Source organism: Carya illinoinensis, chromosome 1, assembly GCF_018687715.1.
Source record: "Carya illinoinensis cultivar Pawnee chromosome 1, C.illinoinensisPawnee_v1, whole genome shotgun sequence".
In the NCBI taxonomy this organism is placed as follows: Eukaryota; Viridiplantae; Streptophyta; class Magnoliopsida; order Fagales; family Juglandaceae; genus Carya; species Carya illinoinensis.
The window spans coordinates 42081239-42191540 of NC_056752.1; the positions used below are offsets into that span (position 1 = coordinate 42081239).

The 110302-nt window shown below is 34.9% G+C and overlaps 7 protein-coding genes across 8 annotated transcripts; 1 reads left to right on the forward strand and 6 right to left on the reverse strand.

Annotated features, from left to right (window-relative positions):
- Positions 1-2375: 2375 nt before the first annotated feature.
- On the reverse strand, positions 2376-3715 carry LOC122302897 (2-hydroxyisoflavanone dehydratase-like). The gene has a single exon (XM_043114363.1). It carries the CDS (start codon positions 3669-3671, stop codon positions 2697-2699), a length of 975 nt encoding a protein of 324 aa, XP_042970297.1. The 5' UTR covers positions 3672-3715; the 3' UTR covers positions 2376-2696.
- A 9651-nt stretch (positions 3716-13366) lies between these two features.
- On the reverse strand, positions 13367-14486 carry LOC122275012 (2-hydroxyisoflavanone dehydratase-like). The gene has a single exon (XM_043083917.1). It carries the CDS (start codon positions 14381-14383, stop codon positions 13382-13384), a length of 1002 nt encoding a protein of 333 aa, XP_042939851.1. The 5' UTR covers positions 14384-14486; the 3' UTR covers positions 13367-13381.
- A 27168-nt stretch (positions 14487-41654) lies between these two features.
- Positions 41655-42865, reverse strand: LOC122275022 (2-hydroxyisoflavanone dehydratase-like). Its single transcript, XM_043083929.1, has one exon. It carries the CDS (start codon positions 42756-42758, stop codon positions 41754-41756), a length of 1005 nt encoding a protein of 334 aa, XP_042939863.1. The 5' UTR covers positions 42759-42865; the 3' UTR covers positions 41655-41753.
- A 7740-nt stretch (positions 42866-50605) lies between these two features.
- LOC122302905 (2-hydroxyisoflavanone dehydratase-like) lies at positions 50606-52405 on the reverse strand. The gene has a single exon (XM_043114374.1). It carries the CDS (start codon positions 52222-52224, stop codon positions 51226-51228), a length of 999 nt encoding a protein of 332 aa, XP_042970308.1. The 5' UTR covers positions 52225-52405; the 3' UTR covers positions 50606-51225.
- A 3347-nt stretch (positions 52406-55752) lies between these two features.
- LOC122275028 (ARM REPEAT PROTEIN INTERACTING WITH ABF2-like) lies at positions 55753-70610 on the reverse strand. 2 transcript variants are annotated; one of them, XM_043083951.1, is made up of 20 exons: positions 70487-70610; positions 70100-70384; positions 69774-69931; positions 65180-65352; positions 64974-65094; positions 64818-64892; positions 64597-64691; positions 64371-64446; positions 63896-64003; positions 60877-61005; positions 60704-60772; positions 60442-60501; positions 60107-60230; positions 59835-59974; positions 58043-58106; positions 57833-57912; positions 57535-57599; positions 57335-57452; positions 57123-57247; positions 55753-56305 (listed from the first exon to the last, which is right to left on the reverse strand). In XM_043083951.1, the coding sequence occupies exons 2-20, from the start codon at positions 70338-70340 to the stop codon at positions 56212-56214; spliced, it is 2115 nt and encodes a 704-aa protein (XP_042939885.1). In that variant the 5' UTR covers positions 70341-70384; positions 70487-70610; the 3' UTR covers positions 55753-56211. The 2 variants fall into 2 exon arrangements, with proteins under 2 accessions (XP_042939885.1, XP_042939876.1); XM_043083942.1 differs by lacking the exon at positions 70487-70610 and having other exon boundaries at positions 70100-70452.
- Positions 70611-88171: 17561 nt separating this feature from the next.
- LOC122275045 (putative leucine-rich repeat receptor-like serine/threonine-protein kinase At2g14440) lies at positions 88172-94569 on the forward strand. The gene is made up of 9 exons (XM_043083976.1): positions 88172-88464; positions 88545-89088; positions 90041-90486; positions 90827-90962; positions 91056-91127; positions 91210-91278; positions 91590-91661; positions 93912-93980; positions 94062-94569. Exons 1-9 carry the CDS (start codon positions 88386-88388, stop codon positions 94102-94104), a joined length of 1530 nt encoding a protein of 509 aa, XP_042939910.1. The 5' UTR covers positions 88172-88385; the 3' UTR covers positions 94105-94569.
- Positions 94570-95075: 506 nt separating this feature from the next.
- On the reverse strand, positions 95076-96266 carry LOC122275054. Its single transcript, XM_043083986.1, has one exon. The coding sequence runs from the start codon at positions 96098-96100 to the stop codon at positions 95330-95332; it is 771 nt and encodes a 256-aa protein (XP_042939920.1). The 5' UTR covers positions 96101-96266; the 3' UTR covers positions 95076-95329.
- Between the last annotated feature and the right edge of the window lie 14036 nt (positions 96267-110302).

Below are 110302 nucleotides of genomic sequence, written 5' to 3' on the forward strand. Positions count from 1 at the left end.
ACATGCAAGCTAGCAGCATATGAAGAGCTTTACGAGGAGTTTCTGAAAATGGGAAAAAAAAAAATTAATAAAGCTAATATTAAGAAGCCAAAATTACGTGAGAATTATGGAAAGAAGCCAGAATTACGTGAGAATTCCGTACTTATGGGTGGCACTGGCGGATTGGGGCAACATAGCATTATTCTAGAGTTTTACTTACGCACTGCTTAATTTATCCCCATGGCTCCAATTCCATCAATTAATCGTTAGTTTCTAATTAATCATGGACGTTAAATATCTATGCAAGTACGTTCTCCAGTTTCAATGCTGGACTTTACGTCGAATAAGGTACCGTGGTCATGATGTGCAGCACGGTACAAGGACTGACCTATCAATATCGGATCAACAACCATTTTTGGGTACGAGGACCGATCCTCCATCAATGAACAAGCTTTTTCGGAAGTATCAATATCAGAACAAACACTATTTTTGGGTACGAGGACTGATCCTTTATTGGCAAAAGCTTTTCCGGAAGTATCAATATCGGAACAAACATTTTCGGGTACAGTCATTGATCCATCATTCGAACAAGTTTTTCTAGACGGCAATCAGGAAACCGAATCCATTCTTAATGTCCCCCAGGCTTTCTTGCATTCTTGGATGGTCTTTTTGCTTGAGACAAGTTCAAGAGCAGCTGGTCATCGAGTAATACGTCAAAAGAGAAGAGGCGGCCGGCGGCTGAATTTACCAAGTGTAGAAAGATAAAAATTATATGTTTTGCGTAATGAAAACCAAATTTTTTCTTGACGGGTAGTAGTTGAGAATCTCTAGTTTGTTCATTTTGATGAACCTAATTCTGCAGATTCGTTGTTTAATTTACTTTTTATGTAGAACCAATGTACGTAATTTCTTTTTTGTTCACTGGATATATAGAAATATTTTTTAATATACAATGAATTTTCCTTACCCAAAGAAAAATTAATATTATTCTTATATAATATTCTTAATATTAATATAATTAATATTCTTATTACATTAACATTCTTATATAAAGTAATATTTGAAAAATAATTTTTTTAAATAAATTACACAACGTTTATACATTTCAAGATTGTAAATATAATTTATAATTTTATTATTTATTTATTTTTTCCTTTTTTGTATTAGTAATGAACTCTTTGCCTCCGGAAAAAAAAAAAAAAAAAAAAAAAAAATCCTCTCCTCGTGTGCTACAAACTGTTTAATTAGTTTCTTAATTACCTTTTTTCTACCCATATTGAAAAAGACTTTCCTCTCATAAATCGTTATTTAATCCTAAGATATTATCGTTAATTAATCCTTCAAAATTATACATCAAAATTATTGTAATTTCAACGACCCAATAACACGAGACCCCTACCAATTGAACTATATGTGTGTGTATATATATATATCGGTCGAGCACAATAAAATAAATATAATGAATCTGTTAATTGGAGGGGCGCCCACGTGGGGCAGACCCCTCCTTTATTCTGTCTAACGCATGGCTTTAAGTCATGTGTTATTTTCTTATAACGCATGGCTAAAGCCAATTAAATGGCAGATTAAGGCTGGCCTTTAAGGCCAACCGTGTATAGCCCCCCTTTTTTTTATTCTTGATAATTATTTGATTCAGTATAAAATCTCTCTCTCTTTTGTTTTATCTTAAAATAGTATTTAGGCTGTGGATTTGTTAAAGCGTTACTCTAGTTTTACACTACGTAATACGCTTTACCACTAAGTGGAAATTCTTGAGATTTGTCGATCTGGAAAAACTTGTAAAATAACTTTATAAGCTGAGCTTGAGGTACTTTCCGCTGTGCTTTCTTACATAGTCAAATTTATTTTTATTATTTAATGTAGTTGGTCCATGATTAGGTCTTTTTATACTCTACTTTTATTTTTAGCTACGTTTTTTTTTTTTTTTCAATCGCCTTCAATTTGCAAAACTAGAGCTTATTTAATTTGTTTGCAAATCTATGATCTGTGATCACCTCTTACATTGTCGAATTAATCGTTGAGATGTCAATCTATCTAAAATTTATTAATGTTTAGGGAAGACATATATGCTAAAGTCCTTCAGGATATTCATATCGCAACTACATTCATGATGATTTTAGAGCGGTCACATTGTGGACATACCCCAACAATCCTTCTCTCAGATCACGATGATCCTAATTAGGTGACTCGACCTCTTATACCACATGTTAGACAATTAATGAACTGTACGTCAATCTACTTAACACTAGTCCAACATTCAGGCACAATAATATTATAACTTGTCCTAACATTCACAATATTAATATATATAGCTTGTCGATGATCTACCCGCAAGTCTATCTTAGTAGAGCAAGCATGATATGAAGCAATAATGCTGATTACACACAGCCCAACGTCGTTCACAATATTATGAATTATAAATGTCCTTTTACATCATGAGGAGCAACAAGAAAGTTAATACATACTTAATTATTGTGCATAAAGGACGCCGTTAATTATTATTAGCTACATATGCGCATGCGCCTAACAACTAGTTTTGCAAATGACAATCGTGGTACTGGGGCCTGCATGCCTTTTCTATTTTTATTTCATTCCAGCATCATCTAAAGCTCGAGCTTCCAAGCATTCGCGAAACCAAGGCCAAAAATACTAGAAAGAACGCAAGCACTCATAAAACGTCACAAAAGATCATCATGATTTTATTTGAGGAGAAAGGAAGCCAAGCGTTTGATCAAATTCTTCGAATTCTCAGACCCAAAATGCAGAAGCTGGAAGGCGTGATCCTCTCCCTCCACTTCAACCAGTTCCGCTTCTCCTTTCCACCCACTTTCTTTCACCGCATTGTAGTAACAAACACCCCTATCCCTCAGCCCATCCTTCTCAGCGACAGATACGAGCAACCGAGAGCAACCTAACCCAGCCAAGCTTGGTGCTCCTGGAACGACCGGGTTTATCACCTGATTGTCAATACCACCAGGTGCTCCGGGATATAAGTAGTCCCAGAACGAAGATGGGGATAGGTTCTCGTCTTCTACGCTAGAGTTCTGCGATCCGTTTGGCTTTGAACCCAAGAAGAGAGGGTGGGTTAAAAAAGCTCCTAGAATCCTAACACCGCCATGCAAACCTTCAACCCCGGCCCGCATGGTCACGTTATGTGCTATATTTGCTCCTGCACTGTCACCACCGGTAAAAAACCTTTTAAAGTTGCCATGACTTGCCAACCATGGCTCTTTCTCGACAGTACCATTATTGTTGGAGTGTGAAGCAACCCATTGTAGGGCAGCCCAGCTATCTTCATAAGCAATGGGGAGAGAGTGCTCAGGAGCTAACCTATACTCCACTGATACAGCAACCACTTGGCCTTGAGAAACCAAACTGTTAAGGTACTGGTGGTGGTCAGAGGAGAAGGCAGATTCGATGCAAAAGGCTCCGCCATGGAAGTAGACCAAGATGGGAAGTCTTTGGTTGGGTTGGGTGTGTTTCGGGAGGAAAAGCCTGGCCGAGATGGGCGGGTTTTGGGAAATGGTTATGTCTTTTGAAGACACACCTGTTTCAGGGTCTTCAAGAGAGGGAGGCACAAAGGGTGAGCCCAAAAGCCGCTCAACTGAACCGTCCTTGTAGACCCGGAAGAATGGGAGAAACTCAGTTTCCACCTCCTTGTCAATGGAACCCATATTTTGGGGTCTTAAAACAAATGGCTCTCTCAAAGTAGTAGATCGAGATCACCAGGTGCGCCTTGTTTGAGCTGAAGCCCTTCTTTTATAATAAGGGCGTGCAGCATTGATCTCTACCTGTCAGTCGCCTCAATTTGATACTTGACTTTGGTTCCGGCCACTGTTTTTAATTAATATCTTTACATCAAACCATTCAATTCAGTTAAAGCAAGTTCTTCAGATCGAGTCCTCCAAAAAAAAAAAAAAAACACTCATAAATATTACCCCAAACTTATTAACAGTCATGGTCATCATAACTAAACTATCAGTACTTAACAGTCGCATCAATAATCCCAGAAGCTCCACCGATAATTAGGAGTCTGATCTCACAGTACACTAACGAAGATTAGGTACAGTACATATATATATAAAACTGGATCAGCCACAACGCGCGCATTATCGTTAGGAATTTAATTGATTTGAAATCTTACAAGTGGGCACGTTTTAATTTTTTAATGTTTTAGTTATTATTCTTTCCTCGATCCACTCAGCACAACTCACTGCAAGAAAAGTAGCTTATTACCACGAGTTCTTGTTCCATGACACAATATCGTGGCAATCAGTGGTGATTTTGTCACCATAGTAATCCGTGGGATCACAGTGGTGACAAATACTTTACTGGCAATAATATTTTTTCCTATGAATTTCATCATTTAATGCCACCATTTTCTTGTAACGGGAAAAAGAATCTAATAATTAATATTCTTCGTGGCTTAAAACTTTTAACGTCAGAATTTAGTGTTTTTCCACTAGATAAACATCATCGCTATTTTGCACGTGATGATAGGCACATGAATCCGTGAGTACCTGTTATTTGCCACGAGTTGTGTTAGGCTTTTCCCACGAGTTGATGTTGTCGCAAAAAGTAATTAATAAAACCACGCGCGATTCTGATCCTCTCTGTTTTATTTTGCAGACTTTTTTCATTTCTTACCCAGCCGTTTACCCCCTTTCCCACCCCCGTCCCCCAAACTTGCGATAAGCAAATGTGAGACGATTTGGCCTCCTTTCGTGAACGTCGTAGCTCACCCTCTTCGCCGCTCATTGGATCCCCGGAAGCCCCAACCACCCTGAAGCTCATCGACTCAACCATTTCCACGAAATTCTCCCACGGTTTGCCCTAGCCTCCAGAATCCAGTTCATCAGGCCGCAGTGTGTGAGTCTCATGGAGCCAAAGAAAGCCACGTTTCTTTCTCTATGAAGTGGTATGATTGTGTAAAATAAATTATATATATATATACATATATGCATGCTTACCGTTTCTGGCATTTTGTAAATTTTTATATTTGCTTTAAATCTGTGTAATGTAATTTGTCCTGTGATGGAAGAATCATAGTGTTTATAAATTCCAACATGATACATTACTAGGATGCATATATTGCAAATAATGGTGGGTAAACTGATTAGCATTAGAAAAAAACATGTCCTTTGACCTTGAGTGTAGGGCTTTTTGCTTAATCAAAGTAGCTACTTTGATTAAGCAAAAAGCCCTTATAAATGCTTGTATATATGCCCCATTGGCAAGCTTCATCTGCCAATGACTTTAATTGGCAACAGGCAGGTGACCCCATTGTCAAGTTTCATCCTTAAGTTGGGAAAAGGAAAATGGAGGGCCACTTCCACTCATAATGTAGGGAATGTGGGAACAATATATGGGTCTGGTAATAAGTTTGAATCCAAACACCAAGCACCCGACTTAAATCCTTCCCATTGATGTCAATAAATGGTTAGATATATCTATGTCCTGCAGATGATGCAGTTGGTGAAAATGTGCAGCCATGACATATATAATAAGAAAAAGTAAATGAGACAGAAATCCATCGTGAAAACATTTAATTCTCATCTGTTTTTCTCTCTCTAGTCTCTACAATATAATGTTGCAACCTTCTTTTATAGTAATCTCTTATTTATTTTTATTAATTGATTTATGTCTCGTCATTTTATCTATTTTTACAAATTTTTTTTTTAATTTTAAATAAAATATAATAAACAATTCAATTTTTTTAAATCTCAAAATAAAAATAATATTAAAAAATAATATTTTAATATTATTTTATTCAATTTTTAATTCTTTTATCATCTCATTTCAACTCAACTCACTTTCTAACCTCTCAGTGACTTACCCGAGGTCCATTTGGAACTATGTTCATCTTTTATCACTGTTGCCATTGACACTTGGATGTATTGGCACCAAGGCATGCATCTCTTCATGTCATGCCCTTGACTTTCTTTAAAGCTTGGATCTCATTGCTTGATTTCTGAATAATTGTGCTTTGTCTTCACATAGTTTCATTGAGAAGGAAAAGAAAATGACACAAGAAGAGAAGGTTTCGAATCCGAATACCATTTTACTTGGTTGTCGGGACTCTTGAACGTTTGTATCAAGAGTAATGCTATGCATGTTCAATCCTTTTTATAACATTTTATATTATCATATTTTTAAATAAGGGTATTTATATAAAATGATGTTACTTTTATAAATTATTGAACAAAAAGAAAACTGCTAGATATACAAAAAGATTATACAAAAGTAAATTTATAAATTGATATGATTTCATGGGACTCCCTAGATCTACTTTACAATTTGATGTACCATATCAAGCCACCTCAGTCTAAAGATTTACTTTTGTATAATTTCTTTATGTCTAAAGTATTTTTCTTATAAAAATACCTCTCATTTAATAAACATAATTGTACAAAAAGTTATAAAAATTATTGTATATCTATCCTTTTTCATAATTGGATCAATTTCACTTTCAATTAGTAGCTCAGAGTGACACTTTTAAGTTGGAATGTTAATGATGTTTGACAATGATATCCATCCATGCTCAAGTGAATCTTTCATGGTTGAGGATGTTTTGTCTTGGATAGAACATCTTTGTGCTTTGTTTCTTGGATCTAACTCTGATTCTCTTTAGCATATTTTTACCGTTTGGCATAATTATAAAAATAATTATATAATTATTTGAACCAAAAGTTAGGAAGTATTCAAATTTTCATAACAACATATTCCACTATTCACTTCTTCTTAGGACAAATTCCCCCCACCAAAAGACCATCCGACTCAAGTGAACCTAACAGCTGAGAAGGGTAATACTTGGAGATTATTTGTCAAAAAGCAAGAGCCCTTGAAGGGACACCATAAATTGGGCAACATCTTAATTTGTATTTAAAAATCAATGAAATATGCCTCATATATATACAATTTGTAAAACTAGTGGGTTATAAGGAAACTCGGTAAACATGTGAGGCAATAATGTCTAAATAAATGGTTTACTGTTTCTGTAACTCCCAGTAGTTTTGTCAACTAACTCAGTATGCAATAATTATTAGGAACAAAACCTGTGGGTGGGGAGAAATCACTACATTTCAGAGTTGGGTTGTGGGGAAATAGTGTACTCAATAATTCCATGAAGATGATAGAGAAATTCATGCAACCTAGGGATGACCAAATAATATTGTGTTTGATCAGCTAAACAAATAAGAATATACTTGCATATCCTAATATCTGAGAGATGGTAAATGGGAATACCTATAGATGTGTTGGTATTATAGACCAATTTATGCACATAGTACATAACTCTAATTCATAAACTGTGCTTTGTAATGGTTGTTTTAAACTGATGACTGATATACATACTATTTCAGATTAGTATAGTTTCAGCTATAGCAGTTGCATAACAGAATGCAGAATATTCAACTGCAGTATATTAAGTATTAGCATAATTGTAATGCTAATAATAATACAGTGGGCAGTTGTATGGGAATATCAACTTAATAATATTGGCAAACCATTCATGATTAATTATAGGTAGATGATCCACAAAGACAATCTGTGTATGAATGGGGAGATGAAGTAAATGATGCAGGCTAAATAACATGTATATGGGAAACTGATTCTTTTGTTTATGTAGAACGTGTAAAATATGTCATGATATATAAATGCATTCAATATAATAGTGTTTGACAGTAGAAAGTATATCTATTTCATTTTCAGGAAACTTCCTAAACCGAGCTGAATGGAGCAACAGGCAGTAACACTCATGTTGGTTCCACGACAAATTGAAACGCAGATCACATTAATGCTTTGTAATCCGTGTATATGTCCTTCATCCCATCCTTCAAAGAGTCATTAAATTGCCAGTAGATATAATTCCCTCATGTACTTGGAATATCAGTTGTAAAGAAAACTATACTGTCCATGGCCTTGATTTCGTATATGATGAGTTAACATTAAGGTTTCAGGTATGAATGCAGTTGGTAATGACAATTCAGTTGGGAGATTGCATGCCTGACTTGTGTCTATACAAGATATGCATTTCTTGTATATCTTGTAAAAGTGGCAATATATAATGTCATGACAGGTTATTATGGAAGTCAATGATAAGTGTATCATTTGTATGTGGTTCTTTGATGGGAAAAATATATTACTGGGATATGATGAATGGGGTAACAGGATTTTTTATATACTTGGATTTTGTATATACTTGGATAACAGGACTTTGTGAATGGGGTTTTCATAATAAGTGATGGTTATTATGATCTGTGTAAACATAGCAAAAACCTTTTTTGGACTACTCGTTTTGACACTAAACATCTATTAGCCATCATACAATGTGATGGGAAAATGTGCAATTTCACAACTACAACCCAATCCATAATATAATAGGCACCACGGAGTTGGTGGCAAATGTGTAACTGTAACCACAAGATATAATTACATATATCTTTTTGCCACCATATTTTTCCATGGATGGTCTTGTGGGGAACATATATATCCCGACCAACATTACGTGTGGGAAAAATAATTTAACTTACCACATGTAAATAAATCCAAATAACGTTTGCCACCACACCATAATAATTTTCCCACTAGATGTTTTCGTGGAAAATATCAATCTTTTTCCACGAAAATTTTTTACCATGAGAAAATAGTATTCCCCACTTATTATATGCCACCAACCTCCCACGAATGTAATTTGGTGGGATAAATGTTATTGCGACTTAAAGGTGGCCTTTTTCGACAACTCTCAGCCATGGCAAAAAGCTGCTTTTGTTGTAGTGACTACAACTACGAACCCATTTATCGCTACTGATCTGGGGACTGGTACTGTTTCTGGCAACTGGTTCGTTTGGAATCGGCTGCTATAAGCCCATATGCATGACATTTATAATTCCCCTTCCCAAGCATGATATGCCATGACTTAGTCATATATAGTTGAATAAGGAGTATTAGTAAAACTGTAATCCCAGTCGATCACAGAGTTATTTTGCTTTTCTCATTATTTGGGAATATATATTGCCTGTTGTTATTTTGGATTTGTTTATTATTAAAAAAAAAAAGAAAAACCCTTGTTAAGCCTTGTTTTGTAGTAAAAGCCAGAAATGGAGAAATAGTTATTTCCGGGCTACGGTAGTGATTTGGGCTTGGTTAGTATTGTTTGGAGCCTACAGTGGTGGTTCGGTATCTGTATATATATCTATAGTGATTAATAGAAAATAAATGTAGCAAATGTAAATACAAAGTGAGACACAAATTTACATCGTTCAGTATAGAGCTTACAACCACTGATCGTTTGGAGGACAAATCCATTATAATAAAAGAATTTTAAAGTCTCTCATGACCTCTCGTAACTCACTATACAAATGAAGGTCAATAAATCCCTTTGCCTAGAGAAAATAATCAAGTTGGAGTTTCTCGTCTGGAGGTTAAAGAAACTCTCTCAAAAAGTTGCCCAAAAGAAGTCTAGAAGAGATCCCTCCTTTTAGTTGATTTGATCCCTTTTATTGTGCCTATGTTAATGATTGGTGAAAAATTCGGTTTTATGTCATGACTTAGTCTATTTTTATCCCTTTCACCATTGCTCTCAAAATATGAAAATAATCGATAAGTTATTTAAATGGACTCGTTAAAACTCTAAATATTAAACTAGCCTGACTCTAACTATATCTTAACCCTTATAAAACTAATAGTTATTCCTTCCTGATCGTAGACTTCGATTTACTAGTCTTAAGTCAAACCCATTTATCAGTGAAGAGTATAACTTCAAACCAATCGCAGTGTGTATTTGTGTTTTGCACAATCTAATAAAAAACCAACACATATGGTGTTTACGTTATTTACAGTGGGTGCAAGTTGAGAGGAGCAAAACCAACCCTTTTCCCTTTTGGTCAACAGATTTATGGAAGTCCTCTTTATCTTCAACCTCTCCCCCCTCAGCTGCCTCTCTCTCTCTCTCTCTCTCTCTCTCTCTCTCTCTCTCTCTCTCTCTCTCTCAAACCCCTTTCTCTACCCGCCTCAAGCCCCTCAAGCTATATCCTGAGATTGGATGAAATGGAAGAGGCAAAAAATTACAGGAAGAGAGAAAAAAAACCAAAGGAGCACGTTGAGAGAGAGAGAGAGAGAGAGAGAGAGAGAGAGAGAGAGAGAGAGAGAGAGAGAGAGAGAGAGAGTTCTACATACATGAGTCTACAATGACATAAAAGAACTCCAACAATATCCAAGCAACTTAAAAAAGAAACGGAAGTATCTTGTCAAAATCAATACGAAGAGGATCCATAAAGATCATGCTCTCTTTAGTACTTTGAAACCGATCCTAAATCCTTTACTTTCTCCTCTACAATCTACCAATCCTATGATGAGTTCTCACATAAATAAATTTTGGTAAATCTTTGACAAACAAGAAAAATAAAAAATCTTTACACTGTATCAAATCAAATAAGCGAATACCCAGAAGAAAAATTTACCGTTAACAAAAGTATTCTCTCGCCTTCAGACCTTTCGGTCTTATTAAGGCCAAATAACTACCCACCAATAATATAGTGACACCTACACTTTCTACCACAATAATTTTGTGATGCACTACATCAGATTGAAAATCTATTTGCCATCTTCCACCCCATATGTAGGAAACCCCCCACTCTAGAAATTGCACGACCCACTCTCGCAGCCTTCGCACCCACTCTTGTAGGGAACCTCCCTCTTCGTTTAACCCCGATTCATCTCTTCTGCATCTTCATCTTCTTACTCTGCTTTTCACTTGAACCAAATTAGTTGAAGATTTATCACGGTAGTCTCCACCAGAAGGCATCATTGTAGCTGTAAGAGAATGACGGCCTCTTCACTGTAACTATACATGCATGTGTGCACGTGATTCTATTTTCTTTTAACTTTCTTTACACCAAATGCTCCAGTAAATGTATATAAATTCACTCTTTCTTTACTTTTTTCATTCATTGTTGCCTTTAATCTTTTCCTTTCTTTTTGCTTTTTCAGCCGTTCATATGCATCACAACAATTATGGGTGGAGGATTTTAATGGAGGAGAAATGGGTCTTAAGCCATGGAGTCTATAAAAGAGAATTAAGAAAATGAGAGAGGATTATTCGCTAGAGAGAAGAGGGCATGCATGAGGCATTCGAAAAGGGGGAGAAGAAGATGAATGAGAGAGAGAGAGAGAGAGAGAGAGAGAGAGAGAGAGAGAGAGAGAGAGTGTGTGTGTGTGTGTGTGCGTGTGTGTGTGTGTGAAGTGCAGTTCAGAGTTGATATCTTGTCTATCCCATGTGCACAAGTGTAGGTTGAATTTGATGTGATTTCTAAGGTGGTATCTTGTAAGTGGAGGGTTGTTATTTGAGGAATAGTGGACTGACCACTTAGAAGCAATTCTCATAAGCGAATAACCAGAAGAAAAATTTACCGTTAACAAAAGTATTCTCTTGCCTTCAACCCATTAATGCCAAAGAGAGATGAAAACCCAAAAAGCTATGAGTGGTCATGCATTAGTGCTTTTTCTTTTTATTTTTATTTTTAGAGACATGTGGGTCGGTGGTTAAAGTTAATGCCTGAGACACCATAGAAGCTAGGTGCTTTGATTTTTCCTTGACAACTATGGCAATGTTGATCTGATGGGGGTTATCAGCATATGCTTATATACTACAATATGTAGAGAGAGAACTGACTGTGATGCCTGCGATTTCTTGAGGGGAGAAAAAGGGAGCATGACTGAGAGGTGAGAGAAATTGAGGGCGTCGACTTGAGGAGAGAGATATATCGACGGGGAAAAGGTACACGGGAACTAATTACCTACGTTCACTTCAACAAAAATGCCTTGGGTGCCGAATTTGGGACCCCAATTTGTGTCTCGAATAGCTTCTTCTTTTTTTCTTTTTAATATAGTAATTAATGAAGTATTTTTTAGTGATGTTTTGAACTTTTTTTATTTTAAAAAATAATTTAAGAATATAAAAAAATGAATGAAAAAAATATTTAAAAAGAAAATTTATCTTTTTCGGTAGGTTCTCCGGCTATTTCTCTCGGAAGATGTAGCACTACTCAGCTTCACTCTTTTTAAAGCTTATGTCAAGTACACCCTGAGGGAAACGCACAAGGAGCCGTTCCTATTCTACAATTATATCTCTGCAGACTTTTTTTTTATGGCAATTAAGTTATTTATTCGGGCTATTTTTAAATATTATGGCTTAGAAAATCAGAAGAGCACCTCATATGAATGAACAACAATTTCTTTTAATCACAAATGGAAAAATCAAGCTCAATATTTATCAAATCAGTAGGATAAAACTAACTTAAATTAACATTGTGGCTATTTTTTTAACAAAAGAAAGTTGGTAGTTACATCTATTTTTAAATTTGAATGATGATAGTTTTATATATATATATATATATATATATATATATAGGGAATGATGATGGTTTAAATGAAAGGAAAATATTAAATATATTTAAGAAAACTTATAAAAAAAATTAATTCTCTACGTATCAGTTATTGATATATTAAAAATCATGATATTTAAAATTTAAAAAAAAACTAACAAAATGAAGTTAGCTTTTATATTAAAATATAATATCAAAATATAAATATATGTAACCCTACTTTTAATTTAGCTATGTTTTACCATTCACTTCTTTTTATTCAAAGAGTCATATGTATGGTCAAGAGCCTTTGGCCCGATGGCATAGAACTCACGTCACCAAAATAAAGATTATGAGTTTGACCCCTTCCCGTGTATCCAAAAAATATATATATATATATATATATATATATATATATGTATATTAATTTGTGATTCTTCTTTTAAAAAAAATAGCCAATAATTTAATTTTACTTGATGTGCTTTACTTTGGTATATATAGCACCTTATAATAAATCTTCTTTGATTGCATGCATTTAAGTTTGCTTCTATTTAAGAAAAAGAAATTTGAATGAGTCTTGCTTTATCAAGTAGCATTGGCTGGCTTACGTTTTGCTTGTCCACTTTCCTTTCAAATCTTTTGAACCATTTTATTTCATTAATTGCACGTTGCCACTCCTGATCTCTTCAGTTTTGGTCTAAATTATTATCAATTAGCTAGCGGCTTGTCTAGCCAGTGGCTGCCTCAATCGTTTTTGACAATTGTGGCTGCATGCTCATCCTCTTGCTAATTAACAAGTGGATCAACCATTCAGCCCTAAGTAGAATGACTACGAGAAAAATAACTTTTTATTTTATTAAAATTTGTTATAAAAATTACAAAATACATCATGATTATTTATTAGTGAAATATATTTAATCCAAACAAATTTTGCTTAAATTTTTATTTTATTATAAGTTTTATGTTATTACTTTATGTGTATTTCACCAACAAGCCTCCCAACTCACAAAAAAAAAAAAAAACTAATTAAGAAAAGAAGCCAAGCGTTTGACCAAATTCTTGGCATTTTGAGTGTCAAGATTCAAGATGTGAAAAGCGTGATCCTCTCCATCCACTCGAACCAACTCAACTTCTCCTTCCCAGTTGCTTTTCTGAACTGCATCATAGTAAGCAAGAGCTCGATTCCTCATCACATCCATCTCGGCCACAGTCACGAGCAACCGTGAACACCCAAGTCCAGCCAAGCTCGGTGCTCCCGGAGCCGTTGGATTTATCATTGGATTATCAATACCACCAGGTGCAGATGGGTATATAAAGTTCCAAACCAAACTTGGCACAGCTAATTTGTCGACGTGACTTGCCCTGAGCTGACCCATCTCCGACAACTCTGATATTGCATTTGAACTCCAAAAATAAGGGTGGGTAAGAAAAGCTCCTACAATTTTAACATCACCAGGTAAGCTCTCAACGCCGGCTCGCATGGCCATATTGTGAACGATGTTGGCTCCTGCACTATCTCCACCAATGAAAAATCGTTTAAATTCACCATGATTCAGCCATGGCTCTCTGTAATTGGTACCAACAGTGCTATCTATGGAGTTGGAAGCAACCCATTGGAGTGCGGCCCAGCAATCTTCATAACAAATGGGAAGGAGGTGCTCAGGAGCCAGCCTATACTCCACCGAAATGGCCACAACTTGTGCTTGAGCAACCAAACTGTTGAGGAACCGCTGGTGATCTCGGGAGAAGGCAGACTCGAAGAAGAATCCTCCGCCGTGGAAGTAGACCAAGATGGGGAGTCTCTGGAGGTGGGCTTGGTCGAGTTTTGGGAGGTAGAGACGAGCAGAGATGGTGGGATCCTGTGAAATGATGATGTCCTTTGAAGAGACACCAGTTTCAGGATCTTGATCGGGCGAAGGGGGCACAAGGGGAGAGCCCAGGAGTCGATCAATAGAGCCATCCTTGTAGATGCGGATGAATGGGAGGATCTCCATCTCTACCTCCTTGCAGGTAATGCAAGCCATATTAATAGAGAGCCAGGGACCAATAAACAAGTGGATTACTTGTGATATCGGAAGCTAGGGAAAAGAGAGAGTTAGGGGAGGAAATAGAAAAATTATCGCCCAAAGGATGGATGGATTGAGACAGATCCACCACCTAAACTTAAAGGGAAATATATATAGGATGGGTGCAATTGCGAAGCCCGGCTGGGTTATTTGAATTCTCAATTATCTAGCTGGCTAGAACCGCATCTTTGTAAAATTATTGGGTTCTTATTATTAGGAAACTGATTTGTAGGCGGTCATGTGCAAGCCGACAAATCCAAAAGAGGAGGCTTTTTTGTACAATTAAATATTGAATAATTGAAAGGAAGTTTGAGATACTTTTGAACAACGTCGGAACCTATATTATATATTGAAATGGTAAGTGTAACATCAGAAGGCCAAGGCAAATATTTCTCGATCTGGATTTATTTAGGGAAAGGCCGCTGCCGTCAGATCCGACTCGAGGGCATGCAAGCAGTCAGCCGAGAAATATATATACAAAGATCAGTTGAATAAAACTAAACACATGATTGTTCATTACTGTTCCTAGATCTCCATTATCTTTTCAACACAAAAGCGCGCAGCAGCATTAATTTACGTACATATTCAGCGTGTATATATATATATATATATATGGCCGACTTTCTGGGATTTCTGTGTGAAACATGAATTAATCTTATCCTCATGTATGATCTTCTGTCGGCTGCCACGCATGCATTTTGTGATGCAGACTTGACCATGCATTAATTATATATATATATATATATATATATATATATATATATATATCTGTGTGTGGCGAGAAAAATAAAACATGTGTGTGCATCGGACTTATCATTGTTATGTGATATGATCATGTCGAAGTCAGGGAAGATGAGATGATCTGGTAGCGCATGCGCAGCCATTGGAAGAAATAGCTATGGCAGCATCCTCTTTGTTAAAATAAGCAATGAATTAATTAAGGACGCTGCAAACAGACAAATGGAGATAATACTTCGATCTAGAATGCGATTTCCTCGTGTATGGTCGGACACCACCACAAAAATCCATAATCCAAAGATTTCCAGTAGATTGAAGCTGCATGCATAGATCAATATTCACGTCATCGCTGTCATCACCAATTTTACGCGTTTTAAGTATGATATGTTGATTTTTCTAAAACAATCCAAACCGATCATATGTCGCTCGAACGTTACCTTAATTAATAGCCCATTCATTTTGCCTATTAATTGCATTTAAATTTGATTCATTTTTTCAGTAAGAAAGTTGACCCATTTTGGGGTTTAATGTGCAGGCAGCTAGCCAGCCAGCCAGCCAACGTCTTCTTGCCCCCTCAACTTTCATAATGAGCCATTAATTTCCTTTTCATTTAAAGGCTGTGCAGATCATCCTTTATTGATTGTTTTAGATATTGACTTATATTCTGTTAAAAGTTCATTGGATACATCTTATTGGAAAGTCAAAAATATTAAAAGATTAACATATTGGTGATTTGATGATCTAATTAAACATCTGCATGCCTAATATGATAGCAAGCATGCATGCTTAATTGGTTAAAGACCAAATTACCAATTAACCATGCATGGCTCTTTAATTTATCGGTACTTCTTGCATCAACCAATTTGTGGGACGCAATTGCCCATCAATGGGGGGCCTCCAAGCAATCATCATATATATAACCATGCAGCGAGCGGCCGGGAGGACACTCCTTGCATGTCTTCCTCCTTTTGGTTATACTTCATCGTTTTGCTTGATCATTTTAAATTCCAGCTGGAATTAGCATTTTAGCCCTATTATGCTTCAAACTATTTTAATGGCAAGTTTGTAATTTTCTTGAGTTTGAATGATATATACTACAACATTTTGTGACTTTTGCCACGGGTTCTTTTTCTGCAGCTAGTTGTTGTGGGAAAAAGTGGCCTTTTGCCACTAGAATATTTGGAGAGAATAAACATATGCATTTTTTCATAAAATTTTCCTAGTCGATAATGTTTGATGGCAAAAGATTTTTCTCGATCATGTCTGTAGTTTTTGTGATCAAGTTGTTTCCTGTATAATAAATATGGACAACGTATGGGCCTTTAGTAGAAAAATAGTTATTGTGATGAGTGAAATTGACTTTTTACCATGAATTAAAGTCGCTACAAAAAACTATTTAACTTGTAACCTCATTGTCGTGACTTATTGTTTTTGGCCACTACTAAATAAGTAATTCCCACAAATATTACTTGCCATAAAAATCTCTACATATTTGTGAATATATGAATACTATACATCAGCCTACTGTATACCCCACACCCATACATGATGTCGATTATCTTTCTTTTATTTTTTTTAGAGATTTATTTTAGAGATTTAAAAGATTAATTCTTTTGTTTTAAATTTATCAGATTTCTCACTGGATTTATTTTATGATTTTTTTAGTTATGAAAATTATTTTGATTTGCTTTCTTGTTATTAATTTTTGTTTTGTAGTTAATAGATTTTTATTTTATTTTACTAAATCACTGCATTTAAATTATATTATTTAAATTTATTATTGTAAAATCTTTTTCGTTAAGTCTATTTTGAGACTCAGATTAAAAGACTATACCTTATTTCTTTCCCTTCATTTTTTTTTCGTTTACCTCATTTTCTTTTTCTTTTTCTTTCTTCTTTCTTTTTTCTTCTTTCTTTTTCTTTTTCTCCTCCTTATTTCTCCCCCAGCCCGTGCACGATCAAGTCTTCCGTCTTCCGTCCTCCACCTAACCACGCCGTGCACCGCCGTCCAGCGATACCGCCTAGCCCATCAGCTTCCCTACACTTTGATGACCTCCCCCACCCTAACCTCCCTTCCCCACGCTCTCTCTCTCCTCCCTGTTGGCCGTGCAAAACCCATTTGGATTGTAGGTTGTTGTGCTCCCGTGCGCCACCCATTTCTGTCACTACAACATAAACCAGCTTCTGCTGGGTTTTTCTTTCCTACGGCTAATTTTTCGTGGCAAAATTTCCCCAATTGGAGAACATCCGTTGAGTTAACTGCGATTTAGTATACCGCTGGAAAGAAAATCCTTTTTTGGCATTTTTTATGTGCAGCAAATTAGATCGCCGAATTGAATGAACTTTAGATGACTTGCAGACGTTTGAGAATTGGTTTATTTGCTGCTACTATAAAGTCTCGCCGTTAATTTTGAGTAATGGAGCTTTTACCACGATGTCGTGTCGCTGCAATAACCGCATGCGATGCAATAAGCATCTGGGAGGCTTATTATGGCGACACCTCTAGCGCCGTAACAACTAATCATATTTAATACACTTTCACCGACGGAGACCCAGCTGCAGCAGATTTTCCCCAAATTTTCCCTGCTATGCCGATTATTCTTTCTTCACGAGTTGCTACGCCGCCGCTCGTCGGACCGTCGCCTTTGCTGCAGGAGTTGTCTCCGTCCCTGGTAATGAAATCACAGTTTAAACCTTAATTATTTCTCTCCTACCAGCTGTTCGTCCTCTCTCTCTCTCTCAGTTGATCTTATAGATTGTATATAGAATCTAGAATAGATATTTGCGTACTTGGGTAATAATTAAGATGAGCTGAAAGAATACTGTGGCTATACACGTGGTACTGGCTCCTCCCTACCCACCAAGTCATGTTATACAGCAAGGAAATACTATATATTGGTCATGATGGCACGCTACTGCCTTCAAGCTGTCATCTGCAGTTTCAGTATAGATACAGCAAATCCTATCACAACTGTAGCTCAGCCCATGCTTTGAGAGGACTACAGCTGAACTTGCGCGGGAGAGGGAAACAAGTAAAAGCGGGAGTGTTGGTTTTCAATACCAATGCTTCGTACTAATATCCTTCATTAGACAACAACTACAAAAAAACTATCTAAAGGGAGCCACACCATGTTTGGAGTTCTTCATTTCTGCTGGCGGGATAATTTCTGCAAACCATTAATCTGCTTCCAGCTTTTACTTCTAACTTGGTAAGACTTCAGAAACTCCAATTCAGTGCCCACAGCTTGAGTACAAATCATTGTTGTTCCACCCGGATGAAGTTTCAGAAACTTCATCATTTTCCACTACTTCATAATAGAGAATATTGTAGCTCAGCTTCTTATCAAAAAATCATACTGCAGTAGTTTCATGGTCTTCCCTTAACTTGCTGTTTTAAGGAAACTGTATCACACTACAAGTTTTCTTCTGCAGAAGAAATGAATCACTCAACAAGAGGGAGAGGCCGAGGACGAGTGTTGCCTGCTACATTACGACACCCGCAGCCAAAACCAGCAAGTTGGACTTTGAGAGATGAAGCTGAGGTTCACTCTGATGACTCCACTCAACCCCCTGATGATGTACATCCATTGTTTTTCCCTCCTTCTACTCCTGTAGAGCAGGTGAATATATTTGTGTGTGTGAAAAGCATAATATGTGCAAATCCAATGGAGATACAGAACTCAGAAAAGCGTACCAATTATATCAAGTTGTTGAAAGTGTCAAACCTTGAATGTTTATGATCATGCCTCAAATCCTTACAAGGGTTTGTAATCCATCCAGCACAAGTGAATATGATCAATCACCAATATGCATGCACAGTCTGCGTTAGGAAATTTCCACAGATGAAGAGGGGAGATTCTAGGTCAACACGCAAAATAATTGGATGTCCCAAAAAATTTACACCCAAATTTGAGGGGAAAAAAAGTATCGCCAAACAATTCATCCCCATTGCGTCGTAAATCCATAACTGTAAACAGTGCCGTAAATCCCTAAACGCAAGCAACCAGGAAATTATAAATCTGCGATATGGGGAAACGCCATAAATGGCCATTTGAGTTGCGTACGTACTAATTTTTCTCCGCCGGTCGATTACTACAGCTAACTTCAATGGCGGTTAACATTTCGCCGAGAAGAAGTTTTCTCATCACCGACGAAAAGGACAATCGCAGGGAGTACCCAACGACTTTGCGGCGAGAAAACCGATTGGGTGGAAAGCAATTGTGGCAGCAACGCCTCTGCCTTTCTTGGCGTGTAGATCGACGGAAAGAGCAGCATTTCTTCGGCAGCTCTATTTCGACGAAGAACAGAGCATATGTCAGGCTAATTTCCTGACGGTTTGCCTGCGATGAAATAACTGTGGCTTAAGGGATTTTGCCACAGTTTTGTTGCTGTTTGCTGCAAATCTCGAGGGCCATAAAAAGTAAGATCTCTTGTAGTGTGTTGTTGTTGCTCCCATTCTCTTCCTCATCAGCTGATGATCTCACCCCTCTATTTTTAGCCCTTCTCACGCCGCCAAACTCCACCACGTATGGCTGCAAGCCACAGTCCAAAATCCTCCCCGCATTGTCGTCGCACCATCATTGGCCACCATCATCTCACAATTTCATTACTGGTCCTCTAGCAACCCAAACCAACCTTTCCCAGCCCTGATCCGCCACCTTTGAAGCCCCACCATTCACCTTCTGTAAGTCCTCCTCTAGGTTATTTTGGTTTTTCTTTGTAATATAATTGTTGGTTCTAAGTGCTTGGTTTTGCTCAAGTAAGTAGAACTTGAAGTGGGTTGGTGATAATTAATCCTTATATTTATTGTTAATTTTTATTTTGTAGAACTTGAAGTTGATAGAACTTGAAGTGAGTTTCTTGATATATTTACGCCTTCTCACCATTTCTTGATATGGGCTCCAAAATGGTGAATAATCTAATAAAGGTATCATACAAAGTGACTGTTCATGACATGTAATTTTTTTTTAATTATATTCTTTTTTTACTTCTTCTTGACTTGCGAGAAAAAAAAAATCAAATTTTAATTGATTATTTCATTCGTTTTGCATTTGAAATGAGAATGATTCACTTAGCGTAAATTGAATTGATTCTGTATATGTGGAGGCCAATAACTTGTAGTTCATACCAGTTAAGCCCTTTCAAGTGTGATATTAGCTAACTTGGGATATTTGATTGTTTTCGAAAACTGTAATGTCTAAAAGAAGTTCTTTGACATAGGGATTTCCACAAAAGAAACACCTTTGAAGTTATTTTACACACAGCCTTTTCAAATTGAAGAAAACAATTGGACTTGGTACCAAGGTAAAACTTTTATTTTTGTTTCCACTTTTATAACTTGAAGCATGTTATTATTTTTACTGTTTGTAATGGTAAAGATATGTCCAACTTCTTTAATAACAATCATACTAATGTTCAACAGGTTAGTTCAATGCAAGGCTACAAGTTTTGTTTGAATATGATCTAATAACAAACATGTCTTTTACTAGGATATTCACATGAAATGGTAGTGGAGTTGGAAGGAATTGGTGGTGGTGGAAAGATGCAGCTAGAGGCTTGTTCCTTAACTATAGTTACTTTAGGTTGTTCCTTTGTGCTTTTGAAATCATTTTCTTATTGAGTGATTGTTGTCTTAGGAATCAGATAATGGCAAGAACTTGGTTTGTATGGACATTCTGTTGCTTTTTGTACATTTTTTATACAATACTTGTAGTTGTAAGTTATTTGTTTAACTACAATTATTCTCTTGTGCTAAGACACACAACAAAGGAAGTGATTGATGCATGCATAGTGTTTAACAAAACATGGTTGGTTTACAGAATTTGGGCCCCATGATATTTGTTAAATTCAAAAGTCAAAATCAAAGAGTATATATGTCTAGCATCAGTGACTAGGAAACTTAGTGTTTTGCATAATGTCAACCTTATATTGTTCTAAGTTAAGAGAAATGGGATTTGAAAATTATTAGATATGTCAATAAAATAATCGATATGTCAATAAAGTCCAATCCAATGAAATAATAGATATATCAATAATATTATTCCTAAGTTTTCTTACCTGCACGACCAGTCATCTTCTTACTCCCCACGTTCATGCACAAGTTATGGTTGTTTTAGAGACCATACATGAAATTGGAATGCGGACATTCATGATTAAACTTTGAGTGTTTACAACTTAAAATAGATGGATATTTTGTCTGGAAAAATGAAATTATTTTGTACATTTTACTGTTTGGATTTCTGAACATGCTTAGCTAACTATTATTTTTATCACATTCCAAGAAGCTTAATTGTAAGGATGCTTAGTAGGGGGGAGATCAGTCCGGTCCGATCCAGTTCCGGGGGGTTTGATGGACCGGACCGGACCTATTCGGTCCAGGGATTCCCTACCCTGGACTGGACCGAATCTCAACGGAACCGGGCGGTCCGGTCCCATTCGGGACGGTCCGGTCCGGTCGGTCCAATCGGTCCGACCGGACTCCAAATGGGCCAATGGCCCAATTTTTTTCTTACATCAATTTCGGCCCAACAGTTAAAATCCACTAATAATTTATCTAATTTGAAGCCCAAAATACCAAAAAAATACTTAGAAAGAAAAATAAAAATAACCATTAAAAAAAATTATCTATATACAATAAATTTGAATAAAATATTTTACTACCAAATGAAGAAAAATTTCTATATACGTTCCAAACAATTTAAAGATCAATCAATTATAGTATATACTATTTAATATTTATCATATATCTAAAAAAGGAAAGAAAGCTCTTCTAACAAGAGAAAAATATAGCAAAAATCAATTTTCATGTATCTTACTTTACATACATGATACATGGTACATCAAATGATTACAATCTGCATTCTAAAAGGCCAGAAAAATAAAAATCCATTCCCAAGCAATCTGCAAGCATATTTAAAAAATTCAAACCTGCAAGCATATTTAAAAACTAAAAATTAAAAAGTCTTAAAAAAAAGAACTATCAAAGATTAGAAGTTATATTTAATAATTTACATCAAAAGCACTGATGCACAGTGCACTATAACAAACTAACACTAGCATAAATTACGTAAAAAATAAAAAAAGACCAACAGTAGCATCTAAAAGTTAACATAATTACATCAAAACAAAATACAAATTATACAATTAGGTAATTGTTTAATCAGTCCCTGACTATTAGCAAATTCCTCACGATCAATTTCTCCATCAAGGTTGAGATCACGATTCACAGATCTGCAGATAAAAAAGTAAAAAACCAAGGCGTTAACCTATTGGTGAACATAATAAAAATCAACCTTTAAACATTAGGTTAGTCTGTTATAAAATAAATCAACTCAGTTGGTGCAGCACTTGAGTTGGTACAAAACAAGATGATATTGATGAACATAAAATAAATCAACCTTTAGTTATCCTTTTACACAAGCTGTAACTGAGTCTTTTTACCATGCACTTCTTCAAAGTGCAGCAATTAATGACACAAGGCCTAGATAAGATGGTTTTAGGAGAGGATTAATGACACAAGGCCTTGATATGTACAGAATCACTATAAAACAAGATGTTTATTGAGTTTAACTTGTGAATTTTTCAAGTATTAAAGTCCAAATATAATAGAGAAGCAGATTTTACAAACAAATCACATCTAGAAAGAAATAAAACTGGGAAAAAAAAATATAGATTTTAAACAGAATTCATGTCTTACATCAACATTGGGTTAAGACTTGGTAGCCATTTCATTTGATCCTTCTGCAGAATAAGCCAATTCCCCAACAAGTTCTCCTTCAATCCATAAAAATTTAATACAAAACAAATGAAATAAAGTTAAAATAATATAGAAGATAAAACAAAATATACCACAAAATAAATCAAAGTTAATTGATTACATACCCATATTTATCTGCTTCTCAAATTCCTCCACTTCATCCATTAAAGTCCTAAGGCTTATTGGAGTAGAGGAAGAACGGAGCCAATTTTGTGCACATATGAGAGCCTCAACCATCATCGGATTTAAACTACTTCGGAAAGGGTCAAGTACACGACCCGCAGTGCTGAATGTAGATTCAGAGGCCACAGTAGATACCGGTATTGCAAGTACATCGCGTGCAACCTTTGAAAGTATGCGATATCTAACTGAATTCACCTTCCACCAATTTAGTAGGTCAAAATTATCACCTTCATCCTCATATTTTTCAGCTAGATATCTATCAACCTCCGACCTGCTTTCCAAAGAGTCTTCTGACTGTAACTCTTGCTTAAATTGGGCCATCAATGCAGCATGTCTATTCGTAGACTGAGTTGTGGAAGGACTCGCATCTTCACGTGGGGAACTTGTGCGTTGAGGAGAACTCCCTTCTTCATTTTGGATGTATGCCTCATACATGCGGATAAATGCATTTTTCACCTTCCAACTCATATCAATGATTTTTGATTGATCATATGCATACATTTTTCTCAACCCAAAGTCAAGATATCGCATCTTGTAACGAGGATCAAGAACAATCCCAACGTACAACAGCATATTCTGATTATCCATATTCTCCCAATACTTTTCAAACTTTCTCTTCATATTTGAGGCCATTAATCCAACCACGGGACTTCCTTCTTCACACTCTATGTTAATGGCATTTTTAATATTCACCAACTCCGAAAAAAAGGTATTGCAAGTTACATACTCACCCCCCGAGAAGCGTAAAGTTGCATCATGAAATAATGCAAGAAACTTCTCAAACAACCGTACCTTATCCCAATCGGATGCATTGGGAGGCCCTAACTTCTTTGACTTTCTTCTAGTTACCACATCACCTTCATCATCGTCATCATCATCATCTCCAATACTACTTAAAAAGCACATATCTTCTTCCTCCAACCGATCAAAAGTTTTTCTAAATTTCCCAGCCCTCTCCAACATAAGATAGGTGGAGTTCCACCTAGTCGGTACATCTAGGCAAACATGACTTTTGCATTTAATCTCTTCCAATGCCACACACTTCTTAAATGTATCCCACCTTTGAGGGGAGGATTTAACATACTTCACAACACCCCTCACCTTCGCAATAGACTCCTCATACTCTTTCAATCCCTCACGCACAATTAAATTTAGAATGTGTGCACAACATCGAACATGCAAGAATTCATGTTCCAAGACCGTATCCCTCCTATACTTGGTTTTTTTTTTCAAATAAGAAATGGCCCCATTATTAGAACTTGCATTATCAAGAGTGATAGCAAGTATTTTCGGTCGCCCCCAATCATGCAAACACAACTCTATGCCCTTACCAAGTGTATCACCCTTGTGATTTTCAACCAAAGAAAAGGAAAGAATCCTCTTATGTAGCTTCCAATCATCATCAATAAAATGTGCTGTGAGACACATATAATTAAGATTTTGCACGGATGTCCATGTATCCATGGTTAGGGAAATTCGTTGCCCTCGAAGAGCACTTTTTAATTTAATTTTTTCACTGATAAACAAATTAAAACAATCCTTCGCAATCGTCCAACGGGATGGAATCCCTACCCACTTAGGGCAAACCACAAGCATAAACTTTCTAAAACTCTTCCCTTCAACAAACCTAAATGGCAACTCATCAACAATAATCATCTCTGTCAAGGCTTGTCGGCAAGCCTCAACACTAAATGAAATGGGCACAAGTCCCCCACCACCACTACCTCCCTCCATTTTCCAACCTAGAGTCGTCTGGGACTTATCCGTATTCTTAAATGGACCTTTCTTACATTGCTTCTCAATATGATGCTTCATAGACTTTGTACCATTGATCTTTGTATCACACGCATACGAAGCACCACAGTAATTACATGCAACCCTAGGTTTAGTGGGATCCCCTTTTGATATTCTTGTAAAGTGATCCCAAACCATTGACCTAACTCTACCACTTTGTGACCCACCAATGTTAGATTTATCACTTACATTGGATGGGGGTGGGGGCGGAGGCATACCAGGGCTTTGTATTGACTCTTGCACCTCATTGGTTGAAGTTGACGAATCCATCTAGAAAAATAAACAACCAACAATTAGTGTAATAAGTTTTTCTAGAACAATTGGCTGTCCGTAGCCTGGAAACAACCCTAATATCCACCACTATCCAGCACACAAACAACCCTAATATCCATCCACGCATCCACATTGGCTTCATCAAAGCCATCTTCAAAAATTGATGAAAAGTACAAGTTTTCCATAAATCTAAGACCTTTCTATCTATAATCCCACATTGGATTAGCCATTTGATTCATCAAGATGATAATATAAATTTATTTTTATAATAATAATTTTATAAAAAAAATAAGATTTTTCAGTTCGCTCGAGCGGAATGTCGAGCAAGAGTCGAGCGCTCAACTCTACCTGAGTTCGCTCGAGCGGAATGTCAAGCGAGAGTCGAGCGCTCAACTCTGCCTGATTTCGCTCGAGCGGAATGTCGAGCGAGAGTCGAGCGCTCAACTCTGCCTGAGTTCGCTCGAGCTGAAAGTCGAGCGAGCGTCGAGCGCTCCACTCTGCCTGGGTTCGCTTGAGCGGCAAGTACGCGAGACTCGAGCGAACCCATCTGTTTTCCAGAAATGGGCACAAGTCGCCAATGCTCTAAAATTTACAACTATCCAGCACACAAACAAGCCTAATATCCACAACTATCAAGCAAATTAACAAAAATAATAACTAATAGGTAAGATATAAAAATAATAGAGAGAGAGAGAGAGAGAGAGAGAGAGAGAGAGAGAGAGAGAGGCACCTCGTTTGAGATACGACGGAGGGGCAAGTGGGTAACGGCACAGCGTCGGCAATGGGTTACGGCTAGGAGGGGATGCGCACGGCACGGGGCTAGGGTCTGTAGAATCAAGTGAGCGTCGTGCATGTTTTTCACTTGAGAGTTGAGAGAGAAAGTGAAGAGTGAAGAGTGAAGACTGAAGGAGGAGTGGAGGGAATCGGGGGGAGGGGGGGGAAAGGGAAATTATGTGCTGAAACGGCGCCGTTTCAGCACATAATTTCAGAAAAAAATATATGGGTTGCGTGAAACGGCGCCGTTTCACACAACCCATATAACTTCTTCTAAAATCTAATTCTAAACAATAAAAAAAATTAAGAAGTTGGTAAAAATATATTTAAGTTAGTAAAAATAAAATTAGGTAAACTATTTAATGTGTATTATTTAATTAAATCATTAAAAAAATCACTAGTTAATTGTTAATTTAGTTAATTATTACTAACTTAGAGAGTTTTTTTTTGTTTTTGAAATTTACTAACTTAGTAATTTACTATTATACTAATACTATTAGTCTATTAGTAATTTAGTATATAGTAAATTAGTAATATTTATTAACTTATTTACTATAGTCTAATAACTAGATAGTCTAGATGTAATAACTAGTAACTAATAATATTAATATGTAATAACACTAGTTAGTAGTTACACTAGTACTAATAGATAATAACTTAAATATATTAATTTAATATATATAACTAATAGTATACTATAATTACTATTATATATATTAGTAATTTACTATATACTAAATTACTAATAGACTATTATACTAATATAGTAATACTATTAGTCTATTAATATATAGTAAATTAGTAATATTTATTAACTTATTTATTATAAGTTTATAAATTATAACTAATAACTAGATGTAAATATCATGTAATACTAATAACTAGTAGTCATTTATTAATATAGACGGTTAGTGATTTAGTCTTAGTCTTAGTAAGTTAGTATAAATATTATTATATTAGTATTATTGTATTAGTATAAAATTATATATATTAATAATTAGTATGATAAATATTAGCCTATTAGGTAAGATAAAAATTATAAATAATTATAGATTATATACAATTATAAATAATTATATACAATTATAAAAATTATAAATAATTATATATAATTATAATTATTATATAAATAATAAAATATATTAATATTCATTCGGTTCGGTTCGGTCCGGTCCGGGGCAAAACCCCCCTGGACCGGGACCGAACCGAAACCTATCGGTCCAGACATAATAGGACCGAAACCGACCGGACATTCTACCGGTTCGGTTCGGTCCGGACTGAAACTGCCGGTCCGGTCGGTTTTGCCGGTCCGGACTGTCCGATACTCTCCCCTAATGCTTAGCTACTATTTTTTCTTGTTAGATTTTCTTTCTCTGAATTTTTCACTTTTAATAGTCATGAGCTATTTATATTTTGTCATGTTTATATGTTGATAGGAAAATATCAAGATAGAAGGAAGAAATTGGGAAATGGCCTCTCAGACGCCTTGAAGTTAGTACTCCTTTTTTTGCTTCTGCCACGAGCTATGGGTTAGTCGCTTTCTGTCTCCCTACTGGTTATGTTTTTATTTTATCCTAACATTCAGGATTGTACCACTGGAATATGATGCTTTATTTATTTTGTCTATATGGGCTATGGAGTTTTGAATTGATTTAAATCTCCTCTTCCTTTCATGTAGATTCTGCATTGTCACCTACCTCCAGCAAACTTGGTGGCTTGAAAACATATGTTCTGTTTTGATTGTATGCATCCTTATGTTTTGGCTTGAGTTTAAGTGGACTATGGATTTAGTAATAGTATGTTCATGGGTTTCGAGAGTAATTTCATATTGTAATGGATAGATTTAACATTTACTCCTTAATTACACTAGTGTTTGTCTAATGAGCGTAGAAATGGTGGGTAAATTATTATTACTCATGAATTATATGCCACGAGCCTCTCACCAGGAAATTTGGTGGAAAAATGTTTGTTCTCACATACTTCCCACTTTTTTCGACTAATTATTCTCATAGAAATGACACAGTAAGACACCACACTAAATCATCCACCAGTGTTTTTGTCACAACTGCGTTACATGGATAAAAGACTTTAGCTAAGATATTGTATCACGGGAAATACTTATTTCCAATAGTACAACAAGTGAATAATAAGTTTTTTTGACAAATATAGAGGTGACTAAAACATATATATCACCAGACAGTGTCATCCCAATTCTAATAATAGTCACAATTTAGGGAGTGGCCAAAAACTTTATACCACTAAATATGGGACAAAATCATACATGGTTAATACACTTTTTCGAATTGTGGCTCTGGTGACAATTGATGTTACTGTCATCACAAAGGGTTAGGTTTCTGTCTCCATTTGCCATGGATGAAAACAGGTTTTGCCACAACTTCTAGTCGTGACAAAATTTAGTTTTTTCCCACGAATTAAATTTTTCCTGGGAAAAGTTTATTGCTCATGAATTATATGTCATCAACATTTCATGAACAAAATTGGTAAAAAAAGATTTTTCCTCACATAGTCCTCACTTATTTAGACCAAATTCCCTTATGTGAAAAACCAATATTTGTTGTAGTGTATATATATATATTTTTATAAATTTTACACCTAGATAGTCTATTTAATTACTTCTAAAATCCAAAAGATATTTATTCAATTTTTATTTTTTTGTAACTTCAAATATTCCCCCATTCTCTTTTTTTTTTCTTAATATTATTATTTTTAATAACCTCTCTGATATTTTTTTTTTCTTTAATTTTTTGTGTCTCAAGTTTTTGATTTTTTTAATATTATCTTTTGACACTAATATCTCTAACTTTTTTTTTTTTAATTTTTTCAAAGTATACTAATTTTATAAATCGGCAATTCTTTTGTGTATATATATATACACATTGCATACATATATTTATTTTATTAGTTATAAGTTTATATATACATATATAGTTAATCTCGAAACGGTATACTAAAATATACTAATATCAAAATATTCTGTTCAAATGCTTAAACCAGAATAATCACAAAAATAGAATTTAAAACATTGGTTGTAATCCTATATTGCATGCAAAGTGATGCTCAATATAGTCATAGGTACTTATGCAAGCATCGCATACTCATTTTGAAAAAGAATGGAGTCTATTATATTAAAAAAATTAATTTTTTTTATATAAATCTCATATTTATTCACTTTTTTAAAACAAGTACATGACACTTATTGTTGCCCAGATGACTAACACAAGAGGGAGTGAATTGAGTTGTATTAAAAAAAATAACAATTATAAATCAAATATACAATATAAAATATAAATAAAATACGAAACAGTAATAAATATAAGGAGTAAGGGTAAGAGAGAAGCAAACTCAGTATGTTAACGAGGTTCGGCCCCACTGCCTACGTCCTCGCCTCAAACTACCCCTTGAGGATCCTCAAATTCACTATTCAACCTCTTTCAGGTGGAGATAGAAACCTATTATACCTTTAGTTGCCCAGATGACTAACACAAGAGGGGGGGTGAATTGATTTGTATTAAAAAGATAACAATTATAAATCAAATATATAATATAAAATATAAATAAAATATGAAATAACAATAAATATAAAGAGTAAGGGTAAGAGAGAAGCAAACTCAGTATGTTAACGAGGTTCGGCCCCACTGCCTACGTCCTCGCCTCAAGCTACCCCTTGAGTGAGGATTCTCAAATTCACTATTCAACCTCCTTCAGGTGGAGATAGAAACCTATTACACCTTTGAACAACATCGCTACAAAGGATCCGTGTAGAACACCCTCTACACTTGCAATCACCTTGCACGTGGTGATTCAACTATTCTCCGTGTATAATACTTTCTACACACACAAGGGTTATACACACCCTTTTTCTGATACAAAAGCTGATAGTGGGTAGGTTATCAGAAAACACTCCTTAATGAGTGAAATAAGAACAATACAGCGCAAACTATATCTCTCAAAATGAACAAGGATTAAGGCTCAATGCTTAGAGAAGAAAGAATGAAAGCTTTGAATGAATGTTGTATGCTCTTGGTGTTGTAAATGTGAAGCTCTCAAATGATCTATTTATAGGCATATGAGACTTCATATTCAAATTTAAAAAGATTCACATGTCAAAGACAACATCATTCACTTTTTCAAAAAATTCAAATAAAAGGTTCTTCTTTTTCAATTGTCAAAGACAACATCATTCACTTTTTCAAAAAAAATCAAATCTAATTTTTTACTTTTGGCATATGACAAAATGAGCACACTTTCCTTTTCAAAAAATTCAAACCTAATCTTCTACTTTTTGTATATGACAAAATGAGCACACTTTACTTTTCAAATTTTTCAAACAAAATCATCTACCTTTTGTATAAGTCTAAAAAAACATCAATCACTTTTAAAAATATTCAAATAAAACATGCAATCACCTTACACGTGGTGATTCAACTATTCTCCGTGTATAATACTTTCTACACACACAAGGGTTATACACACCCTTTTTCTGATACAAAAGCTGATAGTGGGTAGGTTATCAGAAAACACTCCTCAATGAGTGAAATAAAAACAATACAGCGTAAACTATATCTCTCAAAATGAACAAGGATTAAGGCTCAATGCTTAGAGAAGAAAGAATGAAAGATTTGAATGAATGTTGTATGCTTTTGGTGTTGTAAATGTGAAGCTCTCAAATGATCTATTTATAGGCATATGAGACTTCATATTCAAATTTAAAAAGATTCACATGTCAAAGACAACATCATTCACTTTTTCAAAAAATTCAAATAAAAGGTTCTTCTTTTTCAATTGTCAAAGGCAACATCATTCATTTTTTCAAAAAAAATCAAATCTAATTTTTTACTTTTGGCATATGACAAAATGAGCACACTTTCCTTTTCAAAAAATTCAAACCTAATCTTTTACTTTTTGTATATGACAAAATGAGCACACTTTACTATTCAAATTTTTCAAACAAAATCATCTACCTTTTGTATAAGTCTAAAAAAGCATCAATCACTTTTGAAAATATTCAAATAAAACATGCACATGTGAAAGATGACAATCAATCATCTTTAATATTTTCAAAGTTCAACCCTTTAATCAAGGCATGCACATGCAAAAGATGACAATCAATCATCTTTCAAAATTTTCAAATTTAATTTTCAAAAATATTCATGCACATGTGGAAAATGTATTTTAATGCTTTATAATAAAATATTAATTTTGAGCATTAATCCTAATTTCGAATTTTGAAGAGATTTACAACATTACTCTATAATTTTAATGTGAACTTGTTTCCTTCTTGCTCATGCTTGTTTCCTTGATGTGCTTGACTCTATTGTGTAGACAACTTGAATTTGAGACTTCTTTATTCTTTGAATTTATTTGTTATCATCAAAATCCATGTGTAAATATATAATTACACAAAACTTGAAATCTTGGGTTCAACACCTTTGAACAACACCGCTACAAAGGATCCGTGTAGAACACCCTCTACACTTACAATCACCTTACACGTGGTGATTCAACTATTCCCCGTGAAGAACACTTTCTACACGCACAAGGGTTATACACACCCTTTTTCTGATACAAGAGCTGATAGTGGGTAGATTATCAGAAAACACTCATCAATGAGTGAAATAAGAACAATACAGCGCAAACTATATCTCTCAAAATGAACAAGGATTAAGGCTCAATGCTTAGAAAATAGAGAATGAAAGTTTTGAATGAATGTTGTATGTTCTAGATGTTGTGAATGTGAAGCTCTCAAATGATCTATTTATAGGCATATGAGACTTCATATTCAAATTAAAAAAGATTCACATGTCAAAGATAACATCATTCACTTTTTCAAAAAATTCAAATAAAAGGTTCTTCTTTTTCAATTGTCAAAGACAACATCATTCATTTTTCAAAAATTTCAAACCTAATCTTTTACTTTTGACATATGACAAAAGGAGTACAATTTTCTTTTCAAACAAATCAAACCTAATCTTTTACTTTTTGCATATGACAAAAGGAGCACACTTTACTTTTCAAAAAATTCAAACAAAATCATCTACCTTTTGCATAAGTCAAAAAAAGCATCAATCACTTTTAAAAAAATTCAAATAAAACATGCATATGTGAAAGATGACAATCAATCATCTTTAATATTTTCAAAGTTCAACCCTTTAATCAAGGCATGCACATGTAAAAAATGACAATCAATCATCTTTCAAAATTTTCAAATTTAATTTTCAAAAATATACATGCACATGTAGAAAATGTATTTTAATGCTTTATGATAAAATATTAATTTTGAGCATTAATCTTAATTTCGAATTTTGAAAAGATTTACAACATTACTCTATAACTTTAATGTGAATTTGTTCCCTTCTTGCTCATGCTTGTATCCTTGATGTGCTTGACTCCATTGTGTAGATAACTTGAGCTTGAGACTTCTTTATTTTTTAAATTCATTTGTTATCATCAAAATTCATGTGTAGATATATAATTACACAAAACTTAAAACCTTGGGTTCAACAATCTCCCCCTTTTTGATGATGACAACTACTTGATAGAAGCTGAAGCCTGTATTAATACTTAAGCTCCGCCTGAGAATGTGCGTTAGTTTTTCAAGTAAAAGTATAAATATAATTTCAAGCATATATAATAAGTTTAGCAATTCAAACAATGTTAATGTTCTAGTCTAACACTTCTCCCCCTTTTTGCATCATAAAAAATGATCCGCAACAAGTAAATGTACTGAAAAAAACGGTGCGTTAGTAGAAACTGTAGATAATTGAAAAAAAATTAGATCCGTCCGTGACCCGACAAGTGTGGCTAGAGATTTGAAAAAAAATTGCATGATATTGTTGACAAACGAGATTGAAGGCTCCAAGTTTCTAAAAAAATGTTATTTTCACCGATCGGAAAAAAAATCACGTTACTCTTTGACTTGGATGATAGCTCGTCTGGTTCTTTATGCTATCTTTATAAAATCAGTCTTAAAGTTCATCCAATCCGCATCAAGTTTTCTTCTCATCTCTATAACTCATCTGCATTCATTCAACATTCTCGTTTTAAACCTTCTATTCTTTTCTCAATGGCTCATTCTTCTAACATTTCTCTAGATCCATCTATGAGACATTCTGCAACTCAACCTCCTGTCCTTTCTGCAGCTGCCATTGGTGCCATGTTGCAGCAAAAAAATAATAATCTGACTAATAAGTCAGATTCTGATGCTATCTATGACTTGGTGAGTCTTGGGACTCGCTATTCTTTCTCTATTATTGATTTTTCCCAGCGGCTATAAGCCAAAAATCATGAAGTTGAAAAGCTCAAAGAACAAATTGTTACACTTAAACGAATTATTCAAGAGTCTCACACAAGGGAATGAATCATTCGGCAGAAGAATAAACAGTTGAAATCTTTATTAGATTCTTCATTCCGCTTGCCGGTTCCCATGGATAAGAATGACATGATATTATATGAAGAGAATGAGCGTCTCAAACATGAGGTTAAGAATCTCAAGTTTATGTAAAAAGTATTTAAAAAATATATCTCTATTTTTATTGACTCTGGTCTATCTTTTAAGAGATATTTATAGCATCAATCATACTTATTTCTCTTCTGATCATACATAATCTATCTTCTGGTAAAGGTTTTGTGAAAATATCTGCTAACTGATCGTATGTGTTTGTAAACTCTAGTATTATATCGTCTTTCTGCACATGATCTTGAAGAAAATGATATCTTATTTCAATATGCTTAGTTCTAGAATGTTGTATTGGGTTCTTTGAAAGATTTATAGTACTTGTATTATCACATCTGATTGGAATGTGATTATACATGAGTTTAAAATCTTCAAGTTGTTGCTTCATATAGAGAACTTGAGCACAACAACTACCCGCAACAACATATTTTGCCTCAGCAGTAGATAGTGCAACATAATTTTATTTTTTACTAAACCAGGAAACTAGTACATGACCTCAGAAATGGCATGTTTCACTAGTGCTTTTTTGATCTATTTTACAGCCAGCATAATCTGCATCTGTGTAGCTGATTAGATCGAAAAATGTGTGCTTAGGGTACCATAACTCTAGGTTAATTGTACCACTAAGATATCTAAGAAAACGCTTAACTGCAATTAAATGTGATTCTTTTAAAGATAATTGAAAGCGTGCACATAAGCACACACTAAACATAATATCTGGTCTACTAGATGTTAAATATAATAAGCTACCAATCATACCTCGATATATTTTCGAGTCAACTGACTTACCGAATTCATCTTTATCAAGTTTAGTTGATGGGCTCATTAGTGTTCCAATTTCCTTAGCACTTTCCATCCCAAACTTCTTCAGTAATTCCTTAATATATTTTGATTGATTGATGAATATCTCACTTTTTGCTTGCTTAATTTGTAATCCGAGAAAGAATGTAAGTTCTCCCATCATACTCATCTCAAATTCTTCCTGTTTAGTCTTAGCAAAAACTTGACACATATTTTCATTAATAGCACCGAATATTATATCATCAACATAAATCTGAATCAAAAGAATATCATTATTTTCATATTTAATAAAAAGAGTTGTGTTTATTTTTCCTCTTGAAAAACTTTTTTCAATCAAGAAACCACTGAGTCTCTCGTACCAAGGTCTAGGAGCTTGTTTAAATCCATATAGTGCTTTTGTGAATTTGAAAACATGATTTTGGAAAATATGATTTTCAAAACCTAGAGGTTGCTCAACATATACCTCTTCATTTATAAAACCATTTAAGAAAGCACTTTTAACATCCATTTGAAAAAATTTGAAATCTTTATAACAAACATATGCAAGTAGCATTCGAATAGCTTCTAATCTTGCGACTGGTGCATATGTCTCATCATAATCGATTCCTTCTTCTTGATTAAAACCTTGAGCTACAAATCGAACCTTATTTCTAATAATGACTCCGGACTTATCTTTCTTATTTCTAAAAACCCATTTTGTTCCAATAATAGTATGATTTTTGGGTCAAGGAACAAGTGTTCAAATATCATTTCTTTCAAATTGATTCAACTCTTCTTGCATAGCTAGAATCCAAGATTCATCAAGAAGTGAGTCATCAATATTTTTGGATTCAATTTGAGATAGAAAAGCAGTATGATTGCAAATATTTCTAAGAGATGATCGAGTACTTACACCTCGTGAAGGTTCTTCCAAAATTTGTTCCACTGGATGATCTTTCACAAATTTTCACTGTTTGGTTGCATCTTGTATTAAATTTTGATGATCTTTCCTGATGGCTCCATGTTGAACTTCCTCTATTGTTTTCTCTTTGTTGAGATTGAGACTTTACGTGTTATTTATACCTCCTGTTTCTTCATCAATAAATTTCTTGGAGAGTGGAGAATTAGATTCATCAAATACTACATGCATAGATTCTTATACAGTCAAAGTCTTTTTATTGAATACTCTATAAGCTTTACTATTAATGGAATACCCGAGAAAGATACCTTCATCAGATTTTGCATCAAACTTGCCTAAATTATCCCTGTCGTTCAAAATAAAATATTTGCATCCAAATACATGAAAGTAACGAATGTTGGACTTTTTCTCATTCCAAAGCTCATAGGGGTTTTATCTAACTTATACCTTAGCATAACTCTATTTATAACATAATATGTAGTACTTACCGCTTCGGCCCAAAAATAACTAGGCAAGTTGTTCTCATTGAGTATTGTTCTTGCCATCTCTTGAAGAGATCTATTTTTCCTCTCTACTACCCCATTTTGTTGAGGAGTTCGAGAAGCAGAAAAATTATGCACAAAACCATTTTCATCACAAAATGTTTCAATAATTTTATTAACAAACTCTTTTCCCCTATCACTTCGGATACTTGAAATAGTATAGTCATTTTCATTTTGAATTCTCTTATATAAATTGGTAAAGGCATTATGTGCCTCATCTTTATGAGCAAGAAAGATAACCTAAGTATATCTAGAGAAATCATCAACAATAACAAATGCATAATATTTTCCTCCTAGATTTGCAACTCTATTTGGTCCAAAAAGATCCATATGTATCAGTTGCAATGGTCTAGTAGTGAAAATATGTTTCTTGGTTTTAAAAGAAGTTTTTGTTTGTTTACCAAATTGGCATGCATCACAAATTTTATCTTTAAGAAAATTTGTTTTTGGTAAACCTCTCACAATATCATTTTTTGAAAGTTTGGAAATAAGTTCCATGTTAGCATGACATAATCTTCTATGTCATAGCCAACTAGTTTCATTTTGAACTGAAAAATAAATAGTATCTTGTGAGGTAATTTCTTCAAAATCGATTGTATAAACATTATTACTTCTAAAAGCAATAAAACAAATATTACAATCATGATCATTCAAAATAATGCACTTATTCATTTTGAAAGTAACTGTAAATCCTTTATCACATAATTGACTTATATTCAAAAGATTATGTTTTAGACCTTCAACAAGTAAAACATCTTCAATTATGAGAGAAGATTCATTACCAATTTTACATATTCCCACGATATTCCCTTTCGAGTTGTCTCTAAATGTCACGTGTCCTTCTTTTTTAGATCTAAAATCAAAGAACTTAGTCTTGTCACCCGTAATGTGTCTTGAACATCCACTATCTAAAAACCACTTGTTTTTGTTTGTGGATGACTTCATACATACCTATAAAAATAATTAAAATGATTTTTCTTGGTACCCAAGTTTTTTGGGTCCTTTATTTATTAGTATTATAAGAAACAAGATTTTTAGGTACCCATATGGCCCTAATAGTCATTGTATGATTTCTTCTAATAGGACAAGTATGATAATTATAACCATTTCTATTACAAAAATTACAAATAACATTTGACATATATGAAAAACTTGAATGATTATAATAATATCTTTTTTTGACAAAATTATTTTTATGAAAAGAATTTTGAATATTAGTCTTTGATGTAGAAGGATTATCAAAGAAATTTTTATAAGATTTGTATTTTTGTTTTGGCATATATCTCAAACCTGCCTTGTCAAAAACACATCTTTGACTACCAAGAAGTTTTTCAAAATTTCTTTTTTTATTCGTAAAGTTTTCAACAATATTTTCTAAATCAGTTTTCTTCTTATTCAATTCAAGATTTTCATCTTTTAAAATGATACTTTCTTTTCTTAAAATATCAATTTCATTTGTTAAAAAAGAATTTTTCCTTTTCAAAACAATGTACTTGATACCCAATTTTTCAAATTCCTCATATACTTCTTTTAAAACATTTTGCAATTTTTCATATGAAGGATCTTCAATATTATCAAGATTTGTTACCTCAATGTCATCTTTAGCCATAAGATAAAGATTTGCTGATTCTCCATTACTTGCTTCACTATCTGAACTACTTGAATCATCATCACATGTAGCTTTCATTGATTTATTGCCCTTGTTTCGATCTTTCTTTAGCAGAGGACAATCTGGTTTGATATGACCAGGCTTATTGCATTTATAACAAATTAAAGTGTCATTTTTACCTGAATCTTTTTTGGAAAACTTTTTGAAGGATTTCCTTGGAGGAGTTTTATTTTTCTTTAAAAACCTCTGAATTCTTTTTGTTATCATCACAACTTCTTCATCTTTATCTTCATTTTCCTCATAAGTAACTTCCAAATTATCCCAAATTTCTTTTGCCGTAGCACAAGTCATTATTCTATTAAACTCATTTCCATTGAGAGCATTAAATAATAAATTCTTAGCAGTTAAATTCAAAGTATAAAGTCTATCGTCTTCACGATCAAACTCTTCTTCTTCCTTTTTGACCTTTACTCCATCAACCACTTTTGTTGGAATATAAGGTCCATTTACAATACATTTCCAGATTTCTCGACCTTGAGCCTGAAGGAATATTCTCATTCTAACTTTCCAGAATGAGTAATTATCTCCACAAAAGAGTGGAGACCGACTGCTAGATTGACTTTCACCAAATGAAACTGCAATATTAGCCATAAGATCTTAACTCAAAAGATAGTTAATCTTATAATAGAGCTCTTAGCTCTGATACCAATTGTTGCCTAGATGACTGGCACAAGAGGGGGGGTGAATTGAGTTGTATTAAAAAAATAACAATTATAAATCAAATATACAATATAAAATATAAACAAAATATGAAACAGTAATAAATATAAGGAGTAAGGGTAAGAGAGAAGCAAATTCAGTATGTTAACGAGGTTCAACCCCACTGCCTACGTCCTCGCCTCAAGCTATCCCTTAAGGATCCCCAAATTCACTATTTAACCTCTTTCAGGTGAAGATAGAAACATATTACACCTTTGAACAACACCGCTATAAAGGATCCGTGTAGAACACCCTCTACACTTGCAATCACCTTACACGTGGTGATTCAACTATTCCCCATGTAAAACACTTTCTACACGCACAAGAGTTATACACACCATTTTTCTGATACAAGAGCTGATAGTAGGTAGGTTATCAGAAAACACTCATCAATTAATGAAATAAGAACAATACAGCGCAAACTATATCTCTCGAAATGAACAAGGATTAAGGCTCAATGCTTAGATAAGAGAGAATGAAAGCTTTGAATGAATGTTGTATGCTCTGGATATTGTGAATGTGAAACTCTCAAATGATCTATTTATAGGCATATGAGACTTCATATTCAAATTAAAAAAGATTCACGTGTCAAAGACAACATCATTCACTTTTTCAAAAAATTCAAATAAAAGGTTCTTCTTTTTCAATTGTCAAAGACAACATCATTCATTTTTCAAAAATTTCAAACCTAATATTTTACTTTTGGCATATAACAAAAGGAGCACACTTTTTTTTTTCAAACAAATCAAATCTAATCTTTTACTTTTTGCATATGACAAAAGGAGCACACTTTACTTTTCAAAAAATTCAAACCTAATCTTTTACTTTTTGCATATGATAAAAGGAGCGCACTTTACTTTTCAAATATTTCAAACAAAATCATCTACCTTTTGCATAAGTCAAAAAAAGTATCAATCACTTTTGAAAAAATTCAAATAAAACATGCACATGTGAAAGATGACAATCAATCATTTTTAATATTTTCAAAATTCAACCCTTTAATCAAGGCATGCACATGTAAAAGATGACAATCAATCATCTTTCAAAATTTTCAAATTTAATTTTCAAAAATATATGTGCACATGTAGAAAATGTATTTTAATGTTTTATGATAAAATATTAATTTTGAGCATTAATCATAATTTCAAATTTTAAAGAGATTTACAATATTACTCTATAACTTTAATGTGAACATGTTCCCTTCTTACTCTTGCTTGTCTCCTTGGTGTGCTTGACTCTATTGTATAGACAACTTGAGTTTGAAACTTCTTTATTCTTTGAATTCATTTATTATCATCAAAATTCATATATAGATATATAATTACATAAAACTTAAAACCATATATTCAACACTTACGTACTCTATACAATGCAAATATAATTTATCCTCCAATTACTCTTCCAGTAAGAATCTCATCATCATGATGATCACTGGCCAATTAACAATCCTTTTTGACTGAATTGGATAAAAGTTAAAACAAATATTTTTTTATAAATTTCTGTATTTGTTTAAATTAAAAATAACTTATTACCGAACTGATTTTTCTTCTAACAAAAATCCATTTTTTTTAAATATATATACATATATATATATATATATATATATATATATATATATATACGCTTATACAATTCAGTGAAAAGGGGACGGACGTTGTCATTCCCTTTTACAACGAATAACCCATTTTGAAGTTTGGCAAAAAATAATAATAATAATAATTAAAAATACTTGCTTTCATGGTTATTTTCTATACGTAGAGATGCTTAATTACAACATGATCTTGGGTATAAAACTTCAACTTAATATTTTCAAACTAAACGAGTGAGGTTTGAATAAATAATCTATGTGATAAAATCATTAGATGTTCTACAACATCTGATTTATTCCCTTCTTTTCCCTCTAAAAAAAAAAAAAAACTATGAAGCGTATTAATTAACTTCCTCTTGAACTTTCTCGCTAATTAATTGGTAGAGCAGTGCTACAGTATACATTTGTCCTGAGAAGAACAAAATTTTTTTAATTTTTTTATTCATTTTTTTATATTTTAAATTTTTTAAAAAAATAAAAACGTTTGAAGTGCAAGTCGCAAGTACGTATGCATTAAGAGTGTTTTATTGGGAGTAATTTATGTTGATTTATATAAGTAATAAATAAATATAGCATTTATATGAGATTTTCTAATTTAGTTATGTTTTACCATTCACTTCTTTTCATTCAAAGAGTCATATGTACTGTCAAGAGCATGTGGCCTGATGGCATAAGACCCACATTTCCAAAATAAAGATTATGAGTTTGATCCCCTCTTGTGTATCCAAAAAAATATATATATGTATATAAATTTGTGATTCTTCTTTAAAAAAAAATAGCCAATAATTTAACTAAAAAAATATAGTTGTAAGTAATTCTACACATTAATACGCTCACTCATCTAACGTGATTGGTTAAAAAGTTAAATTTTAATAAAAATCGTGCTACTTTAAATTTTAAATATAAATGTAATAATATTAATACGTAAATTTACTTTATCTAACAAAACTTAATTTAATTTTACTTGATGAACTTTACTTTGGTATATAAAGCACCTTATATTAAATCTTCTTTGATCGTGCATTTAAGTTTGCTTCCTTTTAAGAAAAAGAAATTTGAATGAGTCTTGCGTTATCAATTAGCATTGGCTGGCTGACGTTTTGCTTGTCCACTTTCCTTTCAAATCTTTTGAACCATTTTATTTCATTAATTGCACGTTGCCACTCCTGATCTCTTCAGTTTTGGTCTAAATTATTATCAATTAGCTAGCGGCTTGTCGATCGAGCTAGTGGCTGCCTTAGTTCATGTTTGAGATTGTGAAAAAAAATATTACTTTTAACTTAAGACTTATAGCTAAAAGCTTAATACATTAAACTCTATTATTAAAAGGTTATTTATTGTTTAGAATTCATACATTTAAAGCACTTTCAAATATATTAGATTTATTTAGAAACAAATTAAAAAATTACTTTTTGATATAAAAATGGCATAAAAAGGCATGTACTTGATAAAAATCAAATATTATAATAAAATAATAACAAAAGTGTAATAAATTTTTCAGTAATTATAATGAAAAAGAAAATCTCTTCAACAATGTATAAGTGATAAGATAAGAATGAAAAATATTGATAGACAAAATTTTTAATAGATTTTACGAGAATAATAAAAAATATAGATCGGCAAAGTTTTTATTGTATTAAAATAATGAGAGTCATTTTGTAATGTACATAATACGGTAAAATATAGATTATTTTTTCTGAAGTATTTTTGATAAAAAACATCATTTTGATACTTTTTTTAAAACGTAGTTTTTACTTTTTCTTAATTTAGAAGTATTGCAAAACTACCAAACGGATAAATTTTATCATTTAAGCACTTTAAACCATTCTACCACACTTTTTAGATCTTTTACATCAATCCCAGATAGGCCCTTAATCGTTATTGACAATTGTGGCTCATCCTCTTGCTAATTAACAAGTGGGCTCAACCATTATGCAGTTAGTAGTATCATTATGAATTTTTACATTATTTAAATTCATTGTAAAAAATATAAAATGCGTCATGATTATTTATTAGTGAAATATATTTAATCCAAACAAATTTTGTTTAAATTTTTATTTTATTATAAGTTTTATCTTATTACTTTGTGTATTTCACCAACAAGCCTCCCACCTCACCCAAAAAAAAAAAAAAAAAAAACTAATTAAGGAAAGAAGCCAAGCGTTTGACCAAATTCTTGGCATTTTGAGTGTCAAGATTCAAGATTTGAAAGGCGTGATCCTCTCCATCCACTCGAACCAACTCAACTTCTCCTTCCCAGTTGCTTTTCTGAACTGCATCATAGTAAGCAAGAGCTCGATTCCTCATCACATCCATCTCGGCCACAGTCACGAGCAACCGTGAACACCCAAGTCCAGCCAAGCTCGGTGCTCCCGGAGCCGTTGGATTTATCATTGGATTATCAATACCACCAGGTGCAGATGGGTATACAAAGTTCCAAACTAAACTGGGCAAAGCTAATTCGTCGACGTGACTTGCCCTGAGCTGACCCATCTCCGACAACTCTGATATTGCATTTGAACTCCAAAAATAAGGGTGGTTAAGAAAAGCTCCTACAATTTTAACGTCACCAGGTAAGCTCTCAACGCCGGCTCGAATGGCCATATTGTGAACGATGTTGGCTCCTGCACTATCTCCACCAATGAAAAATCGTTTAAAGTCACCATGACTCAGCCATGGCTCTCTGTAATTGGTACCAACAGTGCTATCTATGGAGTTGGAAGCAACCCATTGGAGTGCGGCCCAGCAATCTTCATAACAAATGGGAAGGAGGTGCTCAGGAGCCAGCCTATACTCCACCGAAATGGCCACAACTTGTGCTTGAGCAACCAAACTGTTGAGGAACCGCTGGTGATCTCGGGAGAAGGCAGACTCGAAGAAGAATCCTCCGCCGTGGAAGTAGACCAAGATGGGGAGTCTCTGGAGGTGGGCTTGGTCGAGTTTTGGGAGGTAGAGACGAGCAGAGATGGTGGGATCCTGTGAAATGATGATGTCCTTTGAAGAGACACAAGTTTCAGGATCTTGATCATCGGGCGAAGGGGGTACACGGGGAGAGCCCAGGAGTCGATCAATAGAGCCATCCTTGTAGATGCGGATGAATCGGAGGATCTCCATCTCTACCTCCTTGTCGATCATGGAAGCCATATTAATAGTGCGCCAGGGATTAATAAACGAGGGGATTAATTGTGATATTGGAAGCTAGGGAAAAGAGAGTTAGGGGAGGAAATGAAAAAATTGTCACCCAAAGAATGGATGGATTGAGACGGATCCACCACCTAAACTTAAATACTGATTTCACCCTTTCATTTTGTCACACGATTGCAGCTTCTACAGTTTTACAAAATTAGATTTGGTGACACGATTGCAAAAGAAAATCTACGTGTTTATACTAGATTAAATTTTATATTATTAATACCAATAAGGAGGCAGCTGTCGTACAACTTTTCTGCCTGTTTTGCCTTCCATTTCTTATTTATTTTTTCTGCCTTTAAATTTTCGTCTGATAAATTGATAATTTTAAACTTATTTTATATTTAAAGTTTTGCAACGTAGGACTAAAATTATGTATTAATTTACATATTAATATTAATTTCTTCATATTTAAAATTTAAATTAATATTATTTTTAATAAAATTTATTTTTTAATTAATCACATTAAATTAATTTACATATTAATACACACTTGTTCTTACAAGTAAGTTTTTCCTGTTGGAAGATTGTGAAGTTTCTCCATTAGATAATCCCATTCTTCGCAAGCCGTCTTCGACTCCCTCTGCCAATTTCTCAACCAATATTTTGAATACCGTACCGGATGCCGTACCGGTCAAGGCACTAGAACAAAATATTTCGATACCGGTACCGTTTCGTGTACCGTTTCGGAATAGTCGATATATAAATAAATTATATATATAAATATATATATTAATTATATTTCAAAATAATAATTTATATACAAATAAATTATACATAAATACATATATCTATATAAATTATAAATAGTTTAGTCTAAATTGGGAGTAAAAATATGAATTTGTAGTTTGAAAAAATGAAAAAAAAAAATCGGGACCGAAATACCGGTCGGTACAGGCCGAAATATCGGCCGGTACGGCCGGTATTTGAACCGGTACGAAATATAAGAATTTCTGTACCGGTCCGGTGGCCGGTATGGAATATACCGGCCGTACCGGCCGGTACGGTACGATTTTAAAAACAATGTTCTCAACACCTTAGCATTCTTGACAGACACGATAGAACACAGTACACAACACAGAGGACGAGAACCATTACTAAGATAGACAAGAACCAAAACCCACAAACTAGACAGCGCGACAGAGATTTCATTTCAACAATCGGATGGCAAGGGTGATAGGGTTCTCGGTCGAGATCCTAGACACCAAGCTGCCGCGCCCCTTCTTGCTTCTTGATGACTGATGTAAACTGCCACTTGCTTGACCATGATGGTTTTGGGTGATGTTGGCTGAGTTCGTATGATTGTTCAGTGGCTGATGTGGGCGTGATTCTAGTGACTGGGTGTGCATGCATGCATATGCAGTAGTTGAATGAGTTAAAATGGTTGTGAGTGGGATCAGACGGTTAAGTGGTTAGCAGACCACTTATATATCTAGAGGCTTATACAATTCAGTGAAACAGGGACGTACGTTGTCATCCCCTTTTACAACGAATAACATTTTAAAGTTTGGCAAAAATAATAATAATAATAATTAAAAATACTTGCTTTCATGGTTATTTTTTATACGTAGAGATGCTTAATTACAACATTATCTTGGGTATAAAACTTCAACTTAATATTTTCAAACTAAACGAGTGAGGTTTGAATAAATATTCTATGTGGTAAAATCATTAGATGTTCTAGAACATCTGATTTATTCCCTTCTTTTCCCTTTAAAAAAAATTAAAAAAAAAAAAACTATGAAGCGTATTAATTAACTTCCTCTTGAACTTTCTCGCTAATTAATTGGTAGAGCAGTGCTACGGTATACATTTGTCCTGAGAAGAACAAAATTTTTTTAATTTTTTTGATTTTTTTCTTTCATTTTTTTATATTTTTAATTTTTTTTTAAAAAAATATTCACAACTCGTTTTCGTCGAAAATAATCCTTTTGATTGCAAAATTTTAGTAGTTAAAATTCGTTTCTCTTATAACTATATTACTAAAAAAGCACTTTCTTAATCAATAAGTTAAAAAAAAAAAATTAATCAAGACCGAAGACCCAATCGAGACCCATTTGTCTGTGAGAGTAGCATTTTTCTAATTGGTAAGTAGTACATTATATGATATATACGACATAATTCTGATCATCAGAATTAAGGTTTCGGCCGGAATCCTACGAATTAAATCTTCTGGCAAATTATTTCCATGCGAGTGAAAACAGCGAAAAGACGTTATTTTTTGTTGGCCGACTAGTGTCATGAGCTGAGACATGGATGGTCTCATCATCAAGCTTAATGAACACGAACAGCGCATTGTGACCGTTTGCCAAATGAGTAAATTAGTTTCAGAGGCCGAATACGCGCACCATTACTAGGGTTTGATCATTACGTACGTTCAATCCACGGCTTTCTGTTTGGCTGCATCGATCTGGCTCAAAAATTTACCAATTACTTTTAAATAAAATGAAAAATAAATTATATTTTCAAGTCTATGTGTATATTTAGTAAAGTTTATATGGCATAATTTAATTTAAAAGATAAATTATAAAATTTAAATTTTATAAATCAAATCTTTTGTATATTTTAAATAAAGTACTTGAAGGCGTTTATATTATTAACGTATGTGCTTCTATTGCTCATAAAGGAGACACTGCACCAATAGCAGAACCATCACAGCATGTAACATAGCCTTTCACAGATTGCATTGCATTCTGTTATTCTCTACGGTCATGTAACAAACTTATTCTTTATTCCCTCTTGTAAAAGTCTATATATAGACTACTGTTAGCACAATGAAAGCTGTGAGAAAAACTTTCCAATTCTGTTTTGTTAACATGGTATCACGAGCCACACGACTCCACTAGTCTCATCGAATCCATGGCCTCTTCTTCTTCTTCTTCCTCCCTCACTGAATCCATGACCCCACCCTCCATCACCGCGTCCTTTTCCCATATAGTCACCACTAAGCTCACTACTGAGAACTACCTACTCTGGAAAGTCCAGACTTCTGCCTATCTTCGTGGTCAGGATTTATATGGCTACGTTGATGGCACTCATCTTAAACCACCTGAATTCATCTTCGATTCTGCCACTTCCCCTCCCACACCCAACCCCGCTTACTCTCTCTGGAAACGCACTGATCAACTAGTACTCAGTGTTCTTTTCTCCTCTCTCTCGGACTCCATTTTAGGTCATGTTCTCTCCTCCACTACTGCTCGAGAATTATGGAACTCTATAGTCTCCATGTTCTCCTCTCAATCCCAAGCTCAAGAATTCCAACTTCGATTTCAGCTCACTAACCTCTATCGAGGTGACCAATCCATTACGGCTTACTTTGGCAAAGTTCGTCTACTTGCCGATTCTCTCACTGCCATTGGCACTTTCATCTCCGAAAAAGAACTCGTCTCCTACATCCTCAATGGCTTAGGTCCTTCTTATGAATCCTTCCTCACATCCATCACTACCCGCGCTGACCCATTAAATTCTCATGACTTATTTCAGCTCCTTCTAATCCATGAAAGCCGACTCACTCATATAGCCAAACTTTCCCCATCTTCCTCTGATTTTTCAGCACACTTCACCTCCGCCACTCATGGTCGTGGCCGTGGTTTCTCTCGTAATCCCAGACAAGGTCGTGGTAGAGGACGAACCCCACCTAATAATCGTGGTAATCGATTATTCTCTCCCAACAATGGTACTCAGCAAACCAATATGCATCGACCTACTTGTCAAGTTTGTAACAAGTATGGTCACATTGCTCTTCAATGCAGAAATCGGTTCAATCATTCCTACCAATATGATTCTAACTCCAGTTTTCTTGCTCCTTCCTCTGTTTCGAACCAATTTTCTGCCAACTACACTGCACCAAGTGCGCACTCAGAGAACATCTGGTACCCAGATTCTGCAGCAACACACCACATCACCAATGACCTGTCTAACCTGAATCTGTCATCCGAACAGTATGCTGGAAGTGAGACAATCCGTGTTGGTGACGGTAATGGGCTTCCCATTCAACATTTTGGTGAATCTTCTCTTTCCACTTCCTCTTCTGCTTTCCGTTTACATAATCTCCTTCATGTACCTCAAATAACCAAAAACTTAATTTCTGTTCTTCGTTTCTGTGTTGATAACAACTGCTTTTTCGAATTTCACTCAACCCATTTCTGTGTGAAGGACTCAACGACCAAGAACCTCCTCCTCACCGGACCAACCCGTGACGGACTCTACGTCTTTCCAAGCACTGGTCCTCCTCCCCCAACTATCCATCTCAGCGAATCTACCTCCCTTCCTCAATGGCATCGACGCATGGGACACCCCTCTCTTGCTGTTGTTCGTCGACTTCTACGCACCAACTGCTTGTCTTCTTGTCCCACCGAAGCTGTTTTTCAGTGTCCTGAATGTCCACTGGCCAAAGCCCACCAGCTCCCGTTCTCTTCCAGTCAGGCCCAATATAATCGGCCCTTAGCTTTAGTTTCCTCTGATATTTGGGGTCCATCCCCCTATGTATCACGTTTGGGTTTTAAATATTACATTTCCTTTGTTGATCATTGCACCCGTTACACTTGGTTATTTCCAATCAAACTCAAGTCTGATGCAATACAAATATTTACCAAATTCTTACCTCTTGTTGAACGTCTTTTTAACACTAAACTAATTAATCTTCAAACTGATGGTGGTGGGGAATACAAACCAATCACTACAATGTGCCAATCACTTGGAATCAATCATAGACTATCTTGCCCTCATACACATCAACAAAACGGGCTTGTTGAACGCAAGCACCGTCACATTGTTGAAACTGGGCTTGCTCTTTTGGCCCATGCCTCTCTTCCTTTCTCTTATTGGGCTGACGCCTTTGAAACTGCGATTTATCTCATCAATCGCCTCCCGACCCCAACTCTTAACAACAAATCTCCCTTTTCCATGATTTACAAAACTGACCCTGATTATAAATTTCTCCGGGTTTTTGGATGCCTCTGTTTTCCTAATCTTCGCCCCTATCTCTCACACAAATTACATTTCCGCTCCACTCCATGTCTTTTCTTGGGCTACAGCACGGCCCACAAAGGTTACAAATGTTTTGATTTTAAACAACACAAAATGTACATCTCTCGGAATGTCACCTTTCATGAATCTACTTTCCCTCTCACTCATCACCAGCCCATTACCTCTTCCTCATCTCATAACCCGTCCATCACTACTCTTCCTATTTTTCCCAACTCCATCTTAGGCCCAGTCCCAAACCCTTCTCTTCCTACAACCCCAACTTCTCATTCCCCTTCTTCCCTTCTCGGCCCAGGTCCCCAATCTTCTCAACCCACCAATTCTCCGTCCAGCCCAAACCCAACTAATCCTACATCTTCTTCAACCTCCAGCGTCTCACCTCCAACAACCAACTTACCTTCTCCTTCACCAGTACGTCCCTTACCAATTCTTATCCCGCCCCGATCCCCGATCATCACCAGAGCCCAAACCAACTCTTCCAGACCCAAAGTCTTCCTCGATGGTACCATACCGTACCCATCTCGACACTGTCTCACCACCAGCATCACCGTTCCAGATGATCCTTCAAGTTATTCGGTTGCCTCAAAATACTCTGAATGGCGTCAAGCTATGGAGCAAGAATACACTGCCCTCCTCAACAATCAAACTTGGACGTTGGTTCCACCTGTTCCGAACTCCAACATCCTCGGCTGTCGATGGGTTTTTCGCACCAAAACAAATGCAGATGGCTCCTTCCAACGCCGCAAAGCCCGGCTAGTTGCCAAGGGCTTTCATCAACAGCCCGGTGTCGATTATCACGAGACCTTCAGCCCCGTCGTGAAGCCCACCACAATCCGCCTAGTTCTGTCCATTGCTGTATCTCACGGCTGGCCCTTACGGCAACTTGACATTGAAAATGCTTTTCTCCATGGCACATTAACAGACACTGTCTTCATGCAACAGCCTCAAGGATTTGTAAGTCCACAACATCCCACTCATGTATGCAAGCTGTCCAAAGCCCTGTACGGCCTTAAACAAGCGCCACGAGCGTGGTTCGCTCAACTCAGTTCATGGTTAACAGAGTATGGCTTCACTCCGTCCAAAGCTGACCCGTCCCTTTTCATACTCACTCAAGGTAACACTCTTATTTACCTTCTCATCTATGTCGACGACATTGTCGTCACTGCATCAAACACCTCTGCCGTTGATACCTTACTTCACGACATGAGCCTAGCCTTCCCGGTACGTGATTTGGGACAACTGTCATTTTTCTTAGGACTTGAACTTGATTATACTCAGCATGGTGTCTTTCTGTCTCAAAGAAAGTACATTAAGCACCTTCTGTCTCGTAGCAACATGCTACATGCCAAAGCCGTGACCTCACCAATGGCCTCTACCATCAAGTTGTCCAAGTATGACACACCTGACTTCGATGATCCATCCTTGTATCGAAGCTTAGTAGGAGGTCTTCAATACCTTTCATTCACTAGGCCCGATATATCATTTGCAGTAAACAAGATCTGCCAGTTTATGCACACACCGAAAAACTCACACTGGATTGCACTAAAACGGATCCTCCGATATCTCAAAGGTACCATCAACCAGGGTCTCTTTTTTGCTTCTCACTCAAGCTTCACTTTGCAAGCCTACTCCGACGCTGACTGGGGAGGATGTCCCGACGACAGGAGGTCCACTGGAGGATTCTGCATCTTTCTTGGTAAGCATCTGATCTCATGGTGTTCCAAGAAGCAGAAAACTGTTGCCCGATCCTCCACGGAAGCTGAGTACAAATCATTGGCCTCCTCCGCTGCTGAACTACTATGGCTTCAAACCTTACTTCGTGAACTTGGTCTTCCATTGCATCATGCTCCTACTCTTTGGTGTGATAACCTTGGAGCAACCTATTTATGTGCCAATCCAGTTTATCACTCCAAGACAAAGCACATGGATATAGATTACCACTTTGTCCGAGACCGTGTAGCAGCCAACACCTTAAAGATTGCCTTCTGCAGCTCCAAAGAACAACTGGCTGATGTTCTAACCAAACCCATTGTTGCTGACAAGTTCATCAAGTTTAAGCCTCGTCTCAATTTGGTTGACACCCCCTTGGACTCGAGGGGGCATATTAACGTATGTGCTTCTATTGCTCATAAAGGAGACACTGCACCAATAGCAGAACCATCACAGCATGTAACATAGCCTTTCACAGATTGCATTGCATTCTGTTATTCTCTACGGTCATGTAACAAACTTATTCTTTATTCCCTCTTGTAAAAGTCTATATATAGACTACTGTTAGCACAATGAAAGCTGTGAGAAAAACTTTCCAATTCTGTTTTGTTAACATATATATTTATATATATATATATATGTACTTGTTTTGGATTGAGTCGTCATTTTTTACTACGTGATCAAAGTGTGCATGCAATGTCCTGATCTTAAATGCAGAGCATGCTTCTTTGGAGATGAAAATGTGGCACATCCCCCTCATTCGCCATAGTTATAGCCTCTGCATAAAATTCCTTTCCCATCGCCTAATTAACTTCCATGTGAAAGTGCTTGAGATCCCTTTATATGACACTGCCATCTTGTATTGTTGTTGCCTTCTCCAGGATAATGGAGATTCCTGACCGAATGTAAAATCCATCTTCTGGTCTCGCTGCTTCTTGAACACCCTGCAATGACAGAGCATTCGAGACAAGAAGCTCGTTCTCATTGAAGGAAGAAAGAATGTACCTTTCCTATGTTCTAAAAAAGTTGTTTGAAAAGGCAGAAGGACTAGCTGAGAATTGGCATCATGCATGCTTACATCTTTTATTCATGATAATGACATCTTTCCCCATTTTGCATTCTTGTCGATTATACAATTCCTTCGAAGGAAAATAACGAACATGGTCAGAACTATTCTCTCTCACATGATTAAATCTAGATTTAAGGAGGATACTTGATTTTCAAGGGCGGTCACCTAACTTTTGTGTTCCGTCCAACGCCGATTGGGACCTTCTCATCTGCCAAGAGAGATGCAATTTCAGATTCAGTTTAGTAATAATCTGCACTCACCATGACGGTGTCCTGTAAACGGAAACGACCACTCAACTAATTGTAAGATAAAATCAAAACAAAAGGGCTCTAGTCTATTAGGCTTCTTTGTATTTTAGGATAAAAATGCAGAAATCGTGATAGTTTACTTTGAGCTCAACACCATAATCTAATCTTGAGCGTTCACCAACTATATATATTGAATGTTCAACTTTACATTCTCTCAAGAAACATCCATGGGAGATTAGAGAGGGTGTAGTTTTTAGCTCAATTACTTGTGTAGATCAGACATAAAGTTAGTTCGAGTCATGTGAAGATTAGTAGTTTTAACTTTATTTTAGCTTTTTATCTTATTACTGTGTATTTTACCAACAAACCATGTCCCACCTTCCAAAACATAATTGAAGAAAAAAAAAAACTACTTAAGAAAAGAAGCCAAGCGTTTGATCAAATCCTTGGCACTCTGATTGTAAACATGCAAGATGTGAAAAGCGTGATCCTCTCCGTTCACTTGAACCAACTCAGCTTCTCCTTCCCAGCTGCTTTTCCGGACTGCATCATAGTAAGCAACACCTCGACCCCTCATCACGTCCATCTCGGCCAGAGTCACGAGCAATCGAGAGCACCCAAGTCCAGCCAAGCTCGGCGATCCTGGAAACGTGGGATTGATCATTGCATTATCAATACCGCCAGGTGCAGATGGGTATACAAAGTTCCAAACAAAGTTGGGCACAGCTTTGTTCATGATCGTGTGACTTGCACTGGGCTGATCCATCTCGGACCCTGATATTGCGTCTGAACCCCAGAAGTACGGGTGGGTAAGAAAGGCTCCTAGAATTTTAACCTCACCAGGTAAGCTCTCGACGCCAGCTCGCATGGCCATATTGTGCACGATGTTGGCTCCTGCACTATCTCCACCAATGAAAAGTCGTTTAAAGTCCGCGTGATTCAACCATGGCTCTTGGCAATCGGAACCAGTAGTGCTATTTATGGAGTTGGAAGCAACCCATTGGAGGGCGGCCCAGCAATCTTCGTAGGCAATGGGGAGGAGGTGCTCAGGAGCAAGCCTATACTCCACCGAAACAGCCACAGCTTGTGCTTGAGCAACCAAACTATTGAGGTACCGATGGTGGTCATGGGAGAAGGCAGACTCGAAGAAGAAGCCTCCGCCGTGGAAGTAAACCAAGATGGGGAGCTTTTGGAGGTGGGTTTGGTCGAGTTTTGGGAGGTAGAGACGAGCAGAGATAGGAAGGTCCTGTGAAATGACGATGTCCTTTGAAGAGACGCCAGTTTCAAGATCTGGATCAAGGGAAGGGGGCACAATGGGAGAGTTCGCGAGTCGATCAAAAGAGCCGTCCTTGTAGATGCGGATGAATGGGAGAATCTCCATCTCAATCTCCTTGGTAATGGAAGCCATATTAGAGAGGGATCGATCTGAGTGGACTGTGATAACTTGGAGCTGGGGAAGAGAGATTTGGGGGAGGAAATGAAATAAAATGATCGCCCAAAGGATGGATGGATTGAGACATTCACCTAAATGATCGCGCCACCTTCAATTATATAGGGCAATATATAGCATGTATGGGTGCAACTGTGAAGTTGACACCGAGTTGTTAAGAATGCGTATTGATGGATTAAATACGCTGAATTGACATATTAGCGCAAAGATGGTAGAAAATTGTGATCGAGACAATTTTAGGTGCATTTCGATAATATTTTGGCTATAAAAACTGCATATATAATCTCAATTTGTAAAGCTTTTTTCAGCACGCACGTCGTAGTCACCAAACTACGTTCAAGTGTGCATCTTTTTCAAGGCTATAATCTATTGTTTTTCTCTCTGAAATCCTATTTCTAGTTAATTTTTACCTTTATGATAATATTTCATTTATCGTTCAGGAAATAATTCTAAACCTGATTTAGGTCAGATTTTTAGCAAATTATTTCTTTTGTTACGTATTTATTTCTTATGTGGTTATTGGGATTTTACTATTTTTGATAAAATTCTGATATGGACGATTTTCAACTATTATAACTCGGCTTGTGAGTTAATTTCATTATTCTCGGATTTTGATAATTTTGAATTGAACATCACATATATTTTCTTTGTATTTTAGACAATTCTCTTATCTTCATTCTCTATAAAGTATCTATTGAAACTAGTCTGTAAAATAATTATTATTCTGTCCGGCTCTCAATTATCTAGAAGACTAGAACCCAACTGGCATATTTAAACAATTGATTTAATACCAAAAAATCAAGGTAAAGGTATTGATTCTTGAGGGTTCTTGAAACAGGACAGCCGGAAAGGGAATCATATTCTAAAAAGCAAAAGGAAAAAAAAAAATTGCAAAGGATGGCACGCCCAACGGTAAACGCTGGGCAGCATAGTAGCCTTACCCTTCTAAAAAATAATCGAGTAAGAATCAATTCATTTCTTAGTTTGAATCGAGTATTAATTTCGTGTTGCTAAAAAAATATACCAATTCAAGTATGCAAAATATTTTGAATTTAAATGCAATTTATGGACCCGATCTTACCATATTACTAAATAGAAAGTTGAAAAGCTAACATGTTCAGTGTCCTCAAAATTAGGGGTGGCAATATGTCACACGACCCATTAACCCAACACGAACACGACACGATAATAACGAGTTAGGGTTTAGCCTTAATGGGTTCGGGTCAAAACGGGTTGACCCGTTAAGACACGATTGCTTAACGGGTTAACTCGTTTTGACCCGTTATGACACGTTAAGAAAGTTAAAGTTACAATTATACCCTTATATCTAAAAATAAAATTGTTAGAATTTTAATTTCGATATTTTATTATTTGGATTGTAGTTTTGGACTTATAATTAGTTTTATAATTTTTATAGATATTGTAATTTTAACATTTATATAAAATTATGCTAAATTTAATCAGGTTAAAAAGATTAATTTTAGGCCTATTCAACCCATTTATATAAATAGTTTAAAATGAGTTGTATTGTGTCGTATTAACCTATTTCGTAATATTTTCTTAATTTATTTGTTTACTTATAAAAAAAAACATATTTCGTAATATTTATTAATGGATCAAAATAGGCTGACACGACACGACCCGTTATGTTAATGGGTCGTGTTAGGGTTTGAGATTTTGATACGATAAGCTTAACGAGTCGGGTTAGGGTTGACCTATATGACCCGTTAACACGATTTGACACGACACGAACACGACCCGTTAATATGATTTGACACCCCTACTCAAAATATATATCCCTACAGAAAGCAAAAAAAAAAAAAAAATCAATTCATTGCTTAGTTTGAATCGAATATTAATTTCAAAAGATATACCAATTCAAGTATGAAAAATCATCACCTATATATTAAGTTATTGACCCGATCTTACCATATTGCCAAATAGAAAGTCTAATTAAATGAAACCAATTTTTTCTGTAACCAATTTTTTCTTTTTCTTTTTCTTTTTCTTTTTGTTTTTTTTTTTTTAAAGAAAACTTGCATTGAATTAAAAGACAGAATATAAGAGGGGAGAGTAAGACCTGACAAAAACCCCTTTACAGAAATAACAGTGCATACAATAGTCAAAAACAAAATAAACGAAGGGCCATAACTTGGACCCAAGCCCTTGTTCCTTGACCAAATCAAGGAGGGATAGCTGCAATAGCGGTTTTAAAATCCAACTAATGGATTTGTCGAATGCTGTTGTGATCAACATCTACGAAAGTAGCACTGCAACTATTTGTGCTAGAATTATTGACGGAGATCCTCACATCCTTTTCCCTTAGATTCCCTATTAGGGAAAGTTATAACATAGTCAGATAGCTGAATTGGACAGTCTAAGTCGCTAGCGGCCTTTCGAAGCAATAGAGCCAAAATAGTCAAATAGCTACATGTGCCAACGGTGATGGAGTAGAGAGACTGAGACACGAATGATCTAGAGGTGAGGAGTCCAATTGTGTCGAGTGTGCAATGGTAGGATGTCAAAAAATGCCCCATTGCGTCAAAAAGCCACACGGCTTGGAGGGCACATGTAGATCATGTAGTGGTCATTTGGCGACTCCACTAGGGTTTTGAAGAATGATTATTGGCGAGCATAGTAGTCAAGCACATTTGGTAGACCAATAGTTGAAAAAACGATAAATTAGACATGTCCAATCTAGCAGAAAAAGAAGAAACAATATAAAATCAAAGACAAACAAAAATAGCAAACCAGAAAAACTACTATGTAGTAAAGATTTACAGTCCTTTTTATATACTCTCTGCGCACTCCACTGATATGATTAGCTGTATCAATTTTTTTGTAATATACAGCCCAATCACATCAATAAAATGCATAAAAAAATACACTAAAATAACTGCATATAAAATTTTTGTTTCAGAAAAATCATATCGAACTTAAAGAGCTAGAGCTCTTTTGGATTGAGTCATCATATTCCTCCTCGCGTTCCTCAATGACGGATCAACACCGAGCACCGAGTCAAGCTTTAGTAATAGAGCCATAAGGGCCTCATTCATTCTTAGCCTCGCGCATTCAGGTGGGATCACAATCCTCTGATAGATGGCCAAATCAACCGCCTCAGATCTCTGTGTGTGTGTGTGTGTGTGTGTGTGTGTGTTTTGGCCATTCGTTTAGATGAATCTTGAGGGTGAGGCTAAAGATGAACAAGACACTAATAGTGTAAAATTAGAATACAAGTAAGAAGAAAAACATGATCGGTTGGTCGGCAATGTAAAAAGACTTAAACATCTGTCGACAAAACAGAAATTAAAGTAAACAGACCATAATTTTGAAATAAAGTTAAGTGTAAAATTGGAAATGAAAATATTAGACGAAAATACTGTTCATCTAACATTCTCATTTATATAGATAGTAGATATATATACTTACATCGTATATTCCCCGCATCCAATTATCAATATATATATATTCCACGCATCCAATCAATGAATCAACAAGTAACTTCGCCGGCCTGGCTTTAATAGATAACTTTCTCGAAACAATATTATGGATATTTACAGAAGAAATCAATGACGATACTATAGCCATACACTTCAAAGAGGACTCTAGCAGCCTATTATTATTGCAGAAGAGATGCATCTTTCAGGGAATGCCAAATTCCCTACACTGAGAGACAACATGTTTTAAGTCCAATCACCATCACAGACTCGGTCGGTGCATAAAAATAAGGAACAACAATGTTCATGAACGTAGCTGTCTCAGCAATATCTAAGCCTATGGCGTTACAGAAGAAACTTAGCGTGCTCACAAGCAACAGGATCTGGCCTCAGAAAGTTTACGAGCTACAATCAACCAATTAGGAACTTCTACTGGCTCAACAGCAACAACTACCATTTCTGTACATCGTATTTGGTTAGAGATCATCAAGAATAGAAGGGCTGCAATCTACAGCCGCAGGTTATGTGCATTAGGCTTAGTAAGTGCTTTAGCAAAGTAATCACGAATCTCTGGTATAATACGCTGAATCAGATGAGAGTGCCTGCAAGTTCCAGCACACTGACAATTTGAGCAGACTACAAACAAATTTGAGTCTAAAGCTTAAGATTATGATGAATTTGAATTTTGTATAGAGAGAATTAGTTCAAAAAACAACAATGGCTTTCCAGACGAAAGTTGAAGATCCCAAGTTCTGTGATCTTGAAGGTGTTAAGGCTCATGGATCTCCAACAACATCCAGAATTTATCACTATTTATTTTTTGATACGTGCTGCAATTGGTTTATCACTATTTATTGCAATTTATGACAATGTCTCTTGGTCCCATTTATACCAAATACGAAAACGAGCCCTCTTACCATCAAGTAAACAGTATTAGGGTTAGAAACTTAGAAGTTATAACAGTAGTTGTATCCACAATTTTTGCCACGAGTGTCCATCTCATTCCTAACTCTAAAATTTCCTCCTGTCTCTCTTTTACTTCTAATTAATCAAATAAAAAACCTAATCTCATAGGATTTCCCCTTCCATTCGGCGTGCTTCACCAATTCCCTTGTCAGCTGTGTTACAGCAAAGTTTCAACGAATATAACTCAACATATAAGATCTCAACTGACGTCACATGAGCTATATAACATCACAAGCAATAATGCAGCTAGGACTATTTGCACATGCAAGTATGGACAAAGAAAAGTAGTATTACAAACCCCATAAAAGTTGGGATAATTCCCAAAATTATTCAGCTTTTCCCCTGGTGATTTTACTAGAAAAAGAAGCAAACATTATAACTTTTCATTTATTTTAAATTGCCAGTGGAAGATTTAAGAAAGCAGGAAAAAGAAAGGTTGAAAGGAGCAGATACCCTGGCCTTGCACTCAGTTTATCGAATTGCTCCAAGATAAACAGGATGCATGTGTGCCTCAAGGACATCGCATGGAATGCTTCTGAGAGCTCATACATGTTTGACACATTATCCAATGATATATCCTGGGGTATATAATAAATGTGAATAAGACGCCCACTAATTCAAAAAGGCATCAGTGGAATGTGTGTGAACCAACATCCATTGCTCACCTGTGCTATTGTATACTCACAAAGTCGCTTAAGGCCCTCCAAGAGATACTGATCAGCAGCTCTGAGGAGATCTTGTGCAATATCCAATGTAACTTCTACAGATCCAGTGTATATGAATCTGAAGAAAATGGACAACCAGTAAATTAAAAAACCTCCACCAAATACAATTTTCTCGAAAAAGGAAACTACACAATTCAAACCTCATCATCAACTGGAAAACTTCCCATCTAATATTTGGAATCTCAATGTCCCTCGCATCCTTTTCCTGTAATGTGCGAAAAGGAAGATATTAAAATATGTACAAAGAACATACATCCACACAAATTTGAAAACTGAATTCACACTAAGGAATAAAAGCTGAAAGAGCACGGAAACCTGAATCATCCCAGGCTTAAAATAAATAGCTTGTGAAGCAAAAGGAGCTCAGCTTGCGCATAAGCAGAAACTCCCAGCAAGTAAAAGGGAGGGGGGCATTTATTATCAATCACAGATACTCACCCGGTAACCACCATCAAACATTGCACGGAATGCATCTGAAGAAGCAAGTAGGCAGATTCTGTGAGCATAGAACCGTCTACCTGCGAGTAAAAACACATATTCAGGTCGTACAAGCTAAAAGGAATTTTATTTTTATCATTACAGTCACATTATTACATGTAGCGCAGCTTAAAGTAGGCAAACATGTACAGAAATAAACAACTTTCAAACCTTCAACTAGAAATGTAACGTCAGACAATGTCGGATTGTCTACATACTGCTCCCCTAAATAGACCTGCAGGAAGGATTTATGTGTCATCATAGGTAATTCAAACCAAATGCAAACTTCAAAGAAAAACTACAAGAAGAACTACCAAAAGTATGCCATGGCATACACAAAAGTTGTAGGTTTCATGCTCTGCATTCATGCAAGAGGCACCAATGCTCCAAGGGAGAAGCATTTTTTGTTTATCAGTAAATAAGATTTTATGAATAGTAAGAATAGGCAAAAGCCTCCTTAGAGGTCAACATGGAATCCCCTAGAAAGCACTATATGCCTAAAAAGCACTACATGTCCTTAAGAGATTAACATGGAATCCCCGCATAAATAACAGCAGCAGAAAACTAAATACCAAACTATCAACACCCTTCTGTAAGTTTTCAGCCCACAAATAAACAGTAAGCTTATAGGTCTGTAAAACCAGTTCCATGAGTGCTTTTCCATAGCAATTTGGTAGCTTCATTTGCTTGGATGGTGGAACTAGGGAAAATACTTTCTTCTTTTTTCTTTATTCTTTTTTTTTTTTTTTTGGTAATATGTGACTCAATTTTATTAAGTGCGCAGAGGTACACAATCCAAGGCTCCAAGCACACAAGGTATATACAAGAAAAAGCACCCGATTAGAGTGGGGCAGTGTTTTTCAGCACCATGGATTTAGGCTCCGTATACATGTGCTATAAAGTTTCTAGCCTTAAGAAGAAAGCACCCAATTGAGGAAAATACTTACACCTGAAAATACAAAATATAGTGAAGCAACAGATTATAGTGATAACTTGATAGTATATATGTAAGAGGAATGGGGAAACAATGGATCGTTCATCACTACATTGTGAAGTAGCTAAGACTTCATGGAAAGTTGTTTTGTATTTGTTTCAGGTTGGATTGGGTCACGCCCCATTGGGTGTAGGATCATAAAAAAACTTTGGGGATTTGATCCCAATTTTCCTAATGTGGTGCATCTGGAGGGAAGAGGAATGATCAAATCTTCGAGGATCATAGGAGATCAGTGGAGTTAAAAGAATTTCTTTTTTTGAACGCTTTATCATTTGATGGCTGCAAATTAATGTTCTTTTAGTTTTAGTTTCCAGGATTTTCTTGAACGCTTTATCGAGAAAACTTTTTATGTTTTCTCGATAGATGTCTCTTTTTATACTTAGCACTTGGGTAGCTCCTTTTTTATCAATAAAATAATTTCACTCAATTTTATTTTTTTTACAAGTGTACTCACAAAAAATATTATGATGCCAAAAGGGGGTCGTCACAGTAATAATGTACCAAAAAGCATCATTAAGAGAGATGGGGTCACTGGTTTAGTTAGGAATCGGTGACTGAAACAATCGCAATGATTGCATTAACAATAGGTATAATAAGCAAGCCTCCTACTTAAAAAAATAATAAGAAAGCATCCCAAGTTAAAGCTTTGTTGAGTTGGGTCAAGATGATAAGCAAACATCCTCGCTCTCCACCAGTTAAAACCCCTAAATTTAAGGGGATATATCTATTTGCCCAAACATGACACCAAACTGAAGCCATCTAATTTTTTTATTTTTTTTTTAAGTAAAAATATTATATATATCAAAAGGAGGAAGCCGTCTAAATTTATATTGACAAACTGTTCTCTTGAAATATTAGCCTCTTATTATGCCCATTAACGTGGACAAGATTTATTGTAAGATAAAAATACGAAAAAAATAAGCTTAAGATAAAAATCACAAAAAAATAAGCTTAAGAAGGGAGACCTACCTGTGGTGTCGGAGATGGGGGAGCTGCATCCACAGGAGAAAGAGCCATCGCTTTGTTGGCCAACTTGAATAAAGCCACTGCACCATCAAGTTGCTGCTTAAGGCTAGAAGACCCAAGAAGCCCAAGAAGCAACTCCAACCCTGCAGGAAGCAAGAAAGTGAGCATAATCAGTAACTTTGAAACAGCATGAACATAATTACTAAAAGAAGTTTCCGTGCAAGGAAAAAAAAAGATCGAAATAGACAAAGGAGATTACTGAGTATATGACATACCATTTTTATCAATAAATATGGTCCTCTGATCATCTAGGGAACAAAGATGAGCAAGAGCCAAAGCGACTCGTCTTTGGACAGCCTTCTCCGCTACACGCATTAGATATAAAAGGTGGTTCAAAACCTGCATGGAGAAAACTAAGGGCTTAAAACCTTTTTTTTTTTTTTATAAGTAACTAAGGGCTTAAAACCTTAAACACAATAATCATAGATATTTATGAATACTTAAGAAAAAACAGCAATTATCATGCCGTTCTACACAACCTCCTCCCAAAATATAATAACAACATGAAAATAAAAAAAATACATGACATGAAATATAAGAAGACACAAACCCGTCCATGAATCTTCTCCTCTAATCTTTTCAATGTCTTGGCTACACAATCTTTTGTTGCCTGTAGGTACCAATTTCAACTTATACAGTTAAGTTATGCCCCAGAAGAAAAGAAAAAAGGAACATCAATGATCTCGATTTGCAATCATCAACAAGCAAACATGTTATGTTCTTGTGTGCAATATGGCACCAGTAGCATAAGGCACTTACAGGAAACCTGATCAAGACAGCTAACATTGTAACTTAATAGATAGGCAACATACTTGGACTATAAACTCTCCATCCTGCAGCTTCTGAACACCTCCCACCCTAATAAAATCTGATACATTATCCTATAGACAAAAATGAATAAACACAACATTTTAAAATGGCGTATAACAACATGTTCAAGGTTCTGAGCCATTAAAATTATAAGGATTCATAAATTCTACTCCACCTCATTATCTGCAAGGCCATAAAGAGCAAATGCAGCATTATGCTGCAAAGACCCATTTTTGGAATCAAGAAGCTTCAGTAATGGCACCAAACCACCATTGTGAGCAATACCGGCTTGGTTGTGCATGTCCTGAAAGTAAATATTCTTTTCAAGCCAAAAAGCTCGATGCCCATCAAAGCTTGCAAACAGGAAATTTTACGTGGTGCAATTTTCTTAAAAAACTTTCTTATGGTTATCATATACAAAGAATTGCTAAGCGTGCATAGCTAATTAAGTAACCAGGCATTTTAATTATATAAAAAAATTAACTAGGCATTTTGCCATTATAATACAACTAATTTTTTATAAGTATTATAATACAACTAGTTAAGGTACTTCCGAACATATGAGTGAACAAAATTTGCATGTTTTTCATCAACACGGGTTCTTTTGGTACCCCCCACCTCTTGATGCATATTCCCTATGAAATATTACAGAAAATAAATATATGGCACCATTTTTTTATTTTTTTAGTAGGGTTTTACCCAATAGGCACCATAAACAGAACCATATGGTTTCTTGTTAGGCTGATTTATTTTAAAAACCATAGAAAGAATTTTTTTTCTTTTTTTGATAATTAATAAGAGTTTTATTACCATAAATAGGCATAGCCCAAATACACAAGAAGTATACAAGAGGAAATACCTACATATAGCAACTAAAAAGATAGGAAAAACTAGAAAAACTCCCAACACATCATCACCATTCATTACAATAGCTTTAGCCCAAAGACAGAGTTTTAAAGAAAAATTCCTTATGGGTGGCTTCCCACGGTAAAATACTGACTATAGACAAGTTAAGAAAGCGTGGACTCTACTTAATGGATTGGTGCTTCATGTGCAAACACAACAGTGAATCTGTGGACCACCTTCTTCTTCATTGCGAAATAGTTAAAAGTATTGTGGGATGAAATCCTCTCGAGGCTTGGTATAGCATGGGCTATGCCTAGGAGGTTGATCGATTTATCATCTTATTGGCAAGGGAAAAGGGGCAATCGCCAAATAGCAGCTGTTTGGAAGATGGTATCTTTATGTTTAATGTGGTGCACATGGATCGAAAGAAATGGACACTGTTTTGAGAATAGGGAATGCTCTCCGGATGGTTTAAGGGCATTTTTCTTTCATACTTTATTACTTTGGGCATCTTCTATTGTATGAATGGAACAAGTCTTAATGACTTTTATGCTACCATCTGTAGCACTTGGTTTGTAATTAGGCTCTTTTTTGTAAACTCCCTATGTACTCGGCTTTGCCTATTTACTTGGATCAATAAAATCTCTTTTACCTATCAAAAAAAAAAAATCCCTAGTTTCATCCAATGATCGTTATGTCTTCAAAACATCTCCCGTTCTTTTCTAGCCATAGACACCACATCAAGTACGAATGAATCATTTTCCAAATGGCTGCAAAAGGTTGACTCCGCCCAGCATACCTCCAACAAGCTAGTAAATTCACCACATGCTTTGCATCACCCAAGAAATACCCATCCTTCCAAAAATGGCATTCCACAAACTTTTAGCCACCTCAAAATGGAGGAACAAGTGATTAACTGATCCTTCGTGCAAGGAAAAAAAAAAAAAACCATAGAAAAAATTTCAAAACACTATAGCCTAAGAAATGAAATACTTCTTTTTAGTTGGCAGCGGGTATCCGAGAACAGCGTCCCGACTAATCCTGGGGTACACAGGCCCTTGATAACGAGTTTTCTACAAGTACACATCGGGTAATTCAAGAGAGAAGTCCCCCAGTCCGATGGCCCCTAGAGATTATTTGCACCCAAAAGGATTCAAACCTTAGACCTTGGAGGAAGCATACCATCAAGACCATGGCCTTTACCACTTGAACCAACCCCTAGGGGTTAGAAATGAAATACTTAAGCGTAGTTGCAACCATGATTCAAAAATTAACAGGTTAACAAACTTTTTTCTAAATAGGTGTTTCTCTTGTCTACGTCGTGTACTTGGGCTATGTTTTGCAATTTTTACTAAATTCTTCGGCTGGCTAACATGCAGAGGTTTTCAATGGGGTGAAAACACTAAAAGTAGAAAGCAATAGGAGGCATTAGCATGCGAATATGTAACTGTAGGAATAGAAAGCATAAATAACTTCCTCAGCTCACCTATCAAAAAAAATAAAATAAAATAACTTCCTCAGCTCAAGTATAGAACCTTCTAACTCGATGATATACATGATAGCTCATTGACTATAGTAGTGCAAATATACAAATCTTGTAGGAAAAAAAAAAAAAAACATTTATGCAGTCATGGAAGTTGATTTGCTGTAACTTCACAACTTCGTAGGAACCAAGATCTAATTTCAGCTCAGTGCAACATCAATTTGGGAATTATATAGTTTTAAAGGTCAACTCTTAAGGAGTTTAGGGTCTAGTGGATTCGAATTTTGAGTTTTCATTTCATGAATTATTGCTAGATTTATAATGACAGGCAGATCTTTCATTCGCTACTGAATAGTGTGTATAAGTGTATTTGAGTAATTGAGTTGAGCCTGGAACTTTCCAGAAGTTTCGAGTGTGTTGGGTTTATTTTCTTTTAGTCCCAGTTAGTCTTTATTTAAATTTTATAGGTCTTCAGTTCACTAGTCAAATTAAGAATCCCAATACGGCTAGTAAAGGAAAGAGAATTCTAACATGTACATCCTCAACGTACTCCACAAATAAAGACTTCAATAATAGAATATTGAGTCGTGAATATTTAGGCAAGACTGTCTAGTGGGGTCTTGTCTCTCACTTCACTGGATGCTAATATTTATGGGTACTTTTAACAGCCCTGAACCACCACAGATTTTCTCTTTTCTTCTTTTACAACCCAAAATCAGATCACTTCACCTACACCCTTGGAACCTAAATGCCTCTTAATCAAACAATTTTTTTTTTATTGGTAAAAGATAATAAAGAAGCAATATGTTGCTGCCCAATCATGGATTGTGTTTGGTAAAATGTACACGCATAGATTAATGATGACCTGTGCCAACCTCCCTAGTGCAAAAGCTGACATTTCCCTTAGCTGTACATCAGGAGACTGTAGCATCTCAATCAAAGGTTGGACAGCACCCCTCTGTACAATATGAACCTGCAGAATTCTCACTTTTTTAATAAAAGAGAAGATAAAAAACCTCAAGGTGCATATTAATAAATAATAATAATTGCATTATCCGAGAATATTTTGCAGAATAAGAATAATGATAAGCCAAAATTAATTAAAAACAAAGAGGGCAGAGAGAAGGGAGCAAAAAACTTCGGCCTTATAAAACAACCAGCTCAACCTGAAATAAATCATCAGCCAGCAATTAAGTTTAATTTCCTCTGCTTCTTGGCAACTAAACAAATAGGAAGCTTTTTTTTTTTTTTTTTAATCTCTAAGCATGAAAAATAAAGCAAAAGGAAAATATATATCTGTATTTATTTTATAATTAGCAAAAGGAATATATATAATCCACCTTGCAATCAGAATCCGTTGCAGCAAATTGTCCAAGTAATAAAGCCGCCTCCCTTTGACTCTCAGAACAGCAGGAACTGTTTTACAGGGTTAAAACCTTCAGAAGTTGCAAAGCAAAATGTGCTTTTTTCCCTTTTCTAACAGTATAAGTTGTGGGGCTCACATCCAAACAAATGAAAAAAAAAAAAACTATACAATAAATACAACAATCCAAGGTTAGGACACACCTAAGTAGTCCAATAACAGGTTGCAATGCTCCAGCAAGAAGAACTTCTTTCTTTATGTTTGGGGATGAGTGCACCAGATTTCCGATCACACCAACCTGGGACCCATGAAAAACGATCTCATGATGTAGATAATATGAAGTGTAAGTGCAAACAGCAAATTTCAACACTACTGCAAATTTCCAAAAGTTTATACTAAAAATATAATTCTCTTAAGATCTTACCGCTTCATAATGTATAGCAGTATCTTCAGATCTAAGCATTAGAATGAGGGTAGGAAGTGCATTGCATTCAACTATCTGCAAAGTCATAACGCTATATGGTTTAGTGATGTTCAAACTTATAAAACCCAGTTCTTCAACAAAAGAAAGGCCCAGTACCTGATTCTTATTTTCGTCATTTTTAAATGCCAGGGTTCTAAGTGCTCCCGCAGCAGCTCTTTGCACCTTGGTATCGGTGAACTCAAGCAATTCAACAAGAGGTGGAATACCACCTTCCCTCCTGTATAATATCCACTTCAGATGGTAATTAAAAAAAAAAAAAAAGCTGAATCCCAAGCATTAAGTAGCACAAAAAACCAGCAAACCTGACACGTGTTTTAATGCTGCTATTCTCATGAGCCAGGTTGGTGATGGCATCAGCAGATCTACGAATAACACTATTCACAGCACGAGAGATAGAACCACCCTTGTGCCTCCTTAACAGATCCACTAGATGTGACAATGCACCAGAATCAACTATGAGTTGTTGATGCTCTGGCTGTTAACAAATAAGAGAAAACAAGCATATGTTCAGCAAATACATGATTAGAAACTACTATCATTACGATTTGTCCTGCCTAATAACATTTTTGTTCAATAAGATATGTCCTGCCCAATAACATTTTGGCAATTATTGGCCGCCCCACTAATCTGACACAGTCCAGTACGAAACTAGCAGGCTAGGGTCAGTGTGTCTAACGTATTCAATTAATGGGTTGGATTATGGTCAACACATATGCAACATGAACTCGATTTCAAAGAACCCAAACATGACATCAACACATATGGCTGTAAATTTTTGTCACAACTTATAATACCCTACACGGAGAATTTGAGAGTGGTGAGTAGAATCGCCCATTGCCCAAGAGAGGGTTCTTGCAGTTTATAATGATTTCAAAGAAATCCAATCCATATGTAAGCTTGACTAGTTATTGTGGAGTATGAGCCTAAATATGACTTTAGCTTTTTTTCTTAAGCCATTACACAACCTGCTAACCCAACATGAACCTATGAAATCAGTGAATTAGGGTTGATGGATCAGACTCATTTAATGAAATAGAATAGGTAGGGTTGACGCATATATGACCCAAACCCAACTTGACATAATCCGAACTTGACACGGCAACATAAATCACCGACCTCACACATACCCTATCAAACACTATTAAAAAAAGTAACACGTATTGTCAGAAACGAAGTGTATGTTTTTACATTTTTACAGAAATATTCATTAATGCTTTATGCATCATTTTTTTTTTATAAGTAAAAAGGAAATATATTAGATCAAGAAAAGGGGCAAGGCCCGAGTACACAAGGGGTATACAGAGAGCCTAGCTACAAGCTAAGAGCTGCGAAGAGCAGCGTAAAGTTCATTAAAAGAAGTGTCATTCAGTACAATAGAAGAAGCCCATAATACTAAGGTGTGGTAAAAGAAATCCCTAAACCCTTCCAGAGAACGCTCCTTATCTTCAAAAAAGCAACTATTTCTTCCAAATATCTGCAATCTGCCCCTCACCCCAGATTCCTCTCCAACATGCCAAAAGTTCAATCACCATTCTAGGCATTACCCATGCCATGCCTCTCCAACATGGTTTATGCATCATGAAAGTTAAACTAAACAAAACCCAGTGTTACAAGCCAAAAAAAATTTTAAAAAAGAGAGAGAGAGAGAGCCTGAATGATTACCATGCTTTCTTCACCATGACTTTGGAGCATTGGGGCTCCAACCAAGTTTATATGTTGCACAATTACAATCAAATGTACTATGAAGAGAAAATTTTTGTTTTTTCTTTTCCTTTCAAAATAGAGGCAAAGAATCACAAACGAAGATATCTAAGGAAATAGTTTGCGGAAAAAAAACTGGGGTTATTTAATTATTAATTAATTAATAGATAGGTAAAAAGAAATCTTGAGTTATTTATAACAAACATTATACATGATATAGCTAGACCACTTTTATTTAAGAATAAGCTTTGTCATATAATAAAATTGCAAGGTGAAGGGTCTCGTCTCACAAAGTGGCACAGAAAGGATCATCGGGGGGTGGAGCACCTACAAGCAATGTTTTCTTCGATGGAATGACAACACCTATGCCGGAGGTGAAGGAACCTCTAATGGTGACAGCAACAATATAGCTATTGAGGAGGTTCAAGATTTGAATGCAGGATACTGTGAGGAGGAAATTATGGGTTTATCGTTGGTGCCTTGTGAGAAGGAATGTCTAGAGTCAAGAGAGCAGTTGGGAACTGTATCTGGGAATAATGTTGTTCCCCTAGTTTCTCTTCCTCCGACAAACAACATAGCAGGTTCACCATCATATTGTGTTCTGCATAAGGTTAACAAGATTCAACATATTGTGGGGCTTTCGTATGGAGGATGTGAAAACCAATATAAAGCACTACTCACTGCGATAGAAGCAGGCCACTTGCTTGAAACCAAATCAAATTTTAAGAAAAGCAGGGAGTTAAAGCGTCTTTCTTGGGCAATCAAATACGACGCTAAAGGAGGTAGCTCAAGTCAAGGGAAAACGAAAGGGAGGGAATTATGAAGACGTCTTCGTAGAGGGAGTTTCGGATGGAATATTAGTCTTACGGGGGGTTGGGGTTGGGGTTGGGGAGGTGTTATATTCCAATTTGGTCTTGATGTATTTTGGATAGATTTCTAATTTTCTTTTTTTTTTTTTTATAAGTAATATTAAATTTAATTAATGTAAAGAAGGCGTAAGCCAGGTACACTGGGAGTATACATGTGAATACACTGCTTTAAGAGTTAGAAAAAGTTACAAGGAAATCATGGAAGCTGAGACCATTGAACTCTAAAGCCATGGTCCACAAAAACAAAGTCTTCCATAAAAAGCCCCTAAATTCTTCTATAGATCTTTCCTAGTCCTCAAAAAGCATGTTATTTCGTTCACTCCAGATGCACCATAAGATACAGATGGGGGCCATTTTCCATAGTGCTGCAATCTGTGTTATCCCTGAGATCCCTCTCCAACTTGCCAATAATTCAACTACCCTTCCCAGCATTGTCCATGCTAACCCCATCCTGCTAAAGAAATGATTCCAACTGTCCCTAGCAAAATCACAATGTAGGAGAAGATGATCTATTGTTTCCCCACTCTTTTTTGCACATACAGCACCAATCCATCATTATAAGACCGCGTCTTCTTAAATTATCAATGGTTAGGATCTTCTCGAGGGCTGCTATCCAAACAAAGAATGCCGCCTTAGGAGGTGCTTTATTCCTCCATATGCTCTTCCACAGAAAGTTAGGCCAAGGTGGGCCTGCAATAGTCTCATAATAAGAACCTACCGAGAATTTCCTTTTCCGAGATGGACACCAAACCAACTTATCTTCAGTTAAAACATTAGGGGAGATGTTATGAAGTAGGTTAAAAAACTCCACCAGCATACTCACTTCCCAATCATGAGCCTCCCTAGTGAGATTTATGTTCCACGCTTGGGCATCATGTGTAGTACCCCACAAGTCTGCCACCTTCGCATCTTTTTCCCTTGCAATGCTGAAAATAGCAGGGTAAGCCGCCTTAAGAGCTATATCACCCACCCATACATCATTCCAAAAGCTGATTCTCTGGCCATTCCCCATACCTAGCCTGGTGTTGCTAGAGAATACCCCCCAACCTTTTCTTATATGCTTCCATAACCCCACACCATGTGCCCCCCTTCCCTCATTAGAGTACCAACCTCCCCTTGCACTCCCATACTTTGCATCAATCACCCCTTTCCATAGTGCTTCCGTCTCGTAATTATACCGCCACAACTATTTCCCAAGTAAGGCCTGATTAAAAAGCCTCACATTATGGACCCCCAAACCACCCACACGCAAAGGTGTGCACACCTTATTCTATCCAACTAAATGAAATTTAAACTCGTCTCCTATGCCACTCCACAAGAAGTCACATTGTAATTTTTCAATCTTGGAGGCAATGCTAGCTGGAAGGGGGAAGATTTCTAATTTTCATGGGCTTTTTGGGTCATTTGGGGCTAGCTAGTATGGGCTAAGTGTTTTCTTGTATACGTCTAGTGTACTTCATTACTTCTATTAATATATATAATATTTTTACTTATAAAAAAAAATTGTATGGACTCATGAACTTTTTTTTTTTGGGTCAATATGGACTCATGAATCTAAAAATGATTTAAATATGTAAATAATCCATTCAATTAAATAACTATAATCTTGAATGAATGTGCTAATGAAAGCTGTGGCAACCAAACGTAACAGCTTGGGATCATTTCTACATCTCAAGGAACATCACAAGGAATGAGAATAAAAATAAATTGATGCCCATTGATTTTAAGAAAAACATGCAACATTCAAGATGTATTGCATACCAATACTAACAATAAATTAAACGTAAAGATAAATTGCCATTGAATGGCCCAAGATAACCTAATTTATTTTTTGACTGTTACAGATCCTTGCAACTCTTAAAACTCTCATTTCACGAAATTCTATGTATGCCACACTTAAAACTCTCATTTCATGAAATTCTATGTATGCCACAATATAATTTCTTACGATCCTAAAAGAGCATTCACACATAAGTGTTGCAGATGCCATATATAAAAGACAGTACATGCAACAACTGCTACAAGAGTATGAAGTATGAAGACTCGACTGATTCATTTACCGCAATTCAAATCCTACAACCATTCATGATACTCTTCATCTGTCTAGCGCCAACGAAACTTTAAACATCATAACTAATATTTCCAGCTTTCACAAACCTTGCGGAAAAATATAGATCGCAAGCAATTAACAACGACTTCAATTGGCATCGAATTGGCAGAATTTTTTAAAAAAAATAAAGATCAAGATCTCACATAATAAAACATGCACGAAGCTAGGAAACTCGAAAACAGAGGATTCAAGTAAAGTCAAACAAAAACAAGTTACCTTCACAGCAAGAAGGCCTAGTGCAAAAGCGCTTCCCTTCTCGACCTCGTGCTCATAAGGCTTTGGACTCCGGTCACCTTCACTCGAAGGCGGCGCTTGAAGATGCTCAACCAAAGCCGGAACCGCCCCTCCTTCAACAATCACGTTCACAACTTCCTCTGCGCCCAAATAAAAATCAAGATTAAAAAAAATTATAAAAAAATAATAATAAATAAGTGATAGAAACGCAAACGGAATTCTTCGTAGAAGAGAAACGTCTAGAAACTTCAAGAGATTAGAGGATATGCATATAGGACGAGATCGGAGATGTGGTTTGGGGATACAACCATTCTTCGCGAGCTCGGCGAGGATATGAGTGGCGCGCTTGGCCGCAGCGCGATCAGATTCCTTCCAAGAGAAGGTTGAATTAAGGATATCAACCTGAGCACCAACCTCGGAGAGTAGGGCTTTCCTGGCGTCCCCCGATGGCACGGAGATCTCTCGCTCTTCCTCGATTTGCTCCTCGAGTTTCCGCTTTTGACCCTTCCTCTCCGGGAGGCTCTGATCTTGGCGCCTCTGATGCTCCATGAACAACAAGAAGAGGAAATGGTCTCGGGGAGAGAGACTACCTCCTGATCCAAAGTAAAGATTTGAATAGTAACCCAAAAAAAACCAGATAGGGAGGGGGGGTGGGGGAGAGAGAGAGAGAAAGGAGGAGGGTATATTAGGAATACCAAAGAGAAGAACGCGACCTTCTTCTTCTTAATTTTTTTCTTCTCCCTTCCTTTTTCTTTTCACTTTATTTTTCTCTATTTTATCTGTTTTTGTGGCGAAATGTGTGTCGGGTTTAAACCGGCCGCATTATTTCCCTTTCGCTTTTCCGGGACTTGTATACGGTGTGTCGTGTGTATGTAGACTGGCCTGAGGCTTTTTCAACGGAACGTGCTGAAAGGGTATAATCCTATGTGTGAGTGGGATTGCTGGGCCCACGAGAACGTTGGGTCCACTTCGTTGCACGTTTGGTTTGGATTTAGGGAGTATTGGTCTGTCTTCGTGGCCTGCCAATATCGAATCATATGAATCATATGATCTTGTAATAGCATCGTGCCCGCAAGTAGGGAATGAAACGAATATAAAATTTTAAAATGTGATTTACACCAATGAATTCGTTTGCATTCCTTTTAAAGTTACGATTTAATCTACTAATTATGTGGGACAATAAAATTAAATAAGATAATCCTTTGTTTGAAATACATTTATCTCTTTTAATTAGATGGTATAAGTAATATCACATCGAAAATGTGTTAAGAAATTGATTGAGATAGTGTAAAAAAACTCAGTTCCGTCTAGTTATTTGTGTGTGATATCAAAATAAATATGACATGATATTCATATCATATCATAACATGTCACGTATTTAAAATTATTTAAAAGAGATCTAACGAGGATAATGTATGGATGTGGAGGGAAATAATTGATCTTAGAAATTTCAGTATTGAGATGACTTGTGGACAAAACTTAATCAAGTAAAACCAACCAACGGACTCGTGCACGTGACGATACAAGGATGTGGGTATTAGTGTTACATGAATGCTGATTATATGTGGTTCCTTCGAGGTGGTCACATGGTGTAATTGTCAGGTACACAAAATTCCGATTGGGGAGAGGCCTAGGCCGGGCCGGCCCCACCTTATTTTGGACAACCTAAAATTAATGTAATACGTGCTGATTTTATCGTTTAGCAATGCTGCTGAAAGTGGATAATCCTATGAACGAAAAAATGTGACCAATATTTTCCTTAAAAAAGGAGGCCAATTTTCAAAGATTTCACTGCATTGGGCTCCCAAGGTAATGTACAACAGATAGGGCCATGAGTGAGGGAGGGAAGGGGTTTTGAAATTGAATCTCGATCTCAGTTATCGCTGGCAACTATATTCGTAGCGGCAACTTGAGATACAATAACGATAGGTGTACGTAGACAACCTAAGATTGTGTCCATTCAAGATGTCAACCTGCGTATCATTAACGAAAGACATAACTACATGCTAATAGTATCAAATCCGAGGCAAGTGGGTTTGCATAGGAGTTGTTTTTCCAAGTGAAAATGTGAGCAAAAAGGTAAGGCCAGAAGGGGTTGGATCAAATATTGGACCACATGTACTATCTCAAAATGAAGGTAATTATGATAAATAATAATAGACTGTACCATTTCATCATAAACTTCAAACTACTTTCCTTCTTTATAAAACAAAGGGAGTTCTCACGTGTACAAATGTCATAATGATAAGTTTTTATGTTATCTAATTTCATTTTATCTTATTTTAATATTTAAAAAAATACTAGATGAGATGAGATAAATTTACACATTTTTTAATCTAAACAAGGCCTAACTCATATTAGCTCAATTCAAATATTTTACTATTATCTATAAATTATTTTAACTCATTATCCAAATCAAATCACTATTATTCAAAAAGGCGAGGTGTCTCGATCACCTCTCTCCTCCTAGAGTTTCATTCGCTTCTATTTCTTATTATGTTATTTATTTTGCATTGGAGTTCTTGTAAGAGATTCCTAGGTTGTTTCCTTTATAACAATATGTAAGTCTCATTTAGTTATACAGATACATAAAAATTAAATAAAATATTTTTAAATATTATTTTTATTTTAAAATTTAAAATATTTATTATATGTTATGTAAAAATTTAAAAAATTATAATAATGGCATTAGGTACATTAGCTACTGTCATATGCCACGTACTCCAAATACTGATCGACTTCCCCTCGGCGGTCGCTCTCCCCACTCCCTAGCCACAATTCTTCTAGTTCTAGCCCAGCTCACTGGCTATCGTCCGCACGCATGACCTCCTCACGTTGCTCACTTTGAAGTTTGACCCGCGTATTTAATATTTATGGTCGGTTTACAATACAATTATTTTAAAATATTTTTGGATATTTTAGATATTTTCTTTTAAAATATCACTAAAATCATATTAAAATTTATATTCAAATAATTTATAATTTTATTATATTACTTTATTTATTTAACTTGTTATCTATCATTTTTTAAAATTTAATAAAACATATTAATTCAAATTATTACTATTCACAAATATAAAGACATATACTAAATAACCAAACCATTTTAGGGCAAGCAATAGTTGCAATAGATTGTTTTGGATTGCAACTGCATCATCATCATCTTCGATGATTCTTATTGACTACATTGAAGGCATAATGAGATGAGGTGGTAAATATTTAAAAATTTTCATAATTTTTTTTCTCAAATAATGCTCAAATATTAAAAAAAAAATTCAAAATTTTAACTGCTTGATCTAATTATTACATAATCATTATAAATTTTATAAATTTTAAAATAAAGCACAAAAATCAATACAATTTTTTCAAACTTCTAAATTGTGACGCCCCCAACTTTCACGTACGGACACGTGGAAATCGAGACGTCAGGATGATGACAACACGGGTCATACATCTTATCGTCAAGTGCTAAGTGTGCGTACATGCAACAAGTGTACAATAAAATTACGCAGCGGATAATAAAAGTCTTATAACTAAGTATCAGAATTTTTGTTTAATACAAACCCGTTTAACCATACATAATAAAATATTACAAGTCTCAAATATAATTTCGAAACCATAATACAAGACATAAAAACTCCAAAATCAAAACTCTGGCAGAGCCGCCTCCTCGGGTTCAGCCTCCTCCTCTTCCTCCTCCTCGACATCTGCATAAAAAATTTACGGTACCATAAGTAATAATCTAAACAAACCACAAGATAAAAATATATCTATGCCATAACAATATGCATGAACATTATGCCATATGCCCATGTCCCAAAAATTCACATTTTTCCACGCACGTCAAAAAATTTCATTTTGGACAAAAACATTTCCTTTAAAGATAACCTCGTCATTATCCAAGATAATGGCCCAAAAACTAAACTATCAGAGCACTGTAGGCAGAAATCGCAGGCGGGATTCTACCACCATCCCTACACGTGCAACGTAGGTGGGAATCACAAGCGGGATTTTACCACCATCCCTACACCGCGTGCACCATAGGCGGGAATCACAGGCGGGACTCTACCACCATCCTTGCTCACCACCATCCCTACACGTGCCTTTGACTCAAACCAATCAATCCAATCGTTCACATATACCAAAAATCATTTCTCGCTTAAAAGCCCAGTTTTCAAGTTCCAACACATGAACATACATGCAATTACACGAAAACTCAATTTTCCTTTTTAAACATGAACATGTATGCACTATGCAATGTAAACATTAAGACACAAAATATCCAATAACTCTCAAGATCAACCAAATATAAATAACTCCATCCTCAAATTCATTCGACCCCCGACTCCTCGGATTCAGTCCGGAATAACCAACCAGTCACAATTTATTGTTAAAGTAAAAATATATTTAAATCTAAAATAGAGTTTGAAAAATACTTACAGCGCTATATGATAATTTTCGAAGGATCAAGGAGCTGCAAACGGCAGAGAAAAAGTAACGTAACAGTGTAAAATACACTGTGGCCGTGGGTTGTAAAATACTTACTTTCGAACGGAGACAAACCAAGACTTGGGATTGATAAGAAATGACCTAGAGGTGTTTATGAAACTAGTAAAATTGAGATTGGGTCGTTTTGGGCGATGGAATGAAAAACGGCAAAACAAAGATGAGCTCGTGAGGAGCTGCTCCGGCAACCAATCGGAATCAGAAATGGGTAGTTTAGGACGGTAAGAGGTAGATGATAATGTGGTGAAGAAATGGTGGCCGGAAGTGGAACGACGGCGGCGAAATGGCCCAAAAACCGTACGGCTTGAAGGAACTCGTGGTAGCTAACGGTGGCTCGGATAGATGTGAAACTTAGTGAGGAGGTGCGCCGGCCGGAGGGAAAGATTTCTGGGTGGGTGGTGTCGACCACGTCGCCGGCGAGTGGTAGTTCTGAGCAATGGAATGAAAAACGGCGAGAGAGAGAGAGAGAGAGAGAGAGAGAGAGAGAGAGAGAGAGAGAGAGAGAGAGAGAGAGAGAGAGAGAGTAGCGCGCAGAAGAAGAACGAAAAGGAATAAGAAAAAGAAAGAAAACAATAAAAGAAAGAAAAAAGAAAAAAGAAAAAAAAAAAGAGAAAAAAAAAAGATGGAGAAAAAAAATAAGGTTCAATCCTCACTTCTAAAATCCAGAAACTGATCCGACGAAAACAATTTTAAAAGCTATAAAATTACTAAAATAATTTAAATACCACATCAAGCTAAAATATAATAAATAATTAGTTAAAACTAACAACTAAATTTTAAATCTAAAAACAAACTAAAATAAATTACACAGTAATTTAAAACTCAAAACGATAATTAATATTAAAAAAGCTCCACAAAACAAATATTATAACTAAATAAATCTAATTAAAATATAATAATTTAAAATAAAAGAACTAATATTTTAATTAAATTAAAATACTCTTTCAGTAAAAATACACTTAAAAATGAGATATCACATAAACAAAAATAATATTTAAATAATTTTTTACTTATAATATTTTTATTCAAATTTTTATCTCATTTTCTAAAATTTAATAAAATATCTTTATTTAAATAATTTCACTACTTTTTACACATAATGTTACTATTATTGATAAAGTTATGAGATATTCAAGGATACAAAATGTAGCCTAGGATTATATGATGTTGACATGTACTCTCTACTATAGTTCACGGTGGAGCAATTAATTTGGACTTTTGGTTCATAACTTCGTATTCTGAAATCTTCACCGGATAATTTAGATAAATTTTTCAAGTATTTTAATTGTTTATTGTATTTGTTGTTCAATATTACCACACTTCATAAAAATTTATTTCTTTTAAATATAATAAAATCATGAAGTGACAGAGTATATTATGAGCAGACATTCTATCAAGTCTGTAAAAAAGGGCATTAAAAAGCCGACTTGATGCTGTAACAAATCAAAACAAAAAGTGAAGAATCCTAGCTCAAGCTATCTCCGGGACACGGTATCTCCTCCAAGTTCTTCTTCCTTCAAAAATAGCAAGTTAGATAGAGTTTTACAATATGAAAGTTTTATATTTAATAAAATTAAAAATAGAGTTTATTATTAAAAAAATAATTATGTAGACTAAAATTTATATATTTTTTAAATAAAATATAAAAATTTGATTATTTTAAAACTGTAAATACCATTTATATTAATTAAATAAAATCTATAATTATTGTTACAAATGGTTTATCAGTTATATTAACTTTAGGATTATTTTCTTGCTTAAAAAACTTACAAGTTCGAGCAAATTGCTCACTTATGTCACAAACAAAACATTATTAAATTTGTGAAGAGGGTCATTGGTTCTTACTCTTTGGGCTTGAAAAACCCTTTTTTTTGTGAGGTCTATTAAATAATTTTTTTGCAACTTCAAACAACAATTTCTTAAATTCTAACTGGTGGGCAAGACATAATTTTCATAAAAGATATTTACCTTTGTCGTGAGAACGTACAAAACATTCAAAAGGCTTAAGTAGAAGAGCAAATTGCACTTCCATCTCTTGAAATAGACTTCTTTAAAACTGAAAGGCTTGTTGAAATCTACATTGCTTTTCGTACATTTTTGGAGTGTAGTTTCATTTGAATCTCCTTAAAATTGTTAGTAAAATACACAATAATATAATAAAAATTACAATAGAATTAACATTTAAATGAAATCAGTTTGGATTGAGGCACCAAAATATCGCTCTCTTTAAGGAGATTCCAAACCTCTGCGGTGTACAAATCTGAAACCGGTGTAGCAGAACTCATCTTGACTTGGCTTCTCTAGGATACAACAGTCAAACTGATCATCGTATAACCCATACCAACTCTACACAAGTAGTTGAACTCAAAACTCCACTAAAAAAACACATCTCTTTTATCTAAAAAATACTCTCAAAATTATCTACACAATTTCTTTTATCTTCTCTATCTCATGTGAAAAAGACACACCAAAGTTGAATACTAGAATCTAACGGAAGTAGGCAATCTGAACAACTAGTAGCCAACTTCCTACTAAGAAAGAACCACACATATCTTATTTTTACTTGAGCATTTTAAAACTTCTCGTACAACTGGTTTGAAAAGCTAAACGTAGAAATTTTTACTAAAGACTCTTGATTGCAAGCCTTTAAAGCTAAAAACATAAACTTAAAAATAAAAATTGATCTCAACCGCTTTCTTTTCTTTATTGCCTTAAAGAATCTTTAGACAAAAAATGAACGGTAAAACAATGGAAATAAAAGAGGTTGAAACAGTTTTCTTCAAGAATCAAAGAAGAAAAAAAAAACTGATGGGAAGTTTAATGACAAGGGAATAGTAATAATGTATACGTTTAATAATAAATATTATTTATTAAAAAAATACCAACAATGTGTTTTCGTCATTGATGAAAAATAAGTAATCCTCTTGGTAATGAGATGCTCTTTACAAGCAATTCATTTTTGAATTTTATTTGAGCTTTGAGTAGAAATGGGCTGAATAGCCTGAATATTTAATGCCATGTATTTTGGGTGTTGACTAACATTGTCATCATGAGAATGCACATTCCCATACCTCCCTCCTGTATTTACCTACCGGATTTTGTTATGAGATAATAGTCTTTCTTCTGATTAAAGAAAGACTGATTCTTTGGAGCTTGGAATGTCAACATGCATAGTTAATATAATCTCTCCAAAACTCATAGAAAATTTTCAATCTAATTTAATGATTTTGAGATATAATCTCTAAAATTCATAGTTGATCTAATGTCAACATGCAAGGTGTAGCAAGTCTTGCAACAAAGGATGATTCAAATATGATATTGGAATCAAAACCTCTTCTTGCTACTGATTCTTTTTTTTTTTCTTGCTACTAATATTGGAATCACAAACCTCTTTACCATTATGATTCTTTAGCTAATAGGATGTCAATGTCAACTTCTTTATCTTCTCTTATTAATCATACTTCGGCGATGCATATGGCCAACCTGCTTCACTTATAACTTCAAATACACTAATAAATCTTGGATGATCATTCTTGGGTGTCCAAAGTACAATAAGCAGGTGGAAAGTTTTTTGGAAAGTTTGTTTATTTTATATACATATGGTTTGTTTGTCTGTTTTACATACTTAATTCTTTTGGTTTCTTTCAGAAATGACCACATTACAACTATTTCAAATGGGCATATAGCAGTGAGAAAATAGAAATAGAACGTATGAAAATAGAAATTCAGAGGTTAAGAAATAAGCAAGAGCTTTGAAGAAGAGAGTAAGAGATTGGGAAGAGGAAGAGTGTGACGCCCCCAAATTCCGTTTGGGATTGGACAGACATTTGAAGCGTCGAGACATGAAACACAAGGTTACCTGCCCCCGTTCATGACATATAAGATGCAATGTTCCTAACATGCATCTAACAATATGCAATATTCGCAGCGGATAAATTTTTTCTTTAGCAATACTATGCACCAAATTGAAAATATCTCAAATGCTTAAAACATACTTCATACATAAAAACCTATTGAACAACTAAGATCACAACACTAGTCCAAAATGGTTATGATCTAAAAAGTACTAGAGATGCAACTCAATCAGACAAGTAGTAATTTACGTTAATTACTATATTAACATTGATGTCGCACTGTCGCTTAGTCAACTGTGTTTAGTTGATCAACTCCTGATTCTCCTTCAGGTTCTGTAACAAGATCTACCATTCGAGAGGAATGGTAGTTGGGACTACCAAAATGAGATTTGATTACAAATCTCAGTAAGTTAACAAAAAAAACTTCCACACAAGCTAATGATGCATGGATGACAGTAAAAGCATAAATGCATAATCAAATTCATAAGTAATTAAAGCATAACTTGGCGTACAATATAGCATAATTGACATAACTTAAATTGAAACATGAACTGAACTTGACTTGACATGAACTTGATCTGAAACTTGACTTAGCATGAACTTGCTCTGAAACTTGAATTAACATGAACATGATATGAAACTTAACTTATCATGAACTTGTTCTGAAACTTGACTTAACATGAACGTGATATGAAACTTGACTTATCATGAACTTGTTCTGAAACTTGACTTATCATGAACTTGTTCTGAAACTTGACTTAACATGAAAAATACATATTCCACAGTTGTTGTGGCCCCATGTATTCTACGTATAAATACATACTCCACAGTTATTGTGGCCCCATGTATTCTACGTGTAAATACATACTCCATAGTTGTTGTGACCCCATGTATTCTACGGAAACTTATTCTTTAACTGTTTAAATACATACTCCACAGTTGTTGTGATCCCATGTATTTTACGTGTCACAATTGCTGTGTCTCACGTAGTGTATGCATCACAATTGCTGTGACCCCATACATAAGTAATCAAGATGAAATGTGACTGGAATACGAAAGGATTGAATCCCTGACGTAACATAACGTGACTTGAACATAAGTTGAAATACATGACCAACTTGAGATAGAAATATTTCGTAACATGACATAACATATAATAGACAACATATTTAACATGACATACTTGCAACAATGAATATTACATGACTTGACATACATATAATAGATGACATACTTAGCATGATGTACTTGTAATGTACAGCAATACATGACAGAATATATTATGTAACAGATAAAAATTGATGAAAGAATAAATTCTGTATAATAGACAATTACGTGATAACTTGGCATGGCATGACATATATGATAACATACATACATACACTGTAGTTCCTTTACTTAGCACACATACACAGTAGACTACTAGTAAGTTAAAAGCTAACTTACCTCGATTTCTGCGTTTCTTATAAAACCTCAAGCGCGATCACGAGGAACTGTAATTAATGATTCTAAAAATTAGCACTAAATCACTAATAACTTGAAATATGGAAAATACTAACTTAAAGAGTAAAATTTCTATTTTACTCTCTACATGTAGGAAAATGACCGTTTTACCCATAACTTAAGGATTTTGCATACTAACTCCAAAAGTCACCAAAATTTACATGCCTCGTGTAAATTTTATCCTCAACTCAAATATCAATTTAGAAAAATTTAAAACTAATCACAAATATTAAAACTCCATAGGGCCGAAATTCTCATATGCTATTTCCATTGATTTTTGTTTCCAACTTGTTTTGATCAACCTTTTGATCTATGACTTATAAATATGTGATCTTCAAACTAAACCATCACATGGTTTAAAAAGATGTCCTAAAACATATATAAGCTTATAATTCAAGATCAAATGGTTAAAAATTAACCAAAACATAAATTTAGCCAAGAACATCCACACTTTGGCTTATTTGAATATCTCTTTGCATAACATTTTATATCTTTGAAACTAATATCAAATATCTTCAAAATAATAATATAACATGTATATAAGATGCTTAGGAGCCTCCAATAAAATTATCAAAGTCATTGGAATAGGTTTAGACCACCAAAAAGTTAAACTTTTTCAAAACAGAAACTGTTTTTCCTCTTCCAGTTTCTAAGTTTCTAAATCTAAGAAAATCTTTCATCAAAACCTTTAATCATGCAAAAATCCTCAACCAATAATCATATACACATGTTAACAATACTCTATAAAAATTTCGGACCCATATCTATCCATTAGCTTGGTCAAAAACTCCAAACTATAACATATTCTCCAGTTTATTTTTCAGAATGACTTTTTTATAGTTTACATAATATTTGACTGACCAAATGATCTTCAAATGGGACAAATAAGATATCCACGTAAACTAGACTAAAAAATGAACAACTTATATGAATGAGACTTTATGATAAAATACTTATAAAAGCTTCAAAATGGGCATGCAAAAGAACTCCTAAAAGCTATCCGAGAGAGAGTGTTTGGTATTCTTTCAATGGAAAGTGTAAATGAATATAATTTCGTGGGAAGGGGTGGCTAGAAATACTTATGGATGAGATATGGAAGAGATGAGGCTGGAGTGAGAGTTAAGTGTAGGACTCTCTTACCCAAAGTGAGAGTTAAGTATATGACTCTCTTACCCGAAGTGAGAGTGGAGTTTAGGACTCTCTTACCTAATAATATCTACAAAAATCAATTCAAGATATTTTTACCCAATAATATCCATGAAATTAGCTTAAAATATTTTTATCCAATAATATCCACAAAATTAGTTTAAGATATTTTTATCCAATAATATCTACAGTTTTGAACAGACGTTTTGTCCGAAAATATGAAAAAATGTTATTACGCCATAAGACCTTAAATAACCCTCCGAATCTAATGGCACAAACCATAATACATTTTGACACTTCTAACTATCTCCAATAATCAAAAATACACTTCTGATACCATAGTAAATAATAACACTAACTATATAGTTAGACAAAAACCTATATGATTAATGGATTCGTGAAAACTTATGGAATCTTCACGAAGTTCCTAAAGTCAATAGAAATTCCACAATTGAATTTCTAGCGGGCTGTTACAAAGAGCCTCATTGATGTAGTTAGACAAAAGCTCCAAAATTGTATAGACTAGATCCATGTATATAGTCATCATAGTAACATTAGTATGTTGTAACCTTGTGTATGTAGCTAAAAACTCTATGTATGATAGAAATTTACATATTAGCCCTATAATGTTGAAGGGGTTTAACCAATTGGATTTTCTTTTTCATTAGTGGTTGCAATTGGTGCTCTAATGCGTCTGTGGTATTTGTGGCTCCAATTATAACCCATCTCTTAAATCATTTTATTTATGGTAGCATTCTATCAATTCTACTTAAGCACTTACCTGATTACATGAATATAGATAAAGCATTCTAGCAATGATTTTTCTTCCTTCATGCAAGTTTTGATGGCATGAATAAGCAAGCTTAAATCAGTATGTTTTGCAAATCAGAACACGATAGAACTTCTTTATACGCCTTTTAGTTTAGATCCTAAATATTCCTACATGAAAATTTAAGTTACTAATGATGAAATTGAGATTCTTACGTAACTTTGCATTCCATGAGCAAATTATATATGAGTACAATAACACTTGAGCAGAGCAGCGCTACAAGCTTCAGCATGACCATATTCTGTACTTGCATAAGAAGTCAAGTTGGCACGTTATATAAGAGTTAAATGCCAGTACTATCATATGGATGAAAGTATTAAAAACTAAATAATGGTGTCTCCACCAAGAATGAGACAAGACGGGGCTTTATATAATTCGACTAAAAAAGTTTGTTTATGGGCTAATAGCTCTATAATGATGGTTGAGGGGAACTGTGTCTGCATTACCAGCCATAGAACATATGAAAAAATTGGTACTAAAAAAATCTATTGATAGGTCTATTATTTGACAAATCCAACACATATTGACAAGTTCTTCATCTGTATCAACCATTACATATTCATAAATAAATGTTATAATTTGAGCACTTATCCAATTACATGAATGTAGATAAAGCTGCTCTTAATAACATTACTAACACATGAAATAGAATTCATTTTTGATAAAGTTTCTCAAGACAAATCTCAAAAGCAAACCAGTACAATGACTTCACACACAACCCCCTCCCCCCCTCTCAACATCAGGCACAAAACTCATCAAAACGGTAAGGTGATGTTAGCTTGGCACGCAAACAAGTGCATCAACATGATGATCACTGCAATAAAGGCCAGGTCATTGGTAAAGGCTCAATGGTTTTCTTCTAGGCAATCTCCAAATGTAACATGCAAACATAATCCATGTAAAAACCCTAAATCAAAAACATAATCTGCAAAGACCTCATAAAACCCCACATAATAAAAGCAACCATAAAACCTTGTAATGGACCCATCAACACCATAGCAAGCACTAGTACCCCTCCAGCCATAGCCCCACATAATCTACCATCCATATTGAATTCCATGGGCACAAATGTATAAAAAAAGTTAACACTACAAAATCAAATAAGCTAACTTAAAATAAGTAACAAAATCGATCCAACATCACTACAATATACCTAAACCAGCTTTTCCCCTAAGATGTCAACAACCATGCCATGATAATGAGCAAACAAACTCAAAGAGGTGAGAATACTCTGCATACCTAAGTTGATGGATTTCTTGATAGATTTGTGGTAGGAGGCGTTGTAGGAGATGCATGCTATTTCCCTTTCCCTTTCTCCATATACATAATATTTACCAATATTTTAGAACAATAACAATTATCTAGAAAAATTGAAGTTACTTAAACCTTTAACTAGAACTACTCGTTAAAGCTAGCGAGTAGCAGAATTTAAAGAGTTCAAAAAATCCAAAAGCATCCAAGATTCAATTGACACACAACCCAAATCATGGAAGAGCTATCCCACCTGCTATTTGGATATGCCTAATTCATATAAGGTTGGATTGGTGACCCATAAGCCTCAGCTCACATAACAAACCCTTCATCGAACTCTATCACCCCCAATTAAGTTATTTACCAGTAAAACACTAGAGGATCTTCAATACTAAAAACCCATTGACCCTTATAGCATCTAGAAACACATTTCAACTTGTGCATCAGAATTGGTTATATATAAAGCGGCAAAATTTAGAAACAAATACCCAGCCTAACAAAACTAGTGTAGTGGCATCAACCTTAAGATTGCAAAGTAGACCGCAAAAATCCTAATTCCAATACATGCTGATTCCTTAGTGTAGCAACAATCACAAGTTTAATCCTAAGTTACCAAAACTACCTATGGTTACATGGTTGCATATATCCATTATTTAAGGAAAAAAAAAAACACTTCATTTTTAAACAGAGTGTAATCACAAGGTTGCATGTTCCCAAATCAAACTTTGCTTTTACTAGTTGAGATTGGTTTGGTTAAATTGATAGGTTTTGCTTTCGCCTGATGATGAAACAAGCACTTATACTAGAACACAAAATCGCTTGAAGGAAGCATAAAATCACAAAATCGGAATTAACAATGATAATGAAGATGGAGTACCTAAGACAGTCGTGTACAGAGGAGACCGTCGACATAGAGGATGACCATCGCGTGCAAAGGAGACCGGCCAAAGATTAGAGGAAAAGATTGGAAGTGGAATTTAGGGGAGACAAAGGAATCTGAAGATTTGAATTGTCTGCATCGAGAAAGGGAGAAGATAAAATCAGCCGAAGGCTACTTCCTCTCATTTGTTTTACTTCTTTATTTTATTTTATTAAATTAATTATTAGGCATACGACAATAAAGCCAATTCAACTTGGGTACGTAAGAGCATTAGTATTGGCTTGGCCAAATGCATATCCAAATTTAGCCAATATCAACTTGAAAATACATTTGCCTATTCTATCTAAATTCAAGTTCCACATTGAATTAGCCATTCATTCTATATATAATAATAAAATATTATTAAAATAATATTTTTTTAAAAAAATTTTGTTTTCTCACATTTTATAATTCTACCAATTTAATATTAAGCAATATTATATTATAATTAAATTAATATTAAAAAAACACATTTTCAAAGCTCATTTAATCCTAACAAAATTCTATCAACTAATTTTTTTACTAAATATCTTAACCAAATATTTAGCAACATATGAAAAGTCATGCAAAAATAAAAAACTGCACTTACATAAATTAATATCAAGAAAATCTGCACTGCAGTTACATAAATCAATATCAAGAAAACAGAGACTGCGGTTACATAAATCAATATCAAGAAAATCTGTACTGCACTTACATCTACATAAACAGAATTAGGAAATCTGCACTGCATTCTTAACCTTCTTAATTACAAAACATATACATAAACACCTAGAGGAAATATACACTTCCTCCACCATCTTAATTACAAAACACTTACATAAACACCTAGTAGAAATCAAATATTCAAACACCATCTTAATTACAAAAAACACTTACATAAACACAAGAGGAAATACATAAATCTGCACCTAGTTATCATATACAACAGTTCAAAAATAAACCCCTATTAACATATAACAGCAATTACAAGGTTTCAATATACATTCAAAAAATCAGTCAGTGGGTTCCAATCTGTCATGAAGTTCCAAAAAGTAGACTTCCATCCAAAAAATAGTCTTCCATTTCATAAATCAGTACCAACTGCAAAACAGAGAGACAACAATATTAATTTGTGTTTTTTTTTACCAAAAATAGCAACTAGTAATTGTTTTCAGGTGTGCAAAACCATCAACTATTCACTTTATTAACAAAAAACAGCAACTACCAAACATGGCATTAACATTCAACATCATGAACAGCAACTCTTCAGTTTATTAACAAAAAACAGCAACAAAAAACCATGGTATTACCAAGTGTGCAAAACAGCAATTCTTCAGTGCACTTCTCCCTCCTCCAGCTACTACATTTCATTTAGTTCATTCCTATGTTTCTCTAGAATTTCAAGTTGAATTGACTTGAAGTATTCTCGCTGCACTGCATTCATGTTATCAAGATTCAATATCATGATTTCCATCTCCATCTTCTTCTTCTTAAGTGAGATTATCTCAGCCCTATCCCTATCAGCCTTCATTGTCACCTCTCGTCGCTCAATCATCATTATCCTCCTATCACTTTCTATGTTACTTAACTTTTCATCAGATTGACTATTACAAGATTCTTCACATTTCCTTTTCCTTCCTCTTTCTTTTTCAGATTTCTTGCCTAGTGGCCTCTCCAAATTGGTAGACATGCTCTCATTTTCCTCTACATCTATGGCATTGGCAGCTGGAACAGTAGAGCAAGTTGTCTTTCTCTTTGTTGGCAAATTATACATATGCACTTGTCACTTTTGTTGGTGCGTTTTTTTGTGTTGATCAGTACAATACCTTTGCCTTGTCAATCTAAACACCAATCATAAAAATATTAGTACATATTACAATCCAAATTTATGATAATTAGAAACATACCTTGTCTTGTTCATTGATACCGCTTGGATGCATTAACTCGACTTGGGCCAAGAAACCACAAAACTTATTTGTGGCTTTTTGGATAGTTGACCATCGATTAGTCAACGACCCCACAGAACGTTCAGGCCAATTAGCATTTTTATAAGTATTGAAGTAATCATGGATTCTTATCTACAATTGGGTGGACTTTTGATCTGTCCCCCTAATAGCGTCTATACTAATGTTGAGCCACCCTGATACAAGGAGGTTGTCTTCCTTCACGGTGAAAGACACACCCCGTTGGGATAGTTTAGTTCGTGCCCTTACTTGCCCTTCGGGTTGTGTCACTTCAAGCTCAAGATCAACATTATCATACAAGACACGAGCCATAAGGGGGTTAATAATACCTTCTCCACCACTTTGCAATAGTGTGGTGAAAAAGGGATTGCATTGGCAGTGTGAATCCATCCTAGATAAAATAGTCACCAAGTAATAAAATCAACAGTCAACAAGTAAGCATGGAAGACAGTCAAAACAGTATGCCAACACACACAACACAAAATCTAAAAAGTTACAAGGTTGACTATTAATAATGAAAATGCAAAATAGGTTTTGACTTCTACACACACATGTAGATACTTGATTATTTGTGAAATTTCAGAAGCCTGTTATTGTCTGAGTTTATCCAAAAGATATCAAAGCATTCTACATGAGACTGAATGATGACTCGAAGACAGTGGCTGCTATGGAATAGTTTGCTCTCTGTCGGCATATTTTATAAAAGACATGGGGCTTAAACAAATTCCAGTGTCTCTTAGGTAATATATATGGATTAAAAGACATGGGAAAATGATCCTTTTCTTGTGTGTACCTAAGAGACACTGCAACCTCACCAAACTGAGGTCAACCCAATCAACATTTTGTTTCTTATCAAATTTGGATCACTATCACTCTGCTAGCTCTATAATTTTTCAGAAGCTCTAATAAGAAATAAATGAGCTACTTTGATTGAGAAGTGTTTTGATTGAGAACAGTATGATAGTATCTTCTTTCTTTAATTAATGCAATCTTGATTACTTATAAAAAAAAGTATGATACACAAAAAAGTATGATACTCAATACCTGATCTTTAATTTCCTAGAAGAATTCCAACCTTAAATCTAAAACTGGTTATCTCCAAAACAGGTTCTATTATCGCAGCTTTAATTTTATTTTTTCTTTCGAGAAAGGTTTTATGTAAAGTTATCTGAGTAATAACCAAATACATTATGCTTTTCATCATGTTTGCAGCTTCCAAGTGTTTGTTATATTTCGGGCACTAATTTTTTCAATTTCCTCATCTTGAAGGCAGAACGAAAACAGAGCATGCATCAAATAATAGAAGCAATCAAACCTTGTTGGAGTTTAGCAAGATCTTAGAAGCAATCAAGGTAGCTCAAATTTATTCCCTTTGACTGCCAGAGGTTTTCTTTCTTTAGCAGCAGCTTTTATAATTAAAGCAAGAGTTTATGTTTGTGTTTTGACTTGAGCTGCCATGCTTTTATAGCTTTGGCGTTAGACATTAATGCGTAATGCCTTCTTCTTAGTACAAGCAGCAACCTAAACGATCCTTTTATAAATTCTTTTGGTACTTGTAAATTCTATAAAAGTGTAAATTCTACAAGCAGCAATCCTAACTGTTAATCCCAAAATCAAAAACCCTAACTGCATACAGCTACTACATCCGAGAGCATCCAAGAGCATAACTGTTATACAGCTACTGCATACTACTACATTTTCATGGTAAAAACGATAGACATGGATCACAGAAAAATCGAGAGCATAAATTGTAAAAACCATGAGAAAACTTACAAATCAACCGTGGGAGTGAGAGAGAGGGAGAGAATGGAGAGGTGTAGCCGTGGGAGTGGACGTGTGCAACTGTGAGAGTGACCGGGCGTAGCCGTGGGTCGTGGTCAAGCGTTGTGTATGCGAATCGAGAGAGAAGAGAAAAAGTTTAGGGAGAAAGGGGGAACGATACCGAAATGGAGGGAATGGCTTTTTCCTTCTCGCGTCGTCCACTTCTGACTTTTCTATAGAGATAATATTTGTTTATTATTTGGAAAATGAAATTCGACTTCCATCTTTGGCCATGAACTGTAGTAGAAGTCTATAATTTTTTAAGCTTGTCCAATCTGATATGATGACTTTTTAAGTAAATTCTTTTAAATTTAGCCAAACACCTCATATAATCAAGCCAATGAAGATGAGCTAATAGGTGAAAAGTTTCGCTTGTACGCAGCGGAACTGTTGTTGAATGGATAGGATTCTTGCATTTATAGATAAACCTAGTTGGATGAAATTTCTATTAATTCGCGGGGGCAGTTGTACGGGAATGCCAAATGGGAAAGATATTGGCGCGTGTACTGCTGCACGCGTCGACGATTTTAACCAGCTTTGACCTACACAGCTTGGCTGGGCCCGCAAGCAAGTGGGAACAGTTCCAGCAAGCCTCGGCTCCAGATTTGGTAATCCACCTAACGCCCACAACCAAGAGAGAAGCGAGTACCGCCATTTGAGACCTGGTCCCCCCACCAGCACCACCACCATCCCCCGACATGCAGCTTCCTCTTCTACAATTTCAACGACCCTTTCAACCCTGGACCAAACAAAACTCAAACAAATGTCAAACCAATATCAAAGGCTCTGTTTTTCGTCTCAACTACCAATTCATCAACCATGTCTGTTCTCTCCCTCGTTTTCTTCTTCAGCCTCCTCACCCTTTCTCTTTCCCAGCCCCCACCCCCTCCCCTCAAAGGTAATTTAGCTATCCCTCCCTCTCTCTCTCTCTCTCTCTCTCTCTCTCTCTCTCTCTCCGACTCATGTTCTTTTTCTCAGGATTTTTTATTGACTGCGGCGCTACTGAGGAGTCTACAATCGACGGAAAAGTATGGCTTCCCGACGCGGCCTTCGTCTCTGGTGGGACGCCCAAGAACCTTACTACCCCTGTCCTCGATATTCTCTCCACCGTCCGGTCATTTCCTCTGCAGAACAACCTCCGCAAGAAGTTTTGCTACGCCGTCCCCGTCTACCGCGGGGCCAAGTACCTGGTCCGGACCACCTACTTCTACGGTGGAATCAACGAACGCGACTCGCCGCCCGTGTTCGATCAGATAATCGACGGGACTTTATGGAGAATGGTGAACACCACGGAGGATTACGCCAACGGAATGCCCACGTATTTTGAAGGGGTTTTCGTTGCGCAGGGGAAATTCATGAGCCTGTGTATCGCGGCGAATACGTATACGGATTCAGACCCGTTTATAACGGCGTTGGAGTTTCTGATAGTCGAAAAATCGCTCTACAATTCGACGGATTTTGGCAAGTATGGTCTGGGGTTGGTTGCCAGGCATGCTTTTGGGTTTTCGGGACCAATCATTCGGTACGTATTTTACTCAGATTTTCTATTTTCAGATTGTCACGAGCTCCCTATATGAACTTGATTTATGATATTATTAAGCAATTTATATGAAGTTTTTATTGGATTTAGTATTTACACCATTTTAGTTTAGTAGCTGTCTGTCTAATTGTCTATAAGCTTAGGATTTCAGACCAGAAAGGAAGTTTAATCTGTCAGCCATATGGGTTTTTGTTTTAATCGATGTTCTCATTTGTTTTAGGTTCTGTCCGAGCATTCTCGTTGGATTGATCGAAATGTTCTTCAAATTTTAGTTAATATCACGTAAATTTAGATTTGTTTATTCCATTTAAATTTAATCTTTTCATTAAATTATCTATTTATTATTTATATAATAATAAAATATTATTAATTTGATAATTTTTTTATTTAATTTATTTTTATCATCTACCAATTAAATATTAATAATAATTATATTTGTTGTAGTGAAAAAAATATTATTTTAATGTTTGTTAAAGTATTATTTTATCATATTTTGGAGTGAGAAAGTATTATTTTATTGTTTGATAAAGTTATCGTAATCTTCCATATTTAGTAAATAACTGTAGTTAACATACAAACTCTTTTAACAATTCAATCCAATTCGGACATTTTTTGGAACATATTAACCAAATTTGCTTTTCTTAAACTTTGGCTAAGCCAACGAAGATCCTCTCACTATTATTTACCTGTATCAACTAACGAAATTTCTTCATTTTACAATTTTTAGTATATAAACTGTTCTGATTGAATCATTAAACCGGCCAATGAGAGAGACAATTCAAAACTAGCAACTCATGAAATAATTGTCTGAGAAAGTTTTCGTGTGCGTGCCCGCGTGTATAGTAGGTTTCAGAAATGTGAATTACCCTATTAACAATGATTAAACTCTTTTATTTTGGCATTTATTATTATTATTATTTTTTTGTATCACCAGCTATCCCGATGATCATTTCGACCGGTTTTGGTTGCCATTTGGAGGAAATTATTCTACACCAGCAGGAAACAGGAACATATCTGTTTCTTCTTTCTGGAATCTTCCCCCTTCAAAGATATTTGAGACGGATCTGAAAGTACAACCAATGGAGTTGAACTGGCCTCCACTTTCCCTTCCGAACTCAACATACTACATTGCTCTATACTTTGCAGATGATCGTAATTGGAGCTCAAGGGTATTTGATGTAAGCATAAATACTGTATCATATTACCGTGAATTGAATGTCACTCCAGCAGGTGCTTCTGTCTTTGCAACCCGGTGGCCTCTTTCTGGTGCTACAAAGATAACTTTGACCCCTGCTGTTGGTTCAAACATTGGACCTTTGATAAATGCTGGAGAGGTTTTTGAGGTGCTGACTCTAGAAGGAAAAACTACTACCCGAGATGGTATGGTTTTTGCTTTTGTTTTTTGTTTTTTTTTTTTTTCCATTCTGATGCAACTTGATAGTTTCATCATAATGTCCTCATTATTTACTCATAAAAAACATGTCTTTTTTTGTTTACTTGGACCTAAATCATTGGCTGTGGTGCATGTAAGCAGTGCCCTATGAAGTTAATGGTTCAGAAAGGTCTTTTTTTTTCCCCGCAAAGTGAGATGTGTTTAACCCGGATGAAGGGCTAGTTTAATTCATACATTCCCAGCACCCAACTGTTCAACATTACACTTCATGAAAATCGCCATCAATTATATGATCCTTTTAAAAGGTAACTGCATATCTTGTCACAGTTATAGCTTTGGAAAAAGTAAAAGACAGTCTCAAGAATCCTCCACTTGTTTGGAATGGTGATCCTTGTTTACCCCGTCAGTACTCATGGACTGGCATTTCCTGCTCCAAAGGTCCCCAGATTCGCGTGATCACCTTGTGAGTAAGACTTGACTCACTATGTCACGATAATTTGTATGCTTCCATTTTTTGTTCCATAACAAGAAGCTCACACTTTCCTGTTGTTTCCAGAAACCTGACAAACATGGGTCTCTCAGGATCGCTGTCACCTAGCATTGCCAACATGACAGCATTGACCAGCATGTAGGTATTAGATGATGAATTTATTGATGAGTGAGATTGGGAGATAAGGATTTGATGATTGGTAATTTAATGCTATTGGCAGCTTTCTTGGCAATAACAATTTGACTGGACCTATTCCTGATCTCAGTTCATTGAAGATGCTAGAGATGCTGTAAGCTTTTTTTTTTGCTATTATCATTTTTTATTGAGCACATTAAAAGATAGCATGCTTTCATAGGAAGTAATTACCACTTGAGCCTCCTCTATGATGGTATCATGTGCTTCAATGACATGAAACCTACGGTCTCTATTGTGCATATGTTGTTGAAGGCATTTATCTTCTCTGACTGTTTCTTTCATTATAAATATTTCATTGTGTGGATTGTATCACCTGAATGTTTAGATCCTGAGACCTTTTGATATTACTATTGTTGTGATTAATGATGTTTTCCTTCTCTACTTTGGATACCATTTTCCTTGAAGGCATTTGGAAAACAATCAGTTCAGTGGAGAAATTCCCTCGTCACTTGGGGCCATTGACGGATTGCGTGAACTGTAAGTGTTTTTTCCCCCTAGAATCGCGTAACTTTCCCCCTCTTCCTTTCAGTGCATGCATAATAATTCATGTTATTTTATAATTTGAGCACTTCTCTTATGTCATTGATGTATTATCATCCAAATATTGCGTTAAAAGGTTTAGTTATAGTCGTTCAGCTCTCAGACATCACGGTAAACCACGACTGCCTTTATGCTTGTAAAACTTTGATCAGATTGAGCCATGGCTCTATGGCTGAGGTTCTTATAATGCATCGGATTATTCATGATACAAGATAAAATTTTATGCATTAAGTATGGTAGCAAAGGATTTTGTAGCTGATCCTAATTAGTTAGTACATTGGGTGTAGTTAGATTGATAGATAAAAGTATCGAAGAAAATTAGAATTAGTCACCATCCCTTATATCAAGCCAAAACTAACCATGACTGATGTATCAATACATTAGTATACTACAGCGATACAACTAAAGGCCTGGTCTCAACTACTGAAGATCAACTACATAAATTCTTTTTAAGCTAATTGGTGCTGGCTAGCCATATCAAATAAGATATTTGTTTGTTGCATCTCTACTGGTTCTATTTTGTGTTAGAACTTCTAACCACATCATTCCTGCAATCTCTTCTCATTTTCTTTAGTTTCTTAATGGTCTTGCAATTTCATTCCTGATAACGTGCTTATACACACGACCAAACTCATCAAATTATTGGTGTGGTTGTATTGGAAGCCTGCCAGCATCCTAGAGGGGATGATTTCTACTTTCAGAATTAGTGAATTTGCACCTCCAGGTTTTGAAACCTCACTCATATGAGGCTCATTCGGGAGAAGTTTTAGAGAGAGAGAGAGAGAGAGGAGTCCCAGCACTTGAGGGCTTTTAAAACATAATCTTCTTAGTGATCCTTTGAGGTCCATAATCCAAAGGGGCTCAAGACCATACCCTCTCCCTTTTCAAGCATCAAGAGCCCATCCTTTCTATTTCCTTTTGGATGTCCAGCACTATGATACATCTAAAAGCATATTGAAGATATCTCCTATCAAAATCAGATTCATATAGATTGTTTTTTAAGAATCTCATATGACTTTGAGCGGTGGTGTGGATGAAATGTTAGAAACATTGTACCTTTGTAGTTGAGGCTCAATGAAACTTGGGGTGTCTATTCTTTGCATATCTGATGCTTGCTTACAAATTGAACTTTGTTCAAAGCAAATGGTTATGTTTATTTAGACTATTAAATTAACTAAAGATGCTACTGCCAACCAATAGACATATTCACAAGATATGTCGTAATTTGACTTTGGGTATGTGGCCTGAGAGGAAATGGCTGGGAAACTAAAATTAAGAAAAAATGAGCTGAGAAAAGAAGGGATACACGAAGCCTTGAGGAGTCTAAACAATCCTTATTGATCGTTCCCTTGTTGGATCTCATCTTAAATCATTGGATTTGATTTAGGGCTTTATTTTAGCACGTCAGTTAACACAAAAGATGGGACACAAAAATGTTGGTTTACTTTTTATTTTGAGTTTGGAATACTCCTCATGTTTGACCAGAAACTTAGAATATGCCTCTGTTACTATGAGATGAGACAATTTCATTGCATGCAATCTGTAACTTACATCACAAATAAGCGAAGAAAAAAAGGGATCGTGTGGATTTTGATAGAATTTTTCTACCGTTTACCTAATAAAAAAAATTGGAATTTTCTAACTTAATTTCTAATATGCATATACTTTATATGTACGTTTACATATTCATACATTTATATATAGATAATATATCTTCTAAATACCTATATAGATGGTGCTGCATATCTTAACTAGATTTTACCCATGTACTTCCTGTACTTCACTCGATTCATGATCCTGTATCCGGATGAGAACAACCACAACTGAAACATCTGCTTTTTTATTTTGCTGTAAGTTACGTCTGGATGCTGTAGGATTTCCATGTAATCTATCTTATTCGTCGCTGGGTAGCAATCGCCTGTTAATTTGTCCATGATTTCAGATGTAAATATTCACCTTCTACTTTAATTATTAAAATTGCGACTCGCTGTTGTGCTAATTTTTTCTTCACTTTTCTGGAAGATTGAGATCATTTCCATTTTTATACATGCTGCTGAAAATGCCATTGAATGACAACATGACGGGACATTAATATGATTTTGTTAGTGGGTTCTTTCTGCTAGAATTCAATAAAAAACGTGGCAACTTTATGTATCATGAGCTTGACTTGGTTCTTCTGTCTTTCAGTTTCGTACAGAACAATAATCTGACTGGTCTAGTTCCAAGTATCCTTAAAAAACCTGGGCTGAACCTCAAGTAAGTGTGAACATCTCCTAGTCTTATTATCCTTATCTCATCCACCACTGGTTATGCTGATTGTATCTATTTTACTGCTAGGACTTCTCCTGGAAATAATTTTTCATCTCTCCCACCTTCTTGAGCAAGAACTTCAGGATCTAATAATGATAAGAGCGACTTGGCTGCTTTCTCCAGAAACTTGATTGATGATTCTGACCATTGATTCACGTATAGATATATTCCATAAAAGAGCTGTTATTGTTATAAGAATTCTGTTGGAAGTTGTTTATGCAAGCTCTCTGACTGAGGAATTGAAAGTTCTCCAAGCTCGGATGGAGGCATTCAAAACTCTACACTCGAAATGGATGTTCACATTGTGTCAATCCGATTCTTTTTTTAGTCAAAATGTAATTGGATCAAGCTTTTAAAATTGATGTGATTGTGCATATAATCATACCTTATTCATTTGTTGTATAGTTTTGTTCGCTATTATACAACAGCTTCTTTTTTCAATGAGGTCGTGGATTGTATCTGTTCAAGTTTTTGTACGTGTAAAACATTACTTATTCTCGTATTTCTAATATCACATGGTTCCATTCTCTTCGTATGGCAAGTGGCTTCATTACAAGGCCATTTTCTCTTTTTGTTTTTCTGTCGGCACTTGGTTACCTTGCTATGAATATTGATATCTTTTAATTTGTTTTAAATCTGCTGGGTTTTCCCCAAAGGGACTTTGAAATCAGTATCTTACGCGTTGGACTGAATCAGCTTTTGCAGATTCATTAATAATCACTATTTTGCAACTGGTTTTTTAAAGAATTAGAAAAATTATACATACTTGAGATAGTGAGATGTAGTTGAAGCTGTTGTGTTCTCAAGTGCACAATAATATTTTCTCCTTCAGTTCCATTTTCACCTTTCATAAAGGGCAATCCGTCGATGTAGTGGCCTTTTTGACACTTCTCTTCTACCACAATTAAATTCAAACTCTGTCTGGTATGCCTGAATGCTAGACCCACATATTCACAGGTCCTCCATCCTGCACTGCATCTGGCATGACTTCTCACTTCTTACTTCCCTATCAGTGTGAGACAGATAATTGTGTTTTCCAGGTGATAGAAAAGGGAATATGCAACTAAAATTAATGCTAATATCATCCGACAAGCAAAAATAGCCAGCATTTACGTTGTCCACACTTCAAATCCACAAGGATCCACCATAATTAACATTAATCTAAACTCGAAAACAGAGAAGAATATATATATCTAATGAAAAGAAAAAAAGAAAAGAAAAGAAATGAGAGTGATGAACATATGTAGAACAACTCTGCAGAGACCAAATGGAACTTCAGCTGCTAATTTCTCTCTTCACCTCTCTAGTCTTCCCTTCTTGAGTGGAAACAGAGGTGGCAAGGAAGTGCTCTTTACCTGTGTGTAAATCGGCACATTAATCATAGGCCTTATTCTAAAACTAGCTGATCTTGTCCTCTCCAATCCTTTCTTTATCCTCTTTACATGCTTCTCTATGTTCCTCGAGCCATGCTTCCCTTCATCTTGTGTAGTTATGTCGGCAAGGGAGCTAGAAGAAGACGAAGATGATGAGGAAGAAGATGGTGATAAAGAGGAAGCACGTTGTTTCTTCAACCTTAATAGCTCTTTCCATAAAACAGTGCACTTTGGTGGCCTTGGAGATGGGTCATCATCAACAAACCAACTTACCCTTGTATTCCTCTCCTTTTCCACCTCTTCTTCTGCCTTTGTGTCTTTCACTTTGAGACTGATCTTATTAAGCTTTTCTGCATGCTGTATTTGCCAGAAGGGAAGGAGCTTCCCTTCAAAGAAAAGCTCGTCTGCAGTTAGCATTGTATGGCTACTCATATTGCTTGATAAGAACTCGAATTCTGCATTTCTTGCTTTATCCATCTCCATTTCTTCATCTTTCTCGCCCAGGGGATTTGGGCTAATGGAGATGAAATTCTTCTCATCGAGGAATTCAGAAGAGAAAGAAATCCGGGGACTTGAAGACTGTTCAGTGGATTTAGGAGTAGTTTGAACAGTTTCTAGGAAGACCATTTTGGCCGTGTTTGGGTTCAGAGAAAATGGGAATAAGGTTTGGTAGTTGTGTTTGATCAGATGCATGAGATTGTGATTTATAAAGGAAAGGAGATGCTCTGAGGCTTCTTATTATTTTAATCCCTTTGTTTTGTCATTTCAGTAAAATTGTGGACTGTGGGATTATAAAATATAATGTGGTCTGGTGAAGGCGAAACAGGTGAACCAAGTTAGTGTTTAGAATATAGGAACAGCACATGGACACCTTGGGAACTCAAGACCAAAAAGGCTTGCAGTACCGCATTTTTGTATGCAATTTTAAACAGGCTTTTACAATTTCTTTTGCTTTTCTAGATACCATAAAAGGAAGGAGAATCAAAGATTTTTTTTATTTTATTTTTTCTTAGTGAGGGGGGAAGCATAATTCAATGCAAACATGAAATAAAATATAAGACAAGAAAATAAAATACAAAAGGTAATATACTATTACATTAATATGGAGTATCCATGGAGTTTATTGTTGATACCATTTAAGACGTGTGAAAAATAAATGGCACCCCCTATGCAGGCTGACCATATCTGATTCCTCACATTTATAAATTGTGGATTAATATTCTCGATTTTAAAAAATGGTGCTACAATATAATGATCTAGGTTGGTTCATTTATCAAATCTGAATTTATATTTATATATATTATATGTTTATATTATTATATCTGAATTTAGTGAATTATATATTCGTGGATAAAATTGTGTGAAAAAGAAAAAATCGAAGTCTTGAATGAATATAAAGACATTCTTTGATTTTTTGTTTTTGGCAATGGAAATCTTGATGAGATCCATTGAAAACTCTGCCAGAAGATTTTAGCAAAAAGATGATAGGGTGGCTAAGCTTTAGATTAGGTTATCTTTTCAACTAAAGTGGCGGTCATGGAGTGTTAAAGGGTGGCTAAGCTTTGTAGTTTTGACTCCCATGCTTTTAAGAGGGATTATAACATGGGAGAAGCCCAGCGCATGTGGTCACATGAGAGTAATTTCTAGCGCCATGTGAAAGCTGAATCTATGATATCCTACAAGATACACTCACTGACCAAGTTGCCCTTTTAAAGAGCTTCATCATTGTTGGTGCAGCATGTTATTTTTAACATCTAGGGATGGGTTTTCCTGTCATCTGACAAAGTTTACAAGTGGTATATATCATATTCATTTGTTGAAAAGCTTCCATTAAGATTTGGACAGCTCTAATTAATCTACTTAAGACTAGACATACAGCTAATAAACATAGAGCAGTAGTCTTTGGATTACTGTATATTGAAGTTTCAGTCTGTGGCCCTCCTATGTCCTAATAATTGAAGGAGGCAGTGATGTGGAAGATCTACAGCCAGAACATGTAATGGACAGCCAAGATTAGCCCTCTGATTGACCAACCAACGTTTTTTTTTTTGTTTGCAGACAAAGAATTCTAAACTTGGGCGTTTTTGAAATGAAGCTCATTGGCAATTACAGTCTGTCATAAAGCAGTTGGTCAAAACACTACATTGAGATGCATTTGGACTCTTAAAAGTTAAGTGGTGCCCTATAGAATTGAAGACCAAAGTACCACAAACTCTTTTACAGACAAGAGTAAAGGCTTCGAAGGACAAGAAGATTTAAGTACCTTTCCGATCAGTTCATTTGGTTACTTTTATGGGAGAGGTCAGAGTGGGGCACAAAGTTTTTGGGTTTTGAGAATTATCTTTTCTTTATAATATAAAAGCAGAGAGACTCAAGTCGTGCACTGTGCATGTATATATAATTTAAGAGTCCCATGAACAGCAACGTCAATGTGGCTACACTGTACATTAGTTGGAAGAAAGAGGGGGGGGGGGACCATAAACCATCCTATTAATATAAAGGGCTGCAACTTGGTAATGCTTAGGGTTGGAGGAGAGGGGTTTGGTCTGATCTCATGCAATACCCTGGTGCATGGGTAACATGATCGCTTTGGTTTTAATTACTGCATCGTCAGACTCTGTGCATGATGCATTAGCTGTTTGGGAGAGAGAGAGAGAGAGAGAGAGAGAGAGAGATGACCATGAATGACCAACTTTTTGTCAATTAAAGAGAAGTTTGGGGAAGGCGCATTCAAGTGGGAGTCCACTGCAGATTGAATGGATGGATACTAAAAATATATTTTTTTAGAGTTTTATTATTCATCATTATCATGTATTACATTTTTTTTTTAACTTCTTCTTAAATAAATTGAATTATTCTATCTATTATTCATACAACATATATTTAGTAAGAGAAAAAAATAAGAATAAGTGTGGTAAATGATGTATAAGGATGATAAATAGAATTTTTTTTTTTCTTTTATCTCATGTCATGGTGGTTGTATGTGTATTTAGCTCTATTACTATTTTAAGGCCTTTATACTACACATTATATGTAATATAATTTAATTCAAAAAATAAATTTTAAAATTTAAATATTATAAATCAAATATTTTTATTTAAGTGATGTAAATTGTATGATCTATAGACCGACTTGAAGATAGAATAATTCAAATAAGAATTATAATACGTAAAAGTCAATGCATAAACATACTATTCATTATAATATTGTTACATTAACCATAAAAGTAATTAAATTACAAATAATATTTATGTTAGCTAATTCAGAGTATGTAAAAAATGAAAATCATGGCCAGAGTACAAAATTTGGAAAGGAAAAATAAAAACACATAATGCATCAACGACCTAATTCCAATCGACATGAAGAAAGTTGGCAACCAGCCAAAGTGCAATCACAGTCAATCATAATGCATGTGACGTAGAATACCTTATTAGCATTGCTTTCCGCATTTGACTATTCTTTCTGTCGTCTTTCTGATGTACTATTCCCAGACATTGAGTTAAAATGCAATTTCCAAAACAATGATGATCCAAGACCAAGGACAGAACAATGAATTCGATCTGTTACTGCCTTTTGGCATGTTGCGCTATGATTATGGGAGGAGTACTTACTGCAAGATCGATATTGTAACAAATTAAATGGAGACAGTTCAAAACATTTTAACATAGCTCTCGAGTATCTACAGCAGCAATTCTTGTGTCCAAGAGACTGGCCGGGGAGTTACACTTGTAAGAGCTAACTGAAGCCACCTAAGAAATGGAATATGGATGCTGAGGACCAAAATCATGCCAAGTTTCCTCGCTCCGGTCTGCATTACTTTCAATGGCATAGATTTATGATGTTTTGTTGTCTCCACTACTAGATCAGGTTGGTGTAATGATATTTAGTGGAGACTTGCTACAAATAGAGATTCATTCCACTTCTGCGCTGAATACTTTCTTTTTTGGATCATGTCATCATGATAGTTTTGAGTTTAACTTCAAAATACACGGAGGGAACAGAGAAAAACACACAAAATAACGATGTGGTTTTGTTGGTGAAAGAACAACCAAAACAATTCACTGTTAAAGAAGAAAGTTATGATAATTAATTTATTAATTGTCTTAAAAGTTACTGCCTGCTCAAATCCTCTTAAGAATACGATAAAATGATATCTTAAAAAACACCAGCTACAAAATTATAGTTCATGTAGCTAATCTTATCAGAAAATCTATCTAGTCCTGTTTTCCTGACCATATAGATATTTAAAGTACTACGCACTGTGATATATAATATATAGGACGATTTGATTTGACCAGCAGTTGTCACCATTTGAATGGAAAAGCATGAAATATAAATGTGTTTTAACTTCCCACAGTCGGTCAGCGGAGAAGAGGAGACGAGATGATCATCAGGGGAGAGACACAAGACGATATCAAGTACTGCAGTTCATTAATGGGTGTCTGGCATGTGGTCTGTACTCTCTGTCTCCATGCATATATGCATGCGGAACCCCGGCCTTCTTTATGGACAAGCAAGCCGCTAGTCAAATTATACGAATTTTACTATTTATATATATATATATATAAACATAGTCACGTATTAATCTGTATATTAATATTAATGTATTTATATTTAAAATTTAAATTAATATTATTTTTAATAAAATTTATTTTTTAATTGTCTTGCATCTCTTTGGTTGCAATGTTCAATTAAAATCAATTCAATTTAATTTTAAATTTAATTTAATTTAATTTTAAATTTAATTTAATTCATTTTTTAATTATTAAATTTACCTTAATTTAAAATATTTTTCAAATAAAATCAATAATTTTTTTTAATTCAACACATATTTATACATAAAATTTATTATATTTTTTTAATTTCTCATAAATAATACTAAATTCATCTTACCATTTAAATGCATTTAAATTTATTTTAAATAAATCTCTCATAACTTATTCTATTTACTCAATTAACTATTATTTATAAAAAAATTAACTCAATTTAATTCAACTTCCATATTTAATACTAGGCGAGAGGTTTCTAGCTAATTTACGACGTACACGCAGATAATATAATATCAACAATATAACACGCGCGCTCGCATTTTCAACCATATTCAATGTAATAATTGGTTACATATGGTTTTTTATTTTCCAGCTTTAGGCAGGCAGCTGCGATGCTTTAATTTGCATGCACGTGGAGAGTATTACTCTAAGAGTTTTGCTATATATAAGTAAAATCACGTACTAATCTGCGTATTAATATTGATTCTTTCATATTTAAATTAATATTATTTTCAATAAAATCTATTTTTTGACCAATCACAATAAATTGATGCACATATTAATGCATAAGTGTGTTTGCAAATAGACTTTTCCTTACTCTAAATATATTGTAATATGTGTGGCAATACATTTCATTCACTGTTTGTTATTACTTTAATTACTAATGAATTTAATATGTGATTAAGTGCTGTGAAAACCTTGTGGCTCGATCTCGTTCCCTGAAACTCTAAGTCAGCATAAAGGCACGTGAGGAACATGTGCCGTGAACCTGAAGGGAGATGCTGAGCTACTGGATGTAATACACGTGTTGCTGATCCGTTATACCGTATATATGCTCTCTTATCTGATGTAACCCTAAGAGAGTGACCCCATTTTGTGTATCGGCAAAAACCAGAGAGGCGGAGAGGAGAGGAACTTGGGTTTGTTCTTGAGAGGAGAAATCCGTGTGATTTCTGTGTAAGTGATGAGAGGGTTCTGTAATACTATGAACTAAAGCTTCTCTGTGATTCATTGATTTATCAATAAATATCTCTGAGGTCATTCCTGCCGTGGATGTAGACCGATAGGGTCGAACCACGTATCTCAGTGTGTTCTTTCCTTGCTTTCTTATTTTTCTTTTTCATATTTGTTTCTCGTAATCTCCTGATATATCTATTCTTATTTATCTTGTTGATTCATGCTTTATATCTGATCTGGAAGATGCTGTATATCAAGAGTTGGATCTGTGTTGATATAATGTTGGTTTTGTGAACATAGCTGATATATATTGCAACTGGTATAATCTTGAGCATTCTATTTTGAGTCATAGACAGAAAGAAACACTTGTTGTTGTTTTCTAGTAAACAAATCTTATATATAGAATATTAAACTGTGGATTTCATTATTAAATAAATCTTGGCAATTTTTGTAACTATAAAACATAAGTTTTATAACATATATTATATTTAACGGCTATTATATATAGCCTATAGGACAATAGTGAGTCCTTCGTCACGAACTGGCCATAAAAGCATGGATCGGTGGAGCAAAATCTCTGATTTGATGATCCAGATCAAACAAACACTGCTGTACATCGAATTAAATCACTAATATTTTCATTTTCTTAATTTACACAAATTAACCACGTTAAGATTGCGTTTAGATGTTGAATTGATATGAAAGTTAAATAAAATATTATTAAAATATTATTTTTAATATTGTTATTATTTTGATATTTAAAAAAATTATATTGTTTATTATATTTTATGTTAAAATTTGAAAAAATTATAATAATTAAATAAAATGAGTTGAAATAAATTAAGATGGGTTAAAGAACCAAATTGGCCCTAATTTGCTCTCTATGTACATACAACACCTAAATTTCTCGGCCAAAGGCCGGCCACAAAAACAACGTCATTAAGCGCCTAGCTAGAGTACTTCCTGCTTGGATGTTGAGATGAATTTTTTAATAATAGTAATGAGTTAAGTTAGTGGAGTGAGTTTTGTAAAGCTTACTTAAAATGAATTTATATGTATTTATGAAAAGTTGAAAAAAATTATAAATTTCATATGTAAAGAACATTGAATTAAAAAAAAAAAAAAAAAGGTTACAGGTCTAACGTATAAAGAGATTTTGAGTTAATATGAGTTTAGTAATTTAAGAGTTGTGTGTTTAAATGTTAAATTTAGTTTAAAATTAAAATGAATTGAGTTGATTTCAATTAAGTATAAATTTCAAATAAGACCTCGGATGATGAGTGATCAGTACGTACGTACGTAGTTTGGCTGTCGAGAAAAATGGGTTTGGATCGCAACAGTAATAGGTATAAGCTCAAAATGTAAAAATTTTGTATAATTTTTTTAAAAAATGTAGACTCATGAAAAAAAGTGAATTTTATTTTTATTTTTCTATAATAATATTTTATTTTTATTTATAAAAGACTTACGCCATATATACTTATACGTTTGGAATATTAATGCACGTTAGATCTAATCGAATCGTATATATATCATGTAACTATGAAACTCACATGTGATCATCACGTCCTTTTGCATACTATAAATTGACAAGATATATTTTTTCCTAATTTGTTTCTGTCACTCGACAATTTGACATACAATAGCAGTATAGTACCAGTACTATTAATTTATTCATCTTCACATTTTGTTATGGCCACTTATTATTAATTTTTCAAAACAAATAAATATATAATGCTCTAGTACAATCCCTTTCGTCTTATCCGTTTCCTTGTATTTTTAATAATCAAGGAGCTTCTACGTACTTTCTTGATCATTTATTAAAATAAGTTAAAGTAGTTTATTTCTAGCTAGCTATGCACAAGACAACATCAAGGATGCACGCATGCACTAAAACAAAAAATAGATTTTAGGACGATTTTAGTTTGGGATGAAATAAAAATTGTCTCAAAAAATTAGATTTTGGAACATTTCAAAAAAGTGACGGATGTTTAGACCGTTCAAACGGTCTAGTTAGGGACGAAAGATTTTATCCCAAATTAGTTAAACGTTCGAACACTAAAGATATACTATTCGAACGTATAAATTTTACCGTTCGAACGTAATTTTGACGCGTTAAGTAAAAATTTTTTAGAAGAAAATTGATGCATCGTTCGAACGTTAAAGTTTAACCGTTCGAATGACATATCAGCACGGTTCAAACATGATTTGAAAGGGTCGAACGGTGACCAGGGGTTTTATTTTTTTTGCAGAATTATATTTATATTAATTAGTAAATATAAGAAATTGGTTAATTAAATAATAGGAATAATATAAATTAATAATTAGTTCAGAAAATATAAAATAATAATATTTCATAGTTAAATACTGAATTTACAAAACACAAAACATTGTCCATGCTTAAAACAAAAACTAAATAAATAAATAAATAAATAAAAAGATAGAAGGTACTAATTAAAACCCAAGTCTTTGCACACTTCCTCGATTGCAGCTATACGTTCCTTTATTTGTGTCAATCGAGTACTGATGGTGACCTGAGTTGCAGACATACCATCAATCTGTGTACGAAACACAAACACAACAGAATGGATCTCCATACGCACAACATCAATCACTGCTGATGTCTGTTCGCTGATCTCTGCATGCACAATCTCGGCCATCTCCTCACAAGTAACATTGTTTATTGATACCTCGGCCTGTGTGGATGTCTCAGCAGCTGATACTCCATGATCTCCCGGCTCTGCATCTCTCTGAAGATCAACCGGTTTTGGAACATGTCCACGAAGACGCAGTCTCGAGTGTCCTGTGTTGCGTGAGAGGGTGGTGCTGTTTCTCGGTCCCATCGACTCCCGTTTATGCTCGGCAACATCAGGCACAACACCATCAAACAGTAGAAATCAAGTGATCAGGATCTCGAATGGTAGTATATCCATCGAAATGTACCGAGACTCTGATCGAATCATATCGAATATATACCCCACCAAGTCAATAGGAATGCCACGAGCGACCCGTATCATAAATTTCGTCCAATCAATGCCAACTTCTGTCTTGTGCTGCCGATGGTCAATGTTGTTGCCAATTATCAAATTCAAAATCTTGAAGAAAGAAGATAAATCTGCATGTTTGATTCTCTTTATCCAGTTATACGGTGGAGCATCTGGACCAACAACCAAATCCCTTACCTCATGATCAACAAGGGTATCGACCTCATCAGTATAAACTGATCCCTCCTTCTCAGCTGTCTCCGCCTCAGCTGAAGGATCAGACTTTCTAGGCACCACATTCGAATATGCATCTGGCCCTAGGAATGCCGAGATGCTCAGCAAGTAGTACTCGTGAAAATACAACAGGTACTCCTTGGACGGAGATCCTGTAGGCCCCTCCGTCATCGGGGCTGGTACTACCGAGCTCTCTATAGAACTCAGCAACAATGTCAATATAGGGGACTAGCTCCCATGCGTCTAGGATAGGTCCTCAACCACGATCGCTGAAGACTGCTAATAGTGAATGACCCTCCCATACAAGACTCTGAAAATCATAAATCTTCACTGGTCGCTCCAGTGAAACAGTCCTCTCCCTGACCAGACCACTACTAGTCTCACTAGAATTGCGTCGCTTACGTCCCGCCCTAGAAGAAAACATTATAATCAACCTGAAATTTACAATTAAAAATTAGATACACAACATTAACAATAAAAACATATTAAATAACTATTCACAGTACACATCAAGGAATAGCAATTTAATAAATTGAGATATTGTGAACAAAATAATTTTTAATAAATAATATCACTTTATTTAATATTAATGTGATTAATATTAATAGAAACATTAATATTAAATTTTATATTTTTAAATTATGGCATTAATTGTATTATAATATAGAAATTATTTTTAATTAAAATTGATTGGAGCTATAATATGGAAAAAAACAATTAATAAATATTACTAAAATCTTTTATACCCGTTTGAACGTCTAAAATAGTGATCAAACAATAAAACTGTACATTTGAACGTGTAAAACAACGTTCAAATGTATAACGTTTACCGTTCGAACACCCAACATAGAGATCGAACGTTCTATGTAATGTTCGAACATTTACATGAAAATGGTACGAGGAAGATCCATTTATTTTAGTTTCTCAAGCATCTCAAGTATTCTACTTAAATGACCCGAAGTTAGGAAATCAATAACGAGTAGTACAAAAATATTCTCCAATAAATATATATGATGTTATCTCTCAGGCAGAAGGGTGAGATGAAGAAGAAGATTATGCTTCTACTCAATAAGCATACCAAGAGAGTCAGCCCATCTTTAATTTGTTTGTAAATTTGAACCAGTATGAGATAATTCCATTAAACAAAAAAGATATTGAAACTGAAATTGTTGATGCAATATTTGAGCAAAATGTTAATTCATCTAAAATATCTACAGATGATGAGACTGAATTGTCAAATGATACTAATACAGATAGTAATTGATGAATTATGTTTTCACATTACGTGATAATGAGTACTATTTTGCTTGATGAATATTGTATCAATTTTCTGAAATTATGCCTCCGACGAGAAAGGAAGTTCGCATCTCATCTCCACCTGTTCCTACCTCTCATTCAGACTCACCATTAGAGATTGACTCTACAGAATAAGGTAAAATTATAATAGTCATAAAAGTTATTAATTAAGGTTATAATAGAAAATTGATTACAATGTTATATATCATGATGACTTCACAGTACAATCTCGTCAAGGTCGAGGCACTACTAGAGGCGTGATGTTGGAAAAATATCGTAAGGTGGGTAAAATCAAGGTTACATTCTTGACGAACATACCGGAGACGAAGGACAACCAGCAGCTTGGCTTGCATCGCATGTGGGTGCTCTAACATGAACTTATGCACCTTTGGCAACAAGTTCATGGAAGAAAGTCCCCCAGAATGTTAAAGAGCTTATCAAGAAGCGTTATTTTGTAATGTTTAAAACAGATAGTGAGTTGGTAAATTTTTTTTATTTTACTTAAAGTTCGAATATTATAAATGAGAATATGTTTGTCTAAATTTTTTTTTATAGGATGATTTTAAATTAAATTTTGATCGGAAAGAGGAGCGTAAGACTGTGGAAGATCTTATGAGTAATGCATTCCCCATGTGACGCCCCCAAATTCCGTTTGGGATCGGACGGACATTTGAAGCGTCGAGACATGCAACACAAGGTTACCTGCCCCCGTTCATGACATATAAGATGCAATAATCCTAACATGCATCTAACATTATGCAATATTCGCAGCGGATAATTTTTTTCTTTAGCAATACTATGCACCAAACTGAAAATATCCAAATACTTAAAACATACTTCATACATAAAGATCCATTGAATAACTAAGATCACAGCACTATTCCAAAATAGTTATGATCCAAAAGTACTGGAGATGCAACTCCATCGTACAAGTAGTAATTTAACTACTATATTAACATTAACGACGCACCGTCGTTCAGTCGACTGTGTCTAGTTGGTCAGCTCCTGATCCTCCTTCAGGTCCTGTAACAAGATCTACCATTCGGGGGGAATGGTAGTTGGGACTACCACAGTGAGATTTGATTACAAATCTCAGCAAGTTAACAAAAAACTTCCATACAGACTAATGATGCATGTATGACAGTAAAAGCATAAATGCATAATCAAATTTATAAGTAATTAAAGCATAACTTAGCGTACAACATAGCATAATTGACATATCTTAAATTGAATCATGAACTGAACTTGACTTGACATGAACTTGATCTGAAACTTGACTTAACATGAACTTGCTCTGAAACTTGAATTAACATGAAAAATACATACTCCACAGTTGTTGTGGCCCCATGTATTCTACGTGTAAATACATACTCCACAGTTGTTGTGGCCCCATGTATTCTACACAAACTTGACTTAACATTAAAAATACATACTCCACAGTTGTTGTGGCCCCATGTATTCTATACATCACTATGCAGTTAAATACATACTCCACAGTTGTTTTGGCCCCATGTATTCTACATAAACTGAATATACTCAAGATGAAACGTGACTGGAATATGAAATGACTGAAGCCCTGACGTAACAAAACGTGACTTGAACATAATTTGAAATACATAACCAACTTGAGATAGTAACATTTCGTAACATGGCATAACATATAACAGACAACATATTTAGCATGACATATTTGTAATGTATAGTAATACATGACAGAATATATTGTGTAACAGATAAAAATTGATGACAGAATAAATTCTGTATAATAGACAATTACATGATAACTTGGCATGGCATGACATATATGATAACATACATACATACACTGTAATTCTTTTACTTAGCACACATACACAGTAGAGTGCTAGTAAGTTAAAAGCTAACTTACCTCGATCTCCACGTTTCTTATAAAACTTCAAGTGCGATCACGAGGAACTGTAATTAGTGATTCTAAAAGTTAGAACTAAATCACTAATAATTTGAAATATGGAAAATACTAACTTAAAGAGTAAAATTTTCATTTTACTCTCTACATATGGGAAAATGACCGTTTTACCCATAACTTAAGGATTTTGCATACTAACTCCAAAAGTTTCCAAAATTTACATTCCTCATGTAAATCTTGTCCTAAACTTAAATATCAACTCAGAAAAATTTAAAACAAAACACAACTATTAAGAACACACTATGGTCGAAACATCCATATGCCATTTCCCTTTATTTTTATTGCAATTCCTTCCAACTTCAAAACTCATGCTTAAACCAAAATTTTGCAACAAACATCTTCCAATCCTAAGTTCAAAACCATACTTAAAACATCCATTTAAAAAAAGCTAATAATCAACATCAAACTTTTTTGTAAAAAGATCCAAGCACTTGAATCACAAGTTTTGACCTTAAATCAAAACATCTCCAAGAATTTCAAAAAATCAAATCTTACTTCTAACATATTCATAATATCATCCTAACATCAACCATGCTTTAAATCATCAAACTGAAGTCACCAAAATCACAAAATAACATTTGGAGTTTTTGGTTTTACACTTAGTCCAAAAACATAAACTTTTCCCTCAACTAGTTTTGATAAATCTCTTGATCTATGACTTATAAATATATGATCTTCAAACCAAACCATCACATGGTTTAAAAAGATGTCCTAAAACATATATAAGCTTCTAATTCAAGATCATATGGTTAGAAATTAACCAAAACATAAATTTAGCCAAGAATATCCACACTTTGACTTATTTGAATATCTCTTTGCATAAAATTTCATATCTTTGAAACTAACATCAAATATCTTCAAAATAATAATATAACATGTATATAAGATGTTTAGGATCCTCCAATAAAATTATCAAAGTCATTAGAATAGGTTTAGACCACCAAAGAGTTAATCTTTCTCAAAACAGAAACTGTTTTTCCTCTTCCAGTTTCTAAGTTTCTAAATCTAAGAACATCTTTCATCAAAACCTTTAATCATGCAAAAATCCTCAACCAATAGTCACATATACATGTTAACAATACTCCATAAAAATTTCGGACCAATATCTATCCATTAGCTTGATCAAAAACTCCAAACTATAACATATTCTCCAGTTTATCTCCCAGAATGACCTTTCTATAGTTTACACAATATTTGACTGACCAAATGATCTTTAAATGGGGCAAATAAGATATCCATGTAAACTAGACTAAAAAAGGAACAACTTATATGAAGGAGACTTTATGATAAAACACTTACAACAGCTTCGAAATGGGCATGCAAAAGATCTCCTAAAATCTGTCCGAGAGAGAGTGTTTGATAATCTTTTATTAGAAGGAGTAATTGAAGATAAGTTCATGGGTGCTGGCTGGACACATTTATGGACGAGATAAGGGAGGTGATAAGGCTGGAGTTGAGAGTTAAGTGTGGTTTTCTCCTACCTAAAATATCTATAAAAGATTATCTCATAATATTCTATCCAATAATATCTACAAAAATCAACTTAAGATATTTTTATCTAATAATATCTATAAAAATCAACTCAAAATATTTTTACCCAATAATATTCACGAAAATTACCTCAAAATATTTCTTTTTATCCAATAATATCTACAGTTTTGAACAGACGTTTTGTCCGAAAATATGAAAAAATGTTATTGCGCCATAAGACTTTAAATAACCCTCCGAGTCTAATGGCACAAACCATAATACATTTTGACACTTCTAACTATCTCCAATAATTAAAAATACACTTCTGATACCATTGTAAATAATAACACTAACTATGTAGTTAGACAAAAACCTATACGATTAATGGATTTGTGAAAACTTATGGGTTTTTCACGAGATTCCTAAAGTTAATAGAAATTTCACAATTGAATTTCTAGCGGGCTATTACACCGCAAATATAAGGCGAGGTGTCATGCGCACTATACTAAGTTCAAGAATATGGAAGATGCATGCCAACATCCTTTTCAAGATGTCAAACCTTCTGATTGGGAGAAACTTTATGATATGTTTGAGGATCCATCATATAAGGTATAATTATATTAATTATTTTAGTCATCCTATTTTTAATTTCGCTTTCTAATATTTTCAATTCCTATGTAGGAGCGGAGTTCTATAAACAAAACAAATAGATCGAAATTGAAGATTACTCATCATGCAGGTTCAAGATCTTTCCACCGCCTCTTTAAAAAATTGTATTGCTATTTTTTTTATTTGTATATAGATAACTGAATATATGAATCCTAATGACTTTATATCTTAATAAATATTTATTATAGCAAGATTCAGATGCCAATTATGATCTGACAAAATTATATGTTACATCACATACTAATCGTAATGGAGATGAGTCATCCTGATGCCCGTGAGAATTATGTAAATATTATAAATTGTTTTAAATAAATATATTAGAATATTTATGATGATATTAACTATTTATCTTATGTGTAGGATAAAATGGTTGCCATACGTGCTAAATCTACGTCAGATCAAAATTTCTCAACAAATGAAGTTGAGATTTTCACACAAGGTCTGGGTCAACGTTTAGGATATTTGAGGGGTTTGGGTCACTGTGTAAAACCTTCTCCCTCTTCCTCTTCTTCCGGGTCTGCCTCTGCAGCCTCTATAGCGTAAGAGAATTCGAATTGCAGAATCGAAAAAT

Bases quoted from the DNA above. Each gene is read 5' to 3' on its own strand.
- LOC122275012 (XM_043083917.1), bottom strand. From the start codon at position 14,383: ATGGCTTGCATTACCTGCAAGGAGGTAGAGATGGAGATCCTCCCATTC.
- LOC122275022 (XM_043083929.1), bottom strand. From the start codon at position 42,758: ATGGCTTCCATGATCGACAAGGAGGTAGAGATGGAGATCCTCCGATTC.
- LOC122302905 (XM_043114374.1), bottom strand. From the start codon at position 52,224: ATGGCTTCCATTACCAAGGAGATTGAGATGGAGATTCTCCCATTCATC.
- LOC122275028 (XM_043083951.1), bottom strand. From the start codon at position 70,340: ATGGAGCATCAGAGGCGCCAAGATCAGAGCCTCCCGGAGAGGAAGGGT. The intron at 64,692-64,817 runs GTAAGATCTTAA...CATGGGTCCCAG, and splicing joins CTGCTATACATTATGAAGCG to GTTGGTGTGATCGGAAATCT. The intron at 60,773-60,876 runs GTGGAGTAGAAT...TTTTGTCTATAG, and splicing joins ATGGCCTTGCAGATAATGAG to GATAATGTATCAGATTTTAT.
- LOC122302897 (XM_043114363.1), bottom strand. From the start codon at position 3,671: ATGGGTTCCATTGACAAGGAGGTGGAAACTGAGTTTCTCCCATTCTTC.
- LOC122275045 (XM_043083976.1), top strand. From the start codon at position 88,386: ATGTCTGTTCTCTCCCTCGTTTTCTTCTTCAGCCTCCTCACCCTTTCT. The intron at 91,128-91,209 runs GTAGGTATTAGA...TGCTATTGGCAG, and splicing joins ATGACAGCATTGACCAGCAT to CTTTCTTGGCAATAACAATT. The intron at 91,279-91,589 runs GTAAGCTTTTTT...TTTTCCTTGAAG, and splicing joins TTGAAGATGCTAGAGATGCT to GCATTTGGAAAACAATCAGT.
- LOC122275054 (XM_043083986.1), bottom strand. From the start codon at position 96,100: ATGCATCTGATCAAACACAACTACCAAACCTTATTCCCATTTTCTCTG.